At 41.0% G+C, this 108,138-nt stretch overlaps 2 protein-coding genes across 2 annotated transcripts; one reads left to right on the top strand and one right to left on the bottom strand.

Annotated features, from left to right (window-relative positions):
- Positions 1 to 15,089: 15,089 nt before the first annotated feature.
- On the bottom strand, positions 15,090 to 17,243 carry esm1 (endothelial cell-specific molecule 1). Its single transcript, XM_071901036.2, has 3 exons — positions 16,676 to 17,243; positions 15,946 to 16,089; positions 15,090 to 15,713 (listed from the first exon to the last, which is right to left on the bottom strand). Exons 1-3 carry the CDS (start codon positions 16,980 to 16,982, stop codon positions 15,619 to 15,621), a joined length of 546 nt encoding a protein of 181 aa, XP_071757137.1. The 5' UTR covers positions 16,983 to 17,243; the 3' UTR covers positions 15,090 to 15,618.
- Positions 17,244 to 20,842: 3,599 nt separating this feature from the next.
- On the top strand, positions 20,843 to 87,278 carry LOC139913090 (putative E3 ubiquitin-protein ligase HERC1). The gene is made up of 80 exons (XM_071901031.2): positions 20,843 to 20,897; positions 23,619 to 24,624; positions 25,496 to 25,591; positions 25,736 to 25,918; positions 29,679 to 29,891; positions 32,393 to 32,491; positions 32,680 to 32,776; positions 32,895 to 33,038; positions 33,342 to 33,469; positions 34,129 to 34,273; positions 34,461 to 34,632; positions 34,993 to 35,127; positions 35,524 to 35,689; positions 38,133 to 38,258; positions 43,333 to 43,557; positions 43,818 to 43,970; positions 44,182 to 44,314; positions 45,189 to 45,392; positions 45,562 to 45,795; positions 46,178 to 46,351; positions 46,709 to 46,823; positions 47,032 to 47,149; positions 47,581 to 47,764; positions 48,030 to 48,330; positions 48,447 to 48,495; positions 48,576 to 48,621; positions 49,189 to 49,442; positions 49,659 to 49,856; positions 50,063 to 50,183; positions 50,334 to 50,574; positions 50,710 to 50,876; positions 51,091 to 51,243; positions 51,357 to 51,454; positions 52,908 to 53,003; positions 53,545 to 53,712; positions 53,955 to 54,194; positions 54,339 to 54,422; positions 54,635 to 54,860; positions 55,248 to 55,533; positions 55,896 to 56,728; positions 56,922 to 57,135; positions 58,160 to 58,329; positions 59,136 to 59,219; positions 60,931 to 61,117; positions 61,208 to 61,335; positions 62,138 to 62,346; positions 62,755 to 63,014; positions 63,194 to 63,246; positions 63,391 to 63,588; positions 63,808 to 63,973; positions 64,089 to 64,341; positions 65,776 to 66,010; positions 66,227 to 66,504; positions 68,114 to 68,241; positions 69,646 to 69,773; positions 69,930 to 70,157; positions 70,423 to 70,550; positions 70,853 to 71,052; positions 72,147 to 72,261; positions 72,434 to 72,565; positions 72,734 to 72,832; positions 73,021 to 73,194; positions 73,640 to 73,924; positions 74,054 to 74,119; positions 74,437 to 74,562; positions 74,835 to 74,973; positions 75,153 to 75,334; positions 75,856 to 76,011; positions 76,127 to 76,249; positions 76,979 to 77,081; positions 80,606 to 80,775; positions 81,044 to 81,182; positions 81,286 to 81,455; positions 81,738 to 81,907; positions 83,830 to 83,995; positions 84,207 to 84,283; positions 84,446 to 84,698; positions 84,880 to 85,032; positions 86,182 to 86,487; positions 86,725 to 87,278. Exons 2-80 carry the CDS (start codon positions 23,650 to 23,652, stop codon positions 86,908 to 86,910), a joined length of 14,517 nt encoding a protein of 4,838 aa, XP_071757132.2. The 5' UTR covers positions 20,843 to 20,897; positions 23,619 to 23,649; the 3' UTR covers positions 86,911 to 87,278.
- The last annotated feature ends 20,860 nt before the right edge of the window (positions 87,279 to 108,138 follow it).

Here is a 108,138-nt window from a genome sequence, read left to right as displayed (position 1 = left end):
ACAAGCTGAGGAGCTCTGACAAGTACATTCCTGAGCTCAGTCATGCAGTCATTAAGCTCCTTATCTGCTCCTCTACCTCATAACTACAGATATTGATGTATGACAACAAGAGAATGGGCAAAGTTATGGAACGCTGTGATTCTTTAAGGTAATCCAGTACATGGTTGTCATGTAAGAAAAACACTTTGAGTAGAAAATTGAAATGAAATGATTATATGTAATTGTATACTGTAAATACAAATATTTATCTGCAAAAACACCTTTTTGTAGTACAAAACATGTTTAAGTTAGTCCTGCTAGTGAGGTTATTAAAGTCAGCATGGCTTCTATTTTCTTTTATATGATATTGAATTCATGCTAGGCATACATCCAGGCCACAACTTGTACTATTACTGCAAGAAAAATACACTTTTACACCATCTTAACATCCCCGTCATGTGCCAGCTGCATCCCCTGACACCAGGTCCTGGAATAACTACTGCTAGCTGACAAGGAGGGAAAAGTCCAGTCTAGGTGGTGGCTGATGTGTAAAAATTAATTGCTTCCTCAGAATCCAATACGCAGAACCAGTTCATTTGCCAAGTAGAATACATAATGAAGCTCCCATAGAAGGGGCTTGAGTAGGGTAATGGAGGAGTTCCAGTATGATGGTATTAAATGTGGACAAGCTGAGGTCAACAAACAAGATCTTGGCATAGAAGCCTGGGTTGTTCAGGTGTTGCAGATTCAAGTGTCGTCCCAGGTTAACCACATTACCCACTGATCGGTTTGACCTCTAGGCAAACTCAAAGGGGTGAGCCAGCAGGTTTGTGATACCTTTGAGATAGGACAGTACTGCCTGGGCTTTGATATCATATGTCGGCGTATCTGTCAAATGATCAGTCAAAGAAGCAGCAACAACACAGCCATGTGTTCAAAGCTACGTACTGCTACTTTTCCTCTATGCACACAACATGATCAGACATTGTGGCCAGATAGTCTCCAGTTTTTAGCCATGTAACTGACACTCTTATCCGGAGTGAGCTACAGTGAGTCAGCAGTGTCTCACAGGACACAGGGGATCGAATTTGTGACCTTCTGGTTACAGGACAATCTTTCTAACCATCAATGTGCATTGTGTATTTGACAGCCATTGATATAAGATTTACACATTACAATCTAATAACAAAGTTATTAGACAGTACAGGTTATTTTGAATGTGACTAAGTAATCAGTAACAACATTATCATGTTTTTAACACCATTTGTCTTTTATTACAGCACAGGTAAAACCATTGTTAATTTTTTTATTTTTGCAAATGTAGTGCTATGACCCTATGACCCAATGTATTTGGTAGAATACTGTTTTGTATATAGCTGCAGAATTTGTTATCGTTCTATTATATAATAAAGCATTATCACCAAATGGAAGGTGAGTTTGTAGGTTTTATGAAAGGCTATATTAACTGAACAACAGTAGCTTCGGAGCCATCTGTCCACAGCCATCCTTCAGCATGCTTTATTATATTTGTGGGACATGGAATGCCAAACATGAAACACTGTGACCTTGTGACGTAAGAAGTGGCCGTCTGTAAACAAACTGGAACTTCAGCTACTCCCACCAGGAACTCTGGGGGACCCCATCTGATAGGAGATAACTCATCACAAGATTAGGATGGCTGAATCTGCATGGAGGAAGCCTCAGGGAATTAAGATGTTCTCTATGGTTCTGTCGTTCTCATGGCCTTCAAGCAAGAGGTTTTGGAGAGGTGGTGACTCTGGGACAGATGATGAAAATCCTCAGAGGCCCACACAGACAAGACCCCTTCCCCAGTGGACTGGGATGACACTAGAACTCTGTAACATTGAATTGTTGTATGATCTAGGGTTTCCATCATTGCTCTTTTCCATTTTGTGTTTGTAATGTACTATACTGTACAACAACAACAACAACAACAATAATGAAAATAATACATATAACTTTCTTTGTGTAGTATTTTTGATATAAAGTTACATAGTGCTTTACATAGACTGAAACAACAGCAAAAAAAGAAATACAGCAAATGCAAACACAGCAGAAAGAAAAAAGCAAACAAAAAGAGAATGACCATATTGGACTAACAAACAAATCGATAAAACTGCAATCATAAGATTAGCAGTTAAAAGCAAGTTTAAAAATTAGTTTTTTCAATTGTGTCTTAAAAAAGAGAGTTAGCTACTCATTTTGCTCAGGTAAATTCCAAAGTTTAGGGGCTATAATTGCAAATGCTCGATCACCTTCTGACTTTACTCTAGACTTGGTAACAGTGAAAAAAGTTTTGTCTGTAGATCTAAGACTACTGCAGAGGAAGATAAAAGCTCCATTACATAAGCTGGGGCTAACCCATTTATTGTTTTAAGGGCTCCACTTTCATGACGGCACATGGCGCTGGCACATGATGGCGCTGGCACATGGCGGGGCTTTGTGCATTTTTTTCTCGCCCTCGCCCGTTTGGTATTTTGGTGACTTGCTGTGAACTTGACTGTGCCGAAGTGGGAGGAGAGGAGCAGCAGGGGGTGTCAGTAATGATCAAGCAGCGCAGTGCAATTTTGGTGTCAAAGATTACCTGGATTTATGCTTGTACCACGCACCTGCAGTCTTGTTCTATGCTATTTTTGTGGCTTTCCCAAATGATGCACACATGAACAGATCCTATTCAAAGGCCTTTTTGTGGATGATATGTTGGCCAATTTGACTTTGATATAAATCCCTCAAGAAGGAAAAAATAAGATACAACATTTTTCATTCATTCTAACTATATAAATGTACACATGTGGCTGCAGGGTGAATGATTGTCATCCAGCATAGAACTGTCAGTATGCTCCATGACGCGTGGGGACTGTGGAGGCGTCTGCAGCTTCTATAGATGTCAGGGACTGGCCGGTAGACATCACTTTAATCTGAGGAGAAGCTGTTGAGGCACAACCGCTCCAGACTGTTCTCTCCATCACCAAATTGTCAGGGCACACTACATTTTAAGGGAAGGAGAAGAAGTGATTTGATTGGTCATGATGACGCCAGCACCTACCTCACCTACTGAAAATTACCAAACATTAGTTGTCACGCCCTGTGCACCCGCACCATGCACTTCTGACAGCACTTTGTGCCATGCGCCACTGATTCACGAAAATATAACCCATGTACCCCCTACCCCAAAACCTTATGCATTATTCAATCATGCCCTATGGTTAAAGTTCATAATTATTATGTGTCAACTACCACATTTTATTTTTCTTCTGACATTATGAGGTAAATTGAATGTGTCAAAAAATAATAGGTTCGTTGTTCCTCCAATGTTCCTTAACTGATGGTGGTTTTTGTCCTCTCTTTCTGTCCATCCTGCTGATCCAGCTGCACCTATACATGCACCAGGAGGGTGAAGGTCAGGCCTCGCCCACCAAACTGGTACTTCTTGTTGCCCACCATCTCCTGATACATTTGGTATAATGTTGTGGATAGCAGATAAAGCCACCCAGAATACAACAGTAGTCCCACCAATATCATGGAGAAATTAAATTCAATTATATTACATTAGACTTCTTTACCCACCCTGCAACATGAGATGTACTACAGCCAACCACAAGTGCTGAGTCCAGCTCTGACCCCAAACTCCGGGGGATGGTGATGGCTCGCTCCTTAAATGTTAGCATGGCTCAAAAACAGTGAGAAGAGGTCAGAGTCAGACCCAGAGAGAGAGCCCATTCCTCCTCCAGACCCATATTCCTTCCACACTACATGATCCTGCCAGTGATCTACAGATGCTGCACGTCGGCCCCCTTTACACTTAGCCATTGACATGCACCTCGTATCCAGGTTGTATCTAGATATGATTTACATTTACACCTGGCATTAAAATACATCTCCCATGTCCACATTAAAGTTAGATTGCTTTTCCCCACATAAAACGCAGGTTGCCACACAAGTGATTTACCCTCTTAATGCAGTATTTACATCATTTAGAAAGATGGCAAGCACTCAGGATCTCTGTTTCAAAATAGAGGAAGAAGTCTTTTTTAGTCTTTTTTAGATGGCAGTTTGATGGAGCTGTTGCTACTATTAATAGTTTCATCAGGACAAATTGGCAGCAGACAATCTAGTCTCACTTTTCCCCATTCATGAGCATCCAGACTAAACATTTTGATACAGTACTTTAATACTAGCAGTTTTAACTTGCTATCAGAGCTACCTGCCACTTCTTTACTTGGCATGCACCTCCTTCTTCGATCTGTGTGTGAATGCGTGTTTGTAAATGTGGACTGCAGATTTATACTTTGTAAAGCATTTATACTTTGTAAACTTATATAGCACTTTCCAAAACAGAGTTACAATGGCAGTAAAAAGAAACATAGTAAAAAAAAGCTGCATTATTATTGTTATTATTATTTTTATAGACACCCAATAATTATAATAATAGTAATAATACAATTAATTAATTCAAAAGTGAAATAAAATAATTAAGTCCAGTATAAAACATAGCTTTTTAGTAATTTTACAACTGGGTGTTGAGAAGTGATTTAAATAATAACACAGATTTAGCCAGCCTAAGCCTCAGGCAGGACGTTCCAAAGCCTAGTGGACAGACAGTGAAAGTCCAGTCACTTTTTGTCTTAAGCTTAAACTGAGGAACTGCCGAGAGATCCCTGCTTGGGGACCTGGGGCTGTGCTGTGGCTCATAAAGGGTAAAAGGTCCGAGATGTAGCTGGGAGCAAGGCCTTGACGAATCAATTCTATAACTGATGTGAGGATTGCCGAAATGTGAGTTATGTGTTCCCTTCTCTTAGTCCTGGCCAAAAGCCTTGCTGCAGAATTTTTACAGCCTGGAGCCAAGCTACGACTTGTTGGTTGAGGCAAGTAAATAAATGTTGCAGTACTGAAGACCTGAAGATGTAAAAGTGATTATCTCCATGTGACTGGCAGACAGGGCAGATCTAATTTTAGCAATATTCCTTAGTTGGAAAAAAGATGAACTAAATGTTTTGAATGTTGCTCAATTAAGGCTTAAACTTGGGTAGAAAAGGATGCCTACATTTTTAGATGCAGCCTTGATGTTTTTTGTTATAAGACCAAGAGACTGCTGAATTTCTCTTGAAATACATTCAGGGCCAACAACAAGGAATTCTTTAACTGCAGAAAGTTCGAGACATCAAGTACTGAACATCAGCTAAACAGCGATGTAATACAGCCAACTTACTTAAGACACAGACACACAGACACAGACATGTACACATTTTATTAACTAAATTAGGATTTCCACACAGTTTGAATATTATAGAAGTTCAAGATGATTCAAGGACCTTTAAGGATAGAGACTTTTAATCTCCAGATGGCTGGAGATTGCTGCTGAGTCAGAACAGAATGTTGTTAGTAGTTTGGTCCCTCTTTGAATAGTCCCTGCAAAATATAAGCCTTTAACATCAAGTTTTCAAACATGAGGCAGACAAATATCTGGACTGTCAGCTTACATACAGACACACATGAATTGGTAACACATCTCTGTCACAATCAAATCAACAATATGATCATGTTTAGCTATATACAGGTCTTAGTATGCATTACAGCCATTCACAACATGTGCAGTAGATTGTATATTGTGAACCGAATCAGGGTGCAGAATACAGTGTTGGTTGTTGCCATGATACCATGAAGCCGGGTTGTATTTTGTTGGCAACACCTGCAATCTAGTTTAAGATTCAGTAGAAAAGTAGTGTGCTGGGAAAATGTGCAAAACAAGGTTATTTAACCAACATTTTTTATAATAAATTACGTTGCTACTTCCTTTGATTTCAACTTTTGTGTTGTGTATTTTTGTTCTGGTATGTGATTCACTTCTCACGTTATGGATCTTACTGTAAAATAGGCCTAAATTCAGTGTTTTGTTAAGTATGACAGATTAAGAGCAGAGGAGGAAGGAAGATACACAAAAATGCTCACTGGTACACTGGACAATCTGGCAGACAGACAGACGCCTGAGCGTATGTATTTAAACTTTGTTATTATTATTGTTCAGACTCCCTTCTGCATTAACTGATTAAATGGCTGGGGTGCCATCACACTTATCAGATGTCAGATTGAACCTCAGGTCTCACCTCAGCCAGGCTCTATACTAGAATCATCTTTAATCATTCAAAATGTTCCAAGTAAAAAACAGCAGTATTTATTTTTTTATTTTTTCAACTTACTCTCTCATCTCCCGGTAAATGAAGTGTGACTCATATGAAAAGTGAGTTCGTTGAGTTTAAGCTGTTCCAGTTTTCAAGACCTGAGAATGAGCAACTGAGCCTTCACATATCACCTCTCTACCGCCTGAACATGATGGCTGGAAAATGACTCTATATTACTGAGAGCTGTATAGTGGCCCTAAAATAGTTCAAGACTTTCATGAGGCAGTACATTTGATTTATTTATTTATTTATTTATTTATTTTCATGGCACACTCTGATCCAAGCAACCGAGAATTAGATGGAATCATTAAGAGGTTTCACAGCTTATCTGAAAAAGCTGTTGGATCAAATATCTATCTATCTATCTATCTATCTATCTATCTATCTATCTATCTATCTATCCATCTATCTATCTATCTATCTATCTATCTATCTATCTATCTATCTATCTATCTATCTATCTATCTATCTATCTATCTATCTATCTATCCATCTATCTATCTATCTATCTATCTATCTATCTATCTATCTATCTATCTATCTATATCTTTAACTTGTCCTTCTTCCAGTCTGCACTGAATTGAAAATTTCAATTTAGACTTCAAAACTGCAAACATCTGTAAATCTCTATATATGTCAACATAGCAATAATTCTTCCTAGCTATAGGTCTGTATTAGCATGATGAAGATGCTTTATTTTAAATCTTCAGTGCATTACATTTATTGTGTCTATATTTATACAATATTCTTTGCTACTGCAATGATCCAAGTTCCCCTCTGGGCTCAATAAAGTTCATTTCATCTTAGAGATAGTTCCACCTTTGTGCTTTCACCCACACTAGTGTCATTTCTCATCATTTTCCTCAGTGCTTTATTGCTCTCTGGTGGTGACTTTTAAAACTTGTGGATTAGTAGGCCTAGATCAACAACTTTATTTGCAGCCTTTTCTTTACCTGTTTAGACTAGTGCAAACATTAAAATGAATCAATGAAATACATTTTCTTCTTCAAAGGTATTCGTAATGAAGATGAATGACACTATGGCAGTAGCCTGTGATTAAGTTTGTTTGCATACTATAACATTTTGATCAGAGATAGCCCAAATAAACAGAGATATACCCAGATTATGAAAATCTGAGTAAAAATCTCATATTGAAGTTTTTTCTCAGAACATCAACACAAACTGGATCTTAAATAATTGGAAATTAACTCTTCATATTTACAATAAAGTGGTATTGAGAATACAATACCACTGAGGAGCCACCAGAGGTCCACAAGTCACACCAAAGAAGCAGAAGAAATCATAGAGAGTAAAGAAGAGCACTTGAGGCTGATTTCAATAATCTATTGTGGACTAAACTATTGCATTACTTATGATTACATCTTTACTGATTTGAAGGACATTTAGATGTTGTACTATATAGTGCATTAAACCCATTGTTTAAACTATAATAACTGTCAAGCAAACTTACTTAACTCCACTGATGTTGACAAAATGTAATTAGAAATATAAATACTGTGAAAAAAATGCTCATTCAACTGATCATAAAATCGAGTCATACAGTTTATTAAAAAGTAAAGTGAATCAACTTCAATTGATTAATATTTGGACCACCATGTAGCCTTGCACACTATGACATTTTTAACCACAGTGATGTAGGGTCTCCAGCACTCATAATATATTTCATTAATGATAATTATATTTCAAATATGTTCAGAACTTCCTTGGTATACTCAGCAATGCACTACACATCCATTTGTAGCTTCAACCATACTGTATTCCTTGTTTCAAGCACCAACAAGTAGCCTGTACAAATTGAATGTTGAACATATATACTGTATGAAGAGTGATATGTGTAGTTTACTGTTTTGTTGTTTCGTATGTAAAGTCCAGTTGTCTTTGTGTCGTGTAGCATTAGGTACTATGAAACCCTAAACTAGACACATTTCTGCAGTTATTGCACTCGGTGATTAAAGTGATTCTGATCCTGATTTAACTTAATTGAAAGTTTTACTTTGATGAGGCAAACAATCACTAAATCAATTTAGGTCAACTGATAAGTATTGGTTTTGCCATTAAAATCAAGTGAAGACAACTAAATTATTCACTAACACGACTACACAGAATTCACATCAATTAATATCTGTTTTACCATTCAATTAGCGTCTTGATTTAACAAGTAAAGTAATGATCAACTCAAAATCAGAAATTGAGTAATTAACACTCCATACCACAGCAATTACTTGTTTAACTCTGTTTTCTAACCCATTATACAGTATTGCTACCCTTTTTTTTCCATGATACATTTAGTCCAAATATTACAGTCAGATTAATCATAATTAATTATAAGGAGAACAGTATATTGTACAGTCTGGTTATCATTGTCCAACAGATGCGTTCTGTTGTTGGCTCAGTATTTTCTCTGATAATATTATGGATATAGTGCGCCAGGGGCAGCAGGGTGTGGTGGTTAAAGCATAACATTTATGCTAACTATTTTCTGGTGCAGGAAGGGTAAAAAGGAGAAACTCACAATGAGCCCGAAGGCATTTTTAACCAAACACAATGCTCAAATAAATCATGACCAAAAATTTAAGTCCGCTGTTCTTCTGATAGGAAACCACACTTAAGTAATATAATAGTAGAAAAAAAACAAAAAAAAACAGTAACACTCTATTATGCATAATTCATGCATGATACATTTAATGACTAATACTATCAATACAGCTCTCTATCATTTTGATGTATCTGCCATGAATGATAACACATCCTAACCTGTCGAAATGTTTTCCTCCTCATTTGTCCCCCTCAAAAAAAAAAAAAAATCCATCAAGGGGTCAACAATCTGTCAGGTCACTGAGGTCAAGGCTCCAGCCACTATTGCCAGTTTGCTGCGAGATGTTTTTGAGAACCAAAAAAGAGGTGAAACCCAAGGCTGAAGGAGCCAAAGAAATCATTAATCAAACTGGGTCCCATTAGAGCCCGAGTTGAACCCAAGCACCGTGACAGGCTGCGTGCAAAAGGGCCACTTGTCACTTCAGAGATCGACTGGAAACATTCCTAAACGTATGGCGCACGGAACCCGGCACACGGAATTCCAGACACCTAATCAGTAGTAATTTTCTTCAAGTCTCAATTTAGATATCCGATATATTGTTGTCCTTTAAGTGGAAGACCCGGACATCACATCATTTTCTCGGTCACATGTGTATGTGTTGTCTTCAATAATCCAGCAGTCATTCCAGAGCTAATAAACAACCTGTTGAAGCAGGGCCCAACTGTAAATACCACAACGTCTATTTGCAGTAAATCAGTGTTATTTACTACTTCGTTCACGCACCTTTGTTTCTGTAGAGGCAGCAGTGACGTGCTCAGGGAGTCAGATAAAGGGTATTTCTCACCAACGCTTTCCTGTTATTTTCCAGGGTCCTTTGTTTGGTTGCGAGGCCTCGGCCTGTCGGTTCTCAGGGGAATGAGAGGAACATTCAAGCCTGAACACTTCTCAACACCCCTGGCCTCATACACAGAGAGCGCTCCTATTGTCCTACCTGTCTGTCTGTCTCACTGTCTGTCACCTTGTCTCTGGATTCAGGAGAGACATCCTTGTAGTGAAATGCGGGTCTGTTTCAGGCGTCTTTATCTTGAGTCCAAATTTTAGATTTGATACATAACTTTGACCTGGAGATTATCTGATCACACAAAGCTGTAAAGGTTTTAGGAGGCTTCTCAAAGATCAAGACAGCAACGAACTTCACTACATCACCATACAATAATGCTCAGGTTTCAATTTAGATTTACAACTGTCTTGATACTATATTGTAATCAAATGACAATGAAAGAAACTACTGCTACTGCTGCTGCTGCTGCTGCTGACAGATTTTATTAGGCCTCCCTTCCTGCCACTAGACTCATTTGGTCATTGAAATCAATGAGGTTCAGGACAAGAATAGGCGTTCTCTCTATGAAAAGGCCTGTAACATTTATATTTGTACTTCCTTACTCCCACAAGGAAGTTGACTCTATTGAATAGATGACTTCAGAAAGTTTGTGTATTTGATCATATTTGGTCAGACATATTTGTCTGATTTTCAAAGCACATTAAGGTTTCCATATATTTAAAGAAGTCCCTGTGTCCCAGATGTCTGTGACCTCGCTGTGCCCCCTGCTGTGACTCGTCTATGTTTAGGTGTTGAAGTTGTGTTTCGGGAAAGAATTGAGATAAAGGGGATAGGAAATGCGCTTTCCTGGTATATCTGCTGACCAGAAGACAGGTCTTCTGTAAAAAAAAAAACGCAGGCTTTTGGTGTGTCACTTGAAAAAATCCTGGCTTTTAAGTTCCTGTCCTGGGCAGACACAACAACAACAGGAAGAAGGGCCATTTTCACAGGTGTCAGGAAGCACAGGAAATAAACAAGCTGAATACGGGAAAACATTTGTGCACCAGCAAGAGTCAGAGGTGAGGCTAATAAGAGCTATTTTTAGCCAGGACTGGAGTATTTTGCGGTTTTGGCCAAGAATGTTTATATAATTTGACAGTGTTGGGTGTTTTCTACTACTGCTCAGTGTGGTATTGAGGTTTTTTTTGTTGTTGTTGTTGTGAAGGAGAGCAAAGAACATCTTCCCGTTATCAAGGATCTTTATCAACATGTTCAGTCAGGAATGACTCGAGGTTTACATGAGGAAAAGTTTAAGAAATCCAAGGCTCATAGATATTAAACTGTTTTATTTAATTATTTCCATTATTTTCCACATTTATTACAGAGTGTGATGAAATTGTGGAGTAAGTGTGGCCCGTTATTATTTAGCATTTTTCAAATTTATACCACAAGTGAAAACTATATCAATGGAATTCTTATTAGCTCAAGAACAATGCGTCTGCTCCTGTGTTTATCCTGAAGATTTTGGGCAGAATAAATCCTGGTGATGTTGAGCAGTACATTCCCAGAACTACAAGCATCACTCTGATAGTCTTAAACCAGTAAAACCAAACCAAGTTAGGAAAGACAAGCTTAATACTCAGTTACATAAGTGCATGAAGAATAAATAGCCTATAGGAGTAAATATAACTTCCATTGCCTTAGCACTGCTTTCAAACCAAAAAAATATTGAAAACATACAAAACTTCTAAACAAACCCTTATCTTGCGTTGCCTATCGACAAAAGCAGTAGTGATTGTGTGTGAAATGGTATAAGCCAGCATTGCCCTTTTTTGCTGGTTTCTGTGTGTGAAAGGGGCTTAACATATAAAAATTGCCTCCTTCCATACCATGCGCCTCACTGCTTATGTGGTGGTGGATAACAGCTGTTTGCGGCACATAATTTTACCACAATTGGTGCAAACTATTTCTTCCTTTTGTCATGCTATCAGTGGTAAAAATAGCATACACATCATTGGCCATCACATCACATCTCATCATCACCATTTCTATCCCTTGTTCCCCTCTACAGACTTCTCCAAGAGACATCAGCAGCAGCATTTTTACATCCCTCAAAGAGAGATGAGGGCTTTTTGCCTGGATTTGCCTCCAATCCCCTCCCAGGTATGTCAGTAGAGCTGCACAATGTAAAATATTTTTATTGTCATTGCGTTATGAACTTGCGTGATCAGAATAGGACAAATCAGAATGTTGGTAAACCAAAGGCTTTCCAATGCCTACACTTAAAGGTGGGAGACAAAACTATGGCTGTGGTTTGAAGCGAAGCAGCAGCTTCGCTTCAAACTAGCCAAACCGGGCTGCAAAAATGCCCAAAACCTGTGCTGTTTGGGGCTGCAATGCCTCATTTAAATGTGACGTCCTTTCCCAAGGACTACGAGCCAACGGAACATGACAGGAGACATTTTATCACCATTAAGTTTGAAGTTTAGTATTTCCTGCTGTGTACATTTCTATCATATTACATTTCCATCACATTTCAGTGACCTTTAGCCCTGCTGACTCGAGATTGGTTTTTACAGTCGCCTTTCAGAATCCAATTCTGATGCCATGTCTTGTTATCTAAGATCCAAAACATTGTCCAAGTTGGTATGAAGTGTGCACTTTCTCAATTTTGATGCAAAAAAAGAGGCATGAAAGGCATCTGGCCTTTTATGAGTCCTATCCAAAGTCAGCCACCTTGCCATATAAAAAGGACAGCTTCCACTGCTTAACCCCATTTCCCCCCTGTGCCACTGCAACTTACCCCCCTGCATCCTAGACATGGAAACAATTTTCCAAACCCAGTGTTTCTCCATCCACTTGTCCCTTCAGATATTGCTATACTTCCAGTGAAACTTTTTGGTTGCAGCAAATGTAGTGTCGTCCACTGAAGATTCAAGATCATCTCATATACACAGAATCATGAAAGTGAAGGAATTATGCCAGCTGCTCCAAAAGATCATCACATTGCTCATACCAGGTGCATGAATCAAGTTCCCCAGTACATTGAGGATCAAATGTAATTCTATTAAGTTATACTGTATGTGGCCATTGAACTTTCGACTGGGCACAACTAGGCAGCAGTGTCAACCATCTAATTGGCTTTGGCAGAACACTAATAAAGTGCTCAGTCATAATCCTGATCATTAAGATCGGGATCTGACTCTTGGTTTTCTTAATATTATATGGTTGAACAATAATTTATTTAAAATGCATTTTATTGATGATTTCATTTCTTTTAATATTCTTAATTCCCTTATGTTGACATGTTTGAATTCCAGTGATGTAATCTCCCTAAAAGAAAGTCCTCATCACATTTACTTTCAGAGACAGACTTCTAATCATGATAGTGATGTGGCTATCCTTCATGACAATACATTGGAAATGTAACCATGTGTCATTTGGGGATTTCTCTTCATTTGAGACTGATTTCATTTAATAAGAAACAGCATTTTCAATAATCACCTCCAAATGATTTAATCTTTATTTTCTTTTAGCTTTTGGATCTCGTATCTTTGATTATTGCTGGTAAAATGAGGCTATTATTGTGGCAAATTTCAATATCCAAGTATGTTGTCCAAAATACATTGGACTTTTGAAGAATTTAGTATCTAACTCAATCTTTTATATGCAGCCTCTAACAAGACCCATTCATAAACTCACTCATACACTTGATGATGTTACCTTTGGCCTTACTTTAAACAGTCTAGAAACAGTATTTAAAAGTATTTATATAAAAGTTTTTGTATGTATATGTACATTTTTAAAAGTATTTATTTGTCTCTGGTCACTCTGGTATTGTTTAACATTTCTTGTTTTTCTGCTACTGCTCAGTCTTGTTTCTACCAGTTAAGAAATATTTCTAAAATAAGATAATTTCTATTCATGACCTTTCGTCTGGCATTGACTGTATTCTTAATTCAACTGGAGAGCTCTTTCTTGTCTGCAACTATTTCAGGCTGCAGCATTCTAGGCTTTTAATTAGAACTAAGGGGAAAGATCATATTACTGCCATTTTAGCGACCTTACACTGGCTCCCATTTTAATTCCAAACTGATTTTAAGACATTATTGATTTACTCCCTATGTACAGAAGAATAGGGTTAGATATGCAGATAAAGCTCTTCTGACTCTATATTAAAGGATAAGGCTGGTGTTTTTTAATGCATTGCTTACCGTCAACAAATCCTATGAAAATAACAAAATCAACAATGGGTTTGCTCTACTCCCGTTACTTTCTGACTTCCCACGTACCGTTTTTAGCCGTCAACCCGGAAGTCATTGGCTCCAACTGTAAGCTAAAAACCTTGAAATACAGCTCATAAAGACATAGTTTCACTTTTAAAAATCACTAACTGTTACCACGAAAAGTCAGGCTGTTGTAGTTATTACCAAATCAAATTCAAATGGGAACAAATTCTTCATTACGCTGGGGACTATTTTCGGTGCTACGGAACTACTTTCCTGAGATTGCAAAGTGTTTACAGTCTGCTTATTAAGTTGTTGAGGAAAAAGTCGGCTGGCCCAGTGCATCGTGATGATGAAATATTCTGCCCAGAGTAACGGCATGGCTCTTTGACGTGTTTTTAATCGTTTTTTTAATACAATGAAGTTCTATGGCTGCTGGGACATGGCTTCATTGGGCACCGGCTACATGGACGAGACTTGTTGGCAAAACAAAATCATTGCTGATTTTGTTATTTTCATAGGATTTGACGATGGTAAGCAATGCATTAAAAAACACCAGCCTTATCCTTTAAAGTCCAATGGTAATCAAGCATTTGCAATTAAGTCACCTAAACTTTAAATATGCCTGAAGAAAAACAATTAATTTTCTCTGTATCCTCTTTTAAAGCAAAAGTGAAAATTGATATTTCTAAACTTTTTCAGAACTGATCATTTGTAACTGCTCTCATTATGATTAATATGATGTATTTTCTAATAGTTTGTCTAACCCTTATTATAGTTGATTGTTATGTACCTTTTATTTTACAGCACTTCATGATGATGATGATGATGATGATGATTATTGTAATATTGTTGTGTAACTCAATGCAGGCCTATAAGTCACAAAGTGGCTATGGTGAATGACCAATGGTGTTTTATATAGTCCACTGATTTAGATGTCATTAACTTGTGCGTACAATGAGAATCCTTTGCACACCCAACAAAGTCTTTTTACAGGTCCGTAGGAGACCAAAAGCATCAACACCAAGAGAGCGACTCCCACACTGCGCTCTTGCATATAATGTGTGGGAGTCACTCTCTTGGGCTGGCCTGTAATCACTTGGGCATAAAAAATATATTCACAACTACCTAGTTTGTAATTACTGGTAATTATCTTTTTTGTTAATGTTCTTTAGATGATGTGATTATCTGAAACAAGCATTGTTAACTAAGTCAATAAGCAGACAAATTATGCAATGAAGGTCAAACCACAACAGTCAGTTTTTCTTTCAATGATAACTTTGGTTTAATTGTAAGAGCATCCTTTACATTGGCTGGTGTAACATACATGATCTTTTCAATGTCAGCATTTCAGATATATAAATAAAAGATCAATCTAGAGAACCTCACATGATTTAGTGCACTGAAATGGTTTGATGCGTGAAAAATATTTCTGTATCCTCTTTGCAAACCATATAAAAATGCATGTTTTTTTTGTTGTGAAATTTGTTTTAACTGTTATTTCCTCAACAATATTGTATAAAGGCACACAAAATGACAGAATCAGGTCTACATTGATAGCTAAGTACTAATGGTTGCAGACCAAAGGATAAATTTAATTACTTTACTCTACAAAAAGTGAATTTGAAGAGCATTTGCATTTTACTTGATATAGTCTGTGTATTTCATCAGAACAAGGTGGTGGGTATAAAACAAGGACCAAAGAAATTAAATAAACCTTCAAAATGCTGTAAAAAAGTTTTTGTCTTTTAACATAATAAAATATATCCTTCAATCATTTATAAGTTAATACTATGCTATATTTACACCAAATAGATTCAGTCTTGTCAGCACTTGTCAGCGAGGGTTGAGCCACTTTGGAGCAGTGGATCTGTCCGTGTACTGGTCTGAGTTCTGGTTACTGCTGACTTCTCCTGAGCCCACCTCTCCCCCTGAAAACACAAATGAAAAAGTTCATGAGTCTCTCCATCTACAGAAGAAAACCGTTTCATCATTTCATACAGGTGAGGACATCTAATGTCCAGATACACAAACTGTATATCTGTCTTTTTGCGGGTACATCACTCCAGTTGGTAAGACATGTAATTTTAAAGCCTTTAGTCACAAAGTCACAAATAATATAAAATACATTTTAGTGGTATGAACAAAGCTTCTGTTAATTACCTGCTTGTGGCTGAGTCTTGAGCTTGCTCGCAATTTTGGCAAAGAATTTGAGGGTGAGACAAGCCCCTGTCTCCCTGTCGCAGATGCCTCCTTTGCAGTTGCATGTCTTGCGGCACTCAACCCCATAGGTTCCATACATACAATCTGTGAAGATAGAACAGGTTACTGTTACAGTAGGCTACTTTATTTCACAGGACAAGCTGGAGGGAGATAAAGTATGATGTCATAGGTTGGTGTACCTCACTGAAGCTGATGTGAGCCCCTATTTTGGAGTGTAATAGAACCCTGTCCACAGTTAACATAATCACTGATCAAGTGAAATAAGCCAGTGACAAAAACTGCACTTTAACAGCTGCAGCAGCAGTGTTGATGTTTCAAAGGTGTGCAGGCTACTCTAAGCCTAGGTAACTTAATTATACATTTAAATAAGCAAGTCCATTTTTAAACAAGGATGTGCCCTGGTCTGCACATGTCATAGGCCTATAACCACTGGCTAATGTCATAATAATGGTGACACTGATTGTGATAAAATAAAAATAAAAAAATAACAAATACTACACACAGGCTATAAAAGATAATGTACACATAAATGAATGTTGCCTTTGATGCAGCAGTCATTAACTGTAGTCAAATCATAGCAAATAGGCACTTTAGCATGCAGGAATAGCATAGGCGACAAGATTCTGATTTATTTGATGTGCAGCAGGTGCGTCACGGCCGGTGAATATACCTTTGCAAATGCCATATTCGTCTCCGTAATCGTCCTCATCCTTGTAGAACTCACAGAATAATCCCGGTCCGCACTTCACCCCATGCATCCCCGACACCGTGCGGTAGCAGTGTTCCCCTCTGCCGGCTGCACAGACCTGGCAACAGCCGCAATCATCCAGGACGGTCCGTCTGCACCGCTGTGTCCCGCCACACAGATCCACGTTACATCTCTCGGGGCAGTTTACTGCGTACTTGACATTCGCGCCCCAAGCCTCAACATCTTGCACTATAATTGAAGACAATACTGTGAGCAGGAGGAAAGACATCGTTGGATGCAAGGGATCGGAGGGCGTCTGGAATGCTGCTGCCTTTCAATGGACAATCTCGGGAAGAGATTTTCTCCGGACAGAGAAGCGGACCACCTCTGGGCGACTTGAGCGGAGTGACCTATCGGCTCATCAGGTTGTATGGTTATCAGCATTGAACAACTTTGTTTTGCACATGGTTTGCCCCCGTCAATTTCCTCAATCCGGTGTTGTTGTCCTTTTGCCAGCCAGCCCCCTTTTTAGAAATCCGGCGTGGAAGTGGGATTAACTCTGAACCGTCATCCAGGAACTGAAATTCGTGTGACTTGATGTCATAAGTTATCTTTGGTTTGTTTTTGTGTGAGTGTGTTGAGGGAGCTCCTACCTCACATTGCATCAGGTTCCTCATGTGACTCTCTGACTATAAAGAATTGAATTTAATGTTGGGATACAAAGCAAAATCTAAAAAAAATAAATAATATTGCCAAATATGTTGCAATGGAATACCCATGTAGTGGAGGGTAAAGAAAACTTAATTAACTCACCTTTTTAGGCTAACATAAATCTTTGTGAGGTAAATGTATAGTATACATAGTAGGCTACTAAATTTAAACGTAAATTGATATGAAGATAGGGTTTTTATGGTAAAAAGCATGTGTTCTTATTTTTCTGGAAGTAGGCCTATAGATTTTTGTTTATATTGGTGGTTGTATACTTCATGATAATCATAGACTGGAGGTCATAATTTACCCTACTTTTATATAAGCTGACTTCAACATTTTACAGCATGCAGTAGATACACAAAGAGAACCAAAAGACACACAAAGAGGAAATAACCAGGAAATTACAGGTTACTACAGGTTACACTCCTGTAGATTCCCATCCACAGCAATTTTATTTATTCTATTTATTCTATTTTAAGATTCAGGATAAACTATATGAGAACATCTTTTTGTTAACCTTTCATGATGTTCACCATGTCAGTTTTTCACACATTTGACTATTTACACTGTCAGCAGCAGACTGTAAAATAGTATGAATTAAAACATACCATCAGCAAATATAAATCAGCAATGTAAAGGACTATTTAAATTTTGCGTGTATTCATAAATGTTCTTGGAAGTTTCTGACTTGTAGGGTGGATGGAAAAATGTTTTTGGAACGTTCTCAAGTCATCTCAACTCAAAATACCACTGCATCTTACTGTATTGTTTACTATCATTACACAAACTTTGAAGAAATCTTTCACAATCCCAAACAGACTACATGTAAAAGCCATGTTTAGCTGTCATGTATCGACAGTCTTTGTATAAAAAGGTCAGGAAATGTAAATTGTGATAGCCAGTGCGTATTGATCTCATCACAGTTTGCTGTCACTGGCTCTGTCTCATTCAGATCACCTTGATACCTCACTAGACATCCTCCTAATAAAGCATAAGGTTACCTGTGTAACCCTCGGTCACAACAGGTAACCTGACAGACAATGCAGGAATAACAACAGAAATGCAAGTCAGATGGCACCCATATCGAGGACAGAATGAGCCAGTGAAGGTGCCGTGACATCTCTATAAAATCTGACAAATGTATGTGGTGAAACCCAACTTGCCGCAGCACAAACGTCCAGAACAGACACTCCTCTGAAAAGGGCCCAGGATGTGGCCATGCCAGGAGTGGAATGGGCTCTAAGAGCCATGGGAACCCGCACAGGGTTTACCTCTGTGTGGTGACACCCAAGACACACCTGGTCACCTCCCCTAAAATGTGTCATCCTGTCCACATATGTGCAAAACGCAGCCTCGGCAGAGAGAGTTCAACCTTTGCTGTTTGGGAGAAGAGAAAGGAGGGGGATGAAACACCACAGAGTCAATAGGAGCACAGTGATAAGAAGGCCTGATGGTTCATATGGTTTTAAAACTCTGACAGATTGTTATTATGAACGTTGAGGAAGTCGGTGAGATGCATGCTTTGGCATTTGTCGGTGCTCAGTTAAGAAGTCTTTTAAAATCATCATCTATTTTATTTTCCCCTTTTTTTCCCCCTTTTGTTAATCTTTGGTTTCCTTTTTCATTAGGTATAGGAGAGAGAGTAAAGAGTAAAGACAGAAAGACCCTCATGGCTTTGGCCAGAGATGGTAGGGATGTGTAAATGTCAGAATTAGATGGGACATGGACTCTTGTAACAAGTGAAAAGGTATCAAGCGAGTGAATCCTCATTGATTCCTCTCAATATACTTTCTCTCTGAGTCAGGTAATTGGGGAAGGATGTCAAGCTAGAATCCTAGCCAGTGGCTTACTAATGGCCATGCATGTAAATGAAGAACAACTATTGAAAGCCAAGAAAGTGATGAAATTGCTTGGAGACAAAGTAGTAGGGTTTATCGCAGTGGGGAAGCCAGGCGTTGCAGGTTTCATATAGTATACTGTATGTGCTGGGGTTAAAGTGAGGCTCCGTCAGTGCTGTTCACATTTGGTCACAAACAATTACCTTTACCTCGGATATAGGCCTATGTCCTTTCAAGTGAGATGGTATGAGAGACCACACGTATGCCAGAGGTAGAAATACCAGAGGTAAGTGACAGAGGTATTGACATGTTGCTACTATGTTGTGGGAATTTTAGATGTGATAAATGTGGGGAGGATCATGAAATAGCAATGAAGTCACAGGAAGTAATGAGATTTTGATGTATATACATTTTTAATTTCTTTGGCATAAATTGTTAAATAGGTGTATGGTATGATAGTTTCAATGAGGTCATTTCAGCTTGACTTTAAATGACTGTGAGATTCTTGCTTTGTTGAATACTGTGTGGGAAATGGATAAGTTCCCATTCAAATAGAAACATGCTGCAGTAATTATTACTGTATTAAAACCTGGAAAAGATGCATGGTATGTATGGTAACCAACAGGCTTGTTTATTTATTTTTTTCAAAAGTAAAGCATTCTTTAAAAAGTACCATTAAAAAGGCTATTATTCATATGAAAGTTATGGTGGGTGTATTCCTGGTTATAGAAAAGGTTTATGATTCATTGTGGAAAGAAAGATTCAAGTAACACGGGGCAGGTATCAACAGCAAAATGTTGAACTATAGGTAAAATATTTTTTGATTGAAAGAACAATTAGTACATATTGTAGGGATTTGTTCAAAAGCCATGGAAATAGAGAATCGTACACCCCAAGGATTAGTTATTAGTCTGGTTTTGATTAACATTATGATCAATGTTATATTCCAGGACTGAGACTGGGTTTGGTTTATCCCTTTGATAAACCAAAGAAAGCAGATAAAGAAGCAGATAAAATTGCAAAATCAATGCTGGGAAGAGAGAAAGAGGATTTTAGGTTTCAACTGGGCAGAGCAGAATGTCAGGTATAATTAAGGACGTATAAGGCAATGTGGTTTGAACCGCTGTCTGAAAGTAAAATGTCAACACCCAGATGGCCTATTCAGATTCAGATTTAGAAACTTTATTGTCTATCACAAAGCATGACAGAAAATAGACTTTGACGTGGCTCATAAAAGAGGAAAAAAGACATTAAAGACATACGTGTCAGTGTGGAAGCCCTGAGTATTACATGTTATGTTTCATTGCAAGACATATGCCAAAGAGAGAGAATCATTGTTCAAAGAACTGTCAGGCCTTGTATTTCTTCTTTTTCTTTTTAAAACTTTGATTCGCCGGAGCAAGAATCATCAATTAGTTGAACAAATTGAATCTTGATTTTTAGGTGATTAAGTGAACCTTTTGTTTTTGACCTGCCGAGGGCAGTAGTATGCCTGGAAGCATTTAAACTGCCGCAAATCATAGAAGAAGAAGATGAACAGGAGAAGCTTGTTATGATTTTCGCGTGCTAGGGAGACCTCACTGGGACTGGACGGGTAACACCAACCAATAGTCGGCGAGGTCTACACCTTGCTAGAATGACAGTCATTTAATAAGGTAACGTTAGAGGTAACGGTCTGTTTTCTTTTGGAAATAACTAGGCTGCCTTATCGATATAACGTTAGTGATCCACGCGGAATTTCTGCTGTTAGCTGTCAAATAAGCTAAACGGAGGGGCTAAGCGCCGCGGTCTTGACAGTTGCCAGGTTGCAGTGGTTAGTATTAGCAAACAGACTAGCAACTGCACCGCATCTAACATTAGCTCAGCTCTGTCAGCTGAGATGCAGAATGTCATAAGCCATACCGGTGTTTGTGAATGACATGGGGGAAACATCAAATGCACAAATTTTGCAGTTCATGCCGGTGGAAAAATGCAAACGTGACAATGAACTAGCTAGATGAATAGCAAGCAAACTGTAATGTTAACGCTGTGCTGAAAAATAACTCCCAACTAAGTAGCCAGCTAGCAAGCTAATGTTAGTTAGCTAACGTCATTAGCCTGAATGCCTATGTTGACAGCTAGGTTACCTATTTTGCTTCACTCCCAACAGTTACTGACTGGGTTCAGTAGTAAACGTAATAAAAATAGATGGGTTAACCTAGCATTAAATTCCTTTTTGTCGTTGTATCTGATTAACATGACATTAAGCTCTGTAAGTCTATGCTAACGTTTGTTAAACACATTAATAACGAATGGGCTATTAATAGTGCTAGCAAGGTTAACTGGGTAAACTCGCTGTAGACGCTTACATTTTCATGTGTGTACAAGGACCTGTTATATATATATCAGCAGGAGGTAACGTTACTGCAGCTTACATGTGATGTTTTGACTCAGTCTCTGTTTCTCAGCTGTAACTCAGTTATCTCAAGCATGAGAGTAACGTTAACTGCTGTCACACATGCTGTATTTTATGAGCAGATTATGGGGCATAATCAACCATCTACTGCGACTTTATTGTGACAGTCAGCTTTGTTTAAAATGTAAAATTTCTTCATTGCTATCTCCTAATTAACACCATAGATATTTGCTATTTCCGCTGATCGTACGTAGTGCTGCATGAATTCAAATGTAATCAATAATATTGCTAAGTGATTGATGAGTGTTTCATTAACATTAACGTTTTCATTAACATTGTGTTATGAAATGTATTCTATTGGTTGAGTTTTATCATTAGCAGCCTGTTGAAAGGCTCATGGGTAGGCATGAAGGCTTACCTATGACCCTTTCAGCAAGGAGGCATGATAGTGAAGCATAAAGCTACAATGCAAATGAATGTAATTATCTCCATGCATTAGAGCATGACAGCATCAAACCTAGACATTTTTATGTCTAGGTTTGTAGGCACAGTGACTTAACTTCATTCCTCCCCATTTGTAGCCTATTATTAATAACAAGTAATACAATCTGCATTTTTGTGTGAGCATATTGTATATAATCAAGATGGATTGACATCCTTGAATTGTACATTTGATGCTAGATAAATTCTTAAGCTAGCCAGGCTGTCAGTAAAAAAAATAAAAGAGTGGGCTGAACTCGGGGTGCCCTCAACTCTTCTGTCCTGCATCTCCAGATTGTTTGTAGTGTTACAATCGATGAGTGTTGCACCTAGTACTGCTAGTGGTTGCTAGCTAGACCAGAGAGTGGGTCTGACTGACGAGCCCATTACTATATCAATGCTTCCTGTTATTTTTGTCCAGACTGGAAACCATATAGCCCCCAAGGCCTCAGGCAAGGCAAGAGAGATGAGGTGCGCTGACTGTGTACTATGGTCTAGTGGCATGCTCACGTATTTGGCAGCCTATAAGTAGAATTCTCTCATTCATGTTGGGCCATGTTCTGTACATGCTTTACTCACAGCAGTGGTCTCCAACCATGTGCCATCATGACCCAAGAGTATGCAGGTTTTCATTCCAATCAAGCACCACAACAGCTGATTTCACTGATCAGCACATCTTCAAACAGAGATGGTGTGGCCTATGAGTTGAATGTTAACCCCCCATATGCGTGCTCGTTGATTGTTAGGAAAGCAGGGTGAGAATGTGGAGCAGACTGGGGAGAGGTTGAGGCTCGGTATGTTTTGCATGGGATTGGAATCGTATGTCAGAGCGTCATGTTCCCAGCTGAGAGATGATGACTATGACAACCGCATTCTCACTGAAACAGAAAATATGAATACATAAAATCATACTGGCAGGAGGCCCAGATTTCCTTACTATCACTACTGGTGCCTTACCTCTCAATGCAAGCCTCTCTCTTTGACTGTCCATACAATGAAACTCAAATGATAAAGACAAAGCTGCCCTTTGCTGTGATCACATTTTGAAAGGGATAGCCTATATATCAGGGTTCATTTCATAGCCATGCCACTGTATTGTGTAGCAACACAGCTTGCGAGACAGAAAACCCCTCATTGGTGTTGACTTGTTGGTTAGCTGTAAACATAGGGCCAATAGACCTATTTGAATGATAGCCACTGGGCCCATGGCAGAAAACCTATACCAGCCCATCTGTAGGTGGGAAATGTGGCAGCACCAAGGAGGGAAGCTGACACCGTCAGTATATACTGGATGTACTTGGCAGGAAAACATAGGCCAGAAGAACATTTGTTCTGAGAGACAAATGTTGCCTGTAAATTTGTGATGTAGACAAAAGTGTCATTTCATCTGGGTAGCAAGTAGCATAGTTGCAAGGGAGTGTTAATAAGTGAATTTTATAAATCCTCCAATATGTAGGTTCCATTAACTCTTCCAATCATGTTTTCCCTCTCTGTTTCTCAGGTGTACCTCAGAGTGTAGATAATGCTCAGACATGGTGCCTTGCCAGACCCATGTGATGCTGAAGTGGCAGGAGCACCTGAATAGCTCCTGGGCGGCAGAAGACAGTGTACAGACAGCCACAAGGCAAGGTGCTGCTGCTCTCTACAACAAGCTCCTTCACAACAAGGAAGTGGTGGGTCTGGCCCAACCTGTTCAAGAACTCATTGGCCCACGCCTCCCAGACTTCCAGTATGAGTCCTGTGCCTCGGAGGAGAAGGAAGAGTATTTGTCAGCCCTGCTCCACAGCCAGCGATGCTTGGCACACCGGGTGCTGGCGCAGACCTCCTACGCCCTGGGCCTACACCAAAGGCTGGTGGTACTCCAGAGGATCTACTACGCACTCCACAGCAAGTACCATGACAAATTCCGGGTGCAGCTGCCTCCCCAGTCCACGGCCAGTGGGACCGAGTGTGGGGCACTTGAGCTGGCTTCTCAGCCATGGCTGCCTGGGGGAGCGTCCAGAGCCAAGTCGGGTACAGATGTTCTGATAGAGATGGGTGTGAGGACAGGTCTGAGTCTGCTGTTCTCCTTACTGCAGCAAAACTGGAGATATGCAGCCTCTGTGCATCCCGGGTCGGCACTTTGCAATGATGTGCTTGCCACAGCTTCCTCTGTGCTGACCTCTCTGCCGCCACTCTCTCTGGCCAATGAGAATAAGATCCCATCAGTTGGACTGGACTGCCTGGCACAGGTGGCTGACTTCCTGAAGAAGACATCAGTGAGCAGTGGGACCGGTGGGGCAGACCCGGATGGTCGAAGGCTGGCATTGGAGCTGTTGCTTGGACTGGCCATGCAGAGAGGCTCCCTGAAGTTTCTGTTGGAGTGGGTGGAGGTGGCCCTGGCTGCTTCCATGTCCTCCTCCACCTCTACATTGTCTTCCTCCTCTTCACTGAGGCCCCAGCAGTCAGAAGCTGGTGTGGGCTTTGACCTCATCAATCAAACCCTTCTCCAAATGAGGCAATATTCGGTATGTCACATGTTCTTTATATTTGGGCCTCTGTTTAGTTGTCAGTGGTTGCTAACACCAGTCTGTTCTGGATTGTTAGGAGTAGCTAATCATCCATTTGCTCTCCATGTCCGTCATTCTATTCAGGCATAACTGTTGTTATTATCAACAGCAGTGGTGCTTATATTTATTTATTTTTTATAGATAATGTGTGTAAAGAAGGAAAATGGCTGTTCACTGCCACATCCATCCCTGCCATAGACTGAGTATTGATTTAAAGAGTCTCAGATGAAGCCTGGGGATGATACAGTAGTATGCAGGCAGGGAAGGATTAAGACTGAGTTAGTCTTCCTGTCCTTTCTAGATATGCAGTACATTGACTCATCCCTTGGCAAGCTAATCAGCTTTGCTGTGTGTCTGTACCAATGATAACACATTCAAATCCTGGCTTATATATTCTTCTAATGTGTAGACCACTCAGGGTAGGCAGGAACATTATTCTACATTGTAAATGAAATTTTGGTGGTGCTCATCTTACTCTGGTCTGCTGGCCAGCTGCCGGAGGATAAATCCCAATTCTGCCGCTCTATTGGCTAATCGGGGTCCTTTGTGTCCAGTTGACTTATCCATCTCTTAATCAGTGGGTAACTTTCCCCACACAAAGGTCTTTTTAATATAAAGTAGTGCTCTAATAGGGATTTTTCAAGTTGACTTTTGAATTTATAAAGTACAAATCTGAAAATTATTGGGACATCCTGGTATTAATTGTCTAACAATGCAAGGAGGCTGGCATTTTAGGTTCGGCTGAAATATGTATGATAAGCCGTTGTCCGGATTTAAGAACTAAACTAAGTTTAGTGACTTAATTCCTTTTTAAAAATTTTTCCCCCAGGGTTTCCGTGGGGACTCGGTCAATACTCAGGTGCTGAAGAAGGATGCAGATGGGCTTTGTAGACTCTCCCAGGCAGCTCTCTGTCTGTTTGAGGAGGTAAGAAAGACTAACTCAAAACTTAATTCACATAAGGTCACATAAGGTATAGTCACTGTCATTTAACATATTTTTTAAGAACTCTTGTACTCTCCACTATATACGTGACTCTAAGGACCTCATCCCCTCTCTCCCCTGTGATAGATCTGTAACCTTGCATCCTACTGCCTGTGCTCCTGCAGTAGTGGTACATCTACGCCTGGAGTAGAGAATGACACAGTCATGGTGTATGTGTGGGGCAGCAACAGCAGCCATCAGCTGGCAGAGGGAACTCTGGAGAAAATCCTGCAGCCAAAACTGACACAGGGCTTCAGTGATGCCCAAATGGTATGGCCTGGACTTGGCTGTTTTCTCTTTTCTTGAGTAGCTAAAAGGATTAAAGGACAATTCCAGAGTTTTTGCTAATTTCCTTGCTTCCGTACTGTTTTACATCACTGTGGATTGTTTTCCAGTGGTTTTATTACGTCATGAGATATTTATTTTCCCTCGTCTTTAGTTGTTTTTCAAAGTAAAACACAAAATATTACGAGGTAGGCCTACTCCCAGAAAGAAGAGGTCACCAATTTTAAGCCGTATTTGTGTCAAATCTAGCTTTATTTTCCATTTAGATTTTAGGGTCTGTAGCCAGCAGAAGTGTCTTGCTTTGGTTTGTCTGTTGGCTTGAATGGGTTGTGACTGACAGAAGGTAAATTAAATAATAAATTAAATAATAAATAAATAATAAATTGATCAGAGGTTGATCAGACAACCTTAAGCCGATAACGATCCATCTGAATTTTCCAGGATTGGACCCGATTCCGATACTAGATTGTATTGGACTTAAGTCTGGGACATAGTTGTACTGTTACATTATGCCGACACTGCTCTCTCCTCCCGGGTGCCCAGGTTGCCTCAATTAGAATCAGAAGATTGCTGAAGATATGGGTCGCATCTCCATTCTACATGAAATGAAAGAGGATTAACAGTTCTTGGACTTCCTTGCGACCAACCTCCCTTGCAACAGTGAGTCTCCCTGCACCCTCGAGCTGACCATCCCAATGGCCTGTTTTACACCCCTTGAAGTAGAAACACAAGCCCTGGATCCAAGCTGATAGAGGGAGGTGCTTGGCCCAGAACTGGCCCACATTTCCACAAAAGGATCTAATGCTCTTGAACAGTTTTCAGGCACTGAAGAGCCTTCCTATGTCCAAGCCACCCTCAACACTTCCACCCTCTACTGGCCTCTCAGGCAAACAGAGGGGCTACTCCTGGCATCCCCCCGCTCCTGTGTCCCTCCATCAGCCTCGAAGACAACCAGTGGATTGGCTGCCTAATTTGCTGAACCCCACTGCCTTATCTTCTCTGCCCAGTAGGACAAGACAGGTTTTGTGGGGGAGGAAAAACCACCTGACGTACACTAAACCATGGTTCTTAGCCTGGTCTGATTCACAACTCTCACTCCCACTCCCAGTGTCATCTTCTCTAGCCACCATTGTCCTGAAGAGCTCTACTGTAAGGGACATTAAAGTGAGGGGTGGGTGTATCTAGTGCTTTCCTGGAGTTTGTGTCTGAGACATGCTGCAACAGGTGCCAACAGCATTTGAACACCATGTTCCAAGGTCATTGTCCACGTTGGTTCTAATGACACTAGAAAGCTTCTCGCTTCTTTGAGCATCATACCATTATAAGTGTCAACCACCCCCTGTGCTTGCTATAACAATATAGACTTCCTAAGGCCCACCTTTCTTGAAAGATTTTTACAGAAATGTTGTCTATTGTCAGTACTATCTCTGACAACATTATAATCACAGTTCACTTCAATCTGCACATAGACAATGGGACTAACTAGAAAAGCATGGAGTTTGTGAAACTTCTTAACTCTATGGACCAACTTTATAGAGAGTTAGCGGGCTGACTCACAAACATGGTCATGCATTCGACCTTAGCACTTGTGGTCTAACTATTGATATATCCACTACAGAAGATTTGTCTGTCTCTGACTACTTTTGTGGTCTTTTTCGTTGCACTGGTGTCCATATTTAATTGAAATACTCAGGTTGTCAAAAGTTCAATTTCATAAACTCTTTCTCCCTGGGAAAGACTACCCTCACACAGACCTCTCCATTTCCATTGAGAACACCACTGTGTTGCCCTCTCTGACTGCCAAGAACCTTGGGGTGATCCTGGACAACCAGCTGTCCTGCTCTGCCTACATTGCCGTGACAACCCGCTCCTGTAAGTTTTCCCTCTTCAACGTCCACAAAATATACCCGTTCCTTACGAGGGAAGCGTCACAACTCCTGGTCCAGGAAAGTTTGTCATCTCCCGCCTAGGCAAGTCTCTTCTGGTCGGGCGAACTGCCTCTGCCATCAGACCTTTACAGCACATCCAGAACACTGCAGCCCGTCTGGTGTTCAACCAACTGAAATTCTCACATGTCACTTCACTGGCTTCCCATCTCTGCTTGCATCAAATTTAAGACACTGGTACTCGCCTACAGTGCAGTACATCAAACTGCCCCTCTGTATCTACAATCACTGGTCAGGTTCCAAACTCCAGCTCATTCGGTCCGCTCCTACACCCTTACAGGTCACCTAGCCCCTCCATTGCTACTTGGACTCAGAAGTCGCTCATCCCAGTCGCAAATCTTCTCATCCCTGGCACCACAATGGTGGAACTAGCTCCTCCCTTCTATCAGAACGGCTGAATTGTTACCTTGTTACCCATATTTCGCCGGAGACTGAAAACACATCTCTTTAGGTTACACCTGGACCCCACTAGAATTAACCTATCATGTAACAATCGTCTTCCCCTTCTACTCTTAAAAAAACAAAAAACAACCAAACAAAAAAAAAACCTTTGATTCTACAAATGATACTTATTCCTATTGATGGTTTAGCTGATTAAGACTGTGATATACACTCTGTTTGGCTACTGTTGACGAAATGTAGTCACTTTGGACAAAAGTGCCTGCTAAATGACATAATGCAATATAATGTAATGCAATGGTTTCAGTCATGAACCCAAGAATCTGCTTTTCATTCTAACCAAAAACTCCACGAGCAGATTTCACTGGTTTGCACATCTTAAACAGAGATGTTGTAATCAATGAGTGAAATTAGTTGTCAGTTATGGTAGGATTAAGTTACATTGTAAAGAGATGTTATTCAAACAGTCCTTTTTAAGTCCTTCTTGTTATTGTGTAGGATTTATAGTCATAGATATAAAAAATGTCCTCGATAGGTGTTTTCAGTATTATCAGATTCTAGTTAGATAAACAAATCAGACAAATTGGCCTTGTCGCTTACAGTATCCCATCCCATTGTAAAACCCTAGGAAATTTTAAAGAAATTTAAAAAATGTAATCAGCACATCAGATCAATCTTGTAACTATAGCCTACCTCCTGTACCTCAAAACAGCATGTGGGGCTATTTGTCACTTGCTAGATCAAGCAAGGTTCAAAAGAGTCTAGAAATTTCCAATTTAGAGTCATAATTCATTAGCCTTTTCAGATTTGTAACGCAATTACACACTGATAAAGATTTGAAAAACCTGAAAAGATCAGTGGGTGAACTTATTAATTACTAATTTATTTGTAGTGGCACTGATCTGCACTGATATGTGCTGTAGACTTACGTAGATAGCAAGTGCAGCCATAAAAAGTCCTCAGATGTATAATGATGTATAAATGATAGCCAGATTTTTTTTTAAGTTTGCAAGAAGAAGTATAGATTGTCAGGTGGTTCTCAGATTGTACAAGTCACACGTCCTGGAGAGTACATCTTGCCAGAAAGAGTATGAGTTACACTCTTTGAGAGAAGGTAGTAAAAATCTTAGGAAAATGGTGAGTAGTTTGGTTTTCAAAGTACTGTATGTATAATTAACAGGATTGTAGCACTTGTAAAAGGTGTGTTCTGAAGGAACAACTTGATGGGGAACCAGATGAGGTTAGCATCTGTGGTGATCAATTGGATTTCCTTTCGGGTGTGTCTTTTGACCAAAGATAACTAAACTTTAAACCTATTATTGATATTATTAGAATAACATTATTTTTACATCACATCACTTCATGTTTCTTACTTGTATCCATTTTCTTCCTCCTTTTAGATCGAGGCAGGCCAGTACTGTACGTTCTCGGTGTCCGCAGATGGCTCAGTGAAAGCATGTGGAAAAGGCAGCTATGGCCGTCTGGGCCTGGGGGACTCCAACAATCAGTCCATGCCCAAAAAACTTGTGTTGGAGCCACATAGGAACATGAGGAAGGTGTCCTCCTCTAAGGGCTCGGATGGACACACTCTAGCCGTCACTGTAGAGGGAGAGGTAAGAACGATTACCATTTGAAACCTTACTATTTATCTTGTCCATCCTGTAGTTGTCACATGAGACAATTAGCGATTTTCAAAGTACGAATTACAACTCTAGAGAGTATGCTATGATCAGTGTGATGGGTAGGACATATGGATTTTTGGGGACAGTACCAATTTCCCATTTCATGTAAAGAAGTGGCATGCACAAAACACATAACTTAACTTAAATTGTTTGCAACAAGTTTTTAGAAAGTAAATGTGTGAAATCTAGGTGTGGAAATTCAGAATTGTGCTTCATGCCTTTTTGTTACTTTGGTAATGGGATCGAAAAATGACTGCAAGAAAGTTTGGTAAATAAATAGGGTAGTTACATTCTGTATTGATTCAGTTGATGCTTTGCTTTTACTGCATACTCTACTGTAGGTGGGGGAAAACACATTTTAATGTACAGCAGTTAAAGTAGCCTAATTATCTTAGCATTCTAAAAATGAAGAGGGATGTGTCATGAATTGACAAATGTTCACCGCTATAAACAATTCATTGTTCATCACTGGAACACTTCAAATAGACTACTTTTAGAGCAAACTTATGAATTGGACATAAAGGGGCCAGGGGTAAAATAGCCGTTGACATCTAATGCACTATTGACTAGTGTATGTATAAACAAAAGCTTAGACTAGTCTGCAAATGATAATGAACTGACAAACCTGTGTAGTCCAGTGTTTCCTCTGTAATTTTATGCAGCTGTGGTGCTTGGTGGGATAATTCTAGTTTTGTCCCACATGTTTCAAGTTGAAGTTGTAGTGCTAAAAATGTTTTTTAATCATAATAAATGTATTACTTCTAAGACATTTGGACTCCACTTATTTTAGTTTTAGATGATAGTAAGACTAAATTACAATGCTATTTTTAATTTCACATTTTCTCTTGCAGTGGTGGTAATTTGCTTGCTGTGGTGGCGCACCACTACTAAATGAATACAAAGGAAGCACTGTAGTCAGTTGAGCAATTCTATTATTAGGCTTGTTTCAGCAGAAAAAATGTGTCCATGGCACTCTTTCCATACAAAAAGTAAAAAGCCTTTATTATTTATTGGCTAATGCATAGCATACACATGTTTAAAAAGCACGTTGTGGCACATACATAGCCTTCCTCGGGGTGCACCCTGAGGAAGGCTATGTATATGCCGCAACACGCTGGTGCTTCAATGAGCACCTCTCCATACTACACTGAAGCCAAAGCAGCGTTCCTCTTTATTATTAGGCTGTTGGCAATGAGGGAAAAAAGGAAACTCCTTATAATGGCTTACTTTATGGTACACTTGGTAGACAGACAAAATAATTTTGCCCTATGCCTACAAAATAAGTGGCTTTAGTCTGCATTAAACAACTGATGGTGTAATCTCTTTTATATTCTTGCTTGCTCTACATTAATTGGGAACGCCTTAAAAAAAAAGCTAAGGGATCATTATTAACCTATTAGTTTTTTTAAATTTGCACAAAAAGTTCAACTGATGGTAAAATCATGACATAGTAATCAACCCACTTGAAATTCTGTAGGTTGATCAGAAACATAATTGTAAAGGTATCTACCAAGCCACATGTTGATATATTGAGATTTAAAGAAAATGCAGCCATTTGAACTTATGTTGTGTTGTGATAATAACAAAGACTATAATACAATGCTTTGCAGGGCAATCAGCATTTTTTGTCACGCTGTGGTAGCATGTTCATTGCTGCACTTGACACTTACATTAAATAACTATGTACACATTTATTGGATTATTAATTAACACACATATATATATTGTATATATATGTATATGTGTATACATATATACATATATATATACTGTATAGTCAAGTCAAGTCAATTTTATTTGTATAGCACATTTCATACACAAGTAAGTTCAATGTGCTTCACATAAAAAGGCAAAATAGTAACAATAAACAGATAAGGAGATAGAATACACACATATATCAAATAACCTTTCAGCCACACATACAACACAACATACAATACAACACATACATAAAATACAGCTTTTTATAACCCCTGTCCTATTCATACAACAGCACTCACACACGGACTACAGCAGACGCACACAAAGGCATACACACACTAACTACCAAAAGCCTGAGAAAAAAGCAATGTTTTAAGACTACTTTTAAAAGAGGATACAGTTGTAGCAGATCTCAGGTCATCAGGTAGTTTGTTCCAGAGAACAGCACCATAGTGACTAAATGCACCTTCACCTGATTTAGATTTAACTCTAGGTACATTTAGGAGACACATGCCTGATGATCTGAGGGATCTGATTGGTTTATAGCCAGTGAGCAGGTCGGAAATGTATTTAGGAGCTATACCATTTAGGGCCTTGTAAACAAGCAGTAATACTGTACCGGGAGCCAGTGAAGTGTTCTCAGTACAGGAGTAATGTGTTCTATTTTCCTAGTATATACTGTATATGTATGTTATTTGATTATAATTCAATTTTTTTTATGTTCCTTTCAGGTTTTCAGCTGGGGGGATGGAGAATATGGGAAGCTGGGCCATGGGAACAGTGCTACTCAAAAATACCCCAAAATCATACAAGGGCCGCTGCTAGGCAAAGTAAGTATGCAGGGGAAAGCATGGGGATATCATCTTGTTAGGGACTGGCATGTGATTTATTCATATGTAATCTTTTGATGTAAAGCCATTAAGTTACTTGACATAATTTTGCAATAGTTTCTAGCTGTTCTTGTAACTCCTTAAGTTACTTTTTCTGACCTTTCCCTGTATGATTCTATCTCTGTTAGGTTGTTGTCTGTGTGTCTGCTGGCTACAGACACAGTGCTGCTGTGACCAATGACGGAGAGCTCTACACCTGGGGAGAAGGGGACTTTGGCAGGCTTGGTATATGCCTTATTTCTGAAGTTTCTTGTGCTTATTTGTTTCAACTGTGTCAAACTGAAAACTCCCATCTAGCATGTTTAGCAGCAACCTTAGGACTCCTGTGTTTCTCTCTGTCCAGGCCACAGCGACAGCCACAGTCGGAACGTGCCTACACTGGTGAAGGATATCAGCGGTGTAGGCCAGGTGGCCTGTGGCAGTTCCCACACCATTGCTGTGGCACAGGATGGACGCATTGTGTGGTCCTTTGGAGGAGGGGACAACGGTATGTTTAAGGATGGCACTCAGTTTGATTCAAGCTCAGTATGCAGCACCTGTCTGGTGGCCATTGTTTTGAACTAGTGGAAATGGCACTTTGGCTGAGCAGAAGCATTTTTACTTTGTATACAAAATATATAAAAATGTTATGTTCACAGAAAAACAGACATTTACTGTCCGTTCCATGAAAACACTCGTAAAACTGGAATTCAGATTTCGTAGCAGACGAAGGACAACACCCAAAGCAGTATCCCTTTTGGTCTACGTTTTGACTTATGCTGGTATTTCAATGTGTGATGCGGCATTGCAGGGAAACTAGGCCATGGAGACACCAACCGTGTGTACAGGCCCAAGGTCATTGAGGCCCTGCATGGATTCATCATCAGGAAAGTGTGTGCTGGCAGCCAGTCATCTCTGGCCCTCACCTCTGCAGGACAGGTGAGATGTTGTCCAGGTATGCTGCGATGTGGAGTTTTGGGACAGATACTGATTTCCAAACTCAGAATTGGCCCATACCAATGTATACTACATGGATTCACAAAATTTCTTAACTTGCTGGCAACAAGTTCTAGAATTTAGTGAGTGAAGAGTAGGTGATGAAACTCAAAATTTTGTTTTTCAGGTGCTGCGTCTTAGGCAAGCTCATTAGATGAGGGAATAACACAAATTGATGTAGCATAATCCATGAATAATCCATTCAGTTTTTAGATCATATAGGTTGTAACATAAACAAAGACACCACAGCGATTCTCAGCATCCTGCGTACTATGCCTAGGGCAGATAGGCTAACCGTGAGTGTGTGAATGAATGAATATGTGAGTGTGTTACTTTCTGGATCCATGAGGTGCATTGCATCTAAAAATAAAAACCTGCCCATTACAATAGCCTATGCTATGTTAGGTGCAAAATATGTTATCTTAATTTTACCATGCAGAATTCAATGGGATCTATTTGATAGGTGGCACAGTTTGCCACAGTTTGCCACCTACATATTACACATTCACAATTACACAACACCCACACACACAAAACCTTGTGAGACTAGACTGTAACAGCAGTACTTGCGTTTTAAAGCCATCCTTTGGTTCTATCCTTAGGTGTTTGCATGGGGCTGTGGCTCGTGTCTAGGATGTGGCTCCTCTGAGACCACTTCTCTGAGGCCCAGGTTCATAGAGGACTTGAGTGTCACTAAGATCATTGACATCTCGTGTGGAGACAGCCACTGTCTGGCTCTGTCCCATGGTAAGAGAACATTAACAGCCTCTTTTCTCCCGACTTGACCAAATACGTGAATTCCAAAGTTTTTCTTTTTTTTTTTTTTTTTATTGGACAGAAGAATTAGAATTTCCAGAGGTTTGCAGATGACATTTAAAAATTGTGTTCTTAGATGTGTTCTTTTCTCCTCTGCACACTGCCTTCCTTTCATCAGAGAATGAAGTGTATGCCTGGGGGAACAACACCATGGGCCAGTGTGGGCAGGGCCACACTTCTACACCTGTCACCAAACCCAAGAAGGTGATTGGTCTAGAGGGGGTGTCAATCCAGCAAATCACCGCTGGCACTTCCCACAGCCTGGCTTGGACTGCAGTTCCAACAGACAGGTAAAGCCTCAACAATGCTGAAACAAATGAAAGTGTGTATCTTTTTTAAGCCACTTATTTAGTAGGAATAATTATCTAGGCAAAACTGAACAGCCTACTCGATGACCAAGTGTTTTCTAATGTGGGCCTGTTTCTTTGTATTGGTACTGTTAGCTTAGTAGTGTGGGAGGCATAGTTGTACACAAGCAGAGCTGTGTTTTCCTCTGGCTGTGTCTTCTTTTGACTTCATCTTTGAAGCTCACACATTAGACATCATGGATATATTCACATCATTCACAAAATATATCATCTGTGATCTGACATAACATCAGAGTGGCATTTCTATATTGCATTTTTGAGTGATTAAGCCTTTTCTGCCAGGCAACTGGTGGCATGGCATAGACCCTTTTGTGTGGACTTGGAAGAGAGCACCTTCACCTACCTACGCAACTTCCTGGAACGCTACTGCGATGGCATAGGGAATGACATGCCTCCTGCCCCATTCTTATCTAAAAGGTACAGTTACCATACAATTATACCTGTGCAGCACTCCATCCCTAATGATAACATACCCAGAGTTAACATGAGGTTGTATTTGTAACCGTGTTTATCCAGTTTAAAATCACACACAAAAAAGCTTTTATTACTTCCTTAAAAGTAAATCTTTGAAACATGTTGAGCTCATATTTGACCAAACCCAATATGTACTTTAGAAGAGGACTGATCCCTTTTTATGAGTTGAATTCATGTGTTTTCATTCCAAGGTCTTTGCTTGCACCACACTGCTGCCAGGCAGAGCAATGAGAGGTCATATGGCCTCTCATTGCTCTCCCTCTCATGACATTCTCACATGCTCTCTTTCCCTCCCCTACCCTTATCCCACACTCTTAATTTTCTCTGTCCATTCCTTAGGGAGCACCATCAGTTTCTTCTGCTGTGTATGAAGCTGCTGTCCATCCACTTGTCCTTGGCCCATGCTGGTGGCACTGGTGCCACAGTCTTGGGGGGTCAGAGTAGGCCCCTCAGAAACCTGCTCTTTAGGCTCATAGACTCCAATGTACCAGACTCCATACAACAGGTAAACCAAACAATCAATGTAACGGTTTATCCTTTATTAAATTATTTTCATGAATATCTTTGAGCTGACATAATTCATACAGGGCCCGATTCAGGCTGCACAAAGTTATGCAGATCTTATGTGGATTGACATATTTTGAGCAGTTGGTAAATTTGATGTGCATACTGAGGATTTTTAACATGCCTTCGCTTGTGCATGGGTTTATCCAAAACCTTGGCTTCTTTTTCCATCCCATCGGTATGATGGAATATCAGGCTGAATTTTTTAGCTGAGGTATTGCCTTTAAATACCATGTGCCTTTTCATTCAGTTTTGTTCAAGACGACTATGCATGAAGATTGAATTGGAAATTGGTCATTGGGACATAAACTGTGTAAAAACATAACTAAATATTCTTTATAAAATCTTAGGTTATTCTATTTTTGAGTTGTTTTTTTCTGAAATAAGTTTTATATCAAAAGACAACTGGTTTCTACTCAACTTGCCACCCTCCAAATGCATTGATCATTGCATTTAAACTTGCATGACATATAGAATGACCAATAGAATCTTGTGTTTTCCTCCCAAATTTATTCATGTGTCCTCATTAGTGCCCTAATTGTCATGAGTACAATTCATGGAATTGAGGTCCTTATTACATTTGCAAGGCCCACAGCATGACTCAATCTGTCTTTGATCGTGTATTTTTGCGCCTCACCGTCTGGCCAATATTTGTATGTTCTTTGATGGCCATTAAGAACTGCACCACGCAGTGGGAAACAGAGGCCTAACAAATTCCCACAACATCACCTGACACCACAGGATGCAAAACCTGTTGCTAGGATGGAAAGGGTCACATTACATGGAGTAACATGGGAGGGATGTCGGCTGTACAGCTCTGCAAAGCACATTTAAATGATTCCTTGACACCCATGTATGCTGTTTTCTTTTGATGATCCCTTGGAAAGTCGAGCACATAAATGTTAGGACACTTCTCCGTAGCCTAGTTATGGAGAGGCGTCAGTTTGCTTTAATTATTATTCAGAGACCAAACAACAGTATTACACAATCTAATTAATTCCCTTCAATCTTTTGCAACTAAAATTCATATCCTATTTGATGTCTTGGCTGTTTATTAGTATGCAGATTTCTTATTTACATCATGAAATCAATAAGAAGGCTAGACATACTGCAGGGTTTTGAGTACGCAAGGAAAAAGGTATAGAAATATATTTCAGGTGGACACCCCTGACAAATTCATCACCTCAAGTGTGCATCTCGTGGGAGACTGCATACACCTGCATGGAACTCCAGGGTTGGAATTGACGTAGTGGGCTGAGGGTGTAAAAATCAACCTAGAGTATTATTCCGGTTATTTTTTAACCTGGGCCTAATTTTCTCAGTTTCTGCCATCATGATGATTGATTGTGTTAAAAGTTTTGCTTCAGTTCGCTGGTAGCGCTGCTCTCCAATACAACTCAAGGGTGGAAGAAAGCTCCAACTGTTGAATCCAAAAAGCGATTAAAACACATCTGTTCAGCACAATAACACTCAGACTGCAATTCTATGGTTTTAAATAGCTGTGATTGAACAATTATCACAACGTTTCAGTTATAATAATCAATTTGATACTTTTTTAGTGTTGCTTACACACTTCTTTGTTTACTTTACCGGCTGCCTGGAAGTATGAGCTTTCCTTGTTTCAGCTTGAAAGCGTTCTTTACGTGCTTTATTCGTTGGAACGCCTACATCCAAAATTATTTGTATTCTTGAATTTAAATACAACCATAAACAAACTACAGCAGATATTTCTCATTTTTCCTCAGCATGATTGACTTTTATTTTGCAACATCGGTGGATGTGTTGCTATTTTTACTGCTGTCACACTTGATGCCAGGTGGGAGATAACGGACCCCACAAAAGAGGCCACATAGCCATATCCTAATTGTACTTACCACTAGCATGTTGATGTGAACGGGTTTTCCCAGTTGGCAGTTTGTATTTACAGAACATCAGATATGACTTGATTCCCAGCATTAGGGTACTTGTGAGGTCTACGTGCAAACTAGCTCATGCTAGTTAAAATAATATATAATATTGTAATATATGCAAGTTTCAGCCAATGGACAATTGGAAAATCTGCATTGCAGTGTGAGTGTTATTGTGTTGAAAAGATGTGTTTTAATAACTTTTTGCATTCAACTGTGAGCTTGCTTTGGCCCTTGAGTGTGTATTGGACAGCAGCTCTACAGTGAAGTGATGAAATTTTGAACATAATCAATCGTCATGATGGCAAAAATTAGGAAAATATGGCACAGGTTGAAAATAACTGGAATTATCCTATAAGTACTACTGCAAGGCGTTTAAGTCAATGCCTGTGGGCCCACAGAGCCCATATATGTTTTTTTTAATTTATTTTTAAATTTTTTTAAATTGCTTAACCCACGATTTCTATGTGTCCTCAGGCAGTGATGAACACTCTGTCCATTGGGGCGTCCCTGCTGCTGCCTCCTCTGAGGGAGAGAACAGAGCTGCTCCACTCCCTCCTACCTCAGGGCCCAGAGAGCTGGGAGAACCTCTCCAAAGGACAGGTATACAGTGTACTTGTGCACATGATATGGTAGTTTGCCTGCCTGAAATGCAGTTGATTGGTCATTCATTTAAAATCTAGCTACACAAAAATATACCTTGCAGTTATGTAATTACTCTGGCAGACAGGCACCTAAACAGAGGTGACTTTTGTTGTGTTCCTGGTAGGGTTGGGAGATAGCGAAAGTTAGGCATGGTGAATTGAATTGAAATGCAGCTTTTAAATTTTTGCATTTTTACATTTTAATTTATAGTTTAAGTCCTCACAGTCAAGAAAAAACAACTGAACATGTAGCACATTTCAATTTGAACATACTTTTTGTACATGTGCGCTTCCCGATTTCAATGTCTGTGTTTACCTACAGGCAATGTGTTAGTCAAGGTGGTAGTGGCTAACCAACCTAAATACCTAAATTTAGAACGGGTACAATGAATGTTTCCTATCTGCCATTTCTGTTTAATATGCAAGAGTTAATAAACATTAAATTAGTTTGATAGGCTAACAAAGTCAAGGTTTGCGGTGGAGCAATGAAAGAAATAATTTTAGGTTGCTAACAGATTTACTTGCTAATGGAGCTAAATACCAACATTTTAGACACGCTATGCTGATATTATATCTTTAATCTTGGCTTAAGTTGTAACAGTTAACTAATGTTCCTCATTGGTCACAATGCCACTTTTTGCCACAGATGTCGTGGTTAGACCTTGTGTTCAACATGACTTTGGTCTCAATGAAAGTAAACCCATATATAATGGTGCTTGGGATTTTTTTTTAGGGTTTTAAAGTCAAGACAGGCTGGATTTTGTCAAGGCAGCTATCTCGAGCGCTATGGGAAACCCTGAATGTCTTGCACTAGGACACATTTTAAAGGGGTAGAACACACTAAAACATGTTTTTTTGGTTGTAAACCGGTATGTATGACTGTCCTGAGATGAAAAAACAATATTCCTGATCAAAATCTCAACATATAAGGGCAAATGTGGTTTTATTGATTTTTCAAGGCATTAAATGACAGTTCCAGCATGATTTGAGTTTTTTGCAATTTTTTTACGTTTTCCATCCCTTAAATATTAATTCTGACTGTTTTACATCCATGCGCAACAATTAAAGATATTTTTAAATCAGTTTTGCCATACCTCTCGGGCGCATTCACTCCCATTCAATTCCAAACGTCACAGAAAACAACTCCCGAGACTTTGGTCGGTAAAGGTAATCCATCACTGTGAATGAGAAGCCAACAATTGTGTTTTGCATCAGAACACTTATATCAGTCAGTAACATTTGGGAACACTGCGAGAACCGAGATGAGACAGAAGGGGGTCGCTTACTTCTGTCTGCTTGAAGGGAAGAGTTCATATTGAGATTGGGTGCTCTGCAGGGTGACAGGGCGTGCTTGACTACACCACCAAGCTGCAGTCTTTCCCGACTGAATGACTCAAAGGGCTCGCCGGTGGCTCAACATGTTAGGCCGGCCTCTGGACACCAGTACTGCCAGCATGCATGTTTGTAACCTGCATTTCTCTACGCTAACTATGTGGAAGTTGAGATGGGATTTGTTGCACATCGCCAACTTCAAGTAAATGATGATGCAGTTCCAAACCCTACTGAACATGTACTAACTCTGGACCCGGTGAGTTCACTAAAACTTTCAAACTATCTACGTTAGTTAACGTACGTGTTGGCTAGCTTTAGATTGGCTTGCTAGTTGGTTAGCTGTAGCTACATATTTTCTGCCAAGGCCTCACAGTAATAGTTGTGTGCCTAAGGTACCTGCAATTGGTTAACTTGGTAAAGATGACAACAGTGTCCCTTTTCACTATGGACTTCTCTAGGTAACGCTGTACCACCAATGGTGTCAGGTGTTTTGACTCAGGTGTTGAGCCTAGTGTATCCAAGTTCATAATCTTGTAACCCGTATAGAGTATAAATCCAATGTTACTTTGCTTTAGATGTTGAGCTTTTTATTGCCGTGAATCACATTATGTACTGAATGATGCTGTACACATTGGCATCATAATTACAGAGCATGACTATTTCTAGCCCCAAAATCTGTAGGAGATTGTCTGCCAGACCGACGAGAATGAGCCTGTCAAAAGAGAGCTTGGATTCTAAATCTCTCCAGTTGGCCTGCAGCAGCATTCCTCTTTGTAGACTCACATCAAGCCCCCAAGAAGAAGTATGGGTGAGTAAGTACCTCAGTTTATTACAACTTAAGTGACTTTAGTCATGTTTAATTACCACGCACACACACACACACACACACACACACACACACACACACACACACACACATACACACACACACACGCTGTACCATTAGATGTAGATATTTTACAGACAATGTGTTGGATTTTGTAGGTCCATTAGATTATTGGGAAAGTAGGTAGATCAAGGAAAGGCTACACTTCAGGACCATGGATAGTGCTCTGTCACGTACGGACAGTGCCTGGAAACGTAGCCTAAACAGACGGTCACAGAATCAAATCAACAAGTTAACAAAGCAACTAACTATAGTTGATATATTTAGGCTACATAACTATAGCTTAAGCCTACAGTATGTGCTACTCATGCGTCAGTAACAGAGGAACACATCAGACCAAAAAAGCACATATTGTAGGCCTATACTGTTTATGCAGCGGCTTTGCCCACATCATATAAAAAACATAATAAGACAGGCGCTCGGTGGCGATCCAACATCCAAGGCTCCTAGATCCCCCTACTCTCCTTCATGATGAGGCCCAGCTTATGTAAGACTGTCTTGGATAAGTACAGTGAGGCATTGGCCTCTCTTGTGCTGAAGGTTCATTTGGGTCTGTTTATCAGTGCTGTGGGGACCACAGTCCCGCCCCGAGCATCCACATCATAGCTTTGTAACAAGTGAGCCTAGCTCTTGTGTAGCAGTGTAGCTTCCCTGAAATTTTGGTAATCTATGTAAAGCTGTGGATAGCTCAAATGTTCCATCATATTTTAGATGATTGTCCCTATGATTACGACAGTCCTGATTGGTAAAGTGGCCAGTATAAAGTTCTTTTTCAGTTGAATTGATGAAAAAGATTCTGATTTACATAATCTGTTTATCTTTTGTTCTTAGATCGTCAAGCTATCCTAGTCACCTCTTGGAGATGCGGCCAGGATTTGAATTCCGCTGAGGCCTGGAATGGCCCGGCCCCCTTAATTCTGGCCAGGACATCCCTAGATCTATGAACATACAAAGTTCATTGGGTCCATTTACTATTTCTATCAGCCACCAACACCTATCTGACACATATCTGTCATAATAAATTTAAGTGTTTGGTGCACAGTGGTTGGATTTTGCGTAATGGTTGGATAATTTGCTCTGATGATTCATTACTTATGTAATGAACATATCTAATAATCTTCATTATTTGTATAGGCCTATCAGTGTTATGTTTATGTAACAGAATATTATCAGTGATAATTAGTGATACTCTAATAATTTAGGATGTATTGTAATATTGTACATATTGTTGTCCCACAATACTTGTAAGAAGCATTTATCCCATATACTCTCTTGATTTACACTAGACATCAGCAGCATGATTTATTCCGCCACGTCATGGTGTGTGACGGAAGGTTTTGTATTATGTAGTAATGGTCATGTTGGCTGTTGCAAAACTGTATGATACTTTACATTGAAAATATGCCTATTGTATATATTTGTTGTCTATCACTAGGTTGTTGCTACTCTGTGAATCCTTTCCATCATCCTCGTACCATCTATGCATCTGATCTGAATAAATTTAGCAATAAAGACATGCTATTTTGTGGAAGCTTGTTGTCATTTGTTGAAGTGAGTAGTTTGGTCCAAGCACTTAGTGCTGGAACCCTATTATACTTTTTGTACTTTGTATGTGTACTTTGTACTGTGTGTGTATTGTACGTTAGGATTATTCTTCTTTTTCTTTTTCTCTGCTAAAAGTATATAGAGCTCATAAACTGTAAGACCCACTGCAGTCAACCTTGGCAGATAGGTTTGAAAGATTTTCTCACAGATTCCTTGGATCAAGCCAAATCAAGTGGGCATAGTGTAGTCCTTGTCACGCATCCAACAGGCACGACTCAACACCAAATACTTGAATATGACTAATTGATCAAAAGGTGATGCTTTAATCGCCTTCCAAACTCACGCAAGAGTCAGGCACCCCTACTCAAATTTCCCTGAACATTGATTTACAGCTGAAAAAAGTGAGTATAGGGTTTCATCCCCCATAAAGTAATGAATAATATTATTAAAAGTCTAAAGATGATGCTTGTAAAGCCATGATGAAGTTGATTTATGGAAAACCTTTGTTCTTCTTTCTTTTTCACCATTTCTTGCCAAGTTGATCCAATCTCCACAAAATGTTGCACACAGCATATGTGGACGTGCTATTTTATTGCTATTACACAGAATATTTATAGTCCTAATCATTTCACTGTGAAACTGAAATCTGACCATGAAGACGTGCAAACAGAAAGTGAGGCATACTTCTTGAACGCTTGATGTTATAGTCAGGGACCTGCTGGTTTTCTACTCTACCTGGTAGTTAATTACATTCACCAAGTAAAATAGAAAACAGCAGGGGGCTCCTGATGACCAGGATTGAGAACCACTGCGCTAGAGTAACCAAATTTCATATACATGTTTTGGATGGGCCCAAAAGTGCATCAGTCCACATTTGTTCATGCTCTGTAGCACCACTATCAGGACAACCTAGCTATAGCACCTTTTTATTTCTCCTACAAAGTTGCCTCAATTCTCCAATAATTACACATTTACATTACACATTTTACACACATATTTCAACTGCCTACATCATCTTTGTATCACAGAATTTTGTTACTTGTAACTGTTTGGTTGTGACACACAAAAAAGTTGACATTGAGGACATGCAAACACAGGGATGCATAATTCCTTAACACCTAAATGAGAAACCAAGTGTTTGTGAAGGACTTAAAAGTGTGTCAGATTGATGTATTCGTCCAATTGCCCAACCCTAGTACCTAGCTAGAATGTAGCAGTTATCCATAGCCTGTTGTCAATATACCCATCTTGTCCTCTTTCTCTTATAAAGCGTCTGCAGTTGGACATGGTCCTGAATAGCCTCCAGGAGCAGAGCCATGTAGCCTCTCTGCTAGGCTACAGCTCTTTTGGGGAGCCTACGGCCCTGGGAGTCCACCTGGCCCCCGCTATGTCAGTCCGGCCACCCTCTTCAACCAGTCCTGCCGAGGCCTATGACCATCTCCACTTGGCAGAGGTGCTGCTCAGAACCCTTCTCCTCAGCATAGGATTCTACACGGTATGGAATAAAGAGGACCCTGTGTGTGTGTGTGTGTGTGGGGTGTGTGTGGGTGGAGGCTATGATACACAGTTTAACTTTGGGGAGAATGTAATGCATTCATTGCCCTTTGACTCATTTTCTTTCCTGATTATAGGGCATGCTGGATGAAATTTCCTGTAGATTTTCCACAGTTTTGATCTACATCCTTACCATTCAATGAATGTGATGTCCGCTCTCATACAGACCCATTCTGTTTATGTGTGTTTGTGCTGATGCAGGAACGGGCATTTGGGGAGTTGGAGAAAAATAGCGACAAGCAGCTGTCCAGTGAGAGCCAGAGACAGACAGATCCTCCCTCTCACTTCCACCAGCTGCTGTCTGCGCTTCACAAACACCTGCTTGCCCACTGCTACGTCTGTTCCAGCCCTGAGGTACACCACAGAGTTCACTACACAAAATAAACAGTTTACGGTACAAAAGTGCAAGCAATTTTACAGACACCACATGTTCCTTTCAGTTTGTGAAATGGTATGCCGAGTTTGCCAACACCTCATGTTATGTCCTGATACCTCCTATTTTAACCAAAGCTCTGTTGTCATATAGTTATATTTATTCTCACACTATTCTTGCACTGTTCTTTAGGATGACAGCAGTGTAACATTGCTTCACAAGCATCTGTACCTGCTGCTGCCCTGTGCTGCCGAGACATTCAGGAGGTCAACCATACTGCTGGAGGAGAGCTCCCTGGACAAGCACATTATCAACAAGCTAAACAGTAAGAATAATGTGCCAACTGTGTCTCATTATAACCTAGTTCTTTTATTGTGTATTTTTTGTCAATCTTTATTTACATTTTAGCCTTCTGAGCTGGCATATAGGTATGCACACAGTTCCTTTGTGCTATGTACACACCTTCAGGCCAAAGTTTGGTCATTATGCCCCCCCTTTATTTGTGCAGAAACATGTCTTGTATTGAGATAGTATCTATGTAAGTTATTTGCATTTACTTTACACCTGGCATTAAAATGTCTATTCACACAGATCTGGACCGCTCTTTCCCTCACAAACACATATGTAAATCGCTTGCCTGATTTGTTTTTTTCTCACAGTAAATCCAAAGTTATTAATGTTGTTTGTCCGGTAACAATACACTTTTTTCCTTGTTTTCTTTTTTTTAATCGCCAATGGAAGGACAAATATAGACATACACACAGCTAAGTTCTATGCAGATAAAATCCAGATGGCCAAGATGCGTAGTAATGTCCGGTGTGACGGCGGTCTTTGAGTGCTTCTCTCTTCTACACACACACGCGCAGGCACACACACACTCTCTCTCTCTCTCTCTCTCTCTCTCTCTCTCTCTCTCTCTCTCTCTCTCTCTCTCTCACTCACTCACTCACTCACTCACTCACTCACTCACTCACACACACACACACACACACACACACACATCACCACCAGGCGTGTGATTTAGCAAAGAAAACAAGATAATGGCTTATATGATAAATCTTTCTGCCTCAAAATCCGTGACTAAATCTTCTATTTTTGTTCCCTTTATGTTGCCTTTCTCTCTGTATTCCTCCATTCTTTTGCTCGGTCACTCTCACCCTCTCTCTCTCCTCTCCTCTGCTCCCCTCTCCTTTCCCCAGTGGTGTTGTACAGCTCGGTGGCTGGCAGCCTGCTGTGCCAGGTGATGTACTCCTTGCTGCTGCTGCCCCTGGGCATGGTACGACCCCTTCTCAGCCACCTGCTGGCCCTGCTGGAGCACCTTAATGACTTTAACAGCTTGCTGCCAGACACAAGCCTGCTGGAGGAGGAAGAACTGGAGTTGGAGACCCAGGAAATCTGCTCAGGTCAGTGGAACTCTAATTTACTCACTGTTCTGACATGACAGGGTCCTTTATGTTTATCGTTGATTATTATTGTTTACAATAGTATCACAAGTCTATAGTCTTGAGCGGAGGAGGCCACATTTTGCACTTTAGATTCTTCTCATGCTGAGAGGGGATCTTATCTTTACAGATAAAAGTGAAGAAACAAACACATTCCTTGGACAGCAGCAGCAGGAAGAGGAGGAGGAGGAGAGCAAGTGGGTTTGGCTTCTGGACCTGGAGCGGTCTGTGGCACTGGCAATCGGTCGTTGCCTTGGTGGCATGCTGCAGGGCCCACCGCCCTCACTCCAGGAGAGGTCATCAGAGTTCTGGCTGTCGAACATCCTCCTCAGGAACGGCCTTGAGATGGACTTTGAACAGCTGGGTAAGACAACCTGCTCGTCTTGGGGCTTTCACACAAATTCTTCACAATCGGCCCTAACCTGCACCTCACTATGACAAATGCATACTATCTTCACTTTCATCCCTGGGTTTATGTTATAGCAATGAGTCGAATGTTGAAAAAATGGAAACTTGACACCACACTTGATTGTTTCAAGTACCTAACATTAGCTACTAATGCTAAATAAGCTAGCAGTTTCATAGATACATCACTTGCATTGAAATTAGATAATTGGGTTGTTCAATTTTCATCATTCCAAAATGTATAGACTTTTTAACTCTAAATGTAGTCTCTAGTCCCCAAATGTTCAGGAATCATTCATAAGTTTATATTCCTATGTTCTATGTGTTGCTTTGTCCTGTAGACTCTGGCATAGCATGGCTGACAGAGGTGGTACTGCTGGGCAGTAGTGATGCCAGGCTGGCAGAGCTGAGTCTGAGTGAGGAAACCAATACTTTGCTGGAACTGGCCCTGGGCTCTTCCAGAGAACCTGCAAGTGGCCTGTGGCGGAAGATGAAGGACTATGCTTCCAGCAGAGGTACTTTGCATTTGTCTGTGTTTATGCGTGCATGCATACCTGTGTTTGAAAGTCTATCATGTTAGTATCCAGGTGATAATAGATTCACAGGCTATTTTTAAAAGGTTTTTTCAAGATGATGTGGTATTAATAATGATTAATAATTAATGGTATCATAAATTGCATGTACAGCTGCTGTCAGTCTATTGAGGTTTTGCAGGAACTTTTGAATATTATGCATCAATATAGATGCACTTACTGTGAAGCTTACTTTAAGAAAGAATTTGTAAATTCATGTTTCATTCCGGTAGTTATTCTGTGTTTTGCCCTTCTGTGACTTTGTTCATAATTAAGCTGTGTTGTTTTCTGTGAGAGCAGACTGGGAGAGTGGAGGCCCTTCAGGTGACTCTGTGCTGGAGACGGTTTGCCGCTGCAGTCTGGCTGCTCTTCTCAAACACACCGGGCTACAGGATGAGGCCTGTTGGCAGGACAAGTCAGTAGCGCAAACAAAATATTTACTGACATGTCTGCTCTTATTCATTGACTTGGAAAGTTTAGTCTGTTTAATTGGTCATATTTTTGAAAGGGTGGAATGTGATTAAAACAGTATTGCATTAGATCCGTCCTGCAATATTGAGTCTGTGGCATTAAGGGAATAACTGTACATTACTAAGTTATTTATCCTCTCTACCTTGAGACAGATATGAGCCCTGTGAGATGCTGTTGGAGATCTATGAAATGGTCTATAAAATCAGAAGCACTCTACTGGCCCACAAAGACTCTCCAGGGACCTCACAGGCTCTGGCTGCCACCAAACAGGTACTGTTGTTAGAATTATTCCACTCATTTTTATAATAAACTATATTTAAATGGGCTATATTTGTCAGAGGTGAACAAATTATAAACAATGAAATGTATGATTTAATTTGTCAAACAGTGGGGGAATAGTGGCAAAATGACAAACTCAACACAGCATTGCACAGCATTAACACAGCATTAATTAAGCGCCACTGGTTTCAAAGATTTGAAAGCATTATTTTGCGCAGTTCATAGTATACCATATCCTTACCTATGTAAGCGGCAAATACAAGTTAGTAATTCCTTACAATCCTTGTAATGGTTAAATTGCATTCCGTTGTGTGTGTTGCTTTATTACATCAAAAACAACCTAGACATCATTTAAATAAAGAAAAAAAATCAGGTGCCGTCGATGTATTTATAGCCTGTGTCTCTCCTCTTGTGCACTTCAGAGCTCTCAGGCTTCCCAAAGCCCTGATGAAGACAGGCAGGAGGCAGGCAGCCCAGCGGAGCAGGCGGGAAAGGAGCCTGAGCAGCAGGCAGGAGGTCAGGTCCCTTCGGCCGCCACAGCAAAACACAACCAGGAAGAGGTGGCAGAGGAGGACACATTTGGCAACAGTCGTATGTACCTGTCAGGTTAGCATGTAATGTCTCTTTCTCTGTTCTCTCCCTCGTTCCTGTTCCAGCTGCATGAATTATGTTATTTTTGTATCATTGTGGACAATGATTGGCAGACTGAACAACAAGACTGATCCAAACAGCATGATGAACACACGCACACACACACACACACACACACACACACACACACACACACACACACACACACACACACACGCACACACACACCATCTTTAACACAGACATCTCAGATTCCCTAGGGTTTCTCCTCTCTCTGCAGAAGTACTAGAGTCATTCATGGCCACCCGGGAGGCCATGCAGCTACAGCAGAATGTGACTGTGTACGAGTCCTTTGGCACTTCCACCCTCCCCAGCAGCATGGAGAGCCCTGGCAGCCCAGAGAGGGAGCCTGATCCCAAGCAGCAGTGGGAGAAGCGGAGGGGGTCAGAGGAAGGCCTGTCTTTCCCTGCTGCCTGCCATCTGGTGGTGTCCCGTTGTCTGTTCCTCCTACTGGGGGTCAGGCCTGCTTGGGTGGAGCCCAACGAGTGGGAGAATAGGCAGCCTGTGGACTCTGGAGCCAGGTAAAGCGTGTGAGGGTGTGTGTGCAGATTTGTTTTAAATGCTGTTTATTTGAGTGGGTTTGTGTTTTTGTCAAGTGTATATTTTTGCACCAACTGTCAGTATCATCCTCTTTCAGGAAAACATCACCAGAATCTGTGAAGTTGACTGCTGATGGTAGAAAACAGGTAAGTCCTGTATAGTGCAACATTGTGGCCCCTATTACACTACCTTATAAGTGCTAACATGCTCTTTTTGTCTCATTTAGTCAGACCAGTCCAACAACTGTTCTGGATCTTTCAAGAATAAAATGGGTAAGTAGCACAGGTTTTCCACAAAATATTACTTAACAATATGTCAGTAACACTGAGGTTTGCTAGTTAATGTTTAATTATGTAGTTATGTAGTCATTGATTAACCACTAATCGATATATTAGTTAGCTACTTGCTATCTCTTAACTATTGAGTAATATGTTGATAAATTATTGATAAAAATAAAGATTTTTTTATAACAGTATTTCTTTTGATTTTTCTTGTTGTTCAAATGTATTTTAAACTGTTTACCTGTTGTATTTTCATCAGTCCATAATGAAAATAAATTATATTGTCATGCAGTCACACAATAAACAGCTTTTGTAAGTGTAGTTGCTGGTCAAGCGCTCATTTACCATTGATCATCGGTGAATGTAATCATCAACAGTCCTGGTGCCAGTAACAGATTTCAAATGAACATTTCTGTTGTGGAACAATAAAAGCTGATTACGTTTTCGGTTCTGTTTTCGTTCATGGTAAATTATTGTTCGAACTCTTACACTTAGAAAAGAAGGGGACTGTACTTTTACAATACTTGCCTTTACCCCTCTCTGCTCTGTCTGTTCTAGGCTTGCCTCTTTGTTCTCTGGGCATCATGAAGGATGCTTGGGAACGCCTGCGCCAATGCATCAACCCCACCACCACTATGTCCCGCCGTGGCAACGATAACTTGCCCATCCTCAACCAAGTGTTCCACTTCCTCTGTGGGAGCCTGATCCATTTGTCGACCTCCTCCCCGTCACTACTGGGCGGACAGACATGTAGTCAGGCAGACCCAAAGGCCATTACCCTAGCTATACTGCAGCAGCAACAGAGGGCTGAGGTAATGAGATTTTTCTAGTTTAAATAAAGTTACAAGCAACCACTTACTGTAACTGTTAGTCAATCACCCAACCAAACAATGGATCAGGAAGCTGTAGGTCTTTTATCGGGTATTTTACAACGAACATGACTCATCAGACAACAATCAGAGCTGAGGAGTGGAGCTAACCATTTTCTAATGTAATTTGAATCCAATTCATTGTCTTGTTTTGGTCAGGTGCGTCTGGAGGCCTTGTGTCAGATGTCTTCCTTCCTGTCAGAGATGGAGGAGAAGAGCAGTAGCTCCACAGCCTCCCCACAGTTTCCTGGACTGTTGAAGTCAGTGCAGTTGCAGTTCATGTCTGGATGCTTTGGTCTGGGAACGCCCATCATTGGCTCTCTCTCCGCAGCTAACTATGAGATGCAGCATTACACGGTACATCTTGTCAGTATGCTATCACAGTGACATGTATGATTAATAAGTGTGAAAAGAAAGGATGGATTAAAATTAATTCAGGCTAGATGGAGAGTGTATTGCATTTGTTTGATATGTTTCTCCTTCATAACAATGTTGATGAGAGTTCAAAGTGTTGTAGAGGTAGTACTGTAAATTACTCTCCAATCCCTCTTATTTCAATCCAGTCTGGCACCCAGTCAGCATGTATGGATATCCAAAAAGAGCTCCAATCTGCAGCCCACACCCTCTACCAGCAGGTGGTGCGTGTCCTCAGACAGAAGGTCCTGTTGGAAAGAGAACATCCAGGTTTGCTTAGTGTGTTTTGGATCTATTTAACATTGTGTGCTTTTATTTCAAAAATCTTTTACTCTAATCCATTGCTTTTCTTTTTCAGCAGTTATTTTCCACCGTGCCTGCAGTTGTAACCCATTTAGATCTTGTCTCCCTCGCTCCCAGGCTCCTGCCAGCACCTTCTCCTAGCCACAGTGTTTGCACTGAACTTCTGCTACCAGCCGGTGGACCTGGTGTTGGTCATCAAGTGTGGCATCCTGGAAATCCTATCTATGCTGACTGACAACACTTGTGTACTGATGAACCAGGGCTGGCTTGCAAACTCCATATCTGGATCCATGTTACTGAGTGGGGCTGTCAAACTAGCTTGTGCTCGCCTGCTCCAGATATTGACCATAGCTGCAAGGTGAGGGTGTAGAGACTACTGAGACTCTAAACAGGTGTAATGGAGTGTGCATGAGTGCTGCATGAGTGCATGAGTGTAACAATTGAATAGATTTTGCTGTTGGCATTTGTATAGCGAATTGTCCTGTCCTTTCAGCTCCTTCGAGGATGCGCTGCCTATGGATGTATCCCATGCTCTAATGGAAGTGATGTGTGAGCAGCTCCAAAGTATCCTGTGCAGTTTTCACCAACAGCAGGCAGCAGAGATGGGAAAAGCTGAGGAAACAGAACTGGACTCCAGTAGCAAGAGCGCAAAGCTAGTTGGTGAGGCAAATTTAAGCTAGCTGTATGAAGTCCAGTTTAAACGTCACTGAAATATTGTTTACATTGTCCTCTCCATGCATGCAATTAAAGAGCATAACAAAATAAACTCTTGTAAATGACAGATATGTTCTGCCAGTTCAGGAAATAGCCCTAATTATGGGTTTTGTTTTGGATGTAATATGACTGTAAAATGGGTGAATTTTCCTCCTTGTAGGAATGGAGAACAGCAAAGTGGTAGAATCTCAGCTTGCAGACTTCTTGGTGTTTCTAAGGCGTATACTGTCACTAAGAGTGACCAAAAGGCTCTCTACGTTTGTCAAGTGGATTGATCCACTCATGGCCATCATCTCCCACAAGTGCTCTTTAGGTAAGACCATTTAAAATAACTGACTACTTGAATAGATGTTATTTACAATGCAGAGCAGTATAATTAGATCCTTTCCTTTCCATCCCCTCCCACCACCACCACCCTCTTTCCAGGATCCCCACGCTTCCGGAACCTTCGAACCAAACTTCTGGCCTTCCACATTTTAGAAAGACTATTACCTGCTTGTTCTGAGACAGTTCAAATTCAACAGGTAAGATATACCACTACTTGTCATATGACAGATATAAATATGGTTATAGTGAGCAAACATATAAATGCAACATGTAACAATTTAAAAGTTACAGTTCATGTAACAAAATCATTCAACTGAAATAAATCATTAGGCACTTATCTATGGATGTCAATTATCTATGGCATGGTGATACAGATGTGCATCTTTTGGTCACAGTTGCCTTAAAAAAAAAAAAAGGTCATGGATTGGAAAACCAGTCGGTATCTGGTGTGACCACCATTTGCCTCACGCAGTGCGACACATCTTCACATATAGTTGACCGGGCTGTAGATTGTAGCCTGTGGCTGTGTAAAGTTGCTGGATATTGCTGGGGACTGTCGTACACAGTGATCCAGATCATCCCAAACATGCTCAATGGGTAACATGTCTGGTGGGTGTGCAGGTCATGGAAGAACTAGGACGTTTTGTGCTTCCAGGAATTGTGCACAAATCCTTTCAACATGGGGCTGTGTTATCATGCTGAAACAATAGCTGACAGCAGCAGATGAATGGCACGACAGTTGGCCTCAGGATCTTGTCACCATATATGTGTGCATTCACATTGTCATCAGTGAAGTGCAGTTGTGTTTATTGTCTGTGGCTCATGCCTACTGTTACGACTCGCTTGTACCCTAGGCTTGCCAACTTACCTAACATACAGGGTGTCTAGGGAATAAAGCTAATGCCAACACTTTGGCCACTTATCCAAAAGACTCCTGGCATTGCAACTTAGAACCTAGAACAACTGTGGGGAGATTCACCTGGCACAGGGGTTTAGTTTGGCCTCGCTCCATTATGGTCATTACCAGCATGGCTGATCACCCATCTGACGCCAGTCCACGCGACCCTCCGTTAGCCCTGGGAGAGCGGCTAGCCAGGTCTTTAATAGCTTTAGTGCTACAGGTATTTTTATGGTGGTTGATGCTTTTCCATGGCAGAAAGTTCTTGCATCAAGCCTTCATATCCTGATGTTTCCTTTTCCTTTTTGGGGTTCGGCGTCTGTAGCCAACAGGTGTGTCCACCACCCAACTCGAGTGAAAGATATTGCATACCCCCAATTAGAGAGCCTCTGCCCTCCAAATCAGCATCAGTTTCTCACCCTCAGCTAAACCTAACACTACCCCACCACCATAAGGCACTCTGTTCACAATGTTGACATCAGGAAACCGGTCCTTCAATCAACGCCATACACGCTGTCGGCCATCTGCTCAGTACAGTTGTAACCAGGATTCATCCAAAAGAGGACACTTCTCCAGCGTGCCAGTGGCCATCGAAGGGTAGCGCTTGCCCACTCAAGTCTGTTACGATGCCGAACTACAGTCAGGTGCTGTTTAAGCAGCATCTTGATATGCCATACTCATGAGTTGGATAGATTATGTTAGCAAAGGCAACATTGTACAATAAATATCCATCTTTTCTGTTTCCTTCCTAGATTGTTAAACAACTGTTTCGACTCCTGTCTGTTTGTATGTGGGAGGAACCACTAGCTGAGAAAAACCAAGAGGAAACGACTGAAAAAGATACAGGGGTAATATTGACAATACATAGCTAATACTGTGCATTTATGGGCTCATGCACTTAAGTACACAGCAAGCATAAGCTGTAAAATTTCCATGTATGGAGTAGATGGCTGGCTAAAGTCAAGCATATTGTGACTAAAACCATTGTTATAAAACAAAAAGAACAGTGGTGTTTTTAAATTATGACTGAGAATTATGACAACATTATGTCACTAATTGAAGTAATATCAAAATGTAGCAAATGAAAACACCAATCCCTTTCCTAAAATTTAATTTTCGTATGAGAAAGTATGACAATGCTTGCAAAATCTTTAGAAGTTATTTTCTCTTAAAACCATCAGCATGTGATGCATCATTTTATAGCTCTATAGCTTGTACTTTAAGAGATTGTTAAGAAAAGGTTATTTTGAAATGTGCTTTCTTTTCCATGTTTGGTCACATTTATCCAGTGTTATTACATTGCATATACAACTTTTAACTCATTTATAGAGCCAGTGGATGGACATTGTTAGTGTTGGGTGCTTAAGTATTTTTGCTTGTGTTTTCTAGAATCCTGACAGCGATGATGAATGTATTCCTATTGGAGATTTTTCCTTTGACCCGTACAAGCTAATTTGCTGTTCTTTGGAGAATGGGAACATCCTCTCCCATGGCTCAGGAGGGAAAGGTTATGGCCTGGCGACCACCGCCATCACCTCTGGCTGCTTCATATGGAAGGTAAGGATGGATGGCTAGACTGAACCAGAGAAATAATCATAAAGAAATACTTCAGCTTGCCATCACACTAGTCATATTCATCCAGTCAAACTGGCCACACTTATACAGTTTAAATCATACCCTTTATTCTAAATAAATTAATTTCATTATTTAAATCTAACAATTATACAGATTTTACTGCTGTGTGCTGAGTACACATTTCCGAATATCCTGATAGCACAAATCTTTCTCTCTCTCCTCAGTTCTACATTACCAAGGAGAACAAAGGCAATGAAGGCACATGTATTGGCGTTTCCCGCTGGCCCATCCGAGACTTCAACCACCATACCACCACCGACATGTGGCTATATCGTGCGTACAGTGGCAACCTGTACCATGGAGGGGAACTGGTCCGCACGCTTCCTTCCTTCACCCAGGGTGATACAATCACCTGCATCCTGGACATGGAGGCTCACACCATCTCATTTGCTAAGAATAACAAGGTCTGTCTGGGCAGGCTTTGGTTATGGGGTAATACTCAGTATAGGGTCCTCTGTCTTTGTAATCAGCTGTACATGTGCAGCTCCAACAGCCAATGCACAGCTGTATTCTCCTTGAATCTTTGCCTGATTGTGTTCCAATGCTAGGAGCCAAAGGTGGCGTTTGAAGGAGTGGTTGCCACTGAACTGTACCCTTGTGTGTTGTTCTACAGCAGTAATCCTGGAGAGAAGGTACTTCACTAAATAGTTGTTTTTTGTGTTTTTTTTATTATGCTGATCATACATCGGGCTTAAGTTGAAAACATGTTATCTAATGTCATGAAAGCCAATGACATTAGATTACATCACATCTGAAATGTTGTGGTCAGACATGGAGGGAGGGCGAGGCTTCAAATGTCTGTCTGTAAAACTTTCTTCCTCTGGCACCTCTGTGTTACCTATAGGTGGCGCTGTGTGACCTCCAGATGCGAGGCATGCCCAGTGACCTGCTATCTGGGGAGCCTCTATGCAGCCCCCGGACCACCGTGCTGCTGGAGGCTACTGTGCAGCTCCTCCGCAGGCTCCATCAGTGTGACCAGTGGACCCCGCACATCAACCAGCACATCCAGACGCACCTGGAGCTCATTGGTCCCCTGATGAAAGAGTGTGACCTAGGCAACTTCAAGCCAGGTCAGGCACACAGCTTAGGACAGTGCTCAACTATGGGCAAGTTTATCCTACTCTTGAAAAAAAGTTTCATCAGCCAATCACAATCCCTGCTATAGTGGACCAAGGAACAAATTGTTGGTGTTCAGAACAGATGGGGGAAGCCCAACAGAGACAACTTTCCAGCTCTGGAGTGGAACTAGAAATTCCTTTGATCCAGAGTCATAGATATGAAAGCAGTATGTCTCTGGCTTGAGCATCTGTCACAGACTGTTATAGTTGCAGATGGTTACTATCATAATGAAGGCAATTTATGTAGTACATGATTATTGTGCTTATAAAGCATAATTCTGTGATGGCCACTACTTGTTACTGTTTGTTCTGTACTCACCATCTCTCATTCTACTACAGGCCTCAGCCCCAGATCATTTGAGAAGGAGAGAGAGAAAGACCTGGCTAGTGATGGCGCAGGGGAAATGCTAGCACATCATTTAGGCCTGTCAGAGGCCCAACTGTCTGCCCTGTGCACTGAGGTGTGGCCAGTACTGGCCCTGATCGGAGGAGTGGACAGTGGGCTCCGGGCCGGGGGACTGTGCCTACACAAGCCCAGTGGGCGCAGGGCCATTCTGCTTGGGGTGCTGAAGGAGGGAAGCTCTCTGGCCAAGCTTCAGTGGGAGGAGGCTGACCTCTCTGTTAGGTATTACAGATATATATACAGATATACCCACTTATGTACGTTAACATATCTTTGCATCTATTGCTTAAATGATGTCTCTCATGGACTTCTGCTGTACATTTCTTATATTTTCCTTGTCTTAGCCCTTTCTGTTTTTTTTACTCTGCATCATCTATTTCTGTTAATATTTGCTTTTCCTTTTCTGTCTTATTTGTCATTTTACTTTCTTTTTTATCATTTACTCTGCTGATCTTCTTTTCTTGCTTTCTTCCACCTCCTTTCCTTTTTTCTCTTTTTCATACTCCAATCTATGAATCCCCCTTGAATTCGTCATCTCTCCATGATGTATATGTGGGTTCTTCCCATCCTCCCCACTAACCAAGCTTCCTGAATTCTTGGTCACCTAGCGACACGCCGATCATGTCACTGGAGCCCTGTGACATGCCCTGCTGTGACGTCACGCGACTCAGAGGCCTCAAACCAACAGTGTTGTTAGATCTGATTTATTTGATGGGACTCCTGGAGGAGCAGGAGAGGCAGGGGGCTTGGGGCCTGCGCCCACCCCCCAAAAAGAAATGCTCAGAGGAGACCATGCCCCGTAGCGAGTTAGAGCGCTGTCTGGATGAAGACATCGCTTGTGTCATGTCAGATGAAGACAGAGGGCTGACTGAAGATGAGAGGACAGAATTTAAGGAAGAGAGGATTGAGAGAGACCCCTTCTCATCACAGTCCTCACCCAAAGATGCCATGAGGATCTTTGAACATCAGGAGTTGATCTCCAGTCCCCTTCCCTATCTACCCCAGACTCCACAAACCCCCCAGACCCCTAAACCCGATGCCTTTGCTCTTGAGCTGAGAGCAATCAGAGTCTCATACCTCCTCCTTGGTGCTTTGAAATCCCTGGCTGCCATTCTTAGCAGTGGGAAGTTCTCAGACTTACTCCTGGTGCCTAAATATGACCCTCCCACTTGCCTCATGAGTCCCTCCCCTAGCCCCAACCCTGACCAGGCCAAGGCAACCAGCAAACCAGGGGATGAGAGTGCTGAGCTAAAGTCAGTGTTGCAGTATGTGGTGCGGAGCATGGTGAAGTGGGCGGTCAGGCCCTGTCCTATCAAACAGAGCGTGTCTCTTGCTGACCTGGAAAGGGCTCAGGTCATGATCTACAAAGGAGCCCTCAGCAGACTGCAAGAGGACAAAGGAGCCAAAGAACGGAAAGGTAGCTAGTTTTTTGGCTTAGATTGAGGATTCTTTAGTTGCTAATTTAGCTAGGTTGTTGAGTTTCAATTTAGGGTTAAAATTAACTAAGGAGTTTCTTAGTATTCCTATACTGTTTGATTTTGAGACATATTATACGTTCATATTGTGTGTGTGATCTAATGTTAGCCTCCTCCCCTACCTTGTCCTTACAGAGTCGGGCCACCACTTGTCCTCTCAGCCCATTTCCAAGTCCTCCAGCTCTGTCTCCCTCTACAGCACAGGTTCAGAGGGCACTGCCATCTTTGGCCAATCAAACGGAGCCTCTGCCTCATCCTCTAATAATGACTTGGCTGCCTCTCTCCTGACAGCCCTGCAGGCAGATGGCCTGGAAAATTTCAACCCTTTCCTCCCCATCAACCTCCTTCAGTGAGTATAGTCAAGGACTAATCGCAGATGTGGAGATTATTTGATTTACCAGTAAATCAAATTGAATGAAATGTTGGTTGAGAGGCATTCAAACTTAATGTTTAGTCAAAAATATTCTTCTCAGAAGCACACATACACACACATAGACACTCACACACACATACACACACACACACACGCACACACACACACACACACACACACACACACACACACACTGTAAGCACAGTTATTGGCAATTCTCATGTTGTTCCTGATTGCTACAGATCTCTATCTGTTGGTAGCAGCAGCTTGTCTGAGGTCCAGGGGATGGGTGAGTTAGGATGAGTGTGTGTGTGTGTGTGTGTGTGTGTGTGTGTGTGTGTGTGTGTGTGTATGTGTGTGTGTGTGTGTGTATGTGAGAAAAAGAGAGATATTCTGACTGCGCTGTGTTTAACCCAGGCTGCAGCTCTACCTGCCTGTGCCTGTCCTAACCTAGCCAACTGATTATAGTGGCAATGGCATTTCTGCTTTCGAGACGTGATCAGACAAACAGTTACATCACAATAAATCATAGTCCAGCTCAATGAAAAGGGCAAAAGTACACAATTGTTATTCTGTTCTTCAAATGTTAACCTTTTTTGGTTTGGCAAGACAAATGGAAGAGTGTTTTTACTGGCCTTCAGTAGAAAATGACGTTTTCTCCAAGTATAGCACCCATCTTTCCTCCAAAGACTCATTTCTTAGCACGTACCACATATTGAACCGCCTTTTGTATCTCAGCTCTTCTCATAGACCGAGTGTGAGTTGATACCACAACTACCAGGCTCGAGCAAAGTATTGATCAAATAATTGACAAAAGAGGATACATGCTTGATTTATCTTCACTTTTGGGCCTCTCCAAGTGTCTAGCAAGTTAAATCAAGCACACCTTATGCCTTCAGATACTTGATATTTCAAACATGTTTGGCCAGGTCCGACTTCAATTAGTTTAGCACTACTTGCACTGTGTTGTTGTTATTGTATTTATCTTCATTCCCTCTAGGCAGATGGTGCTAGCTCAGTTCCCCACACTCACCGGCCTGGTTAGCACTCCCCCCATGCTGCACCCTTGCTTCAGCCTGGCCAGCTCTGCTTCTTGTGATGCCTTCACAGAACAGCAGACCAGCTTCATGGAGCCTGGTCCCTGCAGCACACAGGCCAGAAGCAGCCTGGGTAAGAACAAATACAAATGGGAGAAAAGCTGTGGAAATCTAGACAAATGTCCAAGACAGACATACACGGACCTAGTTCAAGGTGATCAATGGAGAGCAGAACATGAAAACAAAAATGCATCAAACTTTTAGGAATCTTCTAATTTAAAATGTTTTGAAAGCAGCTTACTGATAAAAAGACAGCACCATACTTTTATAGAATAGTTTTGCTAGTTGTTTCAGCCCTGCAGGTCAATTCAGTTCTAAAAAAAAACTATATATACTATATATATAGGCTTTATATTTCAAACTTCGACATTGAATGTTGAGTCAAACACCACACCTGCATTTCAGTAACAGTAGGGAAGTTAGATGAATGAGTACTCAATGGAAACTGTCTGTTGCATGGTCTTAAATGTTCAGCTTATTAGTCTCAACTGTTACTTGCTGCCCAAAACAGCATGTGTTTTGCTCTGCTATTGAACAGGTGTCATAACAAAACATGTCTAATGCATGTGGACACAGTTTGTGCACTCACATGCTTGAGTGACACCATTCTTTTTCCTCATTTGTTGGTGTTACAAAATGATTCCTAACAATTTTGGGAAGTGTACTAGACTAAAGGTTTTTGTTCTGCCATCGATTCCTTAAGATACATTGGGATTAATAGGCTCAGTTGATATAGATGTCATTTTAATTATTCATTATGGATTCATAATGATTTTGGCCGAGTATTACAAAATAAAATAGGAAACTGTAAAATTTAGAAGTGGGCTTGTTTTTGTTTTCTCTTTTTTCTATTCTTTTCCTTTTCTCCTCAACCACTAGAACGGACACAAATGTTTGTCGCCGGTCGGTTGCTAGAAATGGGCTTCTCTATGAGACACATCTACCGGGCCCTGGAGGCAGCAGGTACTGCTGTGTGGAGTGTGTCTGAGATCACTGAATTTATGCTTCATCTGCTTTTTCTGGGCTTTAAAATCTGCCCTCCAGCGTGTATTGTGGCTTTCTTGTGTTACTTGGAGAATGTAGAAAACTATAGTTTCTGGATAAAAAATGCTTTGTATTCCTTTAGATAGAAGATTCTTAAATTCTTAGTTTTAGGATTACGATGATGTTATCACTCGGGGTGGGAACCAGAGGCACCCCGAATGTATTAACAAGTTACTATAATTATAATAATAATAATAATAATAATAATAATAATAATGATAATAACAATAAATTAATCTAAAACCTGAAATTTAAGTTTGTTCAGGTAGTCATATTCAGAAATATCTTTTAATAAAATGGCATTTGGTTTTCCATATATTACCTTGTTATGGAAGTGGACATATTAATAGCTGACATAATATTTGGCATTAGCAAATATTGCACAGTATAGATATTCCACCTTCATTCATATTTTATCCCCAAACCTAGTTTTCAGGTGGATTAAACAAGATACTGTGGCTGGTAAATGCTTGTACTGTGGAAGGGAAGTTTAGTTCTTTTAGAATGAGTAGAGAGTGAGGGCATGGTTGAAGAAACTTTGTTTCTCTTATCACAATATCCAAATATGCATGTAAATCTTTTGTGTACCACCTTTTTTTTATCAAGTAGGTTCCTTACTTTCAACTCCCCATATCACTAAAATTTTAGGCTAACCTTCACCTATCACAAATCTCACAAACTAACCCTTCAGAATTGGTGTGCCAGGCTGACCTTAAAGTGTATATAATAGCATGAACACCTGGTGATGTCTGACGTGAATTGGCCATGCAACACTCCATGACCCATAATTTCCTTTTGAACTCTGACACTTTAGTGTATTTGACAGTCAGTATTAGCATTCACATTACAAACATGTGCAGCACATTGTCAAGGGTGACACAAAGTCACAGACTTGTTTCCATCTTGGTCCTTGATGTTTCAGTCAGTGGCAAGATGGCAGCAGAATGGTCCTTGATATTAAAAAGACATTGGCAAGATGGCTACCAGCCAACAAATGTGCATAAATGATTTACATCACAAGTAACATACAGAATCGAATAAAAACTATACTATACTATAACTTATGTACTTCGATCTGATTGTACAGGTCGATAGTAGACTTTTCCCTGAAGTGACCAGGATTAGCTAAGCCTTTAGCTAACAGAAGTAGTTTATTCCAGTTCATAGGTCCTCAGTGCTTGAAAGATAATTTTCCCATATTTGTCTTAAACCTGGGCAGACGCAGGTCAGCAATGCTGGCTCTAGTCTGATATTCATGAGCATCTCCAGTCCTCTGGAAATAGTTCCTCATGTACTTTTGTGCCCTGGTGTTAATGATTTTGTGGACCATGTTGAGTTGCAGTTGGGTTAACCTAGCCTCTACACATAGCAAGCCAAGCTGCTGGAAGTGTTGCTTGCCTACATGCACTCTGCAGTCCAAACCCAACACTCTGATCAATTTATTCTGAAAAACCTGTAGCTTCTGCTTCAGTGATTTCGACGGGCCCCCATACCATTAGCAAATTGCATAATCAAAATGACGAACTACTAAAAAAGCAGCTAATAGTTTAAGACAATCCAAGTTTAACTTTGCCTTCCTGGCCAAAACATTCTGACTCTGACACTTGACCTTCTCTGTGGTCCCTCCCAGATGTTGCAGGAGAGGTGGACTCTCGGACCATTGAGGTGTTGGCCAGCTGGATGCTAGAGCACCCCTTGGCTGAGGAGCAGCAAGCAGCTGGGTCACAACGACTGGAGAGTGCTACTGACACCCCGTCCCCAGATGGGCCAGAGACAGTACAGTGTCCTGAGGCTCCCACTACTGAACCCAATGAAAGGTCAGGGATATATGAAACATGCAGACATTTTGCAGTTGTTATTGGTGCTATGGAGATCCTGATGGACTGCATGTTAATTTAATCTTACAGCCTGTTGCCAGGGCTTGACTGGGTAGAGAGGGAAAACTTCTTGGATGTCCACTTGACCAGAAACAGACCTCCACCAGCACGACGACGACGCTCTGGCCTGGGTCAGAGGACTTCCTTCCGAAGGGCAGGTCAGAATCATGGTATAGAAGTAGACTTTTAACAATGTAAAAAATTGTCCACACACTGGATTCAAGCTGTCATTACTTAAATTAAATTAAATTTACAACCAACGGTTCGGCAGACAAACTGTCTGCGTCAGAGTTAATAACTGTCTCTTACATGGCTACCTATATAGATTACATGGCAATACCAGATGTGTACAATCAATGTGATAGACATAGAACTATACAACATAGACAAGTCATCAACATCATAGAAAATCTATCAACATTATAGAAAATGGTTAATATAGACTGGATCATGGTCTACCATATGATAAATGTCATGAGATATATACATATGATACAGTTAGCCGACCTAAGACGGATACAATAGAAGGGCACAAATCACAAATCCTAAACAGAGGTCAAGACCCACATAGACCGAACCCATAAATATCAAAAGTACCAAACAAAATTAAAAAATAGAGAAAGTTAATATGCAAATCACAAGAAAGGCCTGAGGGTCTGAAGGCGATGGGTCCACGCTGCCTCTCGCCTCAATAGTGGAGTGTTCAGGAGGAGATGGGATGATTAGCCTCAACAAATAAGCAGCCACAGGATAAGTAAGGTTTTTGCATCTGATAGTGCTGTGATGTTCAGCTACTCTCCTCATCTCCACGACTCCTTCCTTATGCCAGCACTTCATCAATACTGGTGTGCGTTTCACTACTACCAATTTTCAGAATCATAGGCTGCCATACAATTTTTGACGTCTTATTGTGCGCTTTCTTTTGTGGCAAACATTACTTTGGTCTCCATTCTCTTCCAGACTTGCCATCACCCAGCCCCATCCCTCAGCTGTATCGACAAGACCCAGGGGTTTCTGATTGGCCAGAGCAGGTGGAGTTTCACCCCTACTCTGTTGAGGAGGAGTCAGAACTGGGCTACATGGATGACCCATACCAAGAAGAAACCTATGAGGACCTGCTCACCCCTTCATTCTTCAGTTTAGAGAGAGACGCGCTCCAGATGGTGGAGGTGACACAGAGTGCCATTACTAAGGCTGCTTTACATGCACGGAAAGAAAGCCAGTTATTATTTTGATAAATATCCCAATCATGATTTGAATTGCGACAAACATTGTAGTCAAAACCATTTCCTTGTGACAAGGATAGCCTCATACCTACTAAAAATGACTTCTGAAAATAAGAAAGATTTACCAGCCCGATAAGTGACCAACCGCAACATGCACATGCACTGGATTTTTACAATACTTTCATACACTTTTTAGGAGCCCACTGCGCTACTTGTGGGGCCCGTTAGGTCTTTTTGTGGTTTGGCTAGCCTTGTTTATATTTGAATCATGTTTGCAGGCCTGTGCTCTCATTGCCCCAAGTACTATACATACTATGATCTACCAAATCCATATTTCTCCTCTTTCTTTAGGGTGGAGAAGAACACAATCAGATGGTAAAGTGTGAGCTCTGCAACACCCTCACCCTGCAGTTCAACAATCACATAAAGCGGCAGCACCCAGGCTGTGGGCAGAGTGCTGCTCGTAGGGGCTACGACAGCACAGGGGCCTACGTGGATGTCTGGTTCAGAGGGGAATGTGGTTCCAACTTTCCTTTCTACCTCCTCTGCAGCTCCTGCAGGGAAAAGTATCTGGCTGCAAACCTGGGGGACCCAGGTTCCAATCATGATAGGTACAGTAGAAATGTGGCATATGGCCTGGCAGGCAATGAATTCAGATAAAGACCAGTGTACATAATGTTACATGATAAATGCTGTAAATGGAATATATACTGTATATGTATGTGTGTAAAATACAGAGATACAAAAATATAGAATTATTGATCATTGTAGTTTCCTTCTTTTTCCTTAGGATGAAAGGGCTGACATATGATTTGATTGGCCAATTGGACAGCATTTCCGATGGTAGGGAATGGATATTATTTACTGAGTTCCTACCCTGCACTTTGGAATGTCACCGTCACTGTAATAGGACATATTATGGAATGATTTGTTAGATATTCAAATGCATTTTTTTTAAGATTAATGATTCTCCTGTATCCCACTCAGATGATTGGGAGATGGGCCACCAAGATGACGGTGACACAGACAAGCTGACGGGGCTAGAGGACTTTGGGCTCTTGCTGAGACCACTGGGGTTGACTGAAAAGAAGCAGGTGCCAGACCCCATCGCCTTCACTGAGGCAGATCCCCTGGGAGCCCTGGTTCACAGTTCTTCTGACCATATGAGAGCATTGGTTCCCAAAGGTGCGGGATGTTTACTAGATTTGGTTTAGAGCACTGATTTTGCATCATATATCTATAAAAATTATCTATATGACAGTAAAAGTATCTATGAGTTTAGCAAGATGGAGCAGGAAGTTGTCCCATGCGTGATTTACCAGAATCTGATTCAAAAAATAGCATAGGAAAGGCTACTCTAAACACCCCACAATGCCTGTTATGCTTGCTTTTTTTTCTCACCAGGGATTGTCGTTGTTGACCAGAAGGCCTCTCTAAGCCTGGGGGAGCAGGCAGTGTCATTGAGGGACTCCCAAGATAGACTGAAAGCTTTAAGGAGAGTCACCTCCACAGCCCAGATCCTGCTAGCTTACAGCATGGTGATGAGAGTACTGTCTCAGACTGCATCTAGGTACAATTGAGCAGAATATCTCCTCATTAGTATTTTTTCACCCATTTATTGTTGTGTAGTATTGTTTTGATGTTTTAATTGATTTCTCAAGTCCCTTCTTATCTCCTTCTCCCAGTGCATCAGTGTGTAGCCAGTCCAACGGGCTGGAGTCTTTGGGTCTGGCAGATATCCGTATCCTGGTGCGGTTAATGTCCCTTGCGGCAGCGGGCAGGGCCCATACCCATGTGGACAAGCAGGGGTTAGGTATCAGGGGCCTGGCCACAGAGCGCAGCAGCTCCACCTTCCTCAACTTCCTTAGCTCAGCCATCGGCAGCCTGGTGTCCCACAGCCCTACTGCCTATAGAGAACTGGTGGACATCTGTACTCAGGTCAGACTTCATCACTGTCATACTGGACAGTGTGAGGCTGTAATCTATGTTGATTTTCTTTGTTTTTATTTTTTCTGTTGATCTCCATTTAGATGTTGCAATTGTAATTTATGTTAGGGAATAGCAAGAAGTCCTATGCTGTCTCACTAGTGTATCACTCTATGGCCTAGGTACTCAATTCTACCTACCAGGTGTGGATCATTAACCTTGTGGCCCTTGAGGATTTGAATTGAATAGCTTGGCTCTATGGAGTGGGGTCCTAAAGTTACTTCTGTCTAGCCCAGTGATTGGCATCATGTGCCATGGAGGGCCGAGAGTATGCAGGTTTTCATTCCAACCACAGACTACGCCAAGTGATTTAACTGAGTAGTTCCTCCTCTCTGATTGAAGAGGTGCTTTGTGTATTGAGGAGAATAAGTCAGTGGGGAGTAGGAGAGAGGTTAGGGCAGCTAGGAGAGGCTGGGAGTTGGGAAATTTGAGCAGACATTTTAGGCCAGCAACTTAGAGTCCCACCAGAAGTAATCAGCACCAGTTTAAGACCTTATTCGCTATTGTGATCCAACAATCAACAGTCTCTTTACTTTGTAAAGCTTATTGTACCATGAGAAGACACAGTAAATGAGACATATGAAAAGAAGAAAATCCCTGGACTAGCAGCCAAGGCTGGATAGCAAGTCTGAAAAGCCAGGGTATGCTCTCTAGGTAGGGTACTGTGGATTTGTAGCAATACCCGCTATTAGTTTACTGGGGTATCTAACGTCTTGAGTAAGTATTTTTGGCCCAAAAAAAGTAGAATGTTGAGGTAAACGCACACTAGATAACAGGAGCTGCTGGTCATGATACAAGTTCCATTGTAGATAAAGAACAACTCCAGTTCCACATAACCAACGTTTGTTAAGGTATATACCTTGACCAACGTTTCAGCCAGACTAGGCCAAAAATAATGTTGGTTATTAAATCCTTTATGTGGAGCTGAGTGTGCGGTTGTTCCTCTTTATGCAGGGATAGGTAGGCCATAAAGTCTAGCTTCTGAAGCAGCCAGAAAAAAACACAGTTGCTCTGGTTGAACAAAAAGGATAGTAGCTAGATGACAATATATAAATAGGGGGTAGTATATAAATCCATCTTGTGTAGGTCCCTGTGTCAGGGTAGTATACGTTTTGTGTAACTAAGTATAGGTATGATCAGAGCAGGTATGGTTTTTGGGATGCCAGAAATTAGTGTTGAGCCTTCTGAGGGTGTCAGGTTTCTATTTCAATAAAACAGTTGTGATGGAAGGTTCCCCACTTATATGTTAATAAATGATGGACTGGTGATCCTTTTAGACAGGGGATTATCATGGGTTTAAAGGATTATTTAATTGACAACTAAGGTAAATGGATATTGACATGAATTTCTGAAATTGTAATACCGTTCTCATATTACTTTCTTTAGGACCTAATGGCAGCAGCTACAGGGATGAACATTGGGACGATCAGTGACTCGCAGCAGAGAGGTTGTCTGAACTCCAGTCTAATAGCTGGGTTACAGGGAGCCCAGCAGCAGCAGAGAAACTACAAGGAGCAGACGCCACCTACATTCCTAGTCACTCAGAGTCTGGTGTCCCTGCTCACTGAAAAGGGCATCCGCTACCGTTACACCCCAGATAGGGCTGAACACGAGGCCAAAGGTGAGAGAGAGCCACGTAAGTAAATGTGTCAGGGGGCATGTCAGGTGGTTGGAGTTGAGATCTAAGAGAGAGGATCAGAATGATCTTTATTATGTTGATAGTCTTGTTCATGTGACAATGGGACTTAGTTATAGTTCTTTAAGATTTAATTATATTTAGCACATTTAACGACAATGCAACCATGTGACCTTCTGCATATGTCTCTGATTGCCCCAGATGCAGGAAACCCAGGGGTGTCTTCCTCCTCCTTGTCTCTTTCCCCTCCACCCCAGCTTGGGGCTAGAGTGGGCCCTCTGGAGCTGGCTAATGCGTTGGCAGCATGTGCCCTGTCTGCTAGGCTGACCAGTAAGCACCGTCAGTGGGCAGCCCAGCAGCTGGTGCAGGCCCTGGCTGCCACAGAAAGGGACAATCCTAACCGGCCCCAAACCTACAGTGACCTATCCGGGGACTTGCGCAAATGTCCCATCAAGAAGCTGGAAGGACATTACAGCAAGGTGAGGGACCTGGACTTTAACTTTAGTATTATAACAAAATACTTAAGATAACGTCCAGCATGTATTATTTCTGTTGACTGTTTTTCTATAACCTTGTAGGCCTAGAGTTTTTGTTTCAGTTGTTCCAAAATGGTATGGACCAGAAAGTGAGTTTTGAATGCCAGGGCGCTCATTTATTAACATTGCGCATGTACAAATATGTGTGTAAACAGTGTATACAACCATTTCTAAGCAAAGAGTGGGATTTGTCAATTTGTACGATGCTTGAGAATGTGTATAATTTTAAACGTAAGTTCTCAGGCTATTTTCGTGGCCTCATTCAAATGAATGGGACGTAAAAATCCGAACGCTACAAGCTCATCCCAGCTTCATCCGATTCTTGGTGATTAGTTTATATTATGGTTTTCATAGCGGTCAAGTGCCGAATAATCCCCATGTTAAAACTAAGTCCAGTATTGCTGTTATAATACAAGCACAGCACCAAGTGGTTGAAAAGAAGAATTAGTGCCATCTACCCAATGAAAGACCGCCAAGAAAGACAGCAACTTTTAACTGAGACTTTAACTGAGAGCGATGAGTAGCTACTCAGAAGATTTTGTTTTTCAAGTCCTATTTATTGAACCTCTGCCAACAACTTTCTTCAACTTTGGAATGAGAGACCAAATGCCCTAACGCCATAATGCCTGCAGTTCTCAGAACCGTAATTTCATTGACTAAATTTTATTTGTAAGATAATTTAGAAACTTTTATATGTAATGTTGATAAATGAGGGCCCAGAAATCTCAGCACCTGGTCAAGTAATCGTTGAGTCATTGGTATTGATCGACAACCCTATGAAACCCATGCAGATATACACTCACCAGCCACTTTATTAGGTGCACCTAATAATAACAGCTCAGTGCAACAGTGATGTGCAGAAGGGCATCTCAGAACACACAGTTTGTCTAATCTTGAAGCAGATGCGCTATAGCAGCAGAAGACCACACCAGGTTCCACTCCTGTCAGCTAAGAACAAGAAGACAAAGCTACAGTGGGCACATGATCACCAAAACTAGGCGACTGAGGAATGGACTTCACTTTACTCCAATGGACTGCACAGTGCCTAAATCTCAACCCAAAAGCAGACCGCTGGGATGAAGTGAAATGGGATGTTCATAGCACGAATGAGCCACCAAAAAACTACAGGAATTGCATGATGCTATACAGTCTGCATGGACCAAGATCCCAGTGGAAAGTTTCTGGCACCTTGTTGAATCCATGCCTTGATGAATCCAGGCTGCTCTGAAGGCGAAAGGGGGTCCTGCCCAGTACTACCTAATAAAGTGGCCAGTGAGTGTATTATGGTCATGTTGTGCTGTGGGACAGTAAAAATCATACTTATTGCACTTTTAAAGAGAATATAGGCACAGATAATATATGACCATAGTTATTTCCCATTTATCTAGTAAACCTTTGCATGGCAAGTTATCCAGGCAAAGTTGTCCAGGCAATTACTGGATATTCTGGTAGCTGGAGTTTTAATTGCCTATGACTTCTGTTTAACCATTTCCTCTGTCACCACTAACACCAGTAAATATAGAGGAGTTGTGCATTATTCTGTTCTGTTTAGGTGACGAGCTGTTCCTGGAATAATGAGCAGAGTTTGCTGGCTACATGGTCTCAGGACAGGATGGTGCAATTGTGGAGCATCAGCCAGAACACTGCTGAGTTGCAGACCATGCTCTCCTGTGTTACAAGGTTACCCCTGCTTGATTCAGTAGATTGTTTTGTCCAGAGACGGCTTTACTATGTATGTTCATGATTAAAAGATAATTCCGTTCAACCTGGGCCTTATTAAGCTCACCGCTAGATGGAGAGCTTCTATGTCTGTAAGGAGGACCTTTTTTGGGGACTGTCATTCTTTTTGGACGCTCATTCACTTACTTCTGTGATTCTTTTTCATAATGTCCACCATAATGGTTGCTGACTTTAAAGCATTCCCTTGGTATCTCACCATGACACTATGCCTCCCCATGTATTCCCTGGAAGTCTCTATATCATTACGCCAGCCACGATTGGCGAAGTACTCAGTCAGATCTGGGTGTGGTTCAGCCGACCCAAAATAGGCCGTTATGCCTATATTCTCTTTATTGGGGACTATCAGTAATCTTGGTAGCTCCTTATTGGCCAGGGAAACACTGGCTAGTTGAGATCATTCAACATTTTTGCGGTCAACCACAGCCTACTCCTACGCTGAAACCCACCAGGACCTCATCCACAAGAACCCGTTACACATGTAGTATGTGTTCAAGGAATGGTATGCAAGTTTGCATAATGTGCCTTTCCTAGCCAACGGGGAGTCCTTCCCTTTAACTGGTGGCTTGCTACCCCAGTTTTCCTCTTCGGAGCAACAATATAGCAATATGTTGCATCCCGTACACATGCTGTGCATCTACTTGGACAAGACTGAAGGGTTTAGAAAAACTGACCAGTTATTTGTGGCATTCTAAGCATGATGTCACCGCACAATCCTCGGCCCATACTGTCCTGAGCGCAGGCTCGTCTGACAGTTTGTCAGCCCAAGAGTGCTTGGCAGTCAGTCTTCAAGATAAACTTATCTGGCAATACAGGAGTCAATATATCCCTGTAGTGAGATATTGACTGAATGCTTGAATGAGACCTTTATGTTACGACTGTAACCCTGGATCTCTGATAACATCAGTGAAGTATCTCACCAGACCACTCACTATGTATGAAGCAAGGAAGAGGCTTAGGTTTTTTTTAAAGATAATTTTTTGGGGCATTTTTTCCTTTATTTGAGAGGTGAAAGTGGAGAGAAACAGGAAACATTGGGAAAGAGAGAGAGGGATGACGGACGTCGCGGTTACATGGTGTGTGCCTTAGACCACTGAGCCACCAGGACGCCTGGAAGAGGCTTATTTTGAATGACCTGGTGATACTATGTCGGCCCTATATATAGGGAGAGGATGTCCTTTTTGACACACACAGGTGGCCAGCCAATCACAATTGACATAGTGATGTAGAGGCTTCTGAGGACTACGCAGATGGGTATACCATTTAGTGAGATACCTCACTGATGCTATCAGAGAACTGGGGTGAGGGCCGTAACCTAAACTTTTCCTACTGTCTGACTCCTTCCAGTAAGACAGACAGAACAAGCACTGAGAGGGCTGGTAGAACTCATCTGGTCTCCCCTGTTTACTGGAGTGCAGGGGGAACCTTTTTGGCTGCCTCTGAGAACAAATACATCAGCATCTTGACCATCAGAGGTTAGTCTGGCCATTTGTTTCTTCACTGGTCTGGCACATCTCAAATTTCATCCCAACTATGAACAATTTCATATTTTACTGTAGTTTCTCAGGTGCCTAATAACTATCACGTCAGTAATTGCAATTAGATTTCATCTCTCTGTTGCTTCTCCTCAGGATCTCACTGTCATTTGGAGGCCCAGGTGACATGGGTCACAGCCCTTTGCTGGGCCCAGACCTTCAGCCCCTTGGTTCTTAACCAGACAGGGGCCTGTACGGACAGACCTGCTGAGAGCCTGTTGGTGGGAAGGCTGGATGGCTCCCTCTGCTGGCTGCAGGTCACAATGCAGGAATCAGGCCTTCATGTGAAGAGCACTGAATTCAGCCACTGCCACAGGAAAGAAGGTGAGGAGACACCCAAACAAAAACACCAAATGAATGGTTCACAGATTGGTTCTTTATTGTGTACCTTATTATATGTAATATATCACTATTAATTTAACCTATTGTAAAACACCACCATAGATGAGTGTTTTACTGGCCATGGACGGTCTGCAATACCTTCAGTTAGAAGACAGACATGGTTAAATTGACATATATGGGATTATGGTATGATTGAGGTTTAGTACATTTCTTTACTGACTGTTTCTCTTCATCTGATCTCTTCTAGCCCCCCAGTGTGTAGCCTGGCACAGCGTGGACAAGCCATTTGCTGTGGGCTATCCTAATGGAAAGATCCTTCTGGCCACAGCTGGATGCTATGAGAATGAGCAGCCTGTAGTGGTGTCAGTCTTCCATGTCAGTCTGCAAAATGCACTCTACACTCATTTTAATTACCGTATGCTTGACAGCACAGCTAAACAAAATATATCGATGTATTATTATATATACTTCAGCAACAAATGGAGTTGACGTCATGAAAACATTCTGACGGTTCTATTCTTCTGTTTACATATTGTGACGTGTTTTTACAGTGTGTTTTTAAGAACCTTTATAATACTGTGTGCTGTGATGATTGATCCACTATACCAGATGATCTCATTTTGCTACTCTCTCTACTCTTACCGCCCACCCTCACTATCCATCCCACCATTCCACAGGAGAGTGTGAGTTCCCTAAAGTGGGACCCCACGGGACACCTACTACTGGCCTTGGGCCAGTCAGAGATAGTGAAGATACTGGGGTGGTCTGGGGGCACCTGGGTCACCCTCCACTCCCTCTTCCACACAAGCGCCATCAACATTGCCGAATGGTGCCCACTCCCTGGCAGAGCACCCCATCCCAGGCTCATGATGGCTGTGTAAGTGTATACAATGAATTAAATCTGTCCTCGTTGAATATTATCTCTCTTTCATACCTAAAATACCTCTCTAAATAACATTTTTTCAACACAGGATTGTAAGGTCTATTGTTACGCTGATGACACCATCTTGTATGCTATTGGCTCCACTCCGAACCAGGCCCTTACTAGATTACAGTCTGCCTTTGATTCTGTCCAGAGATATCTCATTAATCTCACACTTGTTTTCAATCCTGAAACAAAATACAATCCTGAGACAAAATATATACTGTATATTATTCACAATGACCCCAACTGCAATCTTAGTATTCATAAATGTAATGCTACCCAGATTGAACTGGTACAATATTATAAATACTTGGGAATTTGGCTAGATAGCAGATTGTCTTTCAAGACCCACTTTGCTCAAAAGCTGAAAATAAAAATTGGATTTTTGTATTGAAACAAAGCATGTTTCTCTTTTGAAAATAGGAAAACCATTGTACAATCCACTGTCAAGTCAGTATTTGATTATGGCGACATTCTCCGCTCGCATTCTATCCCTTCCACCTTGAAGCCACTGGATGCAGTTTATGACAGTTACCTGTGTTTTATCTCTGGAGATAAAGTAAAAAAACTAGGATGGTCCTCTCTAGCAAAAAGACAGAATTTCATTGTACTGTATTTACTCGTGTACCAGGTCACAGGACTGGTTAGTCTTAGATACTCCACGCATAAATACTAAACTTAGCAAGACTGGTTTCCAGTACTAGTCACTTTATAAATGGAATGAATTACAAAGAACATTCAAATTAGAATTTCTTGTCCCCTTGGATGATTTTAAAGCTTGAACGAATATTTTTAGTTTGTGATTCTGTTTTGTTTGTTTTCTGTTGTTTCTTTTAGTTTGTCTCTCTATGCCTGACTGTTGACTGTAACATGTGACTGAATTGTACTTGTCTGTCATTTTTTATACATTTATGTTGTTCTCAGGTCTCTCTTGAAAAAGAGATCTCAATCTCAATGAGACTACCTGATTAAATAAACCAGATGACCCAACCAGATGTATTGATTTGCTAACAAGAGTTTATTTCCTCCTCTCCATATTTCTACAGTGGTTGTCAGAATGGTGCTGTGTATGTGTGGACGCTACCACAGGGAGGTACCATTGTGTCTTTGCCCAACATATTGAGCGGCTCCCCTACCCAGGAAAAGACCAGTGGTAGCCAGGTCAGTTTGGATCTGCTGTTGGAGCTCGCCAGTGGCTTTTTTCTTTGCAGCCTTTTACTTACCTGTTACTCACACATTTTGACTTTTACCAGTGATGGTAACAATTGGCATTATGTGATCAGATCTCATTTTAGCTCCTTTTGAAATCATCTGTTTCTGTTGCCTTCCCCAGCGTGACAGTGCAAAGTGCAGGTTCACACTCAACGGCCATATCACAGCAGTGAAATCCCTTTCATTTTGCCCCAGTGGACTGGCTCTGGTATCTGGAGGGATAGGAGGACTGCTCAACATCTGGTCCTTACAGGTCAGAAAACACCATTCACTGCTGCTTCCCCTGTCTGCTTTGGAGTCAGCACAAAGATCTCATATTTTGTGATAGACATTACAGGGTATGGCAGTAGGCACTAAAGGCAATAAATCTTTGTCTCACGTTAGAATTTTAACCAATCCTGCTGCTCTGTACTTCTTTCAGGATGGTTCAGTCTTACAAACTGTGACAGGATTGGGTTCAGTGGTCAGTACTTCCTGGATACCAAATGTAGGCGTGGCCGCCTGCTTTGGAAGGTCAAAGGTAATTTTGATTCTTTATAACTTCAATTTTCCTGAGACCTCAAAGTAGCTGGGATATTACAGTACTCTCTTCCTCCCACTTCTATCCAAGTGTTTATTTAGCTTAAAATATATCAAATATATTCTGAATGTGCCATTTTACAGCATGGCTTTGGTGTAATAACTGCTTTGTCATGGTTTCCTCTCCAGGATGTTCTGTTGATCTGCTGCACCCCAGATTGGATCAGTCAGAACCATGTGCTGGCTTCCTGTCGCATGGTCCTTAGAAGCCAGAGCATCCTGGGTCTGAACCGGGCACCTTGTATGGCTGTCTTCCTGGAGAGGCTGCCCTTACTGCTGCAGGAGCAGTACAACTATGAACGGGTTATTACTGAGACTTTTTAAGGTGTTTGTGTGGTGTGCATTGATTTTCATGGGCTGTAATATAGCCCTTTCTTTCATTTATTCCAGAATTCTTACATAAGATTTTTGAAAGCAAAAATGAATTCTGAGACAAGAGATACTGTGTGATCGAAAACAAGGCCCATGATAAGACCAAACTGCTACATATGAAAGACATGTATGGTGACTCCTGACTCTGTGCAAGATCAACATAATGACTCTGGAAAATCATCTCAGAGGCTTTAACAGTTGTTTGCAACACGATCTTGAGGATTCATTATCTTACATTTGTGGATGCGTATGTAGCACTTTTGTCTACCACCCACAACAGATATGTTGTATGGAAATACTGACAGGCTGAGAGACACACTTATGTCCATGTGAACCTCCTCCTATAACTGACTTTGAATGCCTTCCCTTAATGCAGAGCCATGTGACAGCTGGTGACCAGCTGGTCCACAGTGCCTTCCTGCAGAGTCTGGCCTCTTTGACTGTGGGCTTGTCCCTGGAGCAACACCTGTGCCGTTACCCACGCCCTCCACACCACACTAGTCCTGATGCCCCCTCTTGTCCATTGGAGTGGAGCTGGCTAGCCACTTACGCCACCACTGTCCGCAGTGCTGAGGCTATTGCCAGGGGCACTGCCTTCCCAGAGTCCTTCGTTGTTCCAGAGTTCCAAGAGGCGGGTGCCACCGAGATCACCAAGGCACTGGTGGGTAGTGACAACTCCCTGTGTATGAAATTTACGCAAGTGGAGTAAATGTTAAACATTGAAAACATTCTCAAATTACTAAATGATACAGAAGTTTCCTCATGTAGGCATTTGTTCTCTGTCTTCTAGGACAATAGTAAGTGGAGCTTCAGGATGGACGAACAGCTCATGTCATGGGCCACCACCAATCCTGAGGTAACAGCTCAGCTGTCTTTACACAATGTAATACACCGGATTTAATTGTTTGCATTTAAAGTTGCCATTTTGGAATTATTCACTCTTGTGCTCCAGATTTAAGAGTTGCTGATCTATTCTAAGCCACTAATAGCACAGCTTTACCACATAATGTTGCCATTGTTCTATTTTTCCACCTATTGAGAGTGGTGCAGGAGTGTGCTGACCTCACTTACAGAAGGATGTCATGTCTCCAGAAACATTTTCATTTTCATGTAATTATTTATGTAGAAGGTGTTGTAGATTCTTATTTCTGTTTCCTTTGCTGTGTTTCATAGGACTGGCAACAAGGGGGGAAGAGTGAGGTGTACCTTTGGGGGAACGGGCGTCATGGACAGTTGGCAGACACAGGAATCAACCTAATGATACCCACTCTTGCATCCGCTCTCTCCCAGACACAACAGGTACACTATTTACCCAGTTCAGGAATTTGACTTCATGATATCCAATTCTGATCAATTTTACTTAAAATATCCCACAAATTCTACTTAAAACATGACCATTTTTTAACAAACTGACACCAGTATTTTCAATGTACTGATACTATTCAGTGTCTAGATTTGGCCTAATCCAGACATATCAGTTGCTTTTTGTCCAAAGCAACCTGCTTTGCCTTTGATTGCTGCTGTTTTGTTGTTTGTTTTCCTCCATGTGGATATTTTCTGTTGTCACCCAGGTTGTGTGTGGTCAGAACTGTACATTCCTGGTACAAGCCAATGGGACAATACTGGCTGTAGGAGAAGGCCAATATGGCAGACTGGGCCAGGGTAACTCTGATGATCTCTACACCCCCACTGTCATCTCTGCCCTGCAAGGTAGTCATCCAGGGCCAGCTATGTAAAAAAAAATTGTGACTGAATTTTCCTGTTGCCTCGAATATTTTGTTTTTATTAATGGAGATAGGAAATCACTGTATTTTGGCTGTATTGTTGTCATTTGATTTGGTTGCTTTCATGTTAAACTTAACTCTACTGACCCTTTGATCTATGGGCAGGTTATGTGGTGACCCAACTGGTGACATCTTGTGGGTCAGATGGCCACTCTTTGGCCCTGACTGAGACTGGAGAAGTATTCAGCTGGGGAGATGGAGATTTTGGCAAACTCGGCCATGGCAACAGCGAGAGGCAGAGGAGACCCAAACAGATAGAGGCCCTACAAGGAGAGGAGGTTACTCAGGTAGAGATAATCCTCAATACTTGGAACTCATGTCTACTTTTTAATTCTTTGATCCTTTATTGTTGGAAGTATTAAGAAAATTACTATGACCAGGATATTTAACTCTTGCACTGCTCAGAACAACATCTTTTCCCTAGCTCTCTCTGTTTCCTAAGCAATTCTGTTGATGACAAATCAGTCAACAGCTTAAGTGATGAACTCTGCTCTATACTGTAGACCACCCTCAACCCTCAAAATTCTCCTTGATAATCAAATTTCACACAGGCACTTAATGGACATGTTGAACACTGGATCTTTATATGATCCTATTTACATTTAATGTATTTTTGTACTGCACCTTGTTCTTTGTCTTGGTCTTTGTTTTATCTCTTGGTTTATTTATCTATGTCTTTTGTTTTTTGTAAAACATTTTGTGACACTTATCTGTTAAAACCCCAAAGGACTACAATTCAACTGTTAGACACAACTATATAACCCCATGTTTTGTGAGACCTTCATAATGCTTGTCTTTCTCTTTCCAGCTTGCTTGTGGCTTCAGGCACTCAGCTGTGGTAACAGCAGATGGGAAGTTGTTCACGTTCGGCAGTGGTGACTCTGGCCGTCTGGGTCAAAGGTCAACATCCAACAAGATGCTACCTGAAAGGGTGGCTGCACTAGAGGGATATCATGTGGGACAGGTCAGAAATCAAATGCTTTTACCTAGAACCGCTCAATATAAACACTTCACAACTCAGATGGTGATGTAGCCTGCCCAAATGCTAACCCAAAGCTAACTTGTGTCACTGTTCTCAGGTGTCATGTGGTCTGAACCACACTCTGGTGCTGTCCTCTGATGGCATGATTGTGTGGGCATTCGGAGATGGGGATTATGGCAAACTGGGAACAGGTTCTTGTACAGCCAAGTGCTACCCACAGGTAGGTTAGTAGTGACAAAGCCCTCTCACATTTAAGGATCCTCAAAAGACAAAAATAAAGGTAGTTTATTGCTCTCTAGCTGGTTTCCTCCCTGGAGTGCATGAAAGGGAATAACTAGAGGTAACTAGAGGTGATTTAATTCACTCCACCGACAAAGCAAAATGCAAGATGGCAAGCACATTAATTGTTGATAAAGCAATCTGTCAGAGTTGGAAGTATACTAACGGTGTTTAATTTTAAGCAAGCTGCCTGTGTTCTCTCAATTCCCTAACAAAGAGTTAAAAAGTGGTGAAAGACAATTATCTATACTACCATTACTTGCTCAACAAAAACACACTCTAAGGGGATGAGTTCAGGAAAATAAGCTTTTTATGAGCTATTTAGAAATAGCCAACTTGTTCACTTTCATATTTGGGTTGAGACAGACAGTGCACATATAAAGATTTGAGCATTGTTACTTTTCCAACTTTCATTATCAAATTAAATTATTTGATTAAATGGATTAAACTGGCCTCTTATACCTAAAATTCCTGCATTTTCAACTTTGATGGCTCTATCAAACTTTTTTTGTTTATGATGATGCAGTGTATACTAAACATACCCTTCCTCTACCCCATTTTTTACCCCATTATTTATTGCTTGCAAATTATCCACTGCTTTTTCCTCGTGCATTTACAAATGCTTGCATTGTGCAGATGAAATATTATTTTTGGTTGTTCCTATTTTCAGAAAGTGGAGCAACTCTGCAACAAGGGAATTAAGAAGGTCAGTTGTGGAACTCAGTTCTCTGTGGTCCTGGCCAGTGATGGACATGTTTACACCTTTGGACAAGGTACATTTTCATTGATTGTTGCATATTTAGTTATATATTTGTGATGTACTTCAGAAACTGTGTGTCTCCAATTTTGCTTTAACTACTATATTTTTTTAAAAACTGAAACTGACATCTTACACCATTTCTTAAATGTGTCATAACCATGAGGCCAAAACCTTGATAATAGAGATTGTTGAATAGGCTGGTTGCTGATGTAAAATTGACATATTTTCAATCTAATTGTTTGATTGGTGATAAGGAATGGAGGAATAAGCTGCTCAGCCAGGTTTACCAGTTACACATAGACATCTTGAATATCTTGATAGTGAATGACAACCGCTTGACCACATCCATCAATTAAACCTTTTTCATTACATGCATGGGAATCAAAGACGGTATAGATGGCACCCTGCTGAATAACTACACCAGTGTTTGATGCAATTGGCACAAAACAAGCTTTAAAGTCAAACAGTGCTCTTTGAAGTGCAAGGTCCAGTGGCATAGTAATGTTCCTCACCTCAGTGTTGGACACAAATACAAGTTGGAATAAATAGTTTTTTGCTACAAAAAACAATGTCATGAGTCATGTTAACAGTGAATATCAACTGTAGCTTTGTCCTTTACCATAAGCTACACTATTACACTGAACGATAAAGCATTAATACCAATGTTAACAGAATGTGAGGCGGACTGCTAAGTTATGTGATAGGACCAGGACTCCTGAAGGTGAGACACCAGGAGGCAGGGCGGCACTAGTCAGCATGATGAGGCAAGGGTAGCAGGGTTAAAGTCTCTTCAGCTGGCGGCTCTGCTGAGCACATACAGCTCAACAGCTGGAAGGTGGTTGGCTGGCAGAGCAGGGTCTGGATAACTTAAGTGGTTAACGGCAGGACTTCAGCTCAGTTCAGCAGTTGGTAACGGGAGACAAGTCTTTGTCCCAGTGCAAGAAAGCTCAACTCAGGCAGTTTATCTTGTGGAAAGGTGGTTGTTTGTTCATTAGCAGATTGTCAGATGGGGCCCTTTGTCCTTCATAAATCTATTTTGAACTCCCTCGAACCAGGTGAGTTTATCTGGGACACGCCAAAGTCATCTCAATGAGCTTGTAGTGGGGATGTGATTCCAGTACTACACCTTAATGTTGAATGTGTCAGAAAATGTGTTTATGGTAGTAGTATTAACACATTCCTGATTCCCAAAAATTAATTCTTAATTTGTGAGACACCAAACATGGAAATGGTGTATGTTAGAAGTGAAGGTAAATTACAACATAAAAATGCATGTTCCACACACATCACACACACACATGTAGCACAATCATTTCTCCACTGAGTCCTTGGCAGAATACTGTCACTAAGTAAGTCAGTAATTTAGTAAATTTTGACACTTTTGCACAGAGCAGGAACTATTTCCTTGTTCTTCTGCCTTGTGTCTTGGTGTGGCACGTTCATGACCCCAGTTGACTGGGTCTAATTATTTATAGGTCATTGTATATATTGACACGATAGCATTTCATGCACATGAATTAATAAAATAAAATGTTTTTTTTTCCCTCTGGGCTCAGTAAAGGACAATGACAAACAGCCAAAGTTCACAAGAATTTATGGATGGTGTCAACTGCTGTGGGCAGAACAAAAAAAGGTTTATGCAAGACCAGACGTAGATTACTATAGTTTGCATTGAAGCGGTGGGTCTGGACAGATTCTGTACTTGTTAATCAGAACAAGATACAAAGATTAAACCATATTGAATATTGAATATTTGAAAAAAGTGAAGTAGTGTAGGCTAATTGTCACTTACAAGGAATGCAGAAGCAGGAGTCTAACAGGAGTTTTTTGTTATCCACAGGATTAAGCTAGCATGGTCCATAATATTTAGGTTGAAAAATGACACAAAAACTTGTCATAGTAAAGAGAAAATATTACAACATTATAATGAGTCTTCTAGCTATTTGTCGGCAGCCTAGCAAGCTGAAGCAGCGGCAATTCTAGGAAGGTTTTAATGGCGGCGCCAAGGGGCAACCAAACACAAATCATGAGGGCCATAAGATATCAGCATATTGTATCACAAATAGAGACGACTGGAGCGAACAAAGCAGATTCTGACAATATATAAAAAACGAGTCATTCTGCAGATTTTTTTACATGAATCGCTTTCTTTATGTTTATAAAACAAAGTGTAACACCAAAATCCGTTCTGAAGAATTTTACTGTTACACTTGTTCAAACTGAGTGATGGCTAGTTCGCCGAGAGTTTCCTATTGATTTTGTATTATTATTAATCTCAAAGTCGCATTGATGTGCAAGGAGTAATGGCTTGTCGAACTTGGGAACGAGTATCCTATTGATTGGTGATGTCATTTAAGCCCCTCACCCTTTCCTGATGGACTCTTTTTCCGTTAATTTTTATTCAGACATAGGCCAGCAACATTAACTCACAAGCCTAACACCTGACCTAGCATTGTGGTCCAATACTTGGCGAGCAATTTACTTTACAGAACTCACTGTGCCATGGGAAGATGTGGTGGATGTGGCAGTGGAAAGGAAGAAGCTTAGATTCACAATTCAAAGATGTGTGAGATGGATTTTTATCCACATCCTTCATTACTAATGTTTGGGGATTAGTTAGGGTTGCGTGGTTCCAGATTTTGGCAGGCAATATGCAGCAGCTTCTGAAGCAGCCAAAAAAGCAGCCTCTGGCTGAAAGGAAAGGACATCAGTTGGGGTCCAAAGTGTGTAAATCTATCTATCTCAGGACTAAGACTTATATACTAGAGTTATACTATATTTCATATGAAAGTTATGGTAGTAGAAGTAGGTAGTAATACTTTTCTGAGCTCTCTGTATAATTGTATAATTAACCTTATTGTTAGCTGTTGCATTTGGTTTCTGAACTGTTGAGTGGTCCATTTTGTGGGCCGGTCAGGGTCAGGGGGGCTATGTTGAGCTGGGCAAGCTTGCCTTGCAACAGGTCTGCCATGATTGTGTTTAAGGCCTAACTGGTTTACCACAGGATCCTAGCAGAGTAGGGGTTTCTGGCACAACTCCACCTACTTCCAAGGTGCATGGAGAAGGGAAAAAGGTCTAAACCCACAGGATCCTGGCATAGTCATCGGAGGTAGTAAGGTGTTCCAGGATATAGTGCAGGCCCATATTGTGTTAGCTGGTTGGTGCAATTTCATATTTGATATGCCAGTAGAGGCATCTAAAACCACCAGTAATGGTCACATGCTCCCTGGGAATGAGCAGATCAAATGCATCCTGAATTGACACATCTGAAATAAGTATGAAAACAAAAATCCATATTGAAGATATCAGAAACTTGGCACGCACGCACACACACATTACTGCTGGCTATTGGTACATTTCATTTTGGAGATATCTATGCAAATACTCAAAAACACAGTTATGCTTAAAGGAAAGATTTAACATTTTGTTTGTTTTATTGTTGAGCATGTTGCGTATGTTGTTTTGGTACTTTGAGATAAATCCATTTCCAACTGCCTGCCTCTGCAATCGACCTGTCCCTTCTGTTCCATCCTTCAGAGCGTCTGATTGGCCTGCCAGACTCCATGCTGAAGAATAAATCCCGTCCCCAGGTGGTGCCAGCTCTGGAGGGGCTGTTCATTGAGGACATCGCTGTGGGCTGTGAACATGTCCTCGCCCTGTCCTCCACAGGAGACGTCTATGCCTGGGGCTGCAACAGTGAGGGACAGGTGACGAGCATGCTACAATACAAAATTATACAGAACACTGAGCGTAAAATGCATTTTGAGTTATTTTTTACATCTTGGGGGTATGGTTAAACTTGCACTGCTTACAGTGTGATGGTTGAAATGCTACCTAAGGAAGGTAGGGGTGCACATTTGAATGGTGCAAAATATTTATTTCTAGTTTTACTGGAAACAGATTGTTGTTTTTGACTGTTAAAAGGGAATTTAAAATAACTCCAAAGGGTGTGCTGTTACCTTGTGTGTGTCCTAGCTTGGCCAGGGCCACTCCAACCCAGTAAAGGAGGCGACATTGGTAACGGCCCTCCAGGGGAAGAACATCAGACAGATCTCTGCTGGCCGCTGCCACAGCTCAGCGTGGACCATCCCCTCGATGACGACTAAAGCCTCAGGTACACACACACACACACACACACACACACACACAAACCCTCTGCGCATTTGATCGATCGGAAAGACTGCACTTCAGAATCCATTTGTTGCCTTCTTTTCCAGGTGGCTCTGGAAATTTCCAACTAGGCCTGCCCCAGTCAGTCCCTCCCCAGTACAATACCCTAAAAGACTGCAGCCCTGATGTCCTCAACATGCGCCTCAGGGTGCTCTACCACTTCTCTGATCTCATGTACAAGTCCTGGAGACTGCTCAACCTGGACCCCAAGAATCAGGTAACCACAGCCTCATGGGATTCAGGTTTCTCCTGTTGTCTCTTTACTGTGATCCCATGTTCTCCCTTTGTCTTTCCATCCATTAACAAAGAGAGAATGACTGAAAAAATGGTTGAATATCAACTAGCAAAAATTTCTGCTCGTAAACATGTGCATGCTGCATTCTGACCTCTGATTCCTCTTCTTTCTGTCCTTGTCATCCTTTTCTTTCCCTCCCTCATTTTGTCCTCCTCTCTCTCTCTTTCATTCCCTATCCCTCCCTCCCTCCCTCCCTCCCTCCAGGTGTCCACATCACGCTATAGTTCAGGGACAACAGCCATCATCCGGGGCCATCTCAGAGGCCTTCTATCACCCAAGGTCAATACTCTGCCTCTAGTGCGCTCCATTGGCAGAACCATGACCCAGGGCAAAACCTATGGGCCACAGATCACTGTGAAGAGGATTTCCTCTAGGTAAGGATGACTGTGTCATTCAGTCAGTTGGCAGGGTCTTCATTAGTTAGCTGGAGCACAGTGGGTGGCCAAGGCGACTTGCCATATTTTTCCAACTGGCCACAGGGCTCATTGGCAGAGTGCCAGAAGGCAGAAGGGCATTTTGGTTGCATATTTTCTTTCACTCACTTTTTGAGTGTGACGATCTGTTATGTATGGTCATTCCAGTATATACCAATAATGATATATGTACTTATTATTTTAAATTACTCATTCATCTCATTTGATCAAATGATTTGTTTCTCAATATTTGACACAATTTTAATAACATATTTAAAAAAGTTAAAACTTACTCCTAATTTCCATATTCCAAGTTAATTCATTATTTGTTACTAATACCATTTCCATTTCCAAAGGTAAATTCATTATTTGTTCTAAACGGTATAGCCTAATCCTAACAATGACTATTATTGCCCCACTATCAGTAGATTAACATACTCTAAAAACAGAACAGAAACCCATTTTTAAAATCTAAATAGCTATGCAAACAAACTGATAGCTCTTAAAAGATGTTCTAATTCACAAGGAAACATCAACTCACATGGAAACATGCCAAATATAAATAAGAGTGATGCACAAATAAAAAGACTTACTTGATTTAAAGACTTACTTTTTCCAAAACGGAGAAAAGTGCATCCATTGGTAAAGTTTCATTTTTTTTATTGTGTATTTTATTTATATACTGTATATAAAATGGATTACAAAAAAAAATAATAATAATAATATAAAATTTGGAATTACGGGTGATTACGGGTTATGGGTGAATACTTGGTACTTTATGTAGATTTAAAACAACATGTTCTATGTACATATGTGTATGTTCTATGTATATGTCGTTGATTCAGTTATACCTTCTAAAATGTTGTGGCATTGGTCATTTTTTCCCTAATGCACTGAGCCAAGAACGTCAACTCACTAAATCCAAAGGCAGAGGTCTCCAACCTTTTTTTTTGCTGCGACCAGCAGCTAATAGGTTGGTCTGGCAGTTTGTCGTTCTGTCCCAAACATTTCCCCAAATTTTGTGCTTTGGATTTTCATCATCTATATCGGTTGATCCAAACTCACACTGACATGAGTGATGGCTTGTTGAAGTCGGGGGAGAGTTTCCTATTGATTGTTTATGTCATTTAAGCCCTTTCCCCTTTCCTGATTGGCCGTATTGATTCTGAAGGCACACTGAGATATGTGATGGTCTATTATCTGTTGATCCCAAAATTGCATTTACATGATCAATCACAAAGCTGCACTGAGATGTCTGATTTTCACTTTGAAAGGATGCTTTTTGTTCATTATAATTGAAGAATATTATTGTTCACCCCCTTGGGTATATCTGTTGTAATGTCATGAAGAAGACAAGTCTCAGGAGATAAAGAGACAGCATGTTTTGTAATGTTTGTCACCCATGTTTCCAATCCATTCCATAATATCTTTATTTGTAAATTTGGTTCATAAGTTTATATTGTATTAGTCATAGACTACTGTGTGTAGTAATGTCATGCATCAATTTAAAGTAATCTTTCCACTTATTTTATTGGTTATATTAAATCTTTGTTCCAGTTTATAAAAGTTTTGTCCACAAGTGCCCTCATTTCCACTGAGGAAAAAAAAATATCTAAAGAATTTTATATTGTCCCGATAGAATTAGTAATTTACAGTATCTATGTTGTTTCTGTTATCTGGCAGGTTAAGAAGGAAGTGGCTTGTAATGTAGCTCTTAAGTTGAAGATATTGAAAGTATTCTTCATTTGGATATATATTCAGAAAACAGCAGTTTTACACAAGAAAGTGGTCACTGGTTTAGTACCTATCATTATTAAAATTCTAATCTGTCTTCATCAAATCCTTGGTTGATGTCCATGTTGTTGTCCCATAAACCCATACAGGGGGCGCTCCAGCAAGCCCATCTTTGTGCAGATCGCCAAGCAGGTGGTGAGTCTGAATCCTCTAGAGCTGCGGCTGCCATCACGAGCCTGGAAGGTCAAACTTATCGGAGAGGGGGCCGACGATGCCGGAGGAGTGTTTGATGACACCATCACTGAAATGTGCCAGGTAGGATGGAAACCACAGAGAAAAGGTCTAAGAGCAATGAAGGTAGTTTACCAGTATAATGCAGTCTGGGCTTGTTCTGCTTTGCATACTGTACATCATACTGGATGGCCATGTTCAAAGATGAGTAGATGGGTTATTGGTATATTATATATTGAAAACTCCACAAAGCATATGTTTTGGTATCTTACATGGTACAATGTGTTTTAACCAGGAGTTGCAATCTGGTGTGGTGGATCTTCTCATTCATACTCCCAACAGCGTTACTGATGTGGGCAGTAACACAGACAGGTACACAGGTCACTCTGTTTAATGTTTGTTTGTTTGATTATGTAAGTCCATGTTGTCGGTCACCAACCAAATCAATGCACTTAAAGTATGACGGAATGTCTGATTTGCCAAAATAGTCTTTAGCTTTAAAATGTTTGCCGTATTGTTTGCATACCCTCCCAGGTTCCTGCTCAACCCAGCGACAGTCTCAGAGGATCACGTGGTCCAGTTCCGCTTCCTGGGCATTCTCATGGCTGTGGCCATCCGCACCAAGAAGCCGCTGGACCTACATCTGGCGCCTTGGGTGTGGAAGCAGCTTTGCTCCATCCCATTGGGAGGGCCTGACCTCGAGGAGGTAGACCTGCTCACCTACCGGTCCCTACAGGGCATCCTTCACCTGGAAAACAGCGGGATCACGGAGGACAATTTCCCTGTGGTGAGATACTGTGTGAATTGGATTATTGCAGAGTTCTTTAGTTTTGTTGTACATCTTCATACTAAGCTGAAAGGTATTTAAACTGCCTTTATCTATTTCATTCTCTGTTCCTCAACCTCTCTCTCTCCCTTTCTTTTTCTACTCTCTCCCCCTTCCACTTTCTCCATTTCTCCCTCTTAAGATGATCCCACTGGACTCGTTTGTGGCCCACAGTGCTGATGGAAAGCTGGTACCTGTGGTTCCTGGAGGTCAAAACATCTCCCTGACCTTTGCCAACCGGACTGAATACGTGGAGAGGGCTCTGGAGTACAGACTGCATGAGATGGACCCACAGGTTTAAAGGATTAACTGCTAAGGAGCATGGCATAATTGTGTGTATTTATCAGACCTGCCAACCTGTAGGCATGTTGCATAGTGTCCCATAGTGAGATATCTAACGCCTATCATCAGAGAACCGGGGTTTACTTTGTAACATAATTTTTTTTTGACTCGACATAAAAAATAAATTCAATGCAGCCAGCACAAGAGATAACTCCATTCAAATATTTGATAATATCACTAACCAGCCCAGCAAGAGCCCCCAGCCTCCCAAATTTCCTCTCTAGAACATGAACATGGTTAATCAGGCTATATCCTAACATATCTATTTTCTTCCAGATGAGTTGCCAAAGACAACTCCTGCCAGACACCTGAATAGAAATCGGTTGTTTAATTAAGCTATATATCCTTACCATCTCCTTAAAAGTATATTAGTAGACTACTTGGTTAACCTTTGTGGAAGACAGGCTGAGATGTTAGGAAACAGTGTACCTTTTTTAAAATATTTTTGGTCCAGTTGTCTGGGAAAGCACTTGATGTTGACATTTCATACAAAGAGTGAATTGTCAAAGGGCTGGTTCAGTGAATTGATAGGAAATCCATAATTAATTTAGCAGGTCTGCTATAGTTATCTTTTTCGATATAATTGTTGCTGTCGCTGACTGATTATTTACTGAATGTTTTGCACTTTGTGCACAGCAGTGGTTGATGCCTTAGGCTTATGCTGCCAATATACTCAAAAAGGTTGTCGACTGTTGGTAGGTCTGATTTATTTCACATACATTCAGTTGATTTATCATGTGATTTATTCACCTTGTCTGGGACAAGTGTGTTGCACCCACTTACACTAAACAGCAAATGTTGCACTTTATGCAAATTGGTAGATTATTCATAGATTTACAATCACATAGTATAGATATTCCAGTGAATCATAATGTTTAAGAAACATATTGCATCAGATTATTAACGATGAGAATGTAATTGATTGAAATGAAACTGATTTCAATTAACTTGAACTGATCTGAACAACAGATATGAACCCATTTAAACACCTGGTCTGCCCACCACTTTCTGTAACTGGTTGCTGCAGGGCCTCATTCCCCTTTTTGGTTCCTTTTCACTTGTCTTAAAAGTATCAATGCTAACAGTGCTGTGTTGTGTCCAGGTGGCAGCAGTCAGAGAGGGCATGTCCACCATCATCCCTGTGCCCCTTCTCTCCCTGCTGACGGCCCGGCAGCTGGAGCAGCTGGTCTGTGGCCTGCCGGAGGTTTCTGTTGAGATGCTGAGGAAGGTGGTGCGTTACCGTGACATCACTGACAGCCACCAGCTAATTGTCTGGTTGTGGCAGAGCTTGGAGGAGTTCACCAATGAGGAGCGGGTGCTTTTCCTACGTTTTGTCTCTGGCAGGTCCAGGCTGCCCTCCAACCCAGCTGATATCACACAGAAGTTCCAAATCATCAAGGTTGACAGGGTAAGGATGGAGTTTCTCATTGGTCATTGCTTACCAAATGACATAAAGAAATAAAAAAAGAAAGACTTAATTTGGGTACAATCTCCAGGAGCCAGGACAGACATTTTCTCCCTGATTAGACATTTCTAAAATTGATGTTGCATTGGGGATCATTTCAAAATTGAATGTTAAAATTTAGACAAATCAGTGTGAACAGTCAACAGTCTTTGCTTTTTTTCCCCTACTGCCACTTCCCAGCCTGTCAACGGCCTCCCTACTGCTCAGACGTGCTTCTTCCTGCTGCGCCTGCCCCCCTACACGAGCCAGGCCATCCTAGCTGAGCGTCTGCGTTACTCCATCCACAACTGTCCCTCCATCGATATGGACAACTACATGCTGTCCCACAACACCGATCCAGCAGACAGCTCCGACACCGAGTCCTGAAGCAGCCAGCCATGGTATACGGGATGATGAATGTATCTCCTTTGATGCCATGCACATTATGCACTGAACAGATTTTTATTTGCCAAACCTGTATGGTAATGTACTGTTTCTATGTTGCTTGATCAACAGATTTGTGTTACGTTTTGTTTTTCCAACTGTGAAAAGTGTTGTGCTAAATGCAGTGCTTGCTCTATAACAGAACTACAGGGATATAGAATACAATTTTTAATCATATAGGCCTATAAGCCACAATAAGCAGTTTACGTGCCTGTTTGTTTGAAAAAAATGTACTAAGTATTTAAGTTGGGAAATGATTTCTTGAGCTGTCCCAGAAAGGCAATATTATTGTAAAATAAAGCTTGTTTTAATAAGGACTTCTGTGTGGATTTTCCTCAACTGTATTTTAAATCTCTGTTTCCAAATGAGATGTTAAAATATCTTTTTATTTTGTTGAAAGAGAAATCCATGAAGACATAACTTAATTCACAAACACGGCCCACAAATTCACATTATTAAAAAGTAAATGAATGCAAAAGCTTTTCATTAGGTGTGATTTCACATGCATGGACAATTGCATGGAAGCGTTGTGTATAGAACAACTTCCCAGCAGCACCAGGTAAAATCAATTAATTTAACTGGAGGCCAATTTAAGGTAGTATTAGAGTTAAGTAATCTTTATGTTCTTGGTAAAACCATAGCTACGACTTTCTGAACTAGTTGCAGACAAGAGAGCTCCATGGTTAAGAATACAGGGAGTATACATAAAGATATAGAATATAGGAAGAATTTAACACGAGTCAAAGAGCTAAAGGCTTGAGTAATGAGCAGATAATGAAAATGTTTGGATAAATTTGGTGCAGCATTTCCATTCTGGACCAGGTTTATGATGTGCAACATATGGTCCAAACTTGCTTGAAAATTCTATTTTAAGCCATGCTGTCCCTACCACCCCATCAGCTCACCAATGCAAAAAAACTATGATTAATGACAATTTGGTTTTGATCACGGTTATAGTTCTAAACTTGCTTCTTATAATAGTTATAGTTCTAAATTTGCTGACAATGGAAAAGAGGTTGTGGCAAGCATACACAAAGAAAAAAAGACTAAGAGTCTAACAGAGACCATAAAGGCTTTTTTGCCCATCTCAGTCCCTGTTTTAGGTACAGTCAAAAGAAAAGAGTTATGGGACCTAAGACTAGGATGGAAGCTTTCCCAAAATGGCCTTATAAATGAAGGTATACCAATCACTAAGCCTTCGCATAGGCAGGGATTATTTACCAGCCTTGGTACATAATATGCAGTAGTGAGTGAGAGTTTACAGTTTTAAGTGACTTAATAAAAATGTAGTCTACAAATTGCACATCCACGTCTTTATTTTGCCCTCCACAGTAAATTTGAAACAAAATGGGCTATTAGGTTCATGGAGATGTTTGCATATTTATTCAGTTATGCTGCGTTCATGTTGGATTTATTGTTAATATGAGCCACCAATTGGGAAAACTAGCCTTAAAATGATGCCATTTCAGAGGCATTGTGGAAAGAGTATTGCAGTAGCCTCGTCATTATGCATAAAGGCTGAAATTTCATGGTTTCAGTCCCTTAGTCCTATGTTTCATTTGGATTAAAGTTGTCAGGCATATGTTCCCAGATAAGTCCACATTGTCTTTTTGTTGTAATCTTGGCTGCCTCTGAGGTTAAGGGATTTTTTACAGCAGATGATAAATACTTGGCTGTACACTGATGGGTAGCACAACAGAGGGGATGTGGCCTGCGGTGGCCTTGAACAATGCTAAACTGGTAAGCATTTTTGTACATATTTTGTCTGCACTGTGTGATCACTGACACACACCCTTTCTCATGCTTTCTCTCGCTTCTCTACTACAGGTTGGATATTTTTTTCTGGCTTGTCACTGTGGTGCGAACGTCTCTCTCTTTCTGCAGTGTTCAATGCAGGAAATATTGACAGACCAGTTGGGCTGACCAGTTGAGACCGGGCTGAAACGATGGCTCCAGCTCGCCACTGAAGGAGAACGAGGCTGTCGGGCAAAGGAGACCAATGCATTTTATTGAGGTTGCCTTGTTATTGACTTTATTCCCTAGTTATTAAGTACATCATCTGTGCATCTGTAAAGATAGATGGTGAAGATACCAGATGGTTCTGGTACCTTCATGTATGAATGATGATGGGATGTATTTGGAGCCCCTTGATTGTATATCATCAGTCTGACCTCTGAGTCTTAAATGACTTAGTGTGACTGCTAGGTTAACATTTGTATGTGGTACCTATTTGACATTGTCATCTCCAATGTTGTTGTTCTGGCTCATGCCATGCCTGACATACTGTGTTACTAAGGTAAAGTTGCCGACCTGGCAGCCAGAAGCAGGTTGATTCATCACAGTCATTCCAGGCCGGTATGTGGGCCGGAAGAAAGTACTATGTGTGGGCTAGCACTGGACCATCATCTCATTTGCTATTTGAGAAGAGGTTCTGACATCAGTGACATATCAGAAGTCGGCAGGATAATCTTATATCATGAAATGTGTGACACCCCATGTTTGCCTAATCATCTAGTGTGAGCATATCTACTGTGAAATCCTTTATGTGTGATTCAACACGCTTTCAAAATCAGGATTTTAAAAGTCTAGTGTGTCCCCAGCCTTATTCTATCCTTTTTTATGTCATAACATTTCCCCATACTAATATTGCATATTTAGCCTCCACATGAAAGGCCAATAACACTCGCACCAACTATTTCCATTATTACAAAAAGATATCTTAATCCATCTTAATTCACCTGAGTCTAATGTTGTCCTGAGTCAGCACAGCTGGTGAGTCTGTGATTTGTCTGTGCAAGTGGGAAGTACGTCTACTGTGACCTTATTACCCATCTGTTTCCCTCTGTGCAGCTTGGGCAGTAAGGCAGAATTCAACCTGGAGTCAGCAGCCTCGCAGCTGAGAGAGAGGGAGGGTTCTTCATGCGAGCCCTCGCCAGGTATATATAGCACCATTCATCTATCAACAAAATAAGTACACAAATCTAGAAAGGCCAATGCAGAAAAAAAAAAGTCAGTGTTTGTGTTTCAAATCGTTACTGTTGAATTAGAATGGCTGCATTCTACCAGTCATTTCCTTTGTGATGCAGGTGTAAGTTCAGGTGTATTATGTATGAATCTAATGCAAATGCCCGCTGCCAGCTGTTATGTAAGGAACATCTGCAATGTAAAGAACTGTAAAGGTGATGGTACATGGATTTTTTGAGCCAATGAAGATGACTAATTTGATAAATGTGGTGAGCTATGAGTGAACAATGAATGAGCTATGTGGAACAAATTTATGCTGAAAAATGATCTTAACTTAATTCTTGACAAAAGAGGCCATCTACTTAAACCGTGTATATAACATGGCCGTAAGAGGCCACAGGAAAAAAAAACAGTAAATAAAGAAAAGTTTTTCTTTCAGTTCTACAGATAGAATGTATTGTTTGCAGTGTGTCGGTGTGTGCATTTAAATAAATTACCAAAATAAGAGACAGAGTAAGATTTATTTGATGAGGTTGAAGAGGTCACAGCTTTGCCCTGAGATAATAAGGGACTTGGGCCCTGATCCACATGTAAAAGGTTGGGCAATAGACTGAGAGAAGAATGGCCCAAGCAGCTCATGACATGGCGTGTCATCTACAGATTACTGTGCCCTGTAGCTGTAGCTGTTTTGTTTATACAGTATGTGCACACACAAAAAAATATATACATAAACAATCATACTTGTACAAGCACACATGACCACACACAGAGGCATAGGTCCTCATGCATGCAAGTACACTCACAGACAGAAATGCCCAGGCTAGAGTTACACGCATGAATCATACATTGATTTTTTTTATTTGAGTTGGACCTTTTGGGCAAAAAAGGATGATATATGGAACTTGAAGGAACTATGATCCCTCTGGGTTCCTTGACCTCACTTCCACGTCTTTTGTCTACAGTAGTCAACGCAATAAAACTACAATACTAATAACACAGGATTACTAACATCAAGCATCTCTTCCGCTCATAGAACGAGAGCGGGGGGAGGGAGTACAAACAAATACGGTCACCTAAACCAACTGAACTGAATTGCAGGGGTGTACTGTAGCCTGGGTGAGGAGCTCTCATGTGAAATCTGAGGTAACTGTGGGAGACCAGTTCAAAAATAAGATTCGGATTCAATGGACAATATCATTGACACAAAGAGAAAAACTCTTCAAAACACTTAAACACTCCACACATGAAACCATAAGTCATTTCTGATACAAGCCAAGTTTATATTTTGTGAAGAGAGATGACATTTATGAAGTTGCACGACCTTTGCAAATAATACAAGATTGGAGTGGTCGATCATATACAGTTGACTTACTATGAAGCCAGCTTTGAATTTAAAGTCCAGACCATAAAGGCCTGCATTATGCGAGTATGGACCGACTTGGTGATGAGTATGTAATACTTCCTACACCCACAGGGGGGCACTCTAGTTGTTGCTGTTGGATGCGCCACTACTGTGGCACAAAGCAAGGTTAAGAGAGGAGAGCACTGAGAATAAGCAGGGATCATCAGCAGCACCACACATACACAGACACACACACACACACACACACACACACACATACACATACACAGGATCTTGCACAACTCCCCCTGCTCTTCACTGTAGAGTTGATGATGCAGATGATTGACAGCTACAGCAATCTCTGTCGCCCCTGTTTCCCCCAATCGGCTAATTTGATCTTGACAAATGAGAAATGATCACATCCATGTAGCTACCGTTGCTCCGAGCAACAAAGCCCACTAGATGTTCTTGGAAAAGTGTGTGTTGCCCATTATCTCGCTTGAGGTAACATGGAAGTAACTTTCCCCAGTGATTTAGATGAGCTGCCCCCATTGAAAGACAGCTTGAAACATCAAAACACTTCTTTGGCAAAAAGGTCTGGATAGCTTTCAAATGCAAACTCTGCGGTGATGCGTGATCAAATTATTACAATAATGCACCTCTTAAAACTTTGGTAACATTGATGCATACATCCCTTTGGATTACGAAGCTCTAGCCATACCCAAATTCAGCTGCACATAGTTTACATTAGCGATGAAATGAGTCCAAAAGCAAGAACTAATCTGTCAACACTCAAAGTAGGTCACCTAGACCAGGTTTGCCCCTTCAAACCAGGTGCAATCCAAGCAAAATTAAATCATACAAGTGCCCTTCCAGCCAATCAATAGCCATATCTCCCAGTGCATGCAACTTTCTTGTAAAAATCACAGAAAAGACGTTTTGGAAAGCCAAGAGCACAGGACTTGGACACGTGTAAGCCTGGGACTGATGGTTGGTCCATGGACCACCTGCAGGGAGTTTAACTAGATATAACATCATAACTACAGCAGCAGTCATCCTCCCTCAAGTATCATAACAATAACATAACGTAACATAACGGTGTGTTGTAGCTGCCATTCTGCATAAGTACCATAGTGGCGGTGTAGATTCAGTGAGAATGAGTATGAGTTCTATAATAGCTACACTATCAAAGTGAATCTTAAGTCTGAAACTTGCATAATTCTACTGTGTACTGTGCACGTATCACAATGTCATCAGTAGGTAACTGAACTGTTAACGACTCCATGACGTTACCACGTTGAACTGCATCTGTCTCAGTCAATTGAAAATTGTGATTAGATCAGGATTTTTGCTCAGTGTGACCTATTTCCATATAGCACAGCAATAATAGAGTCACACAGCCCCAGTTTAATAAGAAATATTAATCATACTAAATGCAAATTGAATCCACATCAAACGTGATATGCCCTATTTCTGTGTATGTTACTGTATACATAATGATGCTAAGGGATACTCTAATATCCATGATGTTTGTTCATTGCAATCTCATCATTACTGTATATTTTCTTCTTTTAAATTCTAAGCAGTGTATAACCAAACACTAAGAACCAAAGAGAAATACATTTTCTTGACCATTTGCAGAAGAAAATCTTCGGTTTCGAGAGGAATTGGAGTTTGCTTATCACATTAAACACTATAGATTAGATTTTGAATCAGTTTTTGAGAAAACCCAAAGATGTTGAGAGCCTCAAGCCCTCACTGCTTGCCTGATCTGATTGTCCTACCATGCAATTAATGTAAATTAACTAGCCTTCCTCTCTTTGAGTGTCCTGGCCTGTATGATGCATGACAGCCTCATAAAATTTTATGAAATGAGCAAAACTCTTAAATGCAGATCACGTGTTGTGGACACAAATTAGGTGCACATTATGTCCTTTCATCATGAATTGGATTATATGACAATACCACAAATTGGAAGTGCCATTTTCACCTGTTTGTCATGAAAACTAATGGTTAACTAATGGTTCAGTTTAGTCAAGCAAGACAACTTTGGTTAAGATTAGGGTTAAGGTTAGGGAACTAAACAATTTGGTTTTGGTTATGGTTAATTAAGAAAAACTTAATTAACTTAATTAAATTAACTTAACTTAAGATAAATATTAAAACTTCACTCACAGTAGAAAACGTTTTGGCATGAGTTGGGAATCGAACCGGGGTTGTTGAAGTTGGATGCAGATGCAAACACCCAACCCAACCCAACCCAACCCAACCCACCCTTACTTTCCATCCTGCTATTTCAGTGTCAAGCTACTGCCTGTTTCTCGTCGTGTCTCTTCTTCATGGTGGGAAAATTTTATTTCTTTCACTTTTCGTGCCTGCAGCACATATTTGCATTGCAGACATTGTGTTCATTTTAGTACATTTTGGGAGTCCAGGCTTGTAATGCTGACCAGCAATGTCCACGCACACACACACACACACACACACACAGACTCACACACACACACACACACACACACACGAACCAGTACGTGCAACGCCTACCTAGTGTCAGACCAAGACCTGTAAGATCTGACTAAACCTCTAAGATTACGCCAAGAATTTGCATAATGGAGACACAGGCGTTAGACAGATATATCATAGGTAGGTGTAGGACTAGGGTAATGTTTTTTCTTAAGGTGTAGTGTAGCAATTTATGTTGTGTTGCCTTATAGATTAAATGATGCCTGCGCTACACATACACCACACTACTTTATTATGCGCACGTCCATGCATTTATTAGAGGTTATCACCACTTTGATAGTTTCCTCCTTAGAAACATCTCACATCTGCGTGTTTTTATTTGCCAAAAGTCACTGAGCTTGCAAGACCCTAAGGAAATTTTCAGATTTACAGTCCTAATTTGATCACAATATTACCTAAGCAAGTGCAAACCTAATGCAGAACCATTTTGGTTTTGTTTGAGATTTTTGTTTAACTGTCAAAGTGGCACTATTGTCTAACATCTAACTTTTGAACATATGTCACGTGTAGCACAGACACCCAGGTAGGCGTTGCAGGTACTGGTTCTCTAGGCTAATGGTGAAAATCCAACTTCATATCTCAGTGCTCACATATTCAGTAAGTCAAGTTGCTCTTCTATCTCTTGTCAAGGACTAAAGCTGTGACAAGGTTATATGAGTCCATGAGGTTCTTAAAGCCTTTGCTCATTTAATTGGCCTGGGACATCAATGTGCACACATGCAGGCAGACTGATCTAAACAGAGCTAAACTGTGCTCTCAAGCAGCACCTGACAGCAACCTTTAAAGGTAAGGCAATGCCAGTGACAGCTCACATTAAGTTCCTTCCATGGCCCCTACCAGCTGTCAGACCTTTCCTGAAGCTCCTTTGGTCCCCCAATTCAAGAATCAAGAAGGATCTGAACCCTCAAGCCAAGATGAGCCAGGCCCCTGCAAACGCTTGCTAACTGAGCACTTTAGGTCCACAGAGACGGAGGACAACTCTGAAGTTATCATTACGAGGAGCTGAGCACAGCAGAATTGTGTTGATCACTGAGCTATGATGAGCTATCACTTATCAACTGTGTTGTTACCAGTGAATATAATTGCTCTTTCAATTCATTAAAAATATTGGCATCTTTTGCTTTCTTCCTCCTATTTGGAAGGTTGAATACATTTATTTGCTTGGCAATACGGTCCATTGCTATTTTGCTCAGTTACAATTATTGTAAAGTATGGTTATTTATAAATCTGTAGCTGTAGATCTTCTTTTTGGGCGAAGGGGCTTGTTTTATTCAGTGCAAAAACAAACCAAAGGAGATTATAATCTCAAGATATAATATCACTATGCATTTGTGCATTTGCACCCAATAAAAATGCTGAATGAACACAGAGATGTGCAGGTGTTCAAATGCATACAAAATACAACCAGTAGTATAAATAATTCTTAAACCTCCATCTTGCGATTTATAAAACAAAATATGAAATACATTCAAATACTCTCTTTCTCTATCTTTCTGTCTCTCTGTTGCTCTTTTGTGCTCTCTAGCAGGTACATCTAGAGAGAGATGTTGGTAAATAGATCATTCATTGCATTCTTCCATAGACAAAACACAAAAAGGAGAATTTTTTATTTTAGTTTTGGATGCATATACTATACTAGTATAAAATACAATATTTTCAGTTAAATTTCAGTAGTTTTGGAAAATACTTAAGCTTTTGTTTTTAGTTAACTAATATTCAGCTTTTATTTTTATTTTTAGTTAACTAAGCAGGTCTCTCCATCCTGAATTTTTAATTAGTCAAAGGAGGGTGTGACCTACATAGTCTCACTGGAGCACAACAGGAATGTGACTGGTCACCTGATCCCCCACCCCCAACCCCCCTTCCTGCTCCCAACTAAAATCAGAGGAGCTCAGTTAATCTAGACAGTGAATGGATGAGGGCTGCTGTGAAAACAAGGGCACTTGGGCGTGGGTCAATGGATTGCTGAGGTAACGTAGTGATGTGATGTGTGCCTGGGCTGCTGCGGGCTTGTTTGAGTATCCTGGCTGGCACCCTCGCTTCTCCTGTTACAGGACAGGACAGGCAGTGTGTGACCCATGTACCTTTGAGACACTTAAGACTCTGGTATGGTTTCAAAGAGTGACGTGATATGTACCTATACTTGCCTCCCTGCCAACTGACATTCAGGCTAAGTTTGGATGTGTGCCAGATAGAAGACAGGAAGGGGTGGAGGACATAGTGAAATGCTTTAAGTCTGATTTCAATTGTGCCAAATATGAGTTCTTGCAAGTACCAAAATCTCCAGTATTAGCCTGCACAACATTCTATGATAAGGCTTTAACATCTAGAGAAACATTTTCATTATTTTAGCAATTAACTTATTAGATCATTGCACTTGTCTCAATTGTCTATCATGGCACATGTTTCACATACTGGCTACAGGAAAACACTAAGCAGGTGCTGCTCTCATGGCAGCAGTTTTTTTTATCAACATATTCTTCAGTTGTAGCTGCCCTCGAATGGCCTGTGGAGTGATAAAATGAGGTGTGTCATGGGACTTAGGGAGGGTTTAAGTGGCACTAGGTGGGAACCTGGAAAGACTGCTCTGATTAATAATGCAGTAGCGTCTGAAGGGGCAACACAATCTCTTCAGCACCACCTGGGCCTTTCTGGTACTGGCTCAAAAGGTGACTATAAAGCACTTAAAGCACTTGTATTGGGTGCACTGGTATTGGGTATAGTTTTCCTTAAGTATATATTTACGTTTTGACTATTATATGTTTATATCCAGTTTCTAACTTCTTGTCTGGGTCAGGGTCACGCCTCTAAGTCGGTGGTGCCTGGTATATCTCCAAAGGGAGGTGCCCGGGGGCATCCTTACTAGGTGCCCGAATCACCGCAACTGGCTCCTCTCAATGTAAAGGAGCAGCAGCTTGACACCGACCTTCTCCTGGATCACTCCTCACCCTATCACGAAGAGTGAGGCCAGCCACCCTGTGGAGAAACCTCATTTTGGCCACTTGTATCCACAATCTTATTCTTTAGGTCACTACCTAGAGCTCGTGGCAATTGATGGTCAGGATGAAGATCGACCAGTAAATTAAAAGCTTTGCAGTTACAATGCCTGTCAGGCAAAGAGCAGCAGCAGAGCGACCCGGACTACATGGACCTCGGCAACGTAAACTGCGCTCTTGGAACATGGAATGCAACCTTTCTGGATGGGAGGAGCTTGAGCTGGTGCGAGAGGTTCAGAGGGACCAACAAGATGTAGTTGAGCCATCTCCATGTGCAGTGCTGGCTCTGGAACCAAACTCCTTGATAGGGGGTGGTCCCTCTTCTACTCAGGAGTCGTCCAGGGTGAGAGGCACAGTGAGTGTCTGGCTGGCTGCTGCACAGTTGGAGTTTCTCCCAGTGGATGGGAGGGTTGCCTCAATGTGAGCATATGTGCCTAACAGCAGTTTGGAGCACTCTGCGAACACCATGTTCAAACATAAGGAGGTGCATAAGTATATGTGGTGCCAGGACACTTTGGGCCAAAGGTTCAGCAGCTACAAGGAGCTGTGGCCAGAAGGTGGTCAATGCTTGCCATGGCAGTAACACAAGAACCAAGCTGTAGAAGGAGGCCTTCCGGGCCTGGTTGACATGGGGGACTCCTGACTCAGCAGAGAGATACCGAAAGCCGGCAAGTGGGAGGAGTGGAGGTTCTGGGAAAACATTCAGTGGACTAGATTAGTCCTGAAATGCTGGAGGTTCTGGATACTGTTGGCCTATTATGGTTGACACGTCTCTTCCCTATTTTCTCGGTCCCTATTTTCAAAAAGGGGGACTTAAGGATGTGTTCCAACAATCAAGGAATAACACTGCTCAGCTTCCCTGGGAAAACCTATGCCAAGGTACTAGAAAGGAAACTTTCACAGATAATTGAGGGGTCATGGGGATCTGCTAATCCTGTCTACATGTGTTTTGTGCATTTGGAAAAGGCTTAGAAATAAAGAAATAAGAGCCTGGGAGAAATTGTTTAAAAGGTATTTTCAACCAGGACAGGAGCATTTTCAGAGCAAGTAGGGATAAAATATGGAAAAGGTGAGTTTTCAGGTTATGACGGAAGATAGGGAGAGACTGTCCTGTCCTGATTGTAGTAGGAAGGTAATTTCTAGATTGCTGTTGGGAGCAGCTAAGCAGTTGGTAGTAGCAAAGCACAGAGCACAAGCTGGAGTGTAGGACTGGACCATGGTGTGGAGGTATTGTGTGCAACTTCTTATAGACCAGCACAACAGTTTGATATGAGCAGCCATTGGAGGGAGTGTAAGGTGGAAATGGGTGGTAATATGGACAAATTCAAAGATGTTGAATAGAAGGTTAGCTGCAGCTTTCTGGATGAGTTTTAGGGACTGAAGAGAGTAATGTGGGAGCTGAGCCAGGAGGGATTTGTAATAGTCCAGATGGGAGATGAACAAGGGAGGAATGGTCGTATTTGGTCATATTTATAGATATTGTAGAGTGCAAGACTGCGGGATCAGGATAAGCCTTTGATGTAAGTCTTGCATGACATGAAGTAATATGAAACAAACAATATAATAATTCACCTATGCTTTCAGTTCAATCAATATGAGAACATAACCAATTCTTTCAGAGCTAGAAATAACAGAGCCAAAATGCGTACTAGTAGGGGTGTCCCCGAAAAATCTACAATTTGATGATTGAACTGACTGATTGAAAGACCCCATACCGACTGTGCCGATCATAGTTGAATCATCGGCGTAAATGTGTTTATTTAATCCCCCCTCATTTATGCAAATTGACTTACAAAGTATTTGCTGTAAAACAAGCGTCGTCCACCACTTACAGCAGTATGACGCACTGTTGGAAAGCACCTGGGTAGCAGTCATGTCTGCACAGTTTGCAATTACTTTAAACTGGAGAGCGAAAGAGACAGTCGAACAGCTAATTATACTGTTTGCAATGCAAGTGTTTGGAGGGGTGACAGCAGCAGAACTAATTACAATACTACTAATTTAATTGGGCACTTACGACAGCGAAAAAGGTACAAAAAAGAGGATTATTATTGAATTTATTGCACTGGATGACCAGCCCCTCCCCCACTGCCCTCCGGCTACAGTACAACAAGGTATGTGAACACCTTGTGGACTGTTCGAAAGATGTGACCAGAATTAATTTCATTATAGACATTTGGAGTTCAGACATCTGCTGCATGTCACTGCTGAGTTCGACTGCACACTGGATTGATTCCAGCTTTACTTTACAAAGTGTGTTGAAAAATAAACATTGCAATTTAAGAATAAATATACCTACTTAAAAAAAAAAAATGCTTGGTCGACCATTGGTTGACTATGGGCTTTGCTTGACAAATCTTGGTTGACCAGGAAAATCTTACTCGCTACACCCTACTTACTGGTAATGTCAACAATTTGTACATCCATTAATAAGGGCTAAGAAAGGTGACTTGACTGCTTACCAGACTGAGCTTCATTTTTTACCAGTGAGAACTGATCTGAACCAGAAGATGTAATCACATCCCCAGAAATCACATCCCACCATTTCCTAAGTGTCAGTGGAACACGGAATTAACACCACAACCCGGACAGGGAAACACAAATACTGAATTTTAGTGGTATTCCCCTTCAAAAGAGTTTGGCCGCTCAAGATGTCCTCCTGAGCTTAAGGTCCATGTTATGATATGATGTCATCTCTGGTGAATGGGTATCAAGCCAGAGCTAAAGTTGTCTCTTATCTCTGGCTTACAAATGGTGCACAGCAGTGTGCCCATCCATCCTTTGGCTTACAAATGGTTCATCATCAATGGCTGGGGCTTTACCTCCTCTAACTGGCAATGGGCAATAACCCAGCTTCATACAGCCAAAGCTGGCTGGCTGCTCCCAGAGGTTGGAAGCCAATACTAAACAACAGAGCTTTCATTTTCAATAAGCTATTACGCAACAACATCTGGGCAAGGGAGCTGGCAAGGCTGGCCCATCTCTTTTATAAAGCAGTGGTGATTACATCAACTAGCCCCTCCCCTCCCCCCAAAGGAAAAAAACACGAAGGGCATTCCTATTTGCTTTGTTGATTCTGAGCCAGAAACAGGAATTTCTTTCACCCATCGTCCTCTCCTTTTTTATTTGCTAATGATGTTGAAATCCGGAATCATTTTGTATTCTAAGTAATCATGAACATCTGGTCCGCACCATCTGGCCATGTTGTTGTCTGATGGACTCGCCATGATTATGAGTCAAAAAAAGAGACATATTAACGTTTGAGGTGGCTTAGGGTGGGCTATTTTTACAATAATGTTGGAGAAGATTAGGGATGTACAAAAAAAACGCCAAATATAAAAGGTGGGGTGCAATACGCATCTGTGTAGCTGTACATTTTGTCTGGTTGGTTGGACATTAAAAATCCTCCTCAGGGTTTGTTTGGCAGCAAAAACAAATGGAGTAATGCTTTGATGCATCTCAGAATATCGTTTGGTGTTGGCAGAAAGACCCTCAGAGATATATTTTCTGGGACAACTAGAGCTCATTTATCTGCACCAAATGCAACTTAGCACTCACCACTTGCATAGGGTTGGGACTGGGGGGGGATGACAGGAGGAGGGGAGGGATATGGTGGTGAGGGACCTAGTTAAACTCCCCTGTGAGCTGAAAATACCAAACAAAGTAGGCCTGCACCATATGTAAATGGCACCTGAGCTAAAACATAATGCTGGTATAGCACAGACCCATATATGGTAATATGCATATACACATACACGTGCATGTTTTCACGCACGCACATGCGCACACGCACACACCTACACACTCACGCAGTGTCAGACAGCCAATCTCAGTCAAAACTGTGAGATTGTGGCTGTAGGTAATCACCCGGGCTTGCACTCTCTTTCCTCATACCCCTGTGTGTATTGTTCTATCTATCTGTAGTGCTATAGCATGCACCTGCCTGCCTCTATACAGCAGTAATACTGTGTTCATACCAGCCTCATGATTTATATTCCTGTATAGTCTGTAACACACATTCCCCCCTCTGGTTAATTACCTCAAAGGATGGCTTTCGTCATCCTATGCTCTTCTCTCTCTCTCCCTCTCTCTCTCTTCTCTCTCTCTCCTACTGAGCACACTATGTAGTCTTATCCATTATTTTTAGATACTAAGACTCCTGGGGCTCAATGAGCAAAAAGTAGCAGAAATCAGTTTGGGATATGTGACAGAGCTCTTTCAAGCTGTGGGTGAACCTGACAGTATGAAGGGCAAAGGAGGACAACGAAAATGGAAGGGATGAGTAAAGAAAACAGCAAATGAGAGAATTACCAAAGAACGTGAGAAAGACAAAAAAGTATCACAGATGTCTTTGCAGGGACACTGAGGAAATATCAAAGGCTCTGACAGGCAGGAGGGAGTGTCTTACTGCAATGCAGCGAGTGCATGTGTATTTGTGTGTGATTTGTGTGTGTATTTGTGTGTGAACATATATATATATATATATATATATATATATATATATACAGTATATACATATGTATGTGTGTGAGAGAGAGAGAGAGAGACAGAGAGAGAGAGAGAGAAAGAGAGAGAGAGCATATACATGCATGCATATGAGCTTGTGTACATATGAAATATAGCCTCCTCCGCATTGTACATGCATCTCAGAAAGAGGACCTACATGCATGCAGTAGAATTCTATAGATGCTAACAAAGCAAATAGTTTACTTCAATAAGGCACCTACTTTACTACCAATTAATTCCAAATACCAATTAAGCCAGTTTTTAAAGGCCATCTCAACATAACCAGAACATACTTGGAGCATCCAATTTGTTGTTACATTCCAAAAAAATGAGAAAACCTTTTTAATGCAGTACTGCTCTGAGTAGTGGAATATTCTTTGTATGAGGAATAATAAAATTGGCTGCAGCCATGAACACAGATTGTCTTGTAATGACCAGTGGCTATTGATTTAATGCACAGCAGAGCAAAGGCAATGCATAGTTTTTTCTGCCTTTTTTTAATTGTTCAAAGTTTAGAGTGACTGAGAGAGATCACATGCAACGAAGGTCATGGGCCGGATTTGAACCCAGGACATCACATTCACATGGTACGCACCCTAGACCACTGAGCCACCAGGACGCCCAGCAATGAAACATTTGAATATATTGTTCATGTTTGTATTCATGTTGTATTTTATAAATATGTACCTGAGCCAAATATTCTTCTGCCTTTGGCTTTCCAACACAGAAACATTTTAGACAGATGAATGGGTCTTCAGTGAGTGAATGAGTGAGTGTACTTCCCTCAGAGTATACAAGTAGCAGCTGCATTGGGGTATCAGCCAGAAGAGCTGGAGGAATAGTAATGGTCAAGAGGGCTTGAGCTGGGCTGCAGATTCACTGAAGTGTGCTGTAAATAGGATGCCATCCAACCATTACCATGACTGTGTATATATGTGCGCATATGTGAGTGCATACGTATGCTTGAGAACGTGTGTAAACATACACGTAATTTGTGGGGGAAGTCATACTTTTGATGTACAATGTGAATACATTCACCTGAAGCTCTGGAACTGTATGTCATATGTGACTTTTCTTTTAGTAACCAGTAGTTTGTGCTGAAGTTGCTTCAATTAGACAGCAGTCTGATCAATTTCTTGAAGAGCAAACTAAATCATCACACTAACTGTAACTTATCTGTCTGTCTGTTTGTCTGTCTGTATGTACATGTGTTGTATGTCTGCGTGTGTGAAAAGTTAAATCACTTGTGTGACAGTCTACTCCAATCGAAATGGTACAGCTTGAAAGGTTTGTATCACAAATTACACTGAAACGGTTGCTTTAAGAATGAACCTGTCATGGTAGTGGTAGCATTGCATTATCACACAAGAGATGTATGTGACTCAGTGTAGTCTATTATTTATTGTGGCTCATTATATTAATGGTATAAACCTGATTTACACCTTTATGTACAAGAGAAATTTGAAGAATTTTAAAATAAAGGTCCCTAACCCTAACCCTCTGCACAATAATAATAATAAAACACACAGTGTTCTAATGGCAGATTATTTAATTATTTTGTAATCCAAATGATTTATTTTAATTGATTTTAATCATTAATTTAATCATTTCAATTACATTACAATTACATTTACACTATCTTTGATTCCAAATTAATACTTAAATTACTTACAACACTAGAAATAATCATAGGGACGAACAAACACTGCCACAAAGTATATTAAACATTCATAGTATATGAATTTTGTAACCATATAACAGTATAATACATATGTTATGTGTTAGTTTTCAGTGCAGGGTTGCTTGTGTAGTTTATTCTTTGGATATCCTTTCATTTAAGTTTCAGCTAAATAGCACATATCCCAATTTATTACTCCACATCTGATGCCATATTTTATATATCTGTGAAAATATAAACAATTTATTACCCTGACCTACATAAAATCCCTTGCATACAGTTGTGCTGACATCATAGCCATGTAGACTATATTTTAGGCACGGCCTGTGATTTATCTTCGGCTACTTGGTTAACTACAATATTAATCATGCAGGGAACTCTGCCTCATGTGTAATCTAAAACCTGCAAATGCAACCAACTTTCTCAAGCAGCCCTCGATGTTCTTGTTTATGTTCAGTAACACTAGAGAAAGATGCAGTGGGGAAAATGTGTATGCTGGGGAGCGATATACCAGGACTGGGGATTTCATTGCAATTTTACGGTATAAGTTATTTCAATTTTTCAAGGTATATTGCATTTTTCGGCATTGTGGCTCAATTAGTCACGACAGCATATAAACCTGTCCTACCAGTTCTGACCATCATGTAGATCTGAACCGCAGTCTATTCCACTGTGTTATGCTTTTCAATTTGTAGGCTAGATGTGTAGCTGAGGTGTGAGAATCTGGGTAGAATCATGGTACCATGGCAACAATAGATCTATTAAGCTCATTTGTAAAACTCCATACTCGTTAGTGTGTGTAGAGGGTGATTATTACGGTGGCCGAGAGAGCTCAATGCAACTTAAGAAAACACATGCAAATAGACAAAACATAAGCAAATTAAGAAAACATCTTCATCAATTTGAGAACACATGCGCTGCAAATACACACAACAAAACCAAATAGACAAACACACTGCAAATACTCACAACACAACCAAATACAGAAACGCGCTGCAAGTAGCATGACGGATCTGTATCTGTTTCCAGGGGACACAAAAAAGTGATGAACCCGGCTGGGACACGCTTGTTGTTCAATGCTTTGTGACTTTTGAAGTTATTGAAGTCGGCTACTCGTCAGTGGTGTTGGAAAATGAGCTAAAATGTACATTTTTTTGGTTTAACATCGTGATCGCATGACTCAGATATTATTGCAGATATCTGCTGGTTCATCACTTTTTTGTGTCCCCTGGAAACAGATCCGTTGTCGTCTGTGCTACTTGCAGCGCGTTTCTCTATTTGGTTGTGTTGTGTGTATTTGCACGTGTTTTCTTAAGTTGCAGTGCGTTGAGCTCTCTCAGCCACTGTAGATTATGATCATTTCATCTAACATTATTAAGATCTGGCCATATACTTAAAGAGATTACTATAATTATGAATGACCAAATTTGCAGGTACGAACTTAATGCATGTTAATGTGCATATGTAAGGCATCTCTCTTGCTTGAGGACAATAATCCCACGTTTTAGGCTTGATTCAGATAGATTGTCCTTATTTTGCACTTGAGGTATCTGTGTGACCAGGCCAAACCCTATCCTCCTATGGCGGTATGAGCTGTGTGGGTACTGTTCTAGTGTTACACACAAAGTGTCAGGTGCCCTGGGTGCACCTGTAAACACATCCCAGTAAGTAGACAGAGAGATGTGGCACTGCGAAACTCGAGAGCCTCTGCCCATCTTGCCAGGAGAAGCCTGAATGATTCTAGCTCGTACTCATAAAGTCAAGCTTGCACACAAATGCACATAGGTACACATACACAAATGCAAACTGACAGACTGACAGAGAAACACACACACACACACACACACACAATCCCCTAAATACAAAATACGCATTTAAACACTCATATATTATGCAAATGTGTACTTTTGTACATGCATGAATGATATCATCTCATATATTGTATGTAACAAGCTCAAGAACATATATAATATACACAGACGTGTGCATACATATACACATGCATGCTCATGCACGCGCGCCACGCACGCGCGCACACGCACACACGCGCACGCACGCACACACACACACACACACACACACACACACACACACACACACACACCTACACACACACCCACACAGAGGTCCAGTGTCTGTGGAGAAAGGAAGCGCTAATTAGGAAACACTTGTGCCCGTTGGCAACAGCCAAGTCTCCCTCATTCATCATTTAAGAGTGGACTTAATGCTGTAACTGGGTGAATATGTTTGGCTATTATTAAGTACAATATGATTAATTCAAAGCGGCACATGGTCATCTAGTTAGATGTGCACATATGGAACATATTTCCCAAATTACATGGAAATGTGAAAGGTGAATTTATTATTGTATTATTTAATATTTGTGGCTATGTACATATCTTTATCTGGGAAGACACCATGTGCTTTATGATTAGAAACCTTCAGCTATATACATTGCTTACCATGGGTGCATGCAGGTATAATATACCCACATATTATGTGGGCTTACAATAACAATAATACCACTACTGAGCACAGAATGCCCATATGTTTTGTTGTTGGGTGGCTTCACTTAAGGACACATCACTGAGAGTTAGCTTTGAAACAAGGGGACTGCAGCCTTGCTGATTGGCACAAATCTCTCTGATATGATAAGTAACTGTAGGCTGTGTATACACTCTAGCCTCAAGCTGACCTCCCAGTATGTGTGTGATGGTGTATGTGATCTTCACTTACACTACAGAAGGTATATGAGCCTACCTTATTAAGGTCATCATGCATGGTACAGCATAATTGGAGCTTGTTTTGCCAAATATACAAAGTCAGATGATGCTGTTGCTATGACCATTCATGATGTTAGGGTAAATGTATTTCTCTTTAGAGATTCCTTACTGTATGCCTGTGTCTATGAAATGTGATTGCTCAGTCTTGTGCTCCGTCTTGTGCTTATGCGGTGGGCTAAAGATGAAACGTCACCTTTAGAATCAGGCTGACTGTTAAAACAAGTTGTAAAATGTAGGATCTTGTATTCAAAATTAGCAGGAATATTCAGTGAAGGCAGGCATTGAAAAGGAGCGTCAAGTCCTCATCTCTTTGGTTCAGGAAACAACTCGGAATCACCATGAAGCATATTTTTAGCAAAATATTTGCAAGCGAAGAATGAATTGCATAATGAGATGAAACAAGGGGAATGTTTCATAGCTGACCTTGGTAATGAGGCTGGCAGAGAGAAGGGGGCGGGACTAGGTTTAGACTGGTAGCCGCACCAGCTGGTCACCACGTGTTACGCTAAGTTATTAGTATGATGATGAAGCCAGATAATATATCAAGACAGGTTTTTTTGTTGCATAAGGGATTTGGGTAAGCCACGGAAGGAAGAAAAGATGGGGAGGGACAGAGAATTTTTAGGAGAGAGGAAAGACTGAAAGAGGAGAGTAAGTGAAAGCAGAGAGCAAGAGAACAATACTGAATGAGTGTGTGAGAGAAAAGTGTGTGTGCGTGTTAGTATTTATTCATGCATGTGTGTGTGTGTGAGTGTGTGTGTGTGTGTGTGTGTCGGGCTGATATGCCTGGCTGGCACACTCTCTTCAATTAGGGCAATGTTTGGGCTTATCAATCATGATATAGCTCATTCCCTCTATGGCGGGCACTCAGTCACATGTCCCAGACAGCTGCTGTTTGCTGTTGCTGCTGTTGCTACTGTGCTCTGCAGAACATTATGGTGAGTTATGGCAGGTTTTTATCACCACTTTGGAACACAGCATTCCACCATGGGACCCAGACACATGCCTATAAATGCACATGTGTAAATATGGACACTTGGGCACATGCACAGGGGAGCAGACCCACACGTGCCACTTCGACATTTCCTGATTAGTGAGACTCAGGAATGACCTTCCATTGGACCATCAAATGCATTGTTTCTTCCTCACAGTGCAGGTAGAGTAGTGAGGGTGGGGAAGGGGAAATAAACTCCCAGGGCTAATTTCCATAAAGGTGAAAAGTTGAGAGCAATCCATCAGTGACTGTATGTACTGGCTCTGAAACCTCATTCTCTTGAAAGCCCCCTCATGGTTATAACATCAGTCAGTGGATGGCCCCAGCCAGCTTCCTGCAACCTCCAACTCTGATATGTGAAGACAGGTTGTATTCACTCAGCTGTAACCGTCCTGTATTAATCAATAGCTTTCTGTCAATGCTGCAGAGCCAAGGGTTTTCCACATGTGATGCATGACTGTGTGATGTAAGGAGGTGGACTGACTCTGAGTCATCGAGACTGTCCCAGCAAAGCAGATTTATTGCAAGCTTGTAAGAGAGAGCCATGGATAATAGAAAAAGGGAACATCCACCATACTAAACACTTTTTATGACCAATTGATATGTGGTGCGTGCATGCACATGTGCATGCATGCATGTGTTTGTGTGTGTGTGTGTGTGTGTAAAAAGGTGAAAGGTGAAAGGTGAAAGGTGAAAGATAAAGTTGGTCATGCACATAGCACTAGATGACCATTCTTACCATGACAGAGAGATGGTGTGTTTGATTGCACAAATGTGCTGATTGCACAAAAACTAGATTTAAATCGATCTTGACCCAATTTATTTGATCTTGACTATTCTCTGCAGGACCAAAATGTGTATAAAATGTGTAAAAGTAGTACTAAACATTTGGAAACAGTCTGTAATGCAATTGTAATTGTCTTTTATTGACTGAAATTTATTGCAAATTTCAAGACTTATTTTCAATGTTGGGGCAGTTATTGTCATAAGTAATAATTTAAGCCCATAAAGCCAAGTATTGGCTCAGACTCTGTTACTCTGTGTGTGGCCATCCCTAAAGGAGGCAACACATACTGACATCTGTCAAAACTGGGTCTCCCCATAACAGGTCCTCATCACTCAGCTTGGGCCTAGAGTCCCCCACTAATGCCAAGGCAGATTAATTATCAAAATGGCAATTGCTTTATACCAGGGAAAAGATTAGAGCTATTTCCATAACCCATCAAATGTTGGAAACACAGAATGACAGCTTTGCTCCTCAGATATGAGAGCCAAGCCAGAGGAAAGTTTGTTGCTGCTTACAAGGACACACAGTCTCAGCCGTGCACAGAGAAAAATGTGCCTGCATGCATGTGCGTGCATGCACGCAGACACACACACACACA

Source organism: Centroberyx gerrardi, chromosome 2 (assembly GCF_048128805.1).
Source record: "Centroberyx gerrardi isolate f3 chromosome 2, fCenGer3.hap1.cur.20231027, whole genome shotgun sequence".
Taxonomy (NCBI): Eukaryota; Metazoa; Chordata; class Actinopteri; order Beryciformes; family Berycidae; genus Centroberyx; species Centroberyx gerrardi.
Note: the sequence above shows the minus strand (reverse complement) of the source record. Positions and strands in the feature narration are given on the sequence as shown.

Bases quoted from the DNA above. Each gene is read 5' to 3' on its own strand.
- esm1 (XM_071901036.2), bottom strand. From the start codon at position 16,982: ATGTCTTTCCTCCTGCTCACAGTATTGTCTTCAATTATAGTGCAAGAT. The intron at 16,090-16,675 runs GTATATTCACCG...CTATCTTCACAG, and splicing joins CGAATATGGCATTTGCAAAG to ATTGTATGTATGGAACCTAT. The intron at 15,714-15,945 runs GTAATTAACAGA...TTGTGTTTTCAG, and splicing joins CAAGACTCAGCCACAAGCAG to GGGGAGAGGTGGGCTCAGGA.
- LOC139913090 (XM_071901031.2), top strand. From the start codon at position 23,650: ATGGTGCCTTGCCAGACCCATGTGATGCTGAAGTGGCAGGAGCACCTG. The intron at 47,150-47,580 runs GTACTGTTGTTA...TGTGCACTTCAG, and splicing joins CTCTGGCTGCCACCAAACAG to AGCTCTCAGGCTTCCCAAAG. The intron at 74,974-75,152 runs GTAGTCATCCAG...ATCTATGGGCAG, and splicing joins TGTCATCTCTGCCCTGCAAG to GTTATGTGGTGACCCAACTG.